Here is a 144,179-nt window from a genome sequence, read left to right on the forward strand (position 1 = left end):
ATACAACGCAATCTCCCTGCTGTGGGGAAAGAACAATTTAATACAATTTGTAATGCAGTCTCGTTGTTCTTAGTGTAACTCCAGATAATACTATTAAAAATATAAAGCAAACGTCGACATACCTAAACGAAGCAGTTTTGTCAAGCTCCAAAAGTTTCTTAGTTAGTATGGTGCATGAAGTGTCTTATTTCCACCAAAATCCCATTGAAGGGAGAATAAACACTGTAGCCACTCAAGCAGATCACCCTGCTGTAAACGACAGAAACTGTACCATATTTCACAAATCAAATAAATTATGCCACTAGGAAGTGATACAATGGATTACGTAATGAAGGACATACCAAAAGAAAGAAGGTTGTCCCAGTAACTCCTGTAGTCAGTATGCTGGATGTGGTGGTTTCCTTCCACGAAAAACCCAGTTGATGGGAAAATAAACATTGCACCCATACAACGCAATCTCCCTGCTGTGGGGAAAGAACAATTTAATACAATTTGTAATGCAGTCTCGTTGTTCTTAGTGTAACTCCAGATAATACTATTAAAAATATAAAGCAAACGTCGACATACCTAAACGAAGCAGTTTTGTCAAGCTCCAAAAGTTTCTTAGTTAGTATGGTGCATGAAGTGTCTTATTTCCACCAAAATCCCATTGAAGGGAGAATAAACACTGTAGCCACTCAAGCAGATCACCCTGCTGTAAACGACAGAAACTGTACCATATTTCACAAATCAAATAAATTATGCCACTAGGAAGTGATACAATGGATTACGTAATGAAGGACATACCAAAAGAAAGAAGGTTGTCCCAGTAACTCCTGTAGTCAGTATGCTGGATGTGGTGGTTTCCTTCCACGAAAAACCCAGTTGATGGGAAAATAAACATTGCACCCATACAACGCAATCTCCCTGCTGTGGGGAAAGAACAATTTAATACAATTTGTAATGCAGTCTCGTTGTTCTTAGTGTAACTCAAGATAATACTATTAAAAATATAAAGCAAACGTCGACATACCTAAACGAAGCAGTTTTGTCAAGCTCCAAAAGTTTCTTAGTTAGTATGGTGCATGAGGTGTCTTATTTCCACCAAAATCCGATTGAAGGGAGAATAAACACTGTAGCCACTCAAGCAGATCACCCTGCTGTAAACGACAGAAACTGTACCATATTTCACAAATCAAATAAATTATGCCACTAGGAAGTGATACAATGGATTACGTAATGAAGGACATACCAAAAGAAAGAAGGTTGTCCCAGTAACTCCTGTAGTCAGTATGCTGGATGTGGTGGTTTCCTTCCACCAAAACCCAGTTGATGGGAAAATAAACATTGCACCCATACAACGCAATCTCCCTGCTGTGGGGAAAGAACAATTTAATACAATTTGTAATGCAGTCTCGTTGTTCTTAGTGTAACTCAAGATAATACTATTAAAAATATAAAGCAAACGTCGACATACCTAAACGAAGCAGTTTTGTCAAGCTCCAAAAGTTTCTTAGTTAGTATGGTGCATGAGGTGTCTTATTTCCACCAAAATCCCATTGAAGGGAGAATAAACACTGTAGCCACTCAAGCAGATCACCCTGCTGTAAACGACAGAAACTGTACCATATTTCACAAATCAAATAAATTATGCCACTAGGAAGTGATACAATGGATTACGTAATGAAGGACATACCAAAAGAAAGAAGGTTGTCCCAGAAACTCCTGTAGTCAGTATGCTGGATGTGGTGGTTTCCTTCCACCAAAAACCCAGTTGATGGGAAAATAAACATTGCACCCATACAACGCAATCTCCCTGCTGTGGGGAAAGAACAATTTAATACAATTTGTAATGCAGTCTCGTTGTTCTTAGTGTAACTCAAGATAATACTATTAAAAATATAAAGCAAACGTCGACATACCTAAACGAAGCAGTTTTGTCAAGCTCCAAAAGTTTCTTAGTTAGTATGGTGCATGAGGTGTCTTATTTCCACCAAAATCCCATTGAAGGGAGAATAAACACTGTAGCCACTCAAGCAGATCACCCTGCTGTAAACGACAGAAACTGTACCATATTTCACAAATCAAATAAATTATGCCACTAGGAAGTGATACAATGGATTACGTAATGAAGGACATACCAAAAGAAAGAAGGTTGTCCCAGTAACTCCTGTATCAGTATGCTGGATGTGGTGGTTTTCTTCCACCAAAAACCCAGTTGATATGAAAATAAACATTGCACCCATACAACGCAATCTCCCTGCTGTGGGGAAAGAACAATTTAATACAATTTGTAATGCAGTCTCGTTGTTCTTAGTGTAACTCAAGATAATACTATTAAAAATATAAAGCAAACGTCGACATACCTAAACGAAGCAGTTTTGTCTTGCTCCAAAAGTTTCTTAGTTAGTATGGTGCATGAGGTGTCTTATTTCCACCAAAATCCCATTGAAGGGAGAATAAACACTGTAGCCACTCAAGCAGATCACCCTGCTGTAAACGACAGAAACTGTACCATATTTCACAAATCAAATAAATTATGCCACTAGGAAGTGATACAATGGATTATGTAATGAAGGACATACCAAAAGAAAGAAGGCTGTCCCAGTAACTCCTGTAGTCAGTATGCTGGATGTGGTGGTTTCCTTCCACCAAAAACCCAGTTGATGGGAAAATAAACATTGCACCCATACAACGCAATCTCCCTGCTGTGGGGAAAGAACAATTTAATACAATTTGCAATGCAGTCTCTTTGTTCTTAGTGTAACTCAAGATAATACTATTAAAAATATAAAGCAAACGTCGACATACCTAAACGAAGCACTTTTGTCAAGCTCCAAAAGTATCTTAGTTAGTATGGTGCATGAGGTGTCTTATTTCCACCAAAATCCGATTGAAGGGAGAATAAACACTGTAGCCACTCAAGCAGATCACCCTGCTGTAAACGACAGAAACTGTACCATATTTCACAAATCAAATAAATTATGCCACTAGGAAGTGATACAATGGATTACGTAATGAAGGACATACCAAAAGAAAGAAGGCTGTCCCAGTAACTCCTGTAGTCAGTATGCTGGATGTGGTGGTTTCCTTCCACCAAAAACCCAGTTGATGGGAAAATAAACATTGCACCCATACAACGCAATCTCCCTGCTGTGGGGAAAGAACAATTTAATACAATTTGCAATGCAGTCTCTTTGTTCTTAGTGTAACTCAAGATAATACTATTAAAAATATAAAGCAAACGTCGACATACCTAAACGAAGCACTTTTGTCAAGGTCCAAAAGTATCTTAGTTAGTATGGTGCATGAGGTGTCTTATTTCCACCAAAATCCCATTGAAGGGAGAATAAACACTGTAGCCACTCAAGCAGATCACCCTGCTGTAAACGACAGAAACTGTACCAAATTTCACAAATCAAATAAATTATGCCACTAGGAAGTGATACAATGGATTACGTAATGAAGGACATACCAAAAGAAAGAAGGTTGTCCCAGTAACTCCTGTAGTCAGTATGCTGGATGTGGTGGTTTCCTTCCACCAAAAACCCAGTTGATGGGAAAATAAACATTGCACCCATACAACGCAATCTCCCTGCTGTGGGGAAAGTACAATTTAATACAATTTGTAATGCAGTCTCGTTGTTCTTAGTGTAACTCAAGATAATACTATTAAAAATATAAAGCAAACGTCGACATACCTAAACGAAGCAGTTTTGTCAAGCTCCAAAAGTATCTTAGTTAGTATGGTGCATGAGGTGTCTTATTTCCACCAAAATCCCATTGAAGGGAGAATAAACACTGTAGCCACTCAAGCAGATCATCCTGCTGTAAACGACAGAAACTGTACCATATTTCACAAATCAAATAAATTATGCCACTAGGAAGTGATACAATGGATTACGTAATGAAGGACATACCAAAAGAAAGAAGGTTGTCCCAGTAACTCCTGTATCAGTATGCTGGATATGGTGGTTTTCTTCCACCAAAAACCCAGTTGATATGAAAATAAACATTGCACCCATACAACGCAATCTCCCTGCTGTGGGGAAAGAACAATTTAATACAATTTGTAATGCAGTCTCGTTGTTCTTAGTGTAACTCAAGATAATACTATTAAAAATAGAAAGCAAACGTCGACATACCTAAACGAAGCAGTTTTGTCAAGCTCCAAAAGTTTCTTAGTTAGTATGGTGCATGAGGTGTCTTATTTCCACCAAAATCCCATTGAAGGGAGAATAAACACTGTAGCCACTCAAGCAGATCACCCTGCTGTAAACGACAGAAACTGTACCATATTTCACAAATCAAATAAATTATGCCACTAGGAAGTGATACAATGGATTACGTAATGAAGGACATACCAAAAGAAAGAAGGCTGTCCCAGTAACTCCTGTAGTCAGTATGCTGGATGTGGTGGTTTCCTTCCACCAAAAACCCAGTTGATGGGAAAATAAACATTGCACCCATACAACGCAATCTCCCTGCTGTGGGGAAAGAACAATTTAATACAATTTGCAATGCAGTCTCTTTGTTCTTAGTGTAACTCAAGATAATACTATTAAAAATATAAAGCAAACGTCGACATACCTAAACGAAGCACTTTTGTCAAGCTCCAAAAGTTTCTTAGTTAGTATGGTGCATGAGGTGTCTTATTTCCACCAAAATCCGATTGAAGGGAGAATAAACACTGTAGCCACTCAAGCAGATCACCCTGCTGTAAACGACAGAAACTGTACCATATTTCACAAATCAAATAAATTATGCCACTAGGAAGTGATACAATGGATTACGTAATGAAGGACATACCAAAAGAAAGAAGGTTGTCCCAGTAACTCCTGTAGTCAGTATGCTGGATGTGGTGGTTTCCTTCCACCAAAACCCAGTTGATGGGAAAATAAACATTGCACCCATACAACGCAATCTCCCTGCTGTGGGGAAAGAACAATTTAATACAATTTGTAATGCAGTCTCGTTGTTCTTAGTGTAACTCAAGATAATACTATTAAAAATATAAAGCAAACGTCGACATACCTAAACGAAGCAGTTTTGTCAAGCTCCAAAAGTTTCTTAGTTAGTATGGTGCAAGAGGTGTCTTATTTCCACCAAAATCCCATTGAAGGGAGAATAAACACTGTAGCCACTCAAGCAGATCACCCTGCTGTAAACGACAGAAACTGTACCATATTTCACAAATCAAATAAATTATGCCACTAGGAAGTGATACAATGGATTACGTAATGAAGGACATACCAAAAGAAAGAAGGTTGTCCCAGTAACTCCTGTAGTCAGTATGCTGGATGTGGTGGTTTCCTTCCACCAAAACCCAGTTGATGGGAAAATAAACATTGCACCCATACAACGCAATCTCCCTGCTGTGGGGAAAGAACAATTTAATACAATTTGCAATGCAGTCTCTTTGTTCTTAGTGTAACTCAAGATAATACTATTAAAAATATAAAGCAAACGTCGACATACCTAAACGAAGCACTTTTGTCAAGGTCCAAAAGTATCTTAGTTAGTATGGTGCATGAGGTGTCTTATTTCCACCAAAATCCCATTGAAGGGAGAATAAACACTGTAGCCACTCAAGCAGATCACCCTGCTGTAAACGACAGAAACTGTACCATATTTCACAAATCAAATAAATTATGCCACTAGGAAGTGATACAATGGATTACGTAATGAAGGACATACCAAAAGAAAGAAGGCTGTCCCAGTAACTCCTGTAGTCAGTATGCTGGATGTGGTGGTTTCCTTCCACCAAAAACCCAGTTGATGGGAAAATAAACATTGCACCCATACAACGCAATCTCCCTGCTGTGGGGAAAGAACAATTTAATACAATTTGCAATGCAGTCTCTTTGTTCTTAGTGTAACTCAAGATAATACTATTAAAAATATAAAGCAAACGTCGACATACCTAAACGAAGCACTTTTGTCAAGCTCCAAAAGTATCTTAGTTAGTATGGTGCATGAGGTGTCTTATTTCCACCAAAATCCGATTGAAGGGAGAATAAACACTGTAGCCACTCAAGCAGATCACCCTGCTGTAAACGACAGAAACTGTACCATATTTCACAAATCAAATAAATTATGCCACTAGGAAGTGATACAATGGATTACGTAATGAAGGACATACCAAAAGAAAGAAGGTTGTCCCAGTAACTCCTGTAGTCAGTATGCTGGATGTGGTGGTTTCCTTCCACCAAAACCCAGTTGATGGGAAAATAAACATTGCACCCATACAACGCAATCTCCCTGCTGTGGGGAAAGAACAATTTAATACAATTTGTAATGCAGTCTCGTTGTTCTTAGTGTAACTCAAGATAATACTATTAAAAATATAAAGCAAACGTCGACATACCTAAACGAAGCAGTTTTGTCAAGCTCCAAAAGTTTCTTAGTTAGTATGGTGCAAGAGGTGTCTTATTTCCACCAAAATCCCATTGAAGGGAGAATAAACACTGTAGCCACTCAAGCAGATCACCCTGCTGTAAACGACAGAAACTGTACCATATTTCACAAATCAAATAAATTATGCCACTAGGAAGTGATACAATGGATTACGTAATGAAGGACATACCAAAAGAAAGAAGGTTGTCCCAGTAACTCCTGTAGTCAGTATGCTGGATGTGGTGGTTTCCTTCCACCAAAAACCCAGTTGATGGGAAAATAAACATTGCACCCATACAACGCAATCTCCCTGCTGTGGGGAAAGAACAATTTAATACAATTTGTAATGCAGTCTCGTTGTTCTTAGTGTAACTCAAGATAATACTATTAAAAATATAAAGCAAACGTCGACATACCTAAACGAAGCAGTTTTGTCAAGCTCCAAAAGTTTCTTAGTTAGTATGGTGCATGAGGTGTCTTATTTCCACCAAAATCCCATTGAAGGGAGAATAAACACTGTAGCCACTCAAGCAGATCACCCTGCTGTAAACGACAGAAACTGTACCATATTTCACAAATCAAATAAATTATGCCACTAGGAAGTGATACAATGGATTACGTAATGAAGGACATACCAAAAGAAAGAAGGTTGTCCCAGTAACTCCTGTATCAGTATGCTGGATGTGGTGGTTTTCTTCCACCAAAAACCCAGTTGATATGAAAATAAACATTGCACTCATACAACGCAATCTCCCTGCTGTGGGGAAAGAACAATTTAATACAATTTGTAATGCAGTCTCGTTGTTCTTAGTGTAACTCAAGATAATACTATTAAAAATATAAAGCAAACGTCGACATACCTAAACGAAGCAGTTTTGTCTTGCTCCAAAAGTTTCTTAGTTAGTATGGTGCATGAGGTGTCTTATTTCCACCAAAATCCCATTGAAGGGAGAATAAACACTGTAGCCACTCAAGCAGATCACCCTGCTGTAAACTACAGAAACTGTACCATATTTCACAAATCAAATAAATTATGCCACTAGGAAGTGATACAATGGATTACGTAATGAAGGACATACCAAAAGAAAGAAGGTTGTCCCAGTAACTCCTGTAGTCAGTATGCTGGATGAGGTGGTTTCCTTCCACCAAAAACCCAGTTGATGGGAAAATAAACATTGCACCCATACAACGCAATCTCCCTGCTGTGGGGAAAGTACAATTTAATACAATTTGTAATGCAGTCTCGTTGTTCTTAGTGTAACTCAAGATAATACTATTAAAAATATAAAGCAAACGTCGACATACCTAAACGAAGCAGTTTTGTCAAGCTCCAAAAGTATCTTAGTTAGTATGGTGCATGAGGTGTCTTATTTCCACCAAAATCCCATTGAAGGGAGAATAAACACTGTAGCCACTCAAGCAGATCATCCTGCTGTAAACGACAGAAACTGTACCATATTTCACAAATCAAATAAATTATGCCACTAGGAAGTGATACAATGGATTACGTAATGAAGGACATACCAAAAGAAAGAAGGTTGTCCCAGTAACTCCTGTAGTCAGTATGCTGGATGTGGTGGTTTCCTTCCACCAAAAGCCCAGTTGATGGGAAAATAAACATTGCACCCATACAACGCAATCTCCCTGCTGTGGGGAAAGAACAATTTAATACAATTTGTAATGCAGTCTCGTTGTTCTTAGTGTAACTCAAGATAATACTATTAAAAATAGAAAGCAAACATCGACATACCTAAACGAAGCAGTTTTGTCAAGCTCCAAAAGTTTCTTAGTTAGTATGGTGCATGAGGTGTCTTATTTCCACCAAAATCCCATTGAAGGGAGAATAAACACTGTAGCCACTCAAGCAGATCACCCTGCTGTAAACGACAGAAACTGTACCATATTTCACAAATCAAATAAATTATGCCACTAGGAAGTGATACAATGGATTACGTAATGAAGGACATACCAAAAGAAAGAAGGTTGTCCCAGTAACTCCTGTAGTCAGTATGCTGGATGTGGTGGTTTCCTTCCACCAAAACCCAGTTGATGGGAAAATAAACATTGCACCCATACAACGCAATCTCCCTGCTGTGGGGAAAGAACAATTTAATACAATTTGTAATGCAGTCTCGTTGTTCTTAGTGTAACTCAAGATAATACTATTAAAAATATAAAGCAAACATCGACATACCTAAACGAAGCAGTTATGTCAAGCTCCAAAAGTTTCTTAGTTAGTATGGTGCATGAGGTGTCTTATTTCCACCAAAATCCCATTGAAGGGAGAATAAACACTGTAGCCACTCAAGCAGATCACCCTGCTGTAAACGACAGAAACTGTACCATATTTCACAAATCAAATAAATTATGCCACTAGGAAGTGATACAATGGATTACGTAATGAAGGACATACCAAAAGAAAGAAGGTTGTCCCAGTAACTCCTGTAGTCAGTATGCTGGATGTGGTGGTTTCCTTCCACCAAAAGCCCAGTTGATGGGAAAATAAACATTGCACCCATACAACGCAATCTCCCTGCTGTGGGGAAAGAACAATTTAATACAATTTGTAATGCAGTCTCGTTGTTCTTAGTGTAACTCCAGATAATACTATTAAAAATATAAAGCAAACGTCGACATACCTAAACGAAGCAGTTTTGTCAAGCTTCAAAAGTTTCTTAGTTAGTATGGTGCATGAAGTGTCTTATTTCCACCAAAATCCCATTGAAGGGAGAATAAACACTGTAGCCACTCAAGCAGATCACCCTGCTGTAAACTACAGAAACTGTACCATATTTCACAAATCAAATAAATTATGCCACTAGGAAGTGATACAATGGATTACGTAATGAAGGACATATCAAAAGAAAGAAGGTTGTCCCAGTAACTCCTGTATCAGTATGCTGGATGTGGTGGTTTCCTTCCACCAAAAACCCAGTTGATGGGAAAATAAACATTGCACCCATACAACGCAATCTCCCTGCTGTGGGGAAAGAACAATTTAATACAATTTGTAATGCAGTCTCGTTGTTCTTAGTGTAACTCAAGATAATACTATTAAAAATATAAAGCAAACGTCGACATACCTAAACGAAGCAGTTTTGTCAAGCTCCAAAAGTTTCTTAGTTAGTATGGTGCATGAGGTGTCTTATTTCCACCAAAATCCCATTGAAGGGAGAATAAACACTGTAGCCACTCAAGCAGATCACCCTGCTGTAAACGACAGAAACTGTACCATATTTCACAAATCAAATAAATTATGCCACTAGGAAGTGATACAATGGATTACGTAATGAAGGACATACCAAAAGAAAGAAGGTTGTCCCAGTAACTCCTGTAGTCAGTATGCTGGATGTGGTGGTTTCCTTCCACCAAAAACCCAGTTGATGGGAAAATAAACATTGCACCCATACAACACAATCTCCCTGCTGTGGGGAAAGAACAATTTAATACAAATTGTAATGCAGTCTCGTTGTTCTTAGTGTAACTCAAGATAATACTATTAAAAATATAAAGCAAACGTTGACATACCTAAACGAAGCAGTTTTGTCAAGCTCCAAAAGTTTCTTAGTTATTATGGTGCATGAGGTGTCTTATTTCCACCAAAATCCCATTGAAGGGAGAATAAACACTGTAGCCACTCAAGCAGATCACCCTGCTGTAAACGACAGAAACTGTACCATATTTCACAAATCAAATAAATTATGCCACTAGGAAGTGATACAATGGATTACGTAATGAAGGACATACCAAAAGAAAGAAGGTTGTCCCAGTAACTCCTGTATCAGTATGCTGGATGTGGTGGTTTCCTTCCACCAAAAACCCAGTTGATGGGAAAATAAACATTGCACCCATACAACGCAATCTCCCTGCTGTGGGGAAAGAACAATTTAATACAATTTGTAATGCAGTCTCGTTGTTCTTAGTGTAACTCAAGATAATACTATTAAAAATATAAAGCAAACGTCGACATACCTAAACGAAGCAGTTTTGTCAAGCTCCAAAAGTTTCTTAGTTAGTATGGTGCATGAGGTGTCTTATTTCCACCAAAATCCCATTGAAGGGAGAATAAACACTGTAGCCACTCAAGCAGATCACCCTGCTGTAAACGACAGAAACTGTACCATATTTCACAAATCAAATAAATTATGCCACTAGGAAGTGATACAATGGATTACGTAATGAAGGACATACCAAAAGAAAGAAGGTTGCCCCAGTAACTCCTGTATCAGTATGCTGGATGTGGTGGTTTCCTTCCACCAAAAACCCAGTTGATGGGAAAATAAACATTGCACCCATACAACGCAATCTCCCTGCTGTGGGGAAAGAACAATTTAATACAATTTGTAATGCAGTCTCGTTGTTCTTAGTGTAACTCAAGATAATACTATTAAAAATATAAAGCAAACGTCGACATACCTAAACGAAGCAGTTTTGTCAAGCTCCAAAAGTATCTTAGTTAGTATGGTGCATGAGGTGTCTTATTTCCACCAAAATCCCATTGAAGGGAGAATAAACACTGTAGCCACTCAAGCAGATCACCCTGCTGTAAACGACAGAAACTGTACCATATTTCACAAATCAAATAAATTATGCCACTAGGAAGTGATACAATGGATTACGTAATGAAGGACATACCAAAAGAAAGAAGGTTGTCCCAGTAACTCCTGTAGTCAGTATGCTGGATGTGGTGGTTTCCTTCCACCAAAAACCCAGTTGATGGGAAAATAAACATTGCACCCATACAACGCAATCTCCCTGCTCTGGGGAAAGAACAGTTTAATACAATTTGTAATGCAGTCTCGTTGTTCTTAGTGTAACTCAAGATAATACTATTAAAAATATAAAGCAAACGTCGACATACCTAAACGAAGCAGTTTTGTCAAGCTCCAAAAGTTTCTTAGTTAGTATGGTGCATGAGGTGTCTTATTTCCACCAAAATCCCATTGAAGGGAGAATAAACACTGTAGCCACTCAAGCAGATCACCCTGCTGTAAACGACAGAAACTGTACCATATTTCACAAATCAAATAAATTATGCCACTAGGAAGTGATACAATGGATTACGTAATGAAGGACATACCAAAAGAAAGAAGGTTGTCCCAGTAACTCCTGTAGTCAGTATGCTGGATGTGGTGGTTTCCTTCCACCAAAAACCCAGTTGATGGGAAAATAAACATTGCACCCATACAACGCAATCTCCCTGCTGTGGGGAAAGAACAATTTAATACAAATTGTAATGCAGTCTCGTTGTTCTTAGTGTAACTCAAGATAATACTATTAAAAATATAAAGCAAACGTCGACATACCTAAACGAAGCAGTTTTGTCAAGCTCCAAAAGTTTCTTAGTTATTATGGTGCATGAGGTGTCTTATTTCCACCAAAATCCCATTGAAGGGAGAATAAACACTGTAGCCACTCAAGCAGATCACCCTGCTGTAAACGACAGAAACTGTACCATATTTCACAAATCAAATAAATTATGCCACTAGGAAGTGATACAATGGATTACGTAATGAAGGACATACCAAAAGAAAGAAGGTTGTCCCAGTAACTCCTGTATCAGTATGCTGGATGTGGTGGTTTCCTTCCACCAAAAACCCAGTTGATGGGAAAATAAACATTGCACCCATACAACGCAATCTCCCTGCTGTGGGGAAAGAACAATTTAATACAATTTGTAATGCAGTCTCGTTGTTCTTAGTGTAACTCAAGATAATACTATTAAAAATATAAAGCAAACGTCGACATACCTAAACGAAGCAGTTTTGTCAAGCTCCAAAAGTTTCTTAGTTAGTATGGTGCATGAGGTGTTTTATTTCCACCAAAATCCCATTGAAGGGAGAATAAACACTGTAGCCACTCAAGCAGATCACTCTGCTGTAAACGACAGAAACTGTACCATATTTCACAAATCAAATAAATTATGCCACTAGGAAGTGATACAATGGATTACGTAATGAAGGACATACCAAAAGAAAGAAGGTTGTCCCAGTAACTCCTGTAGTCAGTATGCTGGATGTGGTGGTTTCCTTCCACCAAAAACCCAGTTGATGGGAAAATAAACATTGCACCCATACAACGCAATCTCCCTGCTGTGGGGAAAGAACAATTTAATACAATTTGCAATGCAGTCTCTTTGTTCTTAGTGTAACTCAAGATAATACTATTAAAAATATAAAGCAAATGTCGACATACCAAAACAAAGCAGTTTTGTCAAGCTCCAAAAGTTTCTTAGTTAGTATGGTGCATGAGGTGTCTTATTTCCACCAAAATCCCATTGAAGGGAGAATAAACACTGTAGCCACTCAAGCAGATCACCCTGCTGTAAACGACAGAAACTGTACCATATTTCACAAATCAAATAAATTATGCCACTAGGAAGTGATACAATGGATTACGTAATGAAGGACATACCAAAAGAAAGAAGGTTGTCCCAGTAACTCCTGTATCAGTATGCTGGATGTGGTGGTTTCCTTCCACCAAAAACCCAGTTGATGGGAAAATAAACATTGCACCCATACAACGCAATCTCCCTGCTGTGGGGAAAGAACAATTTAATACAATTTGTAATGCAGTCTCGTTGTTCTTAGTGTAACTCCAGATAATACTATTAAAAATAGAAAGCAAACGTCGACATACCTAAACGAAGCAGTTTTGTCTTGCTCCAAAAGTTTCTTAGTTAGTATGGTGCATGAGGTGTCTTATTTCCACCAAAATCCCATTGAAGGGAGAATAAACACTGTAGCCACTCAAGCAGATCACCCTGCTGTAAACGACAGAAACTGTACCATATTTCACAAATCAAATAAATTATGCCACTAGGAAGTGATACAATGGATTACGTAATGAAAGACATACCAAAAGAAAGAAGGTTCTCCCAGTAACTCCTGTAGTCAGTATGCTGGATGTGGTGGTTTCCTTCCACCAAAAACCCAGTTGATGGGAAAATAAACATTGCACCCATACAACGCAATCTCCCTGCTGTGGGGAAAGTACAATTTAATACAATTTGTAATGCAGTCTCGTTGTTCTTAGTGTAACTCAAGATAATACTATTAAAAATATAAAGCAAACGTCGACATACCTAAACGAAGCAGTTTTGTCAAGCTCCAAAAGTATCTTAGTTAGTATGGTGCATGAGGTGTCTTATTTCCACCAAAATCCCATTGAAGGGAGAATAAACACTGTAGCCACTCAAGCAGATCACCCTGCTGTAAACAACAGAAACTGTACCATATTTCACAAATCAAATAAATTATGCCACTAGGAAGTGATACAATGGATTACGTAATGAAGGACATACCAAAAGAAAGAAGGTTGTCCCAGTAACTCCTGTAGTCAGTATGCTGGATGTGGTGGTTTCCTTCCACCAAAAGCCCAGTTGATGGGAAAATAAACATTGCACCCATACAACGCAATCTCCCTGCTGTGGGGAAAGAACAATTTAATACAATTTGTAATGCAGTCTCGTTGTTCTTAGTGTAACTCAAGATAATACTATTAAAAATAGAAAGCAAACGTCGACATACCTAAACGAAGCCGTTTTGTCGAGCTCCAAAAGCTTCTTAGTTAGTATGGTGCATGAGGTGTCTTATTTCCACCAAAATCCCATTGAAGGGAGAATAAACACTGTAGCCACTCAAGCAGATCACCCTGCTGTAAACGACAGAAACTGTACCATATTTCACAAATCAAATAAATTATGCCACTAGGAAGTGATACAATGGATTACGTAATGAAGGACATACCAAAAGAAAGAAGGTTGTCCCAGTAACTCCTGTAGTCAGTATGCTGGATGTGGTGGTTTCCTTCCACCAAAAGCCCAGTTTATGGGAAATAAACATTGCACCCATACAACGCAATCTCCCTGCTGTGGAGAAAGAACAATTTAATACAATTTGTAATGCAGTCTCGTTGTTCTTAGTGTAACTCAAGATAATACTATTAAAAATATAAAGCAAACGTCGACATACCTAAACGAAGCAGTTTTGTCAAGCTCCAAAAGTTTCTTAGTTAGTATGGTGCATGAGGTGTCTTATTTCCACCAAAATCCCATTGAAGGGAGAATAAACACTGTAGCCACTCAAGCAGATCACCCTGCTGTAAACGACAGAAACTGTACCATATTTCACAAATCAAATAAATTATGCCACTAGGAAGTGATACAATGGATTACGTAATGAAGGACATACCAAAAGAAAGAAGGTTGTCCCAGTAACTCCTGTAGTCAGTATGCTGGATGTGGTGGTTTCCTTCCACCAAAAACCCAGTTGATGGGAAAATAAACATTGCACCCATACAACACAATCTCCCTGCTGTGGGGAAAGAACAATTTAATACAAATTGTAATGCAGTCTCGTTGTTCTTAGTGTAACTCAAGATAATACTATTAAAAATATAAAGCAAACGTTGACATACCTAAACGAAGCAGTTTTGTCAAGCTCCAAAAGTTTCTTAGTTATTATGGTGCATGAGGTGTCTTATTTCCACCAAAATCCCATTGAAGGGAGAATAAACACTGTAGCCACTCAAGCAGATCACCCTGCTGTAAACGACAGAAACTGTACCATATTTCACAAATCAAATAAATTATGCCACTAGGAAGTGATACAATGGATTACGTAATGAAGGACATACCAAAAGAAAGAAGGTTGTCCCAGTAACTCCTGTATCAGTATGCTGGATGTGGTGGTTTCCTTCCACCAAAAACCCAGTTGATGGGAAAATAAACATTGCACCCATACAACGCAATCTCCCTGCTGTGGGGAAAGAACAATTTAATACAATTTGTAATGCAGTCTCGTTGTTCTTAGTGTAACTCAAGATAATACTATTAAAAATATAAAGCAAACGTCGACATACCTAAACGAAGCAGTTTTGTCAAGCTCCAAAAGTTTCTTAGTTAGTATGGTGCATGAGGTGTCTTATTTCCACCAAAATCCCATTGAAGGGAGAATAAACACTGTAGCCACTCAAGCAGATCACCCTGCTGTAAACGACAGAAACTGTACCATATTTCACAAATCAAATAAATTATGCCACTAGGAAGTGATACAATGGATTACGTAATGAAGGACATACCAAAAGAAAGAAGGTTGCCCCAGTAACTCCTGTATCAGTATGCTGGATGTGGTGGTTTCCTTCCACCAAAAACCCAGTTGATGGGAAAATAAACATTGCACCCATACAACGCAATCTCCCTGCTGTGGGGAAAGAACAATTTAATACAATTTGTAATGCAGTCTCGTTGTTCTTAGTGTAACTCAAGATAATACTATTAAAAATATAAAGCAAACGTCGACATACCTAAACGAAGCAGTTTTGTCAAGCTCCAAAAGTATCTTAGTTAGTATGGTGCATGAGGTGTCTTATTTCCACCAAAATCCCATTGAAGGGAGAATAAACACTGTAGCCACTCAAGCAGATCACCCTGCTGTAAACGACAGAAACTGTACCATATTTCACAAATCAAATAAATTATGCCACTAGGAAGTGATACAATGGATTACGTAATGAAGGACATACCAAAAGAAAGAAGGTTGTCCCAGTAACTCCTGTAGTCAGTATGCTGGATGTGGTGGTTTCCTTCCACCAAAAACCCAGTTGATGGGAAAATAAACATTGCACCCATACAACGCAATCTCCCTGCTCTGGGGAAAGAACAGTTTAATACAATTTGTAATGCAGTCTCGTTGTTCTTAGTGTAACTCAAGATAATACTATTAAAAATATAAAGCAAACGTCGACATACCTAAACGAAGCAGTTTTGTCAAGCTCCAAAAGTTTCTTAGTTAGTATGGTGCATGAGGTGTCTTATTTCCACCAAAATCCCATTGAAGGGAGAATAAACACTGTAGCCACTCAAGCAGATCACCCTGCTGTAAACGACAGAAACTGTACCATATTTCACAAATCAAATAAATTATGCCACTAGGAAGTGATACAATGGATTACGTAATGAAGGACATACCAAAAGAAAGAAGGTTGTCCCAGTAACTCCTGTAGTCAGTATGCTGGATGTGGTGGTTTCCTTCCACCAAAAACCCAGTTGATGGGAAAATAAACATTGCACCCATACAACGCAATCTCCCTGCTGTGGGGAAAGAACAATTTAATACAAATTGTAATGCAGTCTCGTTGTTCTTAGTGTAACTCAAGATAATACTATTAAAAATATAAAGCAAACGTCGACATACCTAAACGAAGCAGTTTTGTCAAGCTCCAAAAGTTTCTTAGTTATTATGGTGCATGAGGTGTCTTATTTCCACCAAAATCCCATTGAAGGGAGAATAAACACTGTAGCCACTCAAGCAGATCACCCTGCTGTAAACGACAGAAACTGTACCATATTTCACAAATCAAATAAATTATGCCACTAGGAAGTGATACAATGGATTACGTAATGAAGGACATACCAAAAGAAAGAAGGTTGTCCCAGTAACTCCTGTATCAGTATGCTGGATGTGGTGGTTTCCTTCCACCAAAAACCCAGTTGATGGGAAAATAAACATTGCACCCATACAACGCAATCTCCCTGCTGTGGGGAAAGAACAATTTAATACAATTTGTAATGCAGTCTCGTTGTTCTTAGTGTAACTCAAGATAATACTATTAAAAATATAAAGCAAACGTCGACATACCTAAACGAAGCAGTTTTGTCAAGCTCCAAAAGTTTCTTAGTTAGTATGGTGCATGAGGTGTTTTATTTCCACCAAAATCCCATTGAAGGGAGAATAAACACTGTAGCCACTCAAGCAGATCACTCTGCTGTAAACGACAGAAACTGTACCATATTTCACAAATCAAATAAATTATGCCACTAGGAAGTGATACAATGGATTACGTAATGAAGGACATACCAAAAGAAAGAAGGTTGTCCCAGTAACTCCTGTAGTCAGTATGCTGGATGTGGTGGTTTCCTTCCACCAAAAACCCAGTTGATGGGAAAATAAACATTGCACCCATACAACGCAATCTCCCTGCTGTGGGGAAAGAACAATTTAATACAATTTGCAATGCAGTCTCTTTGTTCTTAGTGTAACTCAAGATAATACTATTAAAAATATAAAGCAAATGTCGACATACCAAAACAAAGCAGTTTTGTCAAGCTCCAAAAGTTTCTTAGTTAGTATGGTGCATGAGGTGTCTTATTTCCACCAAAATCCCATTGAAGGGAGAATAAACACTGTAGCCACTCAAGCAGATCACCCTGCTGTAAACGACAGAAACTGTACCATATTTCACAAATCAAATAAATTATGCCACTAGGAAGTGATACAATGGATTACGTAATGAAGGACATACCAAAAGAAAGAAGGTTGTCCCAGTAACTCCTGTATCAGTATGCTGGATGTGGTGGTTTCCTTCCACCAAAAACCCAGTTGATGGGAAAATAAACATTGCACCCATACAACGCAATCTCCCTGCTGTGGGGAAAGAACAATTTAATACAATTTGTAATGCAGTCTCGTTGTTCTTAGTGTAACTCCAGATAATACTATTAAAAATAGAAAGCAAACGTCGACATACCTAAACGAAGCAGTTTTGTCTTGCTCCAAAAGTTTCTTAGTTAGTATGGTGCATGAGGTGTCTTATTTCCACCAAAATCCCATTGAAGGGAGAATAAACACTGTAGCCACTCAAGCAGATCACCCTGCTGTAAACGACAGAAACTGTACCATATTTCACAAATCAAATAAATTATGCCACTAGGAAGTGATACAATGGATTACGTAATGAAAGACATACCAAAAGAAAGAAGGTTCTCCCAGTAACTCCTGTAGTCAGTATGCTGGATGTGGTGGTTTCCTTCCACCAAAAACCCAGTTGATGGGAAAATAAACATTGCACCCATACAACGCAATCTCCCTGCTGTGGGGAAAGTACAATTTAATACAATTTGTAATGCAGTCTCGTTGTTCTTAGTGTAACTCAAGATAATACTATTAAAAATATAAAGCAAACGTCGACATACCTAAACGAAGCAGTTTTGTCAAGCTCCAAAAGTATCTTAGTTAGTATGGTGCATGAGGTGTCTTATTTCCACCAAAATCCCATTGAAGGGAGAATAAACACTGTAGCCACTCAAGCAGATCACCCTGCTGTAAACAACAGAAACTGTACCATATTTCACAAATCAAATAAATTATGCCACTAGGAAGTGATACAATGGATTACGTAATGAAGGACATACCAAAAGAAAGAAGGTTGTCCCAGTAACTCCTGTAGTCAGTATGCTGGATGTGGTGGTTTCCTTCCACCAAAAGCCCAGTTGATGGGAAAATAAACATTGCACCCATACAACGCAATCTCCCTGCTGTGGGGAAAGAACAATTTAATACAATTTGTAATGCAGTCTCGTTGTTCTTAGTGTAACTCAAGATAATACTATTAAAAATATAAAGCAAACGTCGACATACCTAAACGAAGCCGTTTTGTCGAGCTCCAAAAGCTTCTTAGTTAGTATGGTGCATGAGGTGTCTTATTTCCACCAAAATCCCATTGAAGGGAGAATAAACACTGTAGCCACTCAAGCAGATCACCCTGCTGTAAACGACAGAAACTGTACCATATTTCACAAATCAAATAAATTATGCCACTAGGAAGTGATACAATGGATTACGTAATGAAGGACATACCAAAAGAAAGAAGGTTGTCCCAGTAACTCCTGTAGTCAGTATGCTGGATGTGGTGGTTTCCTTCCACCAAAAGCCCAGTTTATGGGAAATAAACATTGCACCCATACAACGCAATCTCCCTGCTGTGGAGAAAGAACAATTTAATACAATTTGTAATGCAGTCTCGTTGTTCTTAGTGTAACTCAAGATAATACTATTAAAAATATAAAGCAAACGTCGACATACCTAAACGAAGCAGTTTTGTCAAGCTCCAAAAGTTTCTTAGTTAGTATGGTGCATGAGGTGTCTTATTTCCACCAAAATCCCATTGAAGGGAGAATAAACACTGTAGCCACTCAAGCAGATCACCCTGCTGTAAACGACAGAAACTGTACCATATTTCACAAATCAAATAAATTATGCCACTAGGAAGTGATACAATGGATTACGTAATGAAGGACATACCAAAAGAAAGAAGGTTGTCCCAGTAACTCCTGTATCAGTATGCTGGATGTGGTGGTTTCCTTCCACCAAAAACCCAGTTGATGGGAAAATAAACATTGCACCCATACAACGCAATCTCCCTGCTGTGGGGAAAGAACAATTTAATACAATTTGTAATGCAGTCTCGTTGTTCTTAGTGTAACTCAAGATAATACTATTAAAAATATAAAGCAAATGTCGATATACCTAAACGAAGCAGTTTTGTCAAGCTCCAAAAGTTTCTTAGTTACTATGGTGCATGAGGTGTCTTATTTCCACCAAAATCCCATTGAAGGGAGAATAAACACTGTAGCCACTCAAGCAGATCACCCTGCTGTAAACGACAGAAACTGTACCATATTTCACAAATCAAATAAATTATGCCACTAGGAAGTGATACAATGGATTACGTAATGAAGGACATACCAAAAGAAAGAAGGTTGTCCCAGTAACTCCTGTATCAGTATGCTGGATGTGGTGGTTTCCTTCCACCAAAAACCCAGTTGATGGGAAAATAAACATTGCACAAATACAACGCAATCTCCCTGCTGTGGGGAAAGAACAATTTAATACAATTTGCAATGCAGTCTCTTTGTTCTTAGTGTAACTCAAGATTATACTATTAAAAATATAAAGCAAATGTCGACATACCTAAACAAAGCAGTTTTGTCAAGCTCCAAAAGTTTCTTAGTTAGTATGGTGCATGAGGTGTCTTATTTCCACCAAAATCCCATTGAAGGGAGAATAAACACTGTAGCCACTCAAGCAGATCACCCTGCTGTAAACGACAGAAACTGTACCATATTTCACAAATCAAATAAATTATGCCACTAGGAAGTGATACAATGGATTACGTAATGAAGGACATACCAAAAGAAAGAAGGTTGTCCCAGTAACTCCTGTAGTCAGTATGCTGGATGTGGTGGTTTCCTTCCACCAAAAACCCAGTTGATGGGAAAATAAACATTGCACCCATACAACGCAATCTCCCTGCTGTGGGGAAAGAACAATTTAATACAATTTGTAATGCAGTCTCGTTGTTCTTAGTGTAACTCAAGATAATACTATTAAAAATATAAAGCAAACGTCGACATACCTAAACGAAGCAGTTTTGTCAAGCTCCAAAAGTTTCTTAGTTAGTATGGTGCATGAGGTGTCTTATTTCCACCAAAATCCCATTGAAGGGAGAATAAACACTGTAGCCACTCAAGCAGATCACCCTGCTGTAAACGACAGAAACTGTACCATATTTCACAAATCAAATAAATTATGCCACTAGGAAGTGATACAATGGATTACGTAATGAAGGACATACCAAAAGAAAGAAGGTTGTCCCAGTAACTCCTGTAGTCAGTATGCTGGATGTGGTGGTTTCCTTCCACCAAAAACCCAGTTGATGGGAAAATAAACATTGCACCCATACAACGCAATCTCCCTGCTGTGGGGAAAGAACAATTTAATACAATTTGTAATGCAGTCTCGTTGTTCTTAGTGTAACTCAAGATAATACTATTAAAAATATAAAGCAAACGTCGACATACCTAAACGAAGCAGTTTTGTCAAGCTCCAAAAGTATCTTAGTTAGTATGGTGCATGAGGTGTCTTATTTCCACCAAAATCCCATTGAAGGGAGAATAAACACTGTAGCCACTCAAGCAGATCACCCTGCTGTAAACGACAGAAACTGTACCATATTTCACAAATCAAATAAATTATGCCACTAGGAAGTGATACAATGGATTACGTAATGAAGGACATACCAAAAGAAAGAAGGTTGTCCCAGTAACTCCTGTAGTCAGTATGCTGGATGTGGTGGTTTCCTTCCACCAAAAACCCAGTTGATGGGAAAATAAACATTGCACCCATACAACGCAATCTCCCTGCTGTGGGGAAAGAACAATTTAATACAATTTGTAATGCAGTCTCGTTGTTCTTAGTGTAACTCAAGATAATACTATTAAAAATATAAAGCAAACGTCGACATACCTAAACGAAGCAGTTTTGTCAAGCTCCAAAAGTTTCTTAGTTAGTATGGTGCATGAGGTGTCTTATTTCCACCAAAATCCCATTGAAGGGAGAATAAACACTGTAGCCACTCAAGCAGATCACCCTGCTGTAAACGACAGAAACTGTACCATATTTCACAAATCAAATAAATTATGCCACTAGGAAGTGATACAATGGATTACGTAATGAAGGACATACCAAAAGAAAGAAGGTTGTCCCAGTAACTCCTGTAGTCAGTATGCTGGATGTGGTGGTTTCCTTCCACCAAAAACCCAGTTGATGGGAAAATAAACATTGCACCCATACAACGCAATCTCCCTGCTGTGGGGAAAGAACAATTTAATACAATTTGTAATGCAGTCTCGTTGTTCTTAGTGTAACTCAAGATAATACTATTAAAAATATAAAGCAAACGTCGACATACCTAAACGAAGCAGTTTTGTCAAGCTCCAAAAGTATCTTAGTTAGTATGGTGCATGAGGTGTCTTATTTCCACCAAAATCCCATTGAAGGGAGAATAAACACTGTAGCCACTCAAGCAGATCACCCTGCTGTAAACGACAGAAACTGTACCATATTTCACAAATCAAATAAATTATGCCACTAGGAAGTGATACAATGGATTACGTAATGAAGGACATACCAAAAGAAAGAAGGTTGTCCCAGTAACTCCTGTAGTCAGTATGCTGGATGTGGTGGTTTCCTTCCACCAAAAACCCAGTTGATGGGAAAATAAACATTGCACCCATACAACGCAATCTCCCTGCTGTGGGGAAAGAACAATTTAATACAATTTGTAATGCAGTCTCGTTGTTCTTAGTGTAACTCCAGATAATACTATTAAAAATATAAAGCAAACGTCGACATACCTAAACGAAGCAGTTTTGTCAAGCTCCAAAAGTTTCTTAGTTAGTATGGTGCATGAGGTGTCTTATTTCCACCAAAATCCCATTGAAGGGAGAATAAACACTGTAGCCACTCAAGCAGATCACCCTGCTGTAAACGACAGAAACTGTACCATATTTCACAAATCAAATAAATTATGCCACTAGGAAGTGATACAATGGATTACGTAATGAAGGACATACCAAAAGAAAGAAGGTTGTCCCAGTAACTCCTGTAGTCAGTATGCTGGATGTGGTGGTTTCCTTCCACCAAAAACCCAGTTGATGGGAAAATAAACATTGCACCCATACAACGCAATCTCCCTGCTGTGGGGAAAGAACAATTTAATACAATTTGTAATGCAGTCTCGTTGTTCTTAGTGTAACTCAAGATAATACTATTAAAAATATAAAGCAAACGTCGACATACCTAAACGAAGCAGTTTTGTCAAGCTCCAAAAGTATCTTAGTTAGTATGGTGCATGAGGTGTCTTATTTCCACCAAAATCCCATTGAAGGGAGAATAAACACTGTAGCCACTCAAGCAGATCACCCTGCTGTAAACGACAGAAACTGTACCATATTTCACAAATCAAATAAATTATGCCACTAGGAAGTGATACAATGGATTACGTAATGAAGGACATACCAAAAGAAAGAAGGTTGTCCCAGTAACTCCTGTAGTCAGTATGCTGGATGTGGTGGTTTCCTTCCACCAAAAACCCAGTTGATGGGAAAATAAACATTGCACCCATACAACGCAATCTCCCTGCTGTGGGGAAAGAACAATTTAATACAATTTGTAATGCAGTCTCGTTGTTCTTAGTGTAACTCCAGATAATACTATTAAAAATATAAAGCAAACGTCGACATACCTAAACGAAGCAGTTTTGTCAAGCTCCAAAAGTTTCTTAGTTAGTATGGTGCATGAGGTGTCTTATTTCCACCAAAATCTCATTGAAGGGAGAATAAACACTGTAGCCACTCAAGCAGATCACCCTGCTGTAAACGACAGAAACTGTACCATATTTCACAAATCAAATAAATTATGCCACTAGGAAGTGATACAATGGATTACGTAATGAAGGACATACCAAAAGAAAGAAGGTTGTCCCAGTAACTCCTGTAGTCAGTATGCTGGATGTGGTGGTTTCCTTCCACCAAAATACCAGTTTATGGGAAATAAACATTGCACCCATACAACGCAATCTCCCTGCTGTGGGGAAAGAACAATTTAATACAATTTGTAATGCAGTCTCGTTGTTCTTAGTGTAACTCAAGATAATACTATTAAAAATATAAAGCAAACGTCGACATACCTAAACGAAGCCGTTTTGTCAAGCTCCAAAAGTTTCTTAGTTAGTATGGTGCATGAGGTGTCTTATTTCCACCAAAATCCCATTGAAGGGAGAATAAACACTGTAGCCACTCAAGCAGATCACCCTGCTGTAAACGACAGAAACTGTACCATATTTCACAAATCAAATAAATTATGCCACTAGGAAGTGATACAATGGATTACGTAATGAAGGACATACCAAAAGAAAGAAGGTTGTCCCAGTAACTCCTGTAGTCAGTATGCTGGATGTGGTGGTTTCCTTCCACCAAAAACCCAGTTTATGGGAAATAAACATTGCACCCATACAACGCAATCTCCCTGCTGTGGGGAAAGAACAATTTAATACAATTTGTAATGCAGTCTCGTTGTTCTTAGTGTAACTCAAGATAATACTATTAAAAATATAAAGCAAACGTCGACATACCTAAACGAAGCAGTTTTGTCAAGCTCCAAAAGTTTCTTAGTTAGTATGGTGCATGAGGTGTCTTATTTCCACCAAAATCCCATTGAAGGGAGAATAAACACTGTAGCCACTCAAGCAGATCACCCTGCTGTAAACGACAGAAACTGTACCATATTTCACAAATCAAATAAATTATGCCACTAGGAAGTGATACAATGGATTACGTAATGAAGGACATACCAAAAGAAAGAAGGTTGTCCCAGTAACTCCTGTAGTCAGTATGCTGGATGTGGTGGTTTCCTTCCACCAAAAACCCAGTTGATGGGAAAATAAACATTGCACCCATACAACGCAATCTCCCTGCTGTGGGGAAAGAACAATTTAATACAATTTGTAATGCAGTCTCGTTGTTCTTAGTGTAACTCAAGATAATACTATTAAAAATATAAAGCAAACGTCGACATACCTAAACGAAGCAGTTTTGTCAAGCTCCAAAAGTTTCTTAGTTAGTAAGGTGCATGAGGTGTCTTATTTCCACCAAAATCCCATTGAAGGGAGAATAAACACTGTAGCCACTCAAGCAGATCACCCTGCTGTAAACGACAGAAACTGTACCATATTTCACAAATCAAATAAATTATGCCACTAGGAAGTGATACAATGGATTACGTAATGAAGGACATACCAAAAGAAAGAAGGTTGTCCCAGTAACTCCTGTAGTCAGTATGCTGGATGTGGTGGTTTCCTTCCACCAAAAACCCAGTTGATGGGAAAATAAACATTGCACCCATACAACGCAATCTCCCTGCTGTGGGGAAAGAACAATTTAATACAATTTGTAATGCAGTCTCGTTGTTCTTAGTGTAACTCAAGATAATACTATTAAAAATAGAAAGCAAACGTCGACATACCTAAACGAAGCCGTTTTGTCAAGCTCCAAAAGTTTCTTAGTTAGTATGGTGCATGAGGTGTCTTATTTCCACCAAAATCCCATTGAAGGGAGAATAAACACTGTAGCCACTCAAGCAGATCACCCTGCTGTAAACGACAGAAACTGTACCATATTTCACAAATCAAATAAATTATGCCACTAGGAAGTGATACAATGGATTACGTAATGAAGGACATACCAAAAGAAAGAAGGCTGTCCCAGTAACTCCTGTAGTCAGTATGCTGGATGTGGTGGTTTCCTTCCACCAAAAACCCAGTTGATGGGAAAATAAACATTGCACCCATACAACGCAATCTCCCTGCTGTGGGGATAGTACAATTTAATACAATTTGTAATGCAGTCTCGTTGTTCTTAGTGTAACTCAAGATAATACTATTAAAAATATAAAGCAAACGTCGACATACCTAAACGAAGCACTTTTGTCAAGCTCCAAAAGTATCTTAGTTAGTATGGTGCATGAGGTGTCTTATTTCCACCAAAATCCGATTGAAGGGAGAATAAACACTGTAGCCACTCAAGCAGATCACCCTGCTGTAAACGACAGAAACTGTACCATATTTCACAAATCAAATAAATTATGCCACTAGGAAGTGATACAATGGATTACGTAATGAAGGACATACCAAAAGAAAGAAGGTTGTCCCAGTAACTCCTGTAGTCAGTATGCTGGATGTGGTGGTTTCCTTCCACCAAAAACCCAGTTGATGGGAAAATAAACATTGCACCCATACAACGCAATCTCCCTGCTGTGGGGAAAGAACAATTTAATACAATTTGTAATGCAGTCTCGTTGTTCTTAGTGTAACTCCAGATAATACTATTAAAAATATAAAGCAAACGTCGACATACCTAAACGAAGCAGTTTTGTCAAGCTCCAAAAGTTTCTTAGTTAGTATGGTGCATGAGGTGTCTTATTTCCACCAAAATCCCATTGAAGGGAGAATAAACACTGTAGCCACTCAAGCAGATCACCCTGCTGTAAACGACAGAAACTGTACCATATTTCACAAATCAAATAAATTATGCCACTAGGAAGTGATACAATGGATTACGTAATGAAGGACATACCAAAAGAAAGAAGGTTGTCCCAGTAACTCCTGTAGTCAGTATGCTGGATGTGGTGGTTTCCTTCCACCAAAAACCCAGTTGATGGGAAAATAAACATTGCACCCATACAACGCAATCTCCCTGCTGTGGGGAAAGAACAATTTAATACAATTTGTAATGCAGTCTCGTTGTTCTTAGTGTAACTCAAGATAATACTATTAAAAATATAAAGCAAACGTCGACATACCTAAACGAAGCAGTTTTGTCAAGCTCCAAAAGTTTCTTAGTTAGTATGGTGCATGAGGTGTCTTATTTCCACCAAAATCCCATTGAAGGGAGAATAAACACTGTAGCCACTCAAGCAGATCACCCTGCTGTAAACGACAGAAACTGTACCATATTTCACAAATCAAATAAATTATGCCACTAGGAAGTGATACAATGGATTACGTAATGAAGGACATACCAAAAGAAAGAAGGTTGTCCCAGTAACTCCTGTAGTCAGTATGCTGGATGTGGTGGTTTCCTTCCACCAAAAACCCAGTTGATGGGAAAATAAACATTGCACCCATACAACGCAATCTCCCTGCTGTGGGGATAGTACAATTTAATACAATTTGTAATGCAGTCTCGTTGTTCTTAGTGTAACTCAAGATAATACTATTAAAAATATAAAGCAAACGTCGACATACCTAAACGAAGCACTTTTGTCAAGCTCCAAAAGTATCTTAGTTAGTATGGTGCATGAGGTGTCTTATTTCCACCAAAATCCGATTGAAGGGAGAATAAACACTGTAGCCACTCAAGCAGATCACCCTGCTGTAAACGACAGAAACTGTACCATATTTCACAAATCAAATAAATTATGCCACTAGGAAGTGATACAATGGATTACGTAATGAAGGACATACCAAAAGAAAGAAGGTTGTCCCAGTAACTCCTGTAGTCAGTATGCTGGATGTGGTGGTTTCCTTCCACCAAAAACCCAGTTGATGGGAAAATAAACATTGCACCCATACAACGCAATCTCCCTGCTGTGGGGAAAGAACAATTTAATACAATTTGTAATGCAGTCTCGTTGTTCTTAGTGTAACTCCAGATAATACTATTAAAAATATAAAGCAAACGTCGACATACCTAAACGAAGCAGTTTTGTCAAGCTCCAAAAGTTTCTTAGTTAGTATGGTGCATGAGGTGTCTTATTTCCACCAAAATCCCATTGAAGGGAGAATAAACACTGTAGCCACTCAAGCAGATCACCCTGCTGTAAACGACAGAAACTGTACCATATTTCACAAATCAAATAAATTATGCCACTAGGAAGTGATACAATGGATTACGTAATGAAGGACATACCAAAAGAAAGAAGGTTGTCCCAGTAACTCCTGTAGTCAGTATGCTGGATGTGGTGGTTTCCTTCCACCAAAAACCCAGTTGATGGGAAAATAAACATTGCACCCATACAACGCAATCTCCCTGCTGTGGGGAAAGAACAATTTAATACAATTTGTAATGCAGTCTCGTTGTTCTTAGTGTAACTCAAGATAATACTATTAAAAATATAAAGCAAACGTCGACATACCTAAACGAAGCAGTTTTGTCAAGCTCCAAAAGTTTCTTAGTTAGTATGGTGCATGAGGTGTCTTATTTCCACCAAAATCCCATTGAAGGGAGAATAAACACTGTAGCCACTCAAGCAGATCACCCTGCTGTAAACGACAGAAACTGTACCATATTTCACAAATCAAATAAATTATGCCACTAGGAAGTGATACAATGGATTACGTAATGAAGGACATACCAAAAGAAAGAAGGTTGTCCCAGTAACTCCTGTAGTCAGTATGCTGGATGTGGTGGTTTCCTTCCACCAAAAACCCAGTTGATGGGAAAATAAACATTGCACCCATACAACGCAATCTCCCTGCTGTGGGGAAAGAACAATTTAATACAATTTGTAATGCAGTCTCGTTGTTCTTAGTGTAACTCAAGATAATACTATTAAAAATAGAAAGCAAACATCGACATACCTAAACGAAGCCGTTTTGTCAAGCTCCAAAAGTTTCTTAGTTAGTATGGTGCATGAGGTGTCTTATTTCCACCAAAATCCCATTGAAGGGAGAATAAACACTGTAGCCACTCAAACAGATCACCCTGCTGTAAACGACAGAAACTGTACCATATTTCACAAATCAAATAAATTATGCCACTAGGAAGTGATACAATGGATTACGTAATGAAGGACATACCAAAAGAAAGAAGGCTGTCCCAGTAACTCCTGTAGTCAGTATGCTGGATGTGGTGGTTTCCTTCCACCAAAAACCGAGTTGATGGGAAAATAAACATTGCACCCATACAACGCAATCTCCCTGCTGTGGGGAAAGTACAATTTAATACAATTTGTAATGCAGTCTCGTTGTTCTTAGTGTAACTCAAGATAATACTATTTAAAATAGAAAGCAAACGTCGACATACCTAAACGAAGCACTTTTGTCAAGCTCCAAAAGTATCTTAGTTAGTATGGTGCATGAGGTGTCTTATTTCCACCAAAATCCCATTGAAGGGAGAATAAACACTGTAGCCACTCAAGCAGATCACCCTGCTGTAAACGACAGAAACTGTACCATATTTCACAAATCAAATAAATTATGCCACTAGGAAGTGATACAATGGATTACGTAATGAAGGACATACCAAAAGAAAGAAGGTTGTCCCAGTAACTCCTGTAGTCAGTATGCTGGATGTGGTGGTTTCCTTCCACCAAAAACCCAGTTGATGGGAAAATAAACATTGCACCCATACAACGCAATCTCCCTGCTGTGGGGAAAGAACAATTTAATACAATTTCTAATGCAGTCTCGTTGTTCTTAGTGTAACTCAAGATAATACTATTAAAAATATAAAGCAAACGTCGACATACCTAAACGAAGCAGTTTTGTCAAGCTCCAAAAGTTTCTTAGTTAGTATGGTGCATGAGGTGTCTTATTTCCACCAAAATCCCATTGAAGGGAGAATAAACACTGTAGCCACTCAAGCAGATCACCCTGCTGTAAACGACAGAAACTGTACCATATTTCACAAATCAAATAAATTATGCCACTAGGAAGTGATACAATGGATTACGTAATGAAGGACATACCAAAAGAAAGAAGGTTGTCCCAGTAACTCCTGTAGTCAGTATGCTGGATGTGGTGGTTTCCTTCCACCAAAAACCCAGTTGATGGGAAAATAAACATTGCACCCATACAACGCAATCTCCCTGCTGTGGGGAAAGAACAATTTAATACAATTTGTAATGCAGTCTCGTTGTTCTTAGTGTAACTCCAGATAATACTATTAAAAATATAAAGCAAACGTCGACATACCTAAACGAAGCAGTTTTGTCAAGCTCCAAAAGTTTCTTAGTTAGTATGGTGCATGAGGTGTCTTATTTCCACCAAAATCCCATTGAAGGGAGAATAAACACTGTAGCCACTCAAGCAGATCACCCTGCTGTAAACGACAGAAACTGTACCATATTTCACAAATCAAATAAATTATGCCACTAGGAAGTGATACAATGGATTACGTAATGAAGGACATACCAAAAGAAAGAAGGTTGTCCCAGTAACTCCTGTAGTCAGTATGCTGGATGTGGTGGTTTCCTTCCACCAAAATCCCAGTTTATGGGAAATAAACATTGCACCCATACAACGCAATCTCCCTGCTGTGGGGAAAGAACAATTTAATACAATTTCTAATGCAGTCTCGTTGTTCTTAGTGTAACTCAAGATAATACTATTAAAAATATAAAGCAAACGTCGACATACCTAAACGAAGCAGTTTTGTCAAGCTCCAAAAGTATCTTAGTTAGTATGGTGCATGAGGTGTCTTATTTCCACCAAAATCCCATTGAAGGGAGAATAAACACTGTAGCCACTCAAGCAGATCACCCTGCTGTAAACGACAGAAACTGTACCATATTTCACAAATCAAATAAATTATGCCACTAGGAAGTGATACAATGGATTACGTAATGAAGGACATACCAAAAGAAAGAAGGTTGTCCCAGTAACTCCTGTAGTCAGTATGCTGGATGTGGTGGTTTCATTCCACCAAAAACCCAGTTGATGGGAAAATAAACATTGCACCCATACAACGCAATCTCCCTGCTGTGGGGAAAGAACAATTTAATACAATTTGTAATGCAGTCTCTTTGTTCTTAGTGTAACTCAAGATAATACTATTAAAAATATAAAGCAAACGCCGACCTACCTAAACGAAGCAGTTTTGTCAAGCTCCAAAAGTTTCTTAGTATGGTGCATGGGGTGTCTTATTTCCACCAAAATCCCATTGAAGGGAGAATAAACACTGTAGCCACTCAAGCAGATCACCCTGCTGTAAACGACAGAAACTGTACCATATTTCACAAATCAAATAAATTATGCCACTAGGAAGTGATACAATGGATTACGTAATGAAGGACATACCAAAAGAAAGAAGGTTGTCCCAGTAACTCCTGTAGTCAGTATGCTGGATGTGGTGGTTTCCTTCCACCAAAAACCCAGTTGATGGGAAAATAAACATTGCACCCATACAACGCAATCTCCCTGCTGTGGGGAAAGAACAATTTAATACAATTTGTAATGCAGTCTCGTTGTTCTTAGTGTAACTCAAGATAATACTATTAAAAATATAAAGCAAACGTCGACATACCTAAACGAAGCAGTTTTGTCAAGCTCCAAAAGTTTCTTAGTTAGTATGGTGCATGAGGTGTCTTATTTCCACCAAAATCCCATTGAAGGGAGAATAAACACTGTAGCCACTCAAGCAGATCACCCTGCTGTAAACGACAGAAACTGTACCATATTTCACAAATCAAATAAATTATGCCACTAGGAAGTGATACAATGGATTACGTAATGAAGGACATACCAAAAGAAAGAAGGTTGTCCCAGTAACTCCTGTAGTCAGTATGCTGGATGTGGTGGTTTCCTTCCACCAAAACCCAGTTGATGGGAAAATAAACATTGCACCCATACAACGCAATCAACCTGCCGAGGGGAAAGAACAATTTAATACAAATTGTAATGCAGTCTCTTTGTTCTTAGTGTAACTCAAGATAATACTATTAAAAATATAAAGCAAACGTCGACATACCTAAACGAAGCAGTTTTGTCAAGCTCCAAAAGTATCCTAGTCAGTATGGTGCATGAGGTGTCTTATTTCCACCAAAATCCCATTGAAGGGAGAATAAACACTGTAGCCACACAAGCAGATCACCCTGCTGTAAACGACAGAAACTGTACCATATTTCACAAATCAAATAAATTATGCCACTAGGAAGTGATACAATGGATTACGTAATGAAGGACATACCAAAAGAAAGAAGGTTGTCCCAGTAACTCCTGTAGTCAGTATGCTGGATGTGGTGGTTTCCTTCCACCAAAAACCCAGTTTATGGGAAATAAACATTGCACCCATACAACACAATCTCCCTGCTGTGGGGAAAGAACAATTTAATACAATTTGTAATGCAGTCTCGTTGTTCTTAGTGTAACTCAAGATAATACTATTAAAAATATAAAGCAAACGTCGACATACCTAAACGAAGCAGTTTTGTCAAGCTCCAAAAGTATCCTAGTCAGTATGGAGCATGAGGTGTCTTATTTCCACCAAAATCGCATTGAAGAGAGAATAAACACTGTAGCCACTCAAGCAGATCACCCTGCTGTAAACGACAGAAACTGTACCATATTTCACAAATCAAATAAATTATGCCACTAGGAAGTGATACAATGGATTACGTAATGAAGGACATACCAAAAGAAAGAAGGCTGTCCCAGTAACTCCTGTAGTCAGTATGCTGGATGTGGTGGTTTCCTTCCACCAAAAACCCAGTTGATGGGAAATAAACATTGCACCCATACAACGCAATCTCCCTGCTGTGGGGAAAGAACAATTTAATACAATTTGTAATGCAGTCTCTTTGTTCTTAGTGTAACTCAAGATAATACTATTAAAAATATAAAGCAAACGCCGACCTACCTAAACGAAGCAGTTTTGTCAAGCTCCAAAAGTTTCTTAGTATGGTGCATGAGGTGTCTTATTTCCACCAAAATCCCATTGAAGGGAGAATAAACACTGTAGCCACTCAAGCAGATCACCCTGCTGTAAACGACAGAAACTGTACCATATTTCACAAATCAAATAAATTATGCCACTAGGAAGTGATACAATGGATTACGTAATGAAGGACATACCAAAAGAAAGAAGGTTGTCCCAGTAACTCCTGTAGTCAGTATGCTGGATGTGGTGGTTTCCTTCCACCAAAACCCAGTTGATGGGAAAATAAACATTGCACCCATACAACGTAATCAACCTGCCGAGGGGAAAGAACAATTTAATACAAATTGTAATGCAGTCTCTTTGTTCTTAGTGTAACTCAAGATAATACTATTAAAAATATAAAGCAAACGTCGACATACCTAAACGAAGCAGTTTTGTCAAGCTCCAAAAGTATCCTAGTCAGTATGGTGCATGAGGTGTCTTATTTCCACCAAAATCCCATTGAAGGGAGAATAAACACTGTAGCCACTCAAGCAGATCACCCTGCTGTAAACGACAGAAACTGTACCATATTTCACAAATCAAATAAATTATGCCACTAGGAAGTGATACAATGGATTACGTAATGAAGGACATACCAAAAGAAAGAAGGTTGTCCCAGTAACTCCTGTAGTCAGTATGCTGGATGTGGTGGTTTCCTTCCACCAAAAACCCAGTTTATGGGAAATAAACATTGCACCCATACAACGCAATCTCCCTGCTGTGGGGAAAGAACAATTTAATACAAATTGTAATGCAGTCTCTTTGTTCTTAGTGTAACTCAAGATAATACTATTAAAAATATAAAGCAAACGTCGACATACCTAAACGAATCAGTTTTGTCAAGCTCCAAAAGTATCCTAGTCAGTATGGTTCATGAGGTGTCTTATTTCCACCAAAATCCCATTGAAGGGAGAATAAACACTGTAGCCACTCAAGCAGATCACCCTGCTGTAAACGACAGAAACTGTACCATATTTCACAAATCAAATAAATTATGCCACTAGGAAGTGATACAATGGATTACGTAATGAAGGACATACCAAAAGAAAGAAGGTTGTCCCAGTAACTCCTGTAGTCAGTATGCTGGATGTGGTGGTTTCCTTCCACCAAAAACCCAGTTTATGGGAAATAAACATTGCACCCATACAACGCAATCTCCCTGCTGTGGGGAAAGAACAATTTAATACAATTTGTAATGCAGTCTCGTTGTTCTTAGTGTAACTCAAGATAATACTATTAAAAATATAAAGCAAACGTCGACATACCTAAACGAAGCAGTTTTGTCTTGCTCCAAAAGTTTCTTAGTTAGTATGGTGCATGAGGTGTCTTATTTCCACCAAAATCCCATTGAAGGGAGAATAAACACTGTAGCCACTCAAGCAGATCACCCTGCTGTAAACGACAGAAACTGTACCATATTTCACAAATCAAATAAATTATGCCACTAGGAAGTGATACAATGGATTACGTAATGAAGGACATACCAAAAGAAAGAAGGTTGTCCCAGTAACTCCTGTAGTCAGTATGCTGGATGTGGTGGTTTCCTTCCACCAAAAACCCAGTTGATGGGAAATAAACATTGCACCCATACAACGCAATCTCCCTGCTGTGGGGAAAGAACAATTTAATACAATTTGTAATGCAGTCTCGTTGTTCTTAGTGTAACTCAAGATAATACTATTAAAAATATAAAGCAAACGTCGACATACCTAAACGAAGCAGTTTTGTCAAGCTCCAAAAGTTTCTTAGTTAGTATGGTGCATGAGGTGTCTTATTTCCACCAAAATCCCATTGAAGGGAGAATAAACACTGTAGCCACTCAAGCAGATCACCCTGCTGTAAACGACAGAAACTGTACCATATTTCACAAATCAAATAAATTATGCCACTAGGAAGTGATACAATGGATTACGTAATGAAGGACATACCAAAAGAAAGAAGGTTGTCCCAGTAACTCCTGTAGTCAGTATGCTGGATGTGGTGGTTTCCTTCCACCAAAAACCCAGTTGATGGGAAAATAAACATTGCACCCATACAACGCAATCTCCCTGCTGTGGGGAAAGTACAATTTAATACAATTTGTAATGCAGTCTCGTTGTTCTTAGTGTAACTCAAGATAATACTATTAAAAATATAAAGCAAACGTCGACATACCTAAACGAAGCAGTTTTGTCAAGCTCCAAAAGTATCTTAGTTAGTATGGTGCATGAGGTGTCTTATTTCCACCAAAATCCCATTGAAGGGAGAATAAACACTGTAGCCACTCAAGCAGATCACCCTGCTGTAAACAACAGAAACTGTACCATATTTCACAAATCAAATAAATTATGCCACTAGGAAGTGATACAATGGATTACGTAATGAAGGACATACCAAAAGAAAGAAGGTTGTCCCAGTAACTCCTGTAGTCAGTATGCTGGATGTGGTGGTTTCCTTCCACCAAAAACCCAGTTGATGGGAAAATAAACATTGCACAAATACAACGCAATCTCCCTGCTGTGGGGAAAGAACAATTTAATACAATTTGTAATGCAGTCTCGTTGTTCTTAGTGTAACTCAAGATAATACTATTAAAAATATAAAGCAAACGTCGACATACCTAAACGAAGCAGTTTTGTCAAGCTCCAAATGTATCTTAGTTAGTATGGTGCATGAGGTGTCTTATTTCCACCAAAATCCCATTGAAGGGAGAATAAACACTGTAGCCACTTAAGCAGATCACCCTGCTGTAAACGACAGAAACTGTACCATATTTCACAAATCAAATAAATTATGCCACTAGGAAGTGATACAATGGATTACGTAATGAAGGACATACCAAAAGAAAGAAGGTTGTCCCAGTAACTCCTGTAGTCAGTATGCTGGATGTGGTGGTTTCCTTCCACCAAAAACCCAGTTGATGGGAAATAAACATTGCACCCATACAACGCAATCTCCCTGCTGTGGGGAAAGAACAATTTAATACAATTTGTAATGCAGTCTCGTTGTTCTTAGTGTAACTCAAGATAATACTATTAAAAATATAAAGCAAACGTCGACATACCTAAACGAAGCAGTTTTGTCAAGCTCCAAAAGTTTCTTAGTTAGTATGGTGCATGAGGTGTCTTACTTCCACCAAAATCCCATTGAAGGGAGAATAAACACTGTAGCCACTCAAGCAGATCACCCTGCTGTAAACGACAGAAACTGTACCATATTTCACAAATCAAATAAATTATGCCACTAGGAAGTGATACAATGGATTACGAATTAAGGACATACCAAAAGAAAGAAGGTTGTCCCAGTAACTCCTGTAGTCAGTATGCTGGATGTGGTGGTTTCCTTCCACCAAAAACCCAGTTGATGGGAAATAAACATTGCACCCATACAACGCAATCTCCCTGCTGTGGGGAAAGAACAATTTAATACAATTTGTAATGCAGTCTCGTTGTTCTTAGTGTAACTCAAGATAATACTATTAAAAATATAAAGCAAACGTCGACATACCTAAACGAAGCAGTTTTGTCAAGCTCCAAAAGTTTCTTAGTTAGTATGGTGCATGAGGTGTCTTATTTCCACCAAAATCGCATTGAAGGGAGAATAAACACTGTAGCCACTCAAGCAGATCACCCTGCTGTAAACGACAGAAACTGTACCATATTTCACAAATCAAATAAATTATGCCACTAGGAAGTGATACAATGGATTACGTAATGAAGGACATACCAAAAGAAAGAAGGTTGTCCCAGTAACTCCTGTAGTCAGTATGCTGGATGTGGTGGTTTCCTTCCACCAAAAACCCAGTTGATGGGAAAATAAACATTGCACCCATACAACGCAATCTCCCTGCTGTGGGGAAAGAACAATGTAATACAATTTGTAATGCAGTCTCGTTGTGCTTAGTGTAACTCAAGATAATACTATTAAAAATATAAAGCAAACGTCGACATACCTAAACGAAGCAGTTTTGTCAAGCTCCAAAAGTATCTTAGTTAGTATGGTGCATGAGGTGTCTTATTTCCACCAAAATCCCATTGAAGGGAGAATAAACACTGTAGCCACTCAAGCAGATCACCCTGCTGTAAACGACAGAAACTGTACCATATTTCACAAATCAAATAAATTATGCCACTAGGAAGTGATACAATGGATTACGTAATGAAGGACATACCAAAAGAAAGAAGGTTGTCCCAGTAACTCCTGTAGTCAGTATGCTGGATGTGGTGGTTTCCTTCCACCAAAAACCCAGTTGATGGGAAAATAAACATTGCACCCATACAACGCAATCTCCCTGCTGTGGGGAAAGAACAATGTAATACAATTTGTAATGCAGTCTCGTTGTTCTTAGAGTAACTCAAGATAATACTATTAAAAATATAAAGCAAACGTCGACATACCTAAACGAAGCAGTTTTGTCAAGCTCCAAAAGTATCTTAGTTAGTATGGTGCATGAGGTGTCTTATTTCCACCAAAATCCCATTGAAGGGAGAATAAACACTGTAGCCACTCAAGCAGATCACCCTGCTGTAAACGACAGAAACTGTACCATATTTCACAAATCAAATAAATTATGCCACTAGGAAGTGATACAATGGATTACGTAATGAAGGACATACCAAAAGAAAGAAGGTTGTCCCAGTAACTCCTGTAGTCAGTATGCTGGATGTGGTGGTTTCCTTCCACCTGAAACCCAGTTGATGGGAAAATAAACATTGCACCCATACAACGCAATCTCCCTGCTGTGGGGAAAGAACAATTTAATACAATTTGTAATGCAGTCTCTTTGTTCTTAGTGTAACTCAAGATAATACTATTAAAAATATAAAGCAAACGTCGACATACCTAAACGAAGCAGTTTTGTCAAGCTCCAAAAGTATCCTAGTCAGTATGGTGCATGAGGTGTCTTATTTCCACCAAAATCCCATTGAAGGGAGAATAAACACTGTAGCCACTCAAGCAGATCACCCTGCTGTAAACAACAGAAACTGTACCATATTTCACAAATCAAATAAATTATGCCACTAGGAAGTGATACAATGGATTACGTAATGAAGGACATACCAAAAGAAAGAAGGTTGTCCCAGTAACTCCTGTAGTCAGTATGCTGGATGTGGTGGTTTCCTTCCACCAAAAACCCAGTTGATGGGAAAATAAACATTGCACCCATACAACGCAATCTCCCTGCTGTGGGGAAAGAACAATTTAATACAATTTGTAATGCAGTCTCGTTGTTCTTAGTGTAACTCAAGATAATACTATTAAAAATATAAAGCAAACGTCGACATACCTAAACGAAGCAGTTTTGTCAAGCTCCAAAAGTATCTTAGTTAGTATGGTGCATGAGGTGTCTTATTTCCACCAAAATCCCATTGAAGGGAGAATAAACACTGTAGCCACTTAAGCAGATCACCCTGCTGTAAACGACAGAAACTGTACCATATTTCACAAATCAAATAAATTATGCCACTAGGAAGTGATACAATGGATTACGTAATGGAGGACATACCAAAAGAAAGAAGGTTGTCCCAGTAACTCCTGTAGTCAGTATGCTGGATGTGGTGGTTTCCTTCCACCAAAAACCCAGTTGATGGGAAATAAACATTGCACCCATACAACGCAATCTCCCTGCTGTGGGGAAAGAACAATTTAATACAATTTGTAATGCAGTCTCGTTGTTCTTAGTGTAACTCAAGATAATACTATTAAAAATATAAAGCAAACGTCGACATACCTAAACGAAGCAGTTTTGTCAAGCTCCAAAAGTTTCTTAGTTAGTATGGTGCATGAGGTGTCTTACTTCCACCAAAATCCCATTGAAGGGAGAATAAACACTGTAGCCCCTCAAGCAGATCACCCTGCTGTAAACGACAGAAACTGTACCATATTTCACAAATCAAATAAATTATGCCACTAGGAAGTGATACAATGGATTACGTACTGAAGGACATACCAAAAGAAAGAAGGTTGTCCCAGTAACTCCTGTAGTCAGTATGCTGGATGTGGTGGTTTCCTTCCACCAAAAACCCAGTTGATGGGAAAATAAACATTGCACCCATACAACGCAATCTCCCTGCTGTGGGGAAAGAACAATTTAATACAATTTGTAATGCAGTCTCGTTGTTCTTAGTGTAACTCAAGATAATACTATTAAAAATATAAAGCAAACGTCGACATACCTAAACGAAGCAGTTTCGTCAAGCTCCAAAAGTTTCTTAGTTAGTATGGTGCATGAGGTGTCTTATTTCCACCAAAATCCCATTGAAGGGAGAATAAACACTGTAGCCACTCAAGCAGATCACCCTGCTGTAAACGACAGAAACTGTACCATATTTCACAAATCAAATAAATTATGCCACTAGGAAGTGATACAATGGATTACGTAATGAAGGACATACCAAAAGAAAGAAGGTTGTCCCAGTAACTCCTGTAGTCAGTATGCTGGATGTGGTGGTTTCCTTCCACCAAAAACCCAGTTGATGGGAAAATAAACATTGCACCCATACAACGCAATCTCCCTGCTGTGGGGAAAGAACAATTTAATACAATTTGTAATGCAGTCTCGTTGTTCTTAGTGTAACTCAAGATAATACTATTAAAAATATAAAGCAAACGTCAACATACCTAAACGAAGCAGTTTTGTCAAGCTCCAAAAGTTTCTTAGTAAGTATGGTGCATGAGGTGTCTTATTTCCACCAAAATCCCATTGAAGGGAGAATAAACACTGTAGCCACTCAAGCAGATCACCCTGCTGTAAACGACAGAAACTGTACCATATTTCACAAATCAAATAAATTATGCCACTAGGAAGTGATACAATGGATTACGTAATGAAGGACATACCAAAAGAAAGAAGGTTGTCCCAGTAACTCCTGTAGTCAGTATGCTGGATGTGGTGGTTTCCTTCCACCAAAAACCCAGTTGATGGGAAATAAACATTGCACCCATACAACGCAATCTCCCTGCTGTGGGGAAAGAACAATTTAATACAATTTGTAATGCAGTCTCGTTGTTCTTAGTGTAACTCAAGATAATACTATTAAAAATATAAAGCAAACGTCGACATACCTAAACGAAGCAGTTTTGTCAAGCTCCAAAAGTATCCTAGTCAGTATGGAGCATGAGGTGTCTTATTTCCACCAAAATCGCATTGAAGGGAGAATAAACACTGTAGCCACTCAAGCAGATCACCCTGCTGTAAACGACAGAAACTGTACCATATTTCACAAATCAAATAAATTATGCCACTAGGAAGTGATACAATGGATTACGTAATGAAGGACATACCAAAAGAAAGAAGGTTGTCCCAGTAACTCCTGTAGTCAGTATGCTGGATGTGGTGGTTTCCTTCCACCAAAAACCCAGTTGATGGGAAATAAACATTGCACCCATACAACGCAATCTCCCTGCTGTGGGGAAAGAACAATTTAATACAATTTGTAATGCAGTCTCTTTGTTCTTAGTGTAACTCAAGATAATACTATTAAAAATATAAAGCAAACGCCGACCTACCTAAACGAAGCAGTTTTGTCAAGCTCCAAAAGTTTCTTAGTATGGTGCATGAGGTGTCTTATTTCCACCAAAATCCCATTGAAGGGAGAATAAACACTGTAGCCACTCAAGCAGATCACCCTGCTGTAAACGACAGAAACTGTACCATATTTCACAAATCAAATAAATTATGCCACTAGGAAGTGATACAATGGATTACGTAATGAAGGACATACAAAAAGAAAGAAGGTTGTCCCAGTAACTCCTGTAGTCAGTATGCTGGATGTGGTGGTTTCCTTCCACCAAAAACCCAGTTGATGGGAAAATAAACATTGCACCCATACAACGCAATCTCCCTGCTGTGGGGAAAGAACAATTTAATACAATTTGTAATGCAGTCTCGTTGTTCTTAGTGTAACTCAAGATAATACTATTAAAAATATAAAGCAAACGTCGACATACCTAAACGAAGCAGTTTTGTCAAGCTCCAAAAGTTTCTTAGTTAGTATGGTGCATGAGGTGTCTTATTTCCACCAAAATCCCATTGAAGGGAGAATAAACACTGTAGCCACTCAAGCAGATCACCCTGCTGTAAACGACAGAAACTGTACCATATTTCACAAATCAAATAAATTATGCCACTAGGAAGTGATACAATGGATTACGTAATGGAGGACATACCAAAAGAAAGAAGGTTGTCCCAGTAACTCCTGTAGTCAGTATGCTGGATGTGGTGGTTTCCTTCCACCAAAAACCCAGTTGATGGGAAATAAACATTGCACCCATACAACGCAATCTCCCTGCTGTGGGGAAAGAACAATTTAATACAATTTGTAATGCAGTCTCGTTGTTCTTAGTGTAACTCAAGATAATACTATTAAAAATATAAAGCAAACGTCGACATACCTAAACGAAGCAGTTTTGTCTTGCTCCAAAAGTTTCTTAGTTAGTATGGTGCATGAGGTGTCTTATTTCCACCAAAATCCCATTGAAGGGAGAATAAACACTGTAGCCACTTAAGCAGATCACCCTGCTGTAAACGACAGAAACTGTACCATATTTCACAAATCAAATAAATTATGCCACTAGGAAGTGATACAATGGATTACGTAATGGAGGACATACCAAAAGAAAGAAGGTTGTCCCAGTAACTCCTGTAGTCAGTATGCTGGATGTGGTGGTTTCCTTCCACCAAAAACCCAGTTGATGGGAAATAAACATTGCACCCATACAACGCAATCTCCCTGCTGTGGGGAAAGAACAATTTAATACAATTTGTAATGCAGTCTCGTTGTTCTTAGTGTAACTCAAGATAATACTATTAAAAATATAAAGCAAACGTCGACATACCTAAACGAAGCAGTTTTGTCTTGCTCCAAAAGTTTCTTAGTTAGTATGGTGCATGAGGTGTCTTATTTCCACCAAAATCCCATTGAAGGGAGAATAAACACTGTAGCCACTTAAGCAGATCACCCTGCTGTAAACGACAGAAACTGTACCATATTTCACAAATCAAATAAATTATGCCACTAGGAAGTGATACAATGGATTACGTAATGGAGGACATACCAAAAGAAAGAAGGTTGTCCCAGTAACTCCTGTAGTCAGTATGCTGGATGTGGTGGTTTCCTTCCACCAAAAACCCAGTTGATGGGAAATAAACATTGCACCCATACAACGCAATCTCCCTGCTGTGGGGAAAGAACAATTTAATACAATTTGTAATGCAGTCTCGTTGTTCTTAGTGTAACTCAAGATAATACTATTAAAAATATAAAGCAAACGTCGACATACCTAAACGAAGCAGTTTTGTCAAGCTCCAAAAGTATCCTAGTCAGTATGGAGCATGAGGTGTCTTATTTCCACCAAAATCGCATTGAAGGGAGAATAAACACTGTAGCCACTCAAGCAGATCACCCTGCTGTAAACGACAGAAACTGTACCATATTTCACAAATCAAATAAATTATGCCACTAGGAAGTGATACAATGGATTACGTAATGAAGGACATACCAAAAGAAAGAAGGTTGTCCCAGTAACTCCTGTAGTCAGTATGCTGGATGTGGTGGTTTCCTTCCACCAAAAACCCAGTTGATGGGAAATAAACATTGCACCCATACAACGCAATCTCCCTGCTGTGGGGAAAGAACAATTTAATACAATTTGTAATGCAGTCTCTTTGTTCTTAGTGTAACTCAAGATAATACTATTAAAAATATAAAGCAAACGCCGACCTACCTAAACGAAGCAGTTTTGTCAAGCTCCAAAAGTTTCTTAGTATGGTGCATGAGGTGTCTTATTTCCACCAAAATCCCATTGAAGGGAGAATAAACACTGTAGCCACTCAAGCAGATCACCCTGCTGTAAACGACAGAAACTGTACCATATTTCACAAATCAAATAAATTATGCCACTAGGAAGTGATACAATGGATTACGTAATGAAGGACATACAAAAAGAAAGAAGGTTGTCCCAGTAACTCCTGTAGTCAGTATGCTGGATGTGGTGGTTTCCTTCCACCAAAAACCCAGTTGATGGGAAAATAAACATTGCACCCATACAACGCAATCTCCCTGCTGTGGGGAAAGAACAATTTAATACAATTTGTAATGCAGTCTCGTTGTTCTTAGTGTAACTCAAGATAATACTATTAAAAATATAAAGCAAACGTCGACATACCTAAACGAAGCAGTTTTGTCTTGCTCCAAAAGTTTCTTAGTTAGTATGGTGCATGAGGTGTCTTATTTCCACCAAAATCCCATTGAAGGGAGAATAAACACTGTAGCCACTCAAGCAGATCACCCTGCTGTAAACGACAGAAACTGTACCATATTTCACAAATCAAATAAATTATGCCACTAGGAAGTGATACAATGGATTACGTAATGAAGGACATACCAAAAGAAAGAAGGTTGTCCCAGTAACTCCTGTAGTCAGTATGCTGGATGTGGTGGTTTCCTTCCACCAAAACCCAGTTGATGGGAAAATAAACATTGCACCCATACAACGTAATCAACCTGCCGAAGGGAAAGAACAATTTAATACAAATTGTAATGCAGTCTCGTTGTTCTTAGTGTAACTCAAGATAATACTATTAAAAATATAAAGCAAACGTCGACATACCTAAACGAAGCAGTTTTGTCAAGCTCCAAAAGTATCCTAGTCAGTATGGTGCATGAGGTGTCTTATTTCCACCAAAATCCCATTGAAGGGAGAATAAACACTGTAGCCACTCAAGCAGATCACCCTGCTGTAAACGACAGAAACTGTACCATATTTCACAAATCAAATAAATTATGCCACTAGGAAGTGATACAATGGATTACGTAATGAAGGACATACGAAAAGAAAGAAGGTTGTCCCAGTAACTCCTGTAGTCAGTATGCTGGATGTGGTGGTTTCCTTCCACCAAAAACCCAGTTTATGGGAAATAAACATTGCACCCATACAACGCAATCTCCCTGCTGTGGGGAAAGAACAATTTAATACAATTTGTAATGCAGTCTCGTTGTTCTTAGTGTAACTCAAGATAATACTATTAAAAATATAAAGCAAACGTCGACATACCTAAACGAAGCAGTTTCGTCAAGCTCCAAAAGTTTCTTAGTTAGTATGGTGCATGAGGTGTCTTATTTCCACCAAAATCCCATTGAAGGGAGAATAAACACTGTAGCCACTCAAGCAGATCACCCTGCTGTAAACGACAGAAACTGTACCATATTTCACAAATCAAATAAATTATGCCACTAGGAAGTGATACAATGGATTACGTAATGAAGGACATACCAAAAGAAAGAAGGTTGTCCCAGTAACTCCTGTAGTCAGTATGCTGGATGTGGTGGTTTCCTTCCACCAAAAACCCAGTTGATGGGAAAATAAACATTGCACCCATACAACGCAATCTCCCTGCTGTGGGGAAAGAACAATTTAATACAATTTGTAATGCAGTCTCGTTGTTCTTAGTGTAACTCAAGATAATACTATTAAAAATATAAAGCAAACGTCAACATACCTAAACGAAGCAGTTTTGTCAAGCTCCAAAAGTTTCTTAGTAAGTATGGTGCATGAGGTGTCTTATTTCCACCAAAATCCCATTGAAGGGAGAATAAACACTGTAGCCACTCAAGCAGATCACCCTGCTGTAAACGACAGAAACTGTACCATATTTCACAAATCAAATAAATTATGCCACTAGGAAGTGATACAATGGATTACGTAATGAAGGACATACCAAAAGAAAGAAGGTTGTCCCAGTAACTCCTGTAGTCAGTATGCTGGATGTGGTGGTTTCCTTCCACCAAAACCCAGTTGATGGGAAAATAAACATTGCACCCATACAACGTAATCAACCTGCCGAGGGGAAAGAACAATTTAATACAAATTGTAATGCAGTCTCGTTGTTCTTAGTGTAACTCAAGATAATACTATTAAAAATATAAAGCAAACGTCGACATACCTAAACGAAGCAGTTTTGTCAAGCTCCAAAAGTATCCTAGTCAGTATGGTGCATGAGGTGTCTTATTTCCACCAAAATCCCATTGAAGGGAGAATAAACACTGTAGCCACTCAAGCAGATCACCCTGCTGTAAACGACAGAAACTGTACCATATTTCACAAATCAAATAAATTATGCCACTAGGAAGTGATACAATGGATTACGTAATGAAGGACATACCAAAAGAAAGAAGGCTGTCCCAGTAACTCCTGTAGTCAGTATGCTGGATGTGGTGGTTTCCTTCCACCAAAAACCCACTTGATGGGAAATAAACATTGCACCCATACAACGCAATCTCCCTGCTGTGGGGAAAGAACAATTTAATACAATTTGTAATGCAGTCTCTTTGTTCTTAGTGTAACTCAAGATAATACTATTAAAAATATAAAGCAAACGCCGACCTACCTAAACGAAGCAGTTTTGTCAAGCTCCAAAAGTTTCTTAGTATGGTGCATGAGGTGTCTTATTTCCACCAAAATCCCATTGAAGGGAGAATAAACACTGTAGCCACTCAAGCAGATCACCCTGCTGTAAACGACAGAAACTGTACCATATTTCACAAATCAAATAAATTATGCCACTAGGAAGTGATACAATGGATTACGTAATGAAGGACATACCAAAAGAAAGAAGGTTGTCCCAGTAACTCCTGTAGTCAGTATGCTGGATGTGGTGGTTTCCTTCCACCAAAAACCCAGTTGATGGGAAAATAAACATTGCACCCATACAACGCAATCTCCCTGCTGTGGGGAAAGAACAATTTAATACAATTTGTAATGCAGTCTCGTTGTTCTTAGTGTAACTCAAGATAATACTATTAAAAATATAAAGCAAACGTCAACATACCTAAACGAAGCAGTTTCGTCAAGCTCCAAAAGTTTCTTAGTAAGTATGGTGCATGAGGTGTCTTATTTCCACCAAAATCCCATTGAAGGGAGAATAAACACTGTAGCCACTCAAGCAGATCACCCTGCTGTAAACGACAGAAACTGTACCATATTTCACAAATCAAATAAATTATGCCACTAGGAAGTGATACAATGGATTACGTAATGAAGGACATACCAAAAGAAAGAAGGCTGTCCCAGTAACTCCTGTAGTCAGTATGCTGGATGTGGTGGTTTCCTTCCACCAAAAACCCAGTTGATGGGAAAATAAACATTGCACCCATACAACGCAATCTCCCTGCTGTGGGGAAAGAACAATTTAATACAATTTGTAATGCAGTCTCTTTGTTCTTAGTGTAACTCAAGATAATACTATTAAAAATATAAAGCAAACGCCGACCTACCTAAACGAAGCAGTTTTGTCAAGCTCCAAAAGTTTCTTAGTATGGTGCATGAGGTGTCTTATTTCCACCAAAATCCCATTGAAGGGAGAATAAACACTGTAGCCACTCAAGCAGATCACCCTGCTGTAAACGACAGAAACTGTACCATATTTCACAAATCAAATAAATTATGCCACTAGGAAGTGATACAATGGATTACGTAATGAAGGACATACAAAAAGAAAGAAGGTTGTCCCAGTAACTCCTGTAGTCAGTATGCTGGATGTGGTGGTTTCCTTCCACCAAAAACCCAGTTGATGGGAAAATAAACATTGCACCCATACAACGCAATCTCCCTGCTGTGGGGAAAGAACAATTTAATACAATTTGTAATGCAGTCTCGTTGTTCTTAGTGTAACTCAAGATAATACTATTAAAAATATAAAGCAAACGTCGACATACCTAAACGAAGCAGTTTTGTCTTGCTCCAAAAGTTTCTTAGTTAGTATGGTGCATGAGGTGTCTTATTTCCACCAAAATCCCATTGAAGGGAGAATAAACACTGTAGCCACTCAAGCAGATCACCCTGCTGTAAACGACAGAAACTGTACCATATTTCACAAATCAAATAAATTATGCCACTAGGAAGTGATACAATGGATTACGTAATGAAGGACATACAAAAAGAAAGAAGGTTGTCCCAGTAACTCCTGTAGTCAGTATGCTGGATGTGGTGGTTTCCTTCCACCAAAAACCCAGTTGATGGGAAAATAAACATTGCACCCATACAACGCAATCTCCCTGCTGTGGGGAAAGAACAATTTAATACAATTTGTAATGCAGTCTCGTTGTTCTTAGTGTAACTCAAGATAATACTATTAAAAATATAAAGCAAACGTCGACATACCTAAACGAAGCAGTTTTGTCTTGCTCCAAAAGTTTCTTAGTTAGTATGGTGCATGAGGTGTCTTATTTCCACCAAAATCCCATTGAAGGGAGAATAAACACTGTAGCCACTCAAGCAGATCACCCTGCTGTAAACGACAGAAACTGTACCATATTTCACAAATCAAATAAATTATGCCACTAGGAAGTGATACAATGGATTACGTAATGAAGGACATACAAAAAGAAAGAAGGTTGTCCCAGTAACTCCTGTAGTCAGTATGCTGGATGTGGTGGTTTCCTTCCACCAAAAACCCAGTTGATGGGAAAATAAACATTGCACCCATACAACGCAATCTCCCTGCTGTGGGGAAAGAACAATTTAATACAATTTGTAATGCAGTCTCGTTGTTCTTAGTGTAACTCAAGATAATACTATTAAAAATATAAAGCAAACGTCGACATACCTAAACGAAGCAGTTTTGTCTTGCTCCAAAAGTTTCTTAGTTAGTATGGTGCATGAGGTGTCTTATTTCCACCAAAATCCCATTGAAGGGAGAATAAACACTGTAGCCACTCAAGCAGATCACCCTGCTGTAAACGACAGAAACTGTACCATATTTCACAAATCAAATAAATTATGCCACTAGGAAGTGATACAATGGATTACGTAATGAAGGACATACAAAAAGAAAGAAGGTTGTCCCAGTAACTCCTGTAGTCAGTATGCTGGATGTGGTGGTTTCCTTCCACCAAAAACCCAGTTTATGGGAAATAAACATTGCACCCATACAACGCAATCAACCTGCCGAGGGGAAAGAACAATTTAATACAAATTGTAATGCAGTCTCGTTGTTCTTAGTGTAACTCAAGATAATACTATTAAAAATATAAAGCAAACGTCGACATACCTAAACGAAGCAGTTTTGTCTTGCTCCAAAAGTTTCTTAGTATGGTGCATGAGGTGTCTTATTTCCACCAAAATCCCATTGAAGGGAGAATAAACACTGTAGCCACTCAAGCAGATCACCCTGCTGTAAACGACAGAAACTGTACCATATTTCACAAATCAAATAAATTATGCCACTAGGAAGTGATACAATGGATTACGTAATGAAGGACATACAAAAAGAAAGAAGGTTGTCCCAGTAACTCCTGTAGTCAGTATGCTGGATGTGGTGGTTTCCTTCCACCAAAAACCCAGTTGATGGGAAAATAAACATTGCACCCATACAACGCAATCTCCCTGCTGTGGGGAAAGAACAATTTAATACAATTTGTAATGCAGTCTCGTTGTTCTTAGTGTAACTCAAGATAATACTATTAAAAATATAAAGCAAACGTCGACATACCTAAACGAAGCAGTTTTGTCTTGCTCCAAAAGTTTCTTAGTTAGTATGGTGCATGAGGTGTCTTATTTCCACCAAAATCCCATTGAAGGGAGAATAAACACTGTAGCCACTCAAGCAGATCACCCTGCTGTAAACGACAGAAACTGTACCATATTTCACAAATCAAATAAATTATGCCACTAGGAAGTGATACAATGGATTACGTAATGAAGGACATACAAAAAGAAAGAAGGTTGTCCCAGTAACTCCTGTAGTCAGTATGCTGGATGTGGTGGTTTCCTTCCACCAAAAACCCAGTTGATGGGAAAATAAACATTGCACCCATACAACGCAATCTCCCTGCTGTGGGGAAAGAACAATTTAATACAATTTGTAATGCAGTCTCGTTGTTCTTAGTGTAACTCAAGATAATACTATTAAAAATATAAAGCAAACGTCGACATACCTAAACGAAGCAGTTTTGTCTTGCTCCAAAAGTTTCTTAGTTAGTATGGTGCATGAGGTGTCTTATTTCCACCAAAATCCCATTGAAGGGAGAATAAACACTGTAGCCACTCAAGCAGATCACCCTGCTGTAAACGACAGAAACTGTACCATATTTCACAAATCAAATAAATTATGCCACTAGGAAGTGATACAATGGATTACGTAATGAAGGACATACAAAAAGAAAGAAGGTTGTCCCAGTAACTCCTGTAGTCAGTATGCTGGATGTGGTGGTTTCCTTCCACCAAAAACCCAGTTGATGGGAAAATAAACATTGCACCCATACAACGCAATCTCCCTGCTGTGGGGAAAGAACAATTTAATACAATTTGTAATGCAGTCTCGTTGTTCTTAGTGTAACTCAAGATAATACTATTAAAAATATAAAGCAAACGTCGACATACCTAAACGAAGCAGTTTTGTCTTGCTCCAAAAGTTTCTTAGTTAGTATGGTGCATGAGGTGTCTTATTTCCACCAAAATCCCATTGAAGGGAGAATAAACACTGTAGCCACTCAAGCAGATCACCCTGCTGTAAACGACAGAAACTGTACCATATTTCACAAATCAAATAAATTATGCCACTAGGAAGTGATACAATGGATTACGTAATGAAGGACATACAAAAAGAAAGAAGGTTGTCCCAGTAACTCCTGTAGTCAGTATGCTGGATGTGGTGGTTTCCTTCCACCAAAAACCCAGTTGATGGGAAAATAAACATTGCACCCATACAACGCAATCTCCCTGCTGTGGGGAAAGAACAATTTAATACAATTTGTAATGCAGTCTCGTTGTTCTTAGTGTAACTCAAGATAATACTATTAAAAATATAAAGCAAACGTCGACATACCTAAACGAAGCAGTTTTGTCTTGCTCCAAAAGTTTCTTAGTTAGTATGGTGCATGAGGTGTCTTATTTCCACCAAAATCCCATTGAAGGGAGAATAAACACTGTAGCCACTCAAGCAGATCACCCTGCTGTAAACGACAGAAACTGTACCATATTTCACAAATCAAATAAATTATGCCACTAGGAAGTGATACAATGGATTACGTAATGAAGGACATACAAAAAGAAAGAAGGTTGTCCCAGTAACTCCTGTAGTCAGTATGCTGGATGTGGTGGTTTCCTTCCACCAAAAACCCAGTTGATGGGAAAATAAACATTGCACCCATACAACGCAATCTCCCTGCTGTGGGGAAAGAACAATTTAATACAATTTGTAATGCAGTCTCTTTGTTCTTAGTGTAACTCAAGATAATACTATTAAAAATATAAAGCAAACGTCGACATACCTAAACGAAGCAGTTTTGTCAAGCTCCAAAAGTATCCTAGTCAGTATGGTGCATGAGGTGTCTTATTTCCACCAAAATCCCATTGAAGGGAGAATAAACACTGTAGCCACTCAAGCAGATCACCCTGCTGTAAACGACAGAAACTGTACCATATTTCACAAATCAAATAAATTATGCCACTAGGAAGTGATACAATGGATTACGTAATGAAGGACATACGAAAAGAAAGAAGGTTGTCCCAGTAACTCCTGTAGTCAGTATGCTGGATGTGGTGGTTTCCTTCCACCAAAAACCCAGTTTATGGGAAATAAACATTGCACCCATACAACGCAATCTCCCTGCTGTGGGGAAAGAACAATTTAATACAATTTGTAATGCAGTCTCGTTGTTCTTAGTGTAACTCAAGATAATACTATTAAAAATATAAAGCAAACGTCGACATACCTAAACGAAGCAGTTTCGTCAAGCTCCAAAAGTTTCTTAGTTAGTATGGTGCATGAGGTGTCTTATTTCCACCAAAATCCCATTGAAGGGAGAATAAACACTGTAGCCACTCAAGCAGATCACCCTGCTGTAAACGACAGAAACTGTACCATATTTCACAAATCAAATAAATTATGCCACTAGGAAGTGATACAATGGATTACGTAATGAAGGACATACCAAAAGAAAGAAGGTTGTCCCAGTAACTCCTGTAGTCAGTATGCTGGATGTGGTGGTTTCCTTCCACCAAAAACCCAGTTGATGGGAAAATAAACATTGCACCCATACAACGCAATCTCCCTGCTGTGGGGAAAGAACAATTTAATACAATTTGTAATGCAGTCTCGTTGTTCTTAGTGTAACTCAAGATAATACTATTAAAAATATAAAGCAAACGTCAACATACCTAAACGAAGCAGTTTCGTCAAGCTCCAAAAGTTTCTTAGTAAGTATGGTGCATGAGGTGTCTTATTTCCACCAAAATCCCATTGAAGGGAGAATAAACACTGTAGCCACTCAAGCAGATCACCCTGCTGTAAACGACAGAAACTGTACCATATTTCACAAATCAAATAAATTATGCCACTAGGAAGTGATACAATGGATTACGTAATGAAGGACATACCAAAAGAAAGAAGGCTGTCCCAGTAACTCCTGTAGTCAGTATGCTGGATGTGGTGGTTTCCTTCCACCAAAAACCCAGTTGATGGGAAATAAACATTGCACCCATACAACGCAATCTCCCTGCTGTGGGGAAAGAACAATTTAATACAATTTGTAATGCAGTCTCTTTGTTCTTAGTGTAACTCAAGATAATACTATTAAAAATATAAAGCAAACGCCGACCTACCTAAACGAAGCAGTTTTGTCAAGCTCCAAAAGTTTCTTAGTATGGTGCATGAGGTGTCTTATTTCCACCAAAATCCCATTGAAGGGAGAATAAACACTGTAGCCACTCAAGCAGATCACCCTGCTGTAAACGACAGAAACTGTACCATATTTCACAAATCAAATAAATTATGCCACTAGGAAGTGATACAATGGATTACGTAATGAAGGACATACAAAAAGAAAGAAGGTTGTCCCAGTAACTCCTGTAGTCAGTATGCTGGATGTGGTGGTTTCCTTCCACCAAAAACCCAGTTGATGGGAAAATAAACATTGCACCCATACAACGCAATCTCCCTGCTGTGGGGAAAGAACAATTTAATACAATTTGTAATGCAGTCTCGTTGTTCTTAGTGTAACTCAAGATAATACTATTAAAAATATAAAGCAAACGTCGACATACCTAAACGAAGCAGTTTTGTCTTGCTCCAAAAGTTTCTTAGTTAGTATGGTGCATGAGGTGTCTTATTTCCACCAAAATCCCATTGAAGGGAGAATAAACACTGTAGCCACTCAAGCAGATCACCCTGCTGTAAACGACAGAAACTGTACCATATTTCACAAATCAAATAAATTATGCCACTAGGAAGTGATACAATGGATTACGTAATGAAGGACATACAAAAAGAAAGAAGGTTGTCCCAGTAACTCCTGTAGTCAGTATGCTGGATGTGGTGGTTTCCTTCCACCAAAACCCAGTTGATGGGAAAATAAACATTGCACCCATACAACGTAATCAACCTGCCGAGGGGAAAGAACAATTTAATACAATTTGTAATGCAGTCTCGTTGTTCTTAGTGTAACTCAAGATAATACTATTAAAAATATAAAGCAAACGTCGACATACCTAAACGAAGCAGTTTTGTCAAGCTCCAAAAGTATCCTAGTCAGTATGGTGCATGAGGTGTCTTATTTCCACCAAAATCCCATTGAAGGGAGAATAAACACTGTAGCCACTCAAGCAGATCACCCTGCTGTAAACGACAGAAACTGTACCATATTTCACAAATCAAATAAATTATGCCACTAGGAAGTGATACAATGGATTACGTAATGAAGGACATACGAAAAGAAAGAAGGTTGTCCCAGTAACTCCTGTAGTCAGTATGCTGGATGTGGTGGTTTCCTTCCACCAAAAACCCAGTTTATGGGAAATAAACATTGCACCCATACAACGCAATCTCCCTGCTGTGGGGAAAGAACAATTTAATACAATTTGTAATGCAGTCTCGTTGTTCTTAGTGTAACTCAAGATAATACTATTAAAAATATAAAGCAAACGTCGACATACCTAAACGAAGCAGTTTTGTCAAGCTCCAAAAGTTTCTTAGTTAGTATGGTGCATGAGGTGTCTTATTTCCACCAAAATCCCATTGAAGGGAGAATAAACACTGTAGCCACTCAAGCAGATCACCCTGCTGTAAACGACAGAAACTGTACCATATTTCACAAATCAAATAAATTATGCCACTAGGAAGTGATACAATGGATTACGTAATGAAGGACATACCAAAAGAAAGAAGGTTGTCCCAGTAACTCCTGTAGTCAGTATGCTGGATGTGGTGGTTTCCTTCCACCAAAAACCCAGTTGATGGGAAATAAACATTGCACCCATACAACGCAATCTCCCTGCTGTGGGGAAAGAACAATTTAATACAATTTGTAATGCAGTCTCGTTGTTCTTAGTGTAACTCAAGATAATACTATTAAAAATATAAAGCAAACGTCGACATACCTAAACGAAGCAGTTTTGTCAAGCTCCAAAAGTTTCTTAGTTAGTATGGTGCATGAGGTGTCTTATTTCCACCAAAATCCCATTGAAGGGAGAATAAACACTGTAGCCACTCAAGCAGATCACCCTGCTGTAAACGACAGAAACTGTACCATATTTCACAAATCAAATAAATTATGCCACTAGGAAGTGATACAATGGATTACGTAATGAAGGACATACCAAAAGAAAGAAGGTTGTCCCAGTAACTCCTGTAGTCAGTATGCTGGATGTGGTGGTTTCCTTCCACCAAAAACCCAGTTGATGGGAAAATAAACATTGCACCCATACAACGCAATCTCCCTGCTGTGGGGAAAGAACAATGTAATACAATTTGTAATGCAGTCTCGTTGTTCTTAGTGTAACTCAAGATAATACTATTAAAAATATAAAGCAAACGTCGACATACCTAAACGAAGCAGTTTTGTCAAGCTCCAAAAGTATCTTAGTTAGTATGGTGCATGAGGTGTCTTATTTCCACCAAAATCCCATTGAAGGGAGAATAAACACTGTAGCCACTCAAGCAGATCACCCTGCTGTAAACGACAGAAACTGTACCATATTTCACAAATCAAATAAATTATGCCACTAGGAAGTGATACAATGGATTACGTAATGAAGGACATACCAAAAGAAAGAAGGTTGTCCCAGTAACTCCTGTAGTCAGTATGCTGGATGTGGTGGTTTCCTTCCACCAAAAACCCAGTTGATGGGAAAATAAACATTGCACCCATACAACGCAATCTCCCTGCTGTGGGGAAAGAACAATTTAATACAATTTGTAATGCAGTCTCGTTGTTCTTAGTGTAACTCAAGATAATACTATTAAAAATATAAAGCAAACGTCGACATACCTAAACGAAGCAGTTTCGTCAAGCTCCAAAAGTTTCTTAGTTAGTATGGTGCATGAGGTGTCTTATTTCCACCAAAATCCCATTGAAGGGAGAATAAACACTGTAGCCACTCAAGCAGATCACCCTGCTGTAAACGACAGAAACTGTACCATATTTCACAAATCAAATAAATTATGCCACTAGGAAGTGATACAATGGATTACGTAATGAAGGACATACCAAAAGAAAGAAGGTTGTCCCAGTAACTCCTGTAGTCAGTATGCTGGATGTGGTGGTTTCCTTCCACCAAAAACCCAGTTGATGGGAAAATAAACATTGCACCCATACAACGCAATCTCCCTGCTGTGGGGAAAGAACAATTTAATACAATTTGTAATGCAGTCTCGTTGTTCTTAGTGTAACTCAAGATAATACTATTAAAAATATAAAGCAAACGTCAACATACCTAAACGAAGCAGTTTTGTCAAGCTCCAAAAGTTTCTTAGTAAGTATGGTGCATGAGGTGTCTTATTTCCACCAAAATCCCATTGAAGGGAGAATAAACACTGTAGCCACTCAAGCAGATCACCCTGCTGTAAACGACAGAAACTGTACCATATTTCACAAATCAAATAAATTATGCCACTAGGAAGTGATACAATGGATTACGTAATGAAGGACATACCAAAAGAAAGAAGGTTGTCCCAGTAACTCCTGTAGTCAGTATGCTGGATGTGGTGGTTTCCTTCCACCAAAAACCCAGTTGATGGGAAAATAAACATTGCACCCATACAACGCAATCTCCCTGCTGTGGGGAAAGAACAATTTAATACAATTTGTAATGCAGTCTCGTTGTTCTTAGTGTAACTCAAGATAATACTATTAAAAATATAAAGCAAACGTCGACATACCTAAACGAAGCAGTTTTGTCAAGCTCCAAAAGTTTCTTAGTTAGTATGGTGCATGAGGTGTCTTATTTCCACCAAAATCCCATTGAAGGGAGAATAAACACTGTAGCCACTCAAGCAGATCACCCTGCTGTAAACGACAGAAACTGTACCATATTTCACAAATCAAATAAATTATGCCACTAGGAAGTGATACAATGGATTACGTAATGAAGGACATACCAAAAGAAAGAAGGTTGTCCCAGTAACTCCTGTAGTCAGTATGCTGGATGTGGTGGTTTCCTTCCACCAAAAACCCAGTTGATGGGAAAATAAACATTGCACCCATACAACGCAATCTCCCTGCTGTGGGGAAAGAACAATTTAATACAATTTGTAATGCAGTCTCGTTGTTCTTAGTGTAACTCAAGATAATACTATTAAAAATATAAAGCAAACGTCGACATACCTAAACGAAGCAGTTTTGTCTTGCTCCAAAAGTTTCTTAGTTAGTATGGTGCATGAGGTGTCTTATTTCCACCAAAATCCCATTGAAGGGAGAATAAACACTGTAGCCACTCAAGCAGATCACCCTGCTGTAAACGACAGAAACTGTACCATATTTCACAAATCAAATAAATTATGCCACTAGGAAGTGATACAATGGATTACGTAATGAAGGACATACCAAAAGAAAGAAGGTTGTCCCAGTAACTCCTGTAGTCAGTATGCTGGATGTGGTGGTTTCCTTCCACCAAAACCCAGTTGATGGGAAAATAAACATTGCACCCATACAACGTAATCAACCTGCCGAGGGGAAAGAACAATTTAATACAAATTGTAATGCAGTCTCGTTGTTCTTAGTGTAACTCAAGATAATACTATTAAAAATATAAAGCAAACGTCGACATACCTAAACGAAGCAGTTTTGTCAAGCTCCAAAAGTATCCTAGTCAGTATGGTGCATGAGGTGTCTTATTTCCACCAAAATCCCATTGAAGGGAGAATAAACACTGTAGCCACTCAAGCAGATCACCCTGCTGTAAACGACAGAAACTGTACCATATTTCACAAATCAAATAAATTATGCCACTAGGAAGTGATACAATGGATTACGTAATGAAGGACATACCAAAAGAAAGAAGGTTGTCCCAGTAACTCCTGTAGTCAGTATGCTGGATGTGGTGGTTTCCTTCCACCAAAAACCCAGTTTATGGGAAATAAACATTGCACCCATACAACGCAATCTCCCTGCTGTGGGGAAAGAACAATTTAATACAATTTGTAATGCAGTCTCGTTGTTCTTAGTGTAACTCAAGATAATACTATTAAAAATATAAAGCAAACGTCGACATACCTAAACGAAGCAGTTTTGTCTTGCTCCAAAAGTTTCTTAGTTAGTATGGTGCATGAGGTGTCTTATTTCCACCAAAATCCCATTGAAGGGAGAATAAACACTGTAGCCACTCAAGCAGATCACCCTGCTGTAAACGACAGAAACTGTACCATATTTCACAAATCAAATAAATTATGCCACTAGGAAGTGATACAATGGATTACGTAATGAAGGACATACCAAAAGAAAGAAGGTTGTCCCAGTAACTCCTGTAGTCAGTATGCTGGATGTGGTGGTTTCCTTCCACCAAAACCCAGTTGATGGGAAAATAAACATTGCACCCATACAACGTAATCAACCTGCCGAGGGGAAAGAACAATTTAATACAATTTGTAATGCAGTCTCGTTGTTCTTAGTGTAACTCAAGATAATACTATTAAAAATATAAAGCAAACGTCGACATACCTAAACGAAGCAGTTTTGTCAAGCTCCAAAAGTTTCTTAGTTAGTATGGTGCATGAGGTGTCTTATTTCCACCAAAATCCCATTGAAGGGAGAATAAACACTGTAGCCACTCAAGCAGATCACCCTGCTGTAAACGACAGAAACTGTACCATATTTCACAAATCAAATAAATTATGCCACTAGGAAGTGATACAATGGATTACGTAATGAAGGACATACCAAAAGAAAGAAGGTTGTCCCAGTAACTCCTGTAGTCAGTATGCTGGATGTGGTGGTTTCCTTCCACCAAAAACCCAGTTGATGGGAAAATAAACATTGCACCCATACAACGCAATCTCCCTGCTGTGGGGAAAGAACAATTTAATACAATTTGTAATGCAGTCTCGTTGTTCTTAGTGTAACTCAAGATAATACTATTAAAAATATAAAGCAAACGTCGACATACCTAAACGAAGCAGTTTTGTCAAGCTCCAAAAGTTTCTTAGTTAGTATGGTGCATGAGGTGTCTTATTTCCACCAAAATCCCATTGAAGGGAGAATAAACACTGTAGCCACTCAAGCAGATCACCCTGCTGTAAACGACAGAAACTGTACCATATTTCACAAATCAAATAAATTATGCCACTAGGAAGTGATACAATGGATTACGTAATGAAGGACATACCAAAAGAAAGAAGGTTGTCCCAGTAACTCCTGTAGTCAGTATGCTGGATGTGGTGGTTTCCTTCCACCAAAAACCCAGTTGATGGGAAAATAAACATTGCACCCATACAACGCAATCTCCCTGCTGTGGGGAAAGAACAATTTAATACAATTTGTAATGCAGTCTCGTTGTTCTTAGTGTAACTCAAGATAATACTATTAAAAATATAAAGCAAACGTCGACATACCTAAACGAAGCAGTTTTGTCTTGCTCCAAAAGTTTCTTAGTTAGTATGGTGCATGAGGTGTCTTATTTCCACCAAAATCCCATTGAAGGGAGAATAAACACTGTAGCCACTCAAGCAGATCACCCTGCTGTAAACGACAGAAACTGTACCATATTTCACAAATCAAATAAATTATGCCACTAGGAAGTGATACAATGGATTACGTAATGAAGGACATACCAAAAGAAAGAAGGTTGTCCCAGTAACTCCTGTAGTCAGTATGCTGGATGTGGTGGTTTCCTTCCACCAAAACCCAGTTGATGGGAAAATAAACATTGCACCCATACAACGTAATCAACCTGCCGAGGGGAAAGAACAATTTAATACAAATTGTAATGCAGTCTCGTTGTTCTTAGTGTAACTCAAGATAATACTATTAAAAATATAAAGCAAACGTCGACATACCTAAACGAAGCAGTTTTGTCAAGCTCCAAAAGTATCCTAGTCAGTATGGTGCATGAGGTGTCTTATTTCCACCAAAATCCCATTGAAGGGAGAATAAACACTGTAGCCACTCAAGCAGATCACCCTGCTGTAAACGACAGAAACTGTACCATATTTCACAAATCAAATAAATTATGCCACTAGGAAGTGATACAATGGATTACGTAATGAAGGACATACCAAAAGAAAGAAGGTTGTCCCAGTAACTCCTGTAGTCAGTATGCTGGATGTGGTGGTTTCCTTCCACCAAAAACCCAGTTTATGGGAAATAAACATTGCACCCATACAACGCAATCTCCCTGCTGTGGGGAAAGAACAATTTAATACAATTTGTAATGCAGTCTCGTTGTTCTTAGTGTAACTCAAGATAATACTATTAAAAATATAAAGCAAACGTCGACATACCTAAACGAAGCAGTTTTGTCTTGCTCCAAAAGTTTCTTAGTTAGTATGGTGCATGAGGTGTCTTATTTCCACCAAAATCCCATTGAAGGGAGAATAAACACTGTAGCCACTCAAGCAGATCACCCTGCTGTAAACGACAGAAACTGTACCATATTTCACAAATCAAATAAATTATGCCACTAGGAAGTGATACAATGGATTACGTAATGAAGGACATACCAAAAGAAAGAAGGTTGTCCCAGTAACTCCTGTAGTCAGTATGCTGGATGTGGTGGTTTCCTTCCACCAAAACCCAGTTGATGGGAAAATAAACATTGCACCCATACAACGTAATCAACCTGCCGAGGGGAAAGAACAATTTAATACAATTTGTAATGCAGTCTCGTTGTTCTTAGTGTAACTCAAGATAATACTATTAAAAATATAAAGCAAACGTCGACATACCTAAACGAAGCAGTTTTGTCAAGCTCCAAAAGTTTCTTAGTTAGTATGGTGCATGAGGTGTCTTATTTCCACCAAAATCCCATTGAAGGGAGAATAAACACTGTAGCCACTCAAGCAGATCACCCTGCTGTAAACGACAGAAACTGTACCATATTTCACAAATCAAATAAATTATGCCACTAGGAAGTGATACAATGGATTACGTAATGAAGGACATACCAAAAGAAAGAAGGTTGTCCCAGTAACTCCTGTAGTCAGTATGCTGGATGTGGTGGTTTCCTTCCACCAAAAACCCAGTTTATGGGAAATAAACATTGCACCCATACAACGCAATCTCCCTGCTGTGGGGAAAGAACAATTTAATACAATTTGTAATGCAGTCTCGTTGTTCTTAGTGTAACTCAAGATAATACTATTAAAAATATAAAGCAAACGTCGACATACCTAAACGAAGCAGTTTTGTCTTGCTCCAAAAGTTTCTTAGTTAGTATGGTGCATGAGGTGTCTTATTTCCACCAAAATCCCATTGAAGGGAGAATAAACACTGTAGCCACTCAAGCAGATCACCCTGCTGTAAACGACAGAAACTGTACCATATTTCACAAATCAAATAAATTATGCCACTAGGAAGTGATACAATGGATTACGTAATGAAGGACATACCAAAAGAAAGAAGGTTGTCCCAGTAACTCCTGTAGTCAGTATGCTGGATGTGGTGGTTTCCTTCCACCAAAACCCAGTTGATGGGAAAATAAACATTGCACCCATACAACGTAATCAACCTGCCGAGGGGAAAGAACAATTTAATACAATTTGTAATGCAGTCTCGTTGTTCTTAGTGTAACTCAAGATAATACTATTAAAAATATAAAGCAAACGTCGACATACCTAAACGAAGCAGTTTTGTCAAGCTCCAAAAGTTTCTTAGTTAGTATGGTGCATGAGGTGTCTTATTTCCACCAAAATCCCATTGAAGGGAGAATAAACACTGTAGCCACTCAAGCAGATCACCCTGCTGTAAACGACAGAAACTGTACCATATTTCACAAATCAAATAAATTATGCCACTAGGAAGTGATACAATGGATTACGTAATGAAGGACATACCAAAAGAAAGAAGGTTGTCCCAGTAACTCCTGTAGTCAGTATGCTGGATGTGGTGGTTTCCTTCCACCAAAAACCCAGTTGATGGGAAAATAAACATTGCACCCATACAACGCAATCTCCCTGCTGTGGGGAAAGAACAATTTAATACAATTTGTAATGCAGTCTCGTTGTTCTTAGTGTAACTCAAGATAATACTATTAAAAATATAAAGCAAACGTCGACATACCTAAACGAAGCAGTTTTGTCTTGCTCCAAAAGTTTCTTAGTTAGTATGGTGCATGAGGTGTCTTATTTCCACCAAAATCCCATTGAAGGGAGAATAAACACTGTAGCCACTCAAGCAGATCACCCTGCTGTAAACGACAGAAACTGTACCATATTTCACAAATCAAATAAATTATGCCACTAGGAAGTGATACAATGGATTACGTAATGAAGGACATACCAAAAGAAAGAAGGTTGTCCCAGTAACTCCTGTAGTCAGTATGCTGGATGTGGTGGTTTCCTTCCACCAAAACCCAGTTGATGGGAAAATAAACATTGCACCCATACAACGTAATCAACCTGCCGAGGGGAAAGAACAATTTAATACAATTTGTAATGCAGTCTCGTTGTTCTTAGTGTAACTCAAGATAATACTATTAAAAATATAAAGCAAACGTCGACATACCTAAACGAAGCAGTTTTGTCAAGCTCCAAAAGTTTCTTAGTTAGTATGGTGCATGAGGTGTCTTATTTCCACCAAAATCCCATTGAAGGGAGAATAAACACTGTAGCCACTCAAGCAGATCACCCTGCTGTAAACGACAGAAACTGTACCATATTTCACAAATCAAAGAAATTATGCCACTAGGAAGTGATACAATGGATTACGTACTGAAGGACATACCAAAAGAAAGAAGGTTGTCCCAGTAACTCCTGTAGTCAGTATGCTGGATGTGGTGGTTTCCTTCCACCAAAAACCCAGTTGATGGGAAAATAAACATTGCACCCATACAACGCAATCTCCCTGCTGTGGGGAAAGAACAATTTAATACAATTTGTAATGCAGTCTCGTTGTTCTTAGTGTAACTCAAGATAATACTATTAAAAATATAAAGCAAACGTCGACATACCTAAACGAAGCAGTTTTGTCAAGCTCCAAAAGTTTCTTAGTTAGTATGGTGCATGAGGTGTCTTATTTCCACCAAAATCCCATTGAAGGGAGAATAAACACTGTAGCCACTCAAGCAGATCACCCTGCTGTAAACGACAGAAACTGTACCATATTTCACAAATCAAATAAATTATGCCACTAGGAAGTGATACAATGGATTACGTAATGAAGGACATACCAAAAGAAAGAAGGTTGTCCCAGTAACTCCTGTAGTCAGTATGCTGGATGTGGTGGTTTCCTTCCACCAAAAACCCAGTTGATGGGAAAATAAACATTGCACCCATACAACGCAATCTCCCTGCTGTGGGGAAAGAACAATTTAATACAATTTGTAATGCAGTCTCGTTGTTCTTAGTGTAACTCAAGATAATACTATTAAAAATATAAAGCAAACGTCGACATACCTAAACGAAGCAGTTTTGTCTTGCTCCAAAAGTTTCTTAGTTAGTATGGTGCATGAGGTGTCTTATTTCCACCAAAATCCCATTGAAGGGAGAATAAACACTGTAGCCACTCAAGCAGATCACCCTGCTGTAAACGACAGAAACTGTACCATATTTCACAAATCAAATAAATTATGCCACTAGGAAGTGATACAATGGATTACGTAATGAAGGACATACCAAAAGAAAGAAGGTTGTCCCAGTAACTCCTGTAGTCAGTATGCTGGATGTGGTGGTTTCCTTCCACCAAAAACCCAGTTGATGGGAAAATAAACATTGCACCCATACAACGTAATCAACCTGCCGAGGGGAAAGAACAATTTAATACAAATTGTAATGCAGTCTCGTTGTTCTTAGTGTAACTCAAGATAATACTATTAAAAATATAAAGCAAACGTCGACATACCTAAACGAAGCAGTTTTGTCAAGCTCCAAAAGTATCCTAGTCAGTATGGTGCATGAGGTGTCTTATTTCCACCAAAATCCCATTGAAGGGAGAATAAACACTGTAGCCACTCAAGCAGATCACCCTGCTGTAAACGACAGAAACTGTACCATATTTCACAAATCAAATAAATTATGCCACTAGGAAGTGATACAATGGATTACGTAATGAAGGACATACCAAAAGAAAGAAGGTTGTCCCAGTAACTCCTGTAGTCAGTATGCTGGATGTGGTGGTTTCCTTCCACCAAAAACCCAGTTGATGGGAAATAAACATTGCACCCATACAACGCAATCTCCCTGCTGTGGGGAAAGAACAATTTAATACAATTTGTAATGCAGTCTCGTTGTTCTTAGTGTAACTCAAGATAATACTATTAAAAATATAAAGCAAACGTCGACATACCTAAACGAAGCAGTTTTGTCAAGCTCCAAAAGTTTCTTAGTTAGTATGGTGCATGAGGTGTCTTATTTCCACCAAAATCCCATTGAAGGGAGAATAAACACTGTAGCCACTCAAGCAGATCACCCTGCTGTAAACGACAGAAACTGTACCATATTTCACAAATCAAATAAATTATGCCACTAGGAAGTGATACAATGGATTACGTAATGAAGGACATACCAAAAGAAAGAAGGTTGTCCCAGTAACTCCTGTAGTCAGTATGCTGGATGTGGTGGTTTCCTTCCACCAAAACCCAGTTGATGGGAAAATAAACATTGCACCCATACAACGTAATCAACCTGCCGAGGGGAAAGAACAATTTAATACAATTTGTAATGCAGTCTCGTTGTTCTTAGTGTAACTCAAGATAATACTATTAAAAATATAAAGCAAACGTCGACATACCTAAACGAAGCAGTTTTGTCAAGCTCCAAAAGTATCCTAGTCAGTATGGTGCATGAGGTGTCTTATTTCCACCAAAATCCCATTGAAGGGAGAATAAACACTGTAGCCACTCAAGCAGATCACCCTGCTGTAAACGACAGAAACTGTACCATATTTCACAAATCAAATAAATTATGCCACTAGGAAGTGATACAATGGATTACGTAATGAAGGACATACGAAAAGAAAGAAGGTTGTCCCAGTAACTCCTGTAGTCAGTATGCTGGATGTGGTGGTTTCCTTCCACCAAAAACCCAGTTTATGGGAAATAAACATTGCACCCATACAACGCAATCTCCCTGCTGTGGGGAAAGAACAATTTAATACAATTTGTAATGCAGTCTCGTTGTTCTTAGTGTAACTCAAGATAATACTATTAAAAATATAAAGCAAACGTCGACATACCTAAACGAAGCAGTTTTGTCTTGCTCCAAAAGTTTCTTAGTTAGTATGGTGCATGAGGTGTCTTATTTCCACCAAAATCCCATTGAAGGGAGAATAAACACTGTAGCCACTCAAGCAGATCACCCTGCTGTAAACGACAGAAACTGTACCATATTTCACAAATCAAATAAATTATGCCACTAGGAAGTGATACAATGGATTACGTAATGAAGGACATACCAAAAGAAAGAAGGTTGTCCCAGTAACTCCTGTAGTCAGTATGCTGGATGTGGTGGTTTCCTTCCACCAAAAACCCAGTTGATGGGAAATAAACATTGCACCCATACAACGCAATCTCCCTGCTGTGGGGAAAGAACAATTTAATACAATTTGTAATGCAGTCTCGTTGTTCTTAGTGTAACTCAAGATAATACTATTAAAAATATAAAGCAAACGTCAACATACCTAAACGAAGCAGTTTTGTCAAGCTCCAAAAGTTTCTTAGTAAGTATGGTGCATGAGGTGTCTTATTTCCACCAAAATCCCATTGAAGGGAGAATAAACACTGTAGCCACTCAAGCAGATCACCCTGCTGTAAACGACAGAAACTGTACCATATTTCACAAATCAAATAAATTATGCCACTAGGAAGTGATACAATGGATTACGTAATGAAGGACATACCAAAAGAAAGAAGGTTGGCCCAGTAACTCCTGTAGTCAGTATGCTGGATGTGGTGGTTTCCTTCCACCAAAAACCCAGTTGATGGGAAATAAACATTGCACCCATACAACGCAATCTCCCTGCTGTGGGGAAAGAACAATTTAATACAATTTGTAATGCAGTCTCGTTGTTCTTAGTGTAACTCAAGATAATACTATTAAAAATATAAAGCAAACATCGACATACCTAAACGAAGCAGTTTTGTCAAGCTCCAAAAGTTTCTTAGTTAGTATGGTGCATGAGGTGTCTTATTTCCACCAAAATCCCATTGAAGGGAGAATAAACACTGTAGCCACTCAAGCAGATCACCCTGCTGTAAACGACAGAAACTGTACCATATTTCACAAATCAAATAAATTATGCCACTAGGAAGTGATACAATGGATTACGTAATGAAGGACATACCAAAAGAAAGAAGGTTGTCCCAGTAACTCCTGTAGTCAGTATGCTGGATGTGGTGGTTTCATTCCACCAAAAACCCAGTTGATGGGAAAATAAACATTGCACCCATACAACGCAATCTCCCTGCTGTGGGGAAAGAACAATTTAATACAATTTGTAATGCAGTCTCGTTGTTCTTAGTGTAACTCAAGATAATACTATTAAAAATATAAAGCAAACATCGACATACCTAAACGAAGCAGTTTTGTCAAGCTCCAAAAGTTTCTTAGTTAGTATGGTGCATGAGGTGTCTTATTTCCACCAAAATCCCATTGAAGGGAGAATAAACACTGTAGCCACTCAAGCAGATCACCCTGCTGTAAACGACAGAAACTGTACCATATTTCACAAATCAAAGAAATTATGCCACTAGGAAGTGATACAATGGATTACGTACTGAAGGACATACCAAAAGAAAGAAGGTTGTCCCAGTAACTCCTGTAGTCAGTATGCTGGATGTGGTGGTTTCCTTCCACCAAAAACCCAGTTGATGGGAAAATAAACATTGCACCCATACAACGCAATCTCCCTGCTGTGGGGAAAGAACAATTTAATACAATTTGTAATGCAGTCTCGTTGTTCTTAGTGTAACTCAAGATAATACTATTAAAAATATAAAGCAAACGTCGACATACCTAAACGAAGCAGTTTTGTCAAGCTCCAAAAGTTTCTTAGTTAGTATGGTGCATGAGGTGTCTTATTTCCACCAAAATCCCATTGAAGGGAGAATAAACACTGTAGCCACTCAAGCAGATCACCCTGCTGTAAACGACAGAAACTGTACCATATTTCACAAATCAAATAAATTATGCCACTAGGAAGTGATACAATGGATTACGTAATGAAGGACATACCAAAAGAAAGAAGGTTGTCCCAGTAACTCCTGTAGTCAGTATGCTGGATGTGGTGGTTTCATTCCACCAAAAACCCAGTTGATGGGAAAATAAACATTGCACCCATACAACGCAATCTCCCTGCTGTGGGGAAAGAACAATTTAATACAATTTGTAATGCAGTCTCATTGTTCTTAGTGTAACTCAAGATAATACTATTAAAAATATAAAGCAAACGTCAACATACCTAAACGAAGCAGTTTTGTCAAGCTCCAAAAGTTTCTTAGTGAGTATGGTGCATGAGGTGTCTTATTTCCACCAAAATCCCATTGAAGGGAGAATAAACACTGTAGCTACTCAAGCAGATCACCCTGCTGTAAACGACAGAAACTGTACCATATTTCACAAACCAAATAAACTATGCCACTAGGAAGTGAAGAGTTTGACAGAGCACTGAAAGACCTGAGTCGAAACAAGGCCTCTGGAGTAGACAACATTCCACTAGAACTACTGATGGCCTCGGGATAGCCAGTCATGACAAAACTCTACCATCTAGTGAGCACAATGTATGAGACAGGTGAAATACCCTCAGACTTCAAGAAGAATATAATAATTCCAATCCCAAAGAAAGCAGGTGTTGACAGATGTGAAAATTACCGAACTATCAGTTTAATAAGTCACAGCTGCAAAATACTTACGCGAATTCTTTACAGACGAATGGAAAAACTGGTAGAAGCCGACCTCGGGGAAGATCAGTTTGGATTCCGTAGAAATGTTGGAACACGTGAGGCAATACTGACCTTACGACTTATCTTGGAAGAAAGATTAAGAAAAGGCAAACCTACGTTTCTAGCATTTGTAGACTTAGAGAAAGCTTTTGACAATGTTGACTGGAATACTCTCTTTCAAATTCTGAAGGTGGCAGGGGTAAAATACAGGGAGCGAAATGCTATTTACAATTTGTACAGAAACCAGATGGCAGTTATAAGAGTCGAGGGGCATGAAAGGGAAGCAGTGGTTGGGAAAGCAGTGAGACAGGGTTGTAGCCTCTTCCCGATGTTATTCAATCTGTATATTGAGCAAGCAGTAAAGGAAACAAAAGAAAAGTTCGGAGTAGGTATTAAAATTCATGGAGAAGAAGTAAAAACTTTGAGGTTCGCCGATGACATTGTAATTCTGTCAGAGACAGCAAAGGACTTGGAAGAGCAGTTGAACGGAATGGACAATGTCTTGAAAGGAGGATATAAGATGAACATCAACAAAAGCAAAACGAGGATAATGGAATGTAGTCAAATTAAGTCGGGTGATGCTGAGGGAATTAGATTAGGAAATGAGACACTGAAAGTAGTAAAGGAGTTTTGCTATTTAGGGAGTAAAATAACCGATGATGGTCGAAGTAGAGAGGATATAAAATGTAGACTGGCAATGGCAAGGAAAGCGTTTCTCAAGAAGAGAAATTTGTTAACATCGAGTATAGATTTAGGTGTCAGGAAGTCGTTTCTGAAAGTATTTGTATGGAGTGTAGCCATGTATGGAAGTGAGACATGGACGATAACTAGTTTGGACAAGAAGAGAATAGAAGCTTTCGAAATGTGGTGCTACAGAAGAATGCTGAAGATAAGGTGGGTAGATCACGTAACTAATGAGGAGGTATTGAATAGGATTGGGGAGAAGAGAAGTTTGTGGCACAACTTGACTAAAAGAAGGGATCGGTTGGTAGGACATGTTTTGAGGCATCAAGGGATCACAAATTTAGCATTGGAGGGCAGCGTGGAGGGTAAAAATCGTAGAGGGAGACCAAGAGATCAATACACTAAGCAGATTCAGAAGGATGTAGGTTGCAGTAGGTACTGGGAGATGAAGAAGCTTGCACAGGATAGAGTAGCATGGAGAGCTGCATCAAACCAGTCTCAGGACTGAAGACCACAACAACAACAGGAAGTGATACAATGGATTACGTAATGAAGGACATACCAAAAGAAAGAAGGTTGTCCCAGTAACTCCTGTAGTCAGTATGCTGGATGTGGTGGTTTCCTTCCACCAAAAACCCAGTTGATGGGAAAATAAACATTGCACCCATACAACGCAATCTCCCTGCTGTGGGGAAAGAACAACTTAATACAATTTGTAATGCAGTCTCGTTGTTCTTAGTGTAACTCAAGATAATACTATTAAAAATATAAAGCAAACGTCGACCTACCTAAACGAAGCAGTTTTGTCAAGCTCCAAAAGTTTCTTAGTATGGTGCATGAGGTGTCTTATTTCCACCAAAATCCCATTGAAGGGAGAATAAACACTGTAGCCACTCAAGCAGATCACCCTGCTGTAAACGACAGAAAATGTACCATATTTCACAAATCAAATAAATTATGCCACTAGGAAGTGATACAATGGATTACGTAATGAAGGACATACGAAAAGAAAGAAGGTTGTCCCAGTAACTCCTGTAGTCAGTATGCTGGATGTGGTGGTTTCCTTCCACCAAAAACCCAGTTGATGGGAAAATAAACATTGCACCCATACAACGCAATCTCCCTGCTGTGGGGAAAGAACAACTTAATACAATTTGTAATGCAGTCTCGTTGTTCTTAGTGTAACTCAAGATAATACTATTAAAAATATAAAGCAAACGTCGACATACCTAAACGAAGCAGTTTTGTCAAGCTCCAAAAGTTTCTTAGTTAGTATGGTGCATGAGGTGTCTTATTTCCACCAAAATCCCATTGAAGGGAGAATAAACACTGTAGCCACTCAAGCAGATCACCCTGCTGTAAACGACAGAAACTGTACCATATTTCACAAATCAAATAAATTATGCCACTAGGAAGTGATACAATGGATTACGTAATGAAGGACATACCAAAAGAAAGAAGGTTGTCCCAGTAACTCCTGTAGTCAGTATGCTGGATGTGGTGGTTTCCTTCCACCAAAAACCCAGTTGATGGGAAAATAAACATTGCACCCATACAACGCAATCTCCCTGCTGTGGGGAAAGAACAATTTAATACAATTTGTAATGCAGTCTTGTTGTTCTTAGTGTAACTCAAGATAATACTATTAAAAATATAAAGCAAACGTCGATATACCTAAACGAAGCAGTTTTGTCAAGCTCCAAAAGTATCTTAGTTAGTATGGTGCATGAGGTGTCTTATTTCCACCAAAATCCCATTGAAGGGAGAATAAACACTGTAGCCACTCAAGCAGATCACCCTGCTGTAAACGACAGAAACTGTACCATATTTCACAAATCAAATAAATTATGCCACTAGGAAGTGATACAATGGATTACGTAATGAAGGACATACCAAAAGAAAGAAGGTTGTCCCAGTAACTCCTGTAGTCAGTATGCTGGATGTGGTGGTTTCCTTCCACCAAAAACCCAGTTGATGGGAAAATAAACATTGCACACATACAACGCAATCTCCCTGCTCTGGGGAAAGAACAATTTAATACAATTTGTAATGCAGTCTCGTTGTTCTTAGTGTAACTCAAGATAATACTATTAAAAATATAAAGCAAACGTCGACATACCTAAACGAAGCAGTTTTGTCAAGCTCCAAAAGTTTCTTAGTTAGTATGGTGCATGAGGTGTGTTATTTCCACCAAAATCCCATTGAAGGGAGAATAAACACTGTAGCCACTCAAGCAGATCACCCTGCTGTAAACGACAGAAACTGTACCATATTTCACAAATCAAATAAATTATGCCACTAGGAAGTGATACAAAGGAAAAGGTAATGAAGGACATACCAAAAGAAAGAAGGTTGTCCCAGTAACTCCTGTAGTCAGTATGCTGGATGTGGTGGTTTCCTTCCACCAAACACCAAGTTGATGGGAAAATAAACATTGCACCCATACAATGCAATCTCCCTGCTGTGGGGAAAGAACGATTTAATACAATTTGTAATGCAGTCACGTTGTTCTTGGTGTAACTCAAGATAATACTATTAAAAATGTAAAGCGAACGTCGACATACCTAAACGAAGCAGTTTTGCCAAGCTCCAAAAGTTTCTTAGTTAGTATGGTGCATGAGGTGTCTTATTTCCACCAAAATCCCATTGAAGTGAGAATAAACACTGTAGCCACTCAAGCAGATCACCCTGCTGTAAAGGACAAAAACTGTACCACATTCACAAATCAAATAACTAATTCCACTAGGAAGTGATACAAAGGAATAGGTAATGAAGGACATACCAAAAGAAAGAAGGTTGTCCCAGTAACTCCTGTAGTCAGTATGATGGATGTGGTGGTTTCCTTCCACCAAAAACCCAGTTGATGGGAAAATAAACATTGCACCCATACAACGCAATCTCCCTGCTGTGGGGAAAGAATGATTTAATACAATTTGTAATGCAGTCACATTGTTCTTAGTGTAACTCAAGATAATGCTATTAAAACTATAAAGCGAACGTCGACATATCTAAATGAAGCAGTTTTGTCAAGCTCCAAAAGTTTCTTAGTTAGTATGGTGCATGAGGTGTGTTATTTCCACCAAAATCCCATTGAAGGGAGAATAAACACTGTAGCCACTCAAGCAGATCACCCTGCTGTAAAGGACAAAAACTGTACCACATTCACAAATCAAATAACTAATTCCACTAGGAAGTGATACAAAGGAATAGGTAATGAAGGACATACCAAAAGAAAGAAGGTTGTCCCAGTAACTCCTGTAGTCAGTATGATGGATGTGGTGGTTTCTTCCACCAAAAACCCAGTTGATGGGAAAATAAACATTGCACCCATACAACGCAATCTCCCTGCTGTGGGGAAAGAATGATTTAATACAATTTGTAATGCAGTCACATTGTTCTTAGTGTAACTCAAGATAATGCTATTAAAACTATAAAGCGAACGTCGACATATCTAAATGAAGCAGTTTTGTCAAGCTCCAAAAGTTTCTTAGTTAGTATGGTGCATGAGGTGTGTTATTTCCACCAAAATCCCATTGAAGGGAGAATAAACACTGTAGCCACTCAAGCAGATCACCCTGCTGTAAAGGACAAAAACTGTACCATATTTCACAAATCAAATAAATTATTCCACTAGGAAGGGATACAATGGATTAGGTAATGAAGGACATACCAAAAGAAAGAAGGTTGTCCCAGTAACTCCTGTAGTCAGTATGCTGGATGTGGTGGTTTCCTTCCACCAAAACCCAGTTGATGGGAAAATAAACATTGCACCCATACAACGCAATCTCCCTGCTGTGGGGAAAGAACAATTTAATACAATTTGTAATGCAGTCTCGTTGTTCTTAGTGTAACTCAAGATAATACTATTAAAAATATGAAGCAAACGTCGACATACCTAAACGAAGCAGTTTTGTCAAGCTCCAAAAGTATCTTAGTTAGTATGGTGCATGAGGTGTCTTATTTCCACCAAAATCCCATTGAAGGGAGAATAAACACTGTAGCCACTCAAGCAGATCACCCTGCTGTAAACGACAGAAACTGTACCATATTTCACAAATCAAATAAATTATGCCACTAGGAAGTGATACAATGGATTACGTAATGAAGGACATTCCAAAAGAAAGAAGGTTGTCCCAGTAACTCCTGTAGTCAGTATGCTGGATGTGGTGGTTTCCTTCCACCAAAAACCCAGTTGATGGGAAAATAAACATTGCACACATACAACGCAATCTCCCTGCTCTGGGGAAAGAACAATTTAATACAATTTGTAATGCAGTCTCGTTGTTCTTAGTGTAACTCAAGATAATACTATTAAAAATATAAAGCAAACGTCGACATACCTAAACGAAGCAGTTTTGTCAAGCTCCAAAAGTTTCTTAGTTAGTATGGTGCATGAGGTGTCTTATTTCCACCAAAATCCCATTGAAGGGAGAATAAACACTGTAGCCACTCAAGCAGATCACCCTGCTGTAAACGACAGAAAATGTACCATATTTCACAAATCAAATAAATTATGCCACTAGGAAGTGATACAATGGATTACGTAATGAAGGACATACCAAAAGAAAGAAGGTTGTCCCAGTAACTCCTGTAGTCAGTATGCTGGATGTGGTGGTTTCCTTCCACCAAAAACCCAGTTGATGGGAAAATAAACATTGCACCCATACAACGCAATCTCCCTGCTGTAGGGAAAGAACAATTTAATGCAATTTGTAATGCAGTCTCGTTGTTCTCAGTGTAACTTAAGATAATACTATTAAAAATATAAAGCAAACGCCGACCTACCTAAACGAAGCAGTTTTGTCAAGCTCCAAAAGTTTCTTAGTATGGTGCATGAGGTGTCTTATTTCCACCAAAATCCCATTGAAGGGAGAATAAACACTGTAGCCACTCAAGCAGATCACCCTGCTGTAAACGACAGAAACTGTACCATATTTCACAAATCAAAGAAATTATGCCACTAGGAAGTGATACAATGGATTACGTACTGAAGGACATACCAAAAGAAAGAAGGTTGTCCCAGTAACTCCTGTAGTCAGTATGCTGGATGTGGTGGTTTCCTTCCACCAAAAACCCAGTTGATGGGAAAATAAACATTGCACCCATACAACGCAATCTCCCTGCTGTAGGGAAAGAACAATTTAATACAATTTGTAATGCAGTCTCGTTGTTCTTAGTGTAACTCAAGATAATACTATTAAAAATGTAAAGCGAACGTCGACATACCTAAACGAAGCAGTTTTGCCAAGCTCCAAAAGTTTCTTAGTTAGTATGGTGCATGAGGTGTCTTATTTCCACCAAAATCCCATTGAAGTGAGAATAAACACTGTAGCCACTCAAGTAGATCACCCTGCTGTAAAGGACAAAAACTGTACCACATTCACAAATCAAATAACTAATTCCACTAGGAAGTGATACAAAGGAATAGGTAATGAAGGACATACCAAAAGAAAGAAGGTTGTCCCAGTAACTCCTGTAGTCAGTATGATGGATGTGGTGGTTTCCTTCCACCAAAAACCCAGTTGATGGGAAAATAAACATTGCACCCATACAACGCAATCTCCCTGCTGTGGGGAAAGAATGATTTAATACAATTTGTAATGCAGTCACATTGTTCTTAGTGTAACTCAAGATAATGCTATTAAAACTATAAAGCGAACGTCGACATATCTAAATGAAGCAGTTTTGTCAAGCTCCAAAAGTTTCTTAGTTAGTATGGTGCATGAGGTGTGTTATTTCCACCAAAATCCCATTGAAGGGAGAATAAACACTGTAGCCACTCAAGCAGATCACCCTGCTGTAAAGGACAAAAACTGTACCATATTTCACAAATCAAATAAATTATTCCACTAGGAAGTGATACAATGGATTAGGTAATGAAGGACATACCAAAAGAAAGAAGGTTGTCCCAGTAACTCCTGTAGTCAGTATGCTGGATGTGGTGGTTTACTTCCACCAAAAACCCAGTTGATGGGAAAATAAACATTGCACCCATACAACGTAATCTCCCTCCCGTGGGGAAAGAACGATTAAATACAATTTGTAATGCAGTCTCATTGTATTTAGTGTAACTCAAGATAATACTATTAAAATTATAAAGAGAACGTCGACATACCTAAACGAAGCAGTTTTGTCAAGCTCCAAAAGCTTCTTAGTTAGTATGGTGCATGAGGTGTCTTATTTCCACCAAAATCCCATTGAAGGGAGAATGAACACTGTAGCCCCTCAAGCAGATCACCCTGCTGTAAAGGACAAAAACTGTACCATATTTCACAAATCAAATAAATTATTCCACTAGGAAGTGATACAAAGGAATAGGTAATGAAGGACATACCAAAAGAAAGAAGGTTGTCCCAGTAACTCCTGTAGTCAATATGATGGATGTGGTGGTTTCCTTCCACCAAAAACCCAGTTGATGGGAAAATAAACATTGCACCCACACAACGCAATCTCCCTGCTGTGGGGAAAGAACGATTTAATACAATTTGTAATGCAGTCACGTTGTTCTTAGTGTAACTCAAGATAATACTATTAAAAATATAAATTGAAGATCGACATACCTAAATGAAGCAGTTTTGTCAAGGACTAAAAGTTTCTTAGTTTTTGTGGTGCATGTGTTGTGTTATTTCCACCAAAATCCCATTGAAGGGAGAATAAACACTGTAGCCACTCAAGCAGATCACCCTGCTGTAAACGACAGAAACTGTACCATATTTCACAAATCAAATAAATTATTCCACTTGGAAGTGATACAAAGGAAAAGGTAATGAAGGACATACCAAAAGAAAGAAGGTTGTCCCAATAACTCCTGTAGTCAGTATGCTGGATGTGGTGGTTTCCTTCCACCAAAAACCCAGTTGATGGGAAAATAAACATTGCACCCATACAACGCAATCTCCCTGCTGTGGGGAAAGAACGATTTAATACAATTTGTAATGCAATCAAGTTGTTCTTAGTGTAACTCCAGATAATACTATTAAAAATATAAATTGAAGATCGACATACCTAAATGAAGCAGTTTTGTCAAGGACTAAAAGTTTCTTAGTTTTTGTGGTGCATGTGTTGTGTTATTTCCACCAAAATCCCATTGAAGGGAGAATAAACACTGTAGTCACTCAAGCAGATCACCCTGCTGTAAAGGACAATAGCTGTTCCATATTTCACAAATCAAATAAATTATTCCACTAGGAAGTGTTACAAATGATTAGGTAATGAAAGACATACCAAAAGAAAGAAAGTTGAACCAGTCACTCCTGTAGTCAGTATGCTGGATGTGGTGGTTTCCTTCCACCAAAAACCCAGTTCATGGGATAATAAACACTGCACACATACAGCGGTATCTCCCTGCTGTAAAGAAAGAACGATTTAATACAATTTGTAATGCAATCTTGTTGTTCTCAGTGTAACTCGGGATAATGCTATTAAAAATATAAACTGAACATGGACATACCTAAATGAAGCAATTTTGTCAAGCTCCAAATGTGTCTTAGTTTTTATGGTGCATGTTGTGTGTTATTTCCACCAAAATCCCATTGAATGGAGAATAAACACTGTAGCTACACAAGCAGATCACCTTGCTCTATAGGACAAAACTTTGTCATATTTCGCAAATCAAATAAGTTATTTCACTGTGAACTTGATGAAAATTACTGATAAGAATGTGAAGATTTTATCAGTTATTCCCCAAGTCAGCATGCAAGATGTGTTAGTTTTCTTCCACCAAAAGCCCAGTTGTTGGGAAAATAAACATTGCACCCATATAATGGAATGTGCCTTGTGTGAAGAAAGAACTATTTTTTTCTACTGTTTGTATTGCAAATAGTTTGTTCATAGTGTAGCTAGGGATTATATTTATGAAAAATATCAAGCAAAGTAATGACATTCCTAAAAAGAAACAAGTACTTTACCATATTTCAGAAATGAAACAACTGATTCCACTGGTAACTTGATGAATATAACTGATAAAAATCTATAGGAAATGAACGACATACCAATAGGAAGTAGGTTTTCCGATATCTCCCGTAGTCAATATGTTGGATGTGTTGGTTTCCTTCTGCCAAAAACTCAGTTGATGTCAAAATAAACATTGCTCCCATACAAAGGAATCGCCCTGTTGTGAGGATAGAAAGATTTACTTTAGTTTTTTATGCTATTAGTTAGTTCTTTGTGTAACTAGGGATTATACTATTAAAAGTATAAAGCAGAAGAAGGACGCACCTAAACGAATCAGAATTATCGAGCTCCAAATTTCCTCTGTTAGTATGCTGCGTGTGGTTTCTTATTTCCAAAAAACCACATTGATGGAAGAATAAACATTGTAGCCACACAAGCAGATCACAAAGGGCAAAACCTTTATCATGTTTCGTAAATTAAATAAATTGTTTTACTAGGAACTTGATGAATATAACTGATACAAATTAATAGGTAATGAAGGACATACCAAAAGAAAGTAGGTTGTCCCAGTAACTTCTGTAGCCAGTATGCTGGAGGTGGTGGTTTCCTTAAACCAAAAACCCAGTAGATGGGAAAATAAACATTGTACCCATACAATGGAATCTCCCTGTCGTGAGAAAAGAAAGATTTACTGCAGTTTGAAATGCAAATAGATTGTTCTTAGTGTAACCAGGGGTTATACTATTATAAATATAAAGCTGTCAGAGACAGCAAAGGACTTGGAAGTGCAGCTAAACGGAATGGACATTGTCTTGAAAGGAGGGTATAAGATGAACATCAACAAAAGCAATACGAGAATAATGGAATGTAGTTGAATTTATTTTGGTGATGCTGAGGAAATCAGATTAGGAAATGAGACATTTAAAGTAGTAAATGAGTTTTGCTATTTGGGGAGCAAAGTAACTGATGACGGTTGAAGTAGAGAGGATATAAAATGTAGACTGGCAATGGCAAGGAAAGCGTTTCTGAAGAAGAGAAATTTGTTAACATCGAGTATAGATTTAAGCGTCAGGAAGTCATTTCTAAAAGTATTTGTATGGAGTGTAGCCATGTATGGAAGTGAAATGTGGACAATAAATAGTTTGGACAAGAAGAGAATAGAAGCTTTCAGAATGTGGTGTTACAGAAGAATGCTGAAGATTAGATGGGTCAATCACATAACTAATGAGGAGGTATTGAATAGAATTGGGGAGAAGAGGAGTTTGTGGCGCAACTTGACTAGAAGGAGGGATCGGTTGGTAGGACATGTTCTGAGGCATCAAGGGATCACCAATTTAGTACTGGAGGGCAGTGGTGGTGGTGGTTGTTGGGATGTTTAAGGGGGACTAAACAGCTAAGGTCATCAGTCCCCCAGGAGGGCAGTGTGGAGGGTAAAAATCGTAGAGGGAGACCAAGAGATGAATACACTAAACAGTTTCAGAAGGGTGCAGGTTGCAGTAGGTACTGGGAGATGAAGAAGCTTGCACAGGATAGAGAGCTGCATCAAACCTGTCTTAGGACTGAAGACGACAACAACAACAACAAATATAAAGCAAAGGAAGGACATCCTAAATGAAACAGATTTTTCAAACTCCAAAACTGTCTTAGATGGTATGGTGCATGTGGTATTTTATTTCAAAGAAAAATCAATTGAATGGAGAATAAACACTGTAGCCACACAAGCAGATCACCCTGTTGTAAAGGACAAATCTTTATCATATTTCACAAATCAAATAAGTTATTTCACTGGGTACTTGATGAATATAACTATTAAGAATTATAGGAAATGAAGGATATACCAAAAGAAAGAACATTTTCCCATACCTCCTGTAGTCAGTATGCTGGATGTGGTGTTTTTCACCAGAAACCCAGTTGTTAGGAAAATAAACGTTGCACCCATACAATGGAATCTCCCTGCTGTGAGGAAAGAAAAATTTACTACAGTTTGTAATGCAAATAGATAGTTCTTAAAGTAAATAGGGATTATAATATGAGGGTTACTCCAAAAGAAATGCACACTATTTTTTTTTAAGTCCATCTTTTATTCTACATGTTTGAAAGTTTTACAGTGTGTAGATACATCCTTTAGGGACAACATTTTCATTTCTCCACATAATTTCCATCCCTCTCAACTGCCTTACCCCATCTTGGAACTAGCACCTGTATACCCGCACGGTAAAATTCTGGACCAACCTGTTCGAGCCACTGTTTGGCAGCATTCACAACGGAGTCATCATCTTCAAACCTTGTTCCATGAAGAGAGTCTGTCTGTTTCCCAAAGAGATGATCATCACATGGAGCCAGGTCAGGATTATAAGGCAGGTGTTTCAGTGTTGTCCATCCGAGTTTTGTCTGACACATGGCCGTGCATTGTCGTGCAACAGCAAAACATCCTGCTTTTGCCGGTGTGGTTGAACACAACTCAGTTGACTTTGAAGTTTCTTCATTGTCATCACATACGCATCAGAATTTATAGTGGTTCAACTTGGCACGATGCCCACGAGCAAGAGTCCTTTGGAATCGAAAACACCGTAGCCACAACTTTTCCAGCAGAAGGTGTGGTTTTGGAATATTTTTTTTTCTTGGGTGAATTTGCATGATGCCACTACATTGACTGCCTCTTCCTCTCTGGTGAAAAATGATGGAGCCATGTTTCATCACTTGTCACAATTCTTCCAAAAAACTCAGCTCCACCATTATCGTACTGTTCCAAAAGTTCACTACATACCGTTTTTCGTTTTTCTTTATGAGCCACTGTCAACATCCTGGGAATCCACCCGTCACAAACCTTTTTTAACGCCAACACTTTCAGTATTCTGCAAACACTTCCTTCCCCTATCCCAACGTAGCGTGATAATTCGTTCACGGAGATGCGTCTGTCAGCAGTCACCAATTCGTTAACTCTCTGCACATTGTCTGGAGTGTGTGCACTACGAGGCCTGCTGCTGCAAGGACACTGCTCAACATTGCCGTGCCCGCTTTCATCACATAATCTGCTCGCCCACAGACTAACTGTACTGCGTTCGACAGTAGCATCTCCGTACACATTTTTCAACCTCTTGTGGATGTTTCCCACTGTCTCATTTTCACAGCACAGGAATTCTATGACAGAACGTTGCTTCAGACGAATGTAATGGGTAGCAGCAATCTTGAACACATGTTGCGAAAGTGCCACTCACAGGAACAGGTTGAAAAAAGTTTGAAAACAAGTGGGAAGGATGTATCTACACATCGTATAACTTTCACACATGCAGAATGATAAATGTATTTTTACAAAAACAGTGTGCATTTCTTTTGGAGTGACCTTCGTATTAAAAATATAAAGCAAAGGAAAGACAAACCTAAACAAAGCAGATTTATCAAGCTACAAAAGGTTCTTAGTTAGTATCATGAATGTGGTGTGTTATTTCCACCAAAAACCCATTGAATGGAAAATAAAAATTGTAGCCACACAAGCAGATCACCCTGCTGTAAAGGACAAAAACTGTACCATATTTCACAAATCAAATAAATTATTCCACTAGGAAGTGATTAAAAGGATTAGGTAATGAAGGACATACCAAAAGAAAGAAGGTTGTCCCATTAACTCCAGTAGTCAGTATGCTGGATGTGGTGGTTTCCTTCCACCAAAAACTCAGTTGAAGGGAATATAAACATTGCACCCATACAATGGAATCTTCCTGCTGTGAGGAAAGAAAGATTTACTACAGTTTGTAATGCAATCACTATTTTCTTGGTGTAACTCTGGATAATACTATTAAAAATATAAAGTGAAGATCGACATACCTAAATGAAGCAGATTTATCAAGTTCTGAAAGTCTCTTAGTTAGTATTGTGCATGTGGTTTCTGATTTCCACCAAAAACCTGTTGAAGGGAGAATAAACATTGTAGCCTCACAAACAGTCACCCTAATGTAAAGGACAAAAACTTTACCATATTTCACAACTCAAATAAATTATTCCACTGTGTACTTGGTGAGTATAATGATGCAAATGTAAAGCTAAAGAAGGACATACTAAAAGAGAGATGGTATTCCTTGTATCTTTCGTAGTCAGTATGTTGGATGTGGTGTGTCTGTTCCATCAAAAAGCCAGTCAATTGGAGTACAAACATAGCAATCATTCAACCAGATGTCCCTGCTGTAGAGGACATATTATGTACTATATTTTGTAAATGAAATAGGTCTTTCTTAGTTGACCCATCATGTTCGACTTTAAAAATGTAGTATGGAGGAATGTTATAGGAAAAGAAGCAAGTTTTGTCAAGTTCTCCACCTCTCCTAGAATGTATGGTGCAAATGAAGTTGTATTTCCACCAGAAACCCCATCGATGCACGAATAAATGTCGCAGTCACACAACTAGGTCATCGTGTGGGGAGGACAAACGTACTAGTATGTTTGGTGTGTAAAATAAGTCATGTGAAATTGCAGGAGCCAATTTTCAAAATTTTGAAACTGGAGGATGTTCTAACAATAAGACAGAAGATGTATTAAATTCCTCAATCTCAAAGTTAACAATAGTGCAATTGGTGACTCATTTCCTGCAGAAATTCTGTCTATGTTTGAAATAATGTCTCCAAACACATACCCGTGTCAATATGCTAATAAATAGACTTTTGTGTGGTGTTCAGTGCCAGTATATACACACACAATTTGCATGACTTAAACCTTAAGAGTTCCTTCATTACAATTTTCTACGTGTTTTTTTGGACGAGAAGCTCGGTGAACAGTTGGCCGACATTAAAAAGAGTAGTTGAAAGTGGCTTCTTTAATGGACTTTGAATGTAGTTGAAATTAGGTGTTTGAGAGTATAATAACCCTGGCATCAGCTGGGCGGTTGCAGTGGTGGGTGAAAATCCTTTCTTTTTTAAATGTTAAGTAGACATAATTTGGTTATATATTACTGCTGCTTATTTACTTACCAATAAGTAATGTTGTTGTGAGCAGCAGGTGATAACTGTAACTTACTTATAGAGAATGATCCCCGTGGCCTTGAAGATGAGGACACATGCCTCGGGTCTTTCGCCGAGGAGAATACTGTCCTGTGACCTAGAAGGATGGCAACTGTCTCAGAATATTGACCTACAAGGACAATGGCACTTTGGGAAGATCTGGCAAGAATGTACGAGGGCAGTTCAATAAGTAATGCAACACATTTCTTTTCTCGGCCAATTTTGGTTGAAAAAACCGGAAATTTCTAGCGGAATATTTCCAAACATTCCCGCTTCGTCTCGTATAGTTTCATTGACTTCCGACAGGTGGCAGCCCTGTACAGAGCTGTTAAAATGGCGTCTGTAACGGATGTGCATTGCAAACAACGGGCAGTGATCGAGTTTCTTTTGGCGGAAAACCAGGGCATCTCAGATATTCATAGGCGCTTGCAGAATGTCTACGGTGATCTGGCAGTGGACAAAAGCACGGTGAGTCGTTGGGCAAAGCGTGTGTCATCATCGCCGCAAGGTCAAGCAAGACTGTCTGATCTCCCGCGTGCGGGCTGGCCGTTCACAGCTGTGACTCCTGCAATGGCGGAGCGTGCGAACACACTCGTTCGAGATGATCGACGGATCACCATCAAACAACTCAGTGCTCAACTTGACATCTCTGTTGGTAGTGCTGTCACAATTGTTCACCAGTTGGGATATTCAAAGGTTTGTTCCCGCTGGGTCCCTCGTTGTCTCGAACACCATAAAGAGCAAAGGAGAACCGTCTGTGCGGCTGAGGGTGACAATTTCTTGTCAAAGATTGTTACAGGCGATGAAACATGGGTTCATCACTTCGAACCTGAAACAAAACGGCAATCAATGGAGTGGCACCACACCCACTCCCCTACCAAGAAAAAGTTTAAAGCCATACCCTCAGCTGGTAAAGTCATGGTTACAGTCTTCTGGGACGCTGAAGGGGTTATTCTGTTCGATGTCCTTCCCCGTGGTCAAACGATCAACTCTGAAGTGTATTGTGCTACTCTTCAGAAATTGAAGAAACGACTTCAGCGTGTTCGTAGGCACAAAAATCAGAACGAACTTCTCCTTCTTCATGACAACGCAAGACCTCACACAAGTCTTCGCACCCGAGAGGAGCTCACAAAACTTCAGTGGACTGTTCTTCCTCGTGCACCCTACAGCCCCGATCTCGCACCGTCGGATTTCCATATGTTTGGCCCAATGAAGGACGCAATTCGTGGGAGGCACTACACGGATGATGAAGAAGTTATTGATGCAGTACGACGTTGGCTCTGACATCGACCAGTGGAATGGTACCGTGCAGGCATACAGGCCCTCATTTCAAAGTGGCGTAAGGCCGTAGCATTGAATGGAGATTACGTTGAAAAATAGTGTTGTGTAGCTAAAAGATTGGGGAATAACCTGGTGTATTTCAATGCTGAATAAAACAACCCCTGTTTCAGAAAAAAAATGTTTTGCATTACTTATTGAACTGCCCTCGTAGATTGTGCCGATACTGGCACAGTCACCTTACTCGTATCATTCCACACTGAACAGTTTCTTAGGAGAATCGGGGATTGACCCCTTACCAACGATGAACGCCTTTTGACTGTAACATGCACTCCTCTGACTTCACAGTCATCACTACACGTGATGTGAGATGATTCTCTGCAGGCATTTGCCAAACCCAAAGCCTTCCATCAAATTGTGACAGCCTGCAGCACTTTGCATTGCAACAACTTACTCACCCAATCGTTCACTGTCCAGTGGCATCACACTTTACACCACCTTAAGGGTCGCTAAGTATCGACTATGGAAAAAGTGTGGCTTATGGCAGACCCGGATTTATGTTATTTCAGAACCGAGCCAAAAACTTGATAGTGGCATCCCCGTCCCCCCTCATTATTATTATTATTTCTTTTTTTTCTTAGACGTTATGTCTGGTCAAAAATGGAAAGTGACGCGGACCTTGATCAAGCGTGACCTCCTTTTAACTGTACGGTATATGTTATATTGCGTTTAGGAACTTTCGGGTAATTGAACATGTATCAATAATTACAGATTTCTGTAGTTGTATATATAAGTTTGGATGTAGCTGTATTGCATTCATGTACTGGTGGATATTGTGTGGTATGACTCCTGTAGTTGATAGTATAAATGGTATAATGTATAATGTCAACTTTAACCTGATGCCACACTGTCCTTGACTTCCTCAGCCAGTTGGATGTATTTTTCAATTTTTTCTCCTGTTTTCATTTGTATATTTGTTGTATTGGGTACAGATATTTCGATTAGTTGTGTTAATTTCTTCTTTTTATTGGTAAGTATGATGTCAGGTTTGTTATGTGCTGTTGTTTTATCTGTTATAATGGTTCTGTTCCAGTATAATTTGTATTCATCATTCTCCAGTACATTTTGTGGTGCATACTTGTATGTGGGAACATGTTGTTTTATAAGTTTGTGTTGTAAGGCAAGCTGTTGATGTATTATTTTTGCTACATTGTCATGTCTTCTGGGGTATTCTGTATTTGCTAATATTGTACATCCGCTTGTGATGTGATCTACTGTTTCTATTTGTTGTTTGCAAAATCTGCATTTATCTGTTGTGGTATTGGGATCTTTAATAATATGCTTGCTGTAATATCTGGTATTTATTGTTTGATCCTGTATTGCAATCATGAATCCTTCCATCTCACTGTATATATTGCCTTTTCTTAGCCATGTGTTGGATGTGTCTTGATCGATGTGTGGCTGTGTTAGATGATACGGGTGCTTGCCATGTAGTGTTTTCTTTTTCCAATTTACTTTCTTCGTATCTGTTGATGTTATGTGATCTAAAGGGTTGTAGAAGTGGTAATGAAATTGCAGTGGTGTAGCCAATGTATTTATATGAGTGATTGCTTTGTGTATTTTGCTGGTTTCTGCTCGTTCTAGAAAGAATTGTCTTAAATTTTGTCTACCTGTCCATAATGTAGGTTTTTTATGTCGATAAATCCCCTTCCTCCTTCCTTTCTGCTTAATGTGAATCTTTCAGTAGCTGAATGTATGTGATGTATTCTATATTTGTGGCATTGTGATTGTGTAAGTGTATTGAGTGCTTCTAGGTCTGTGTTACTCCATTTCACTACTCCAAATGAGTAGGTCAGTATCGGTATAGCATAAGTATTTATAGTTTTTGTCTTGTTTCTTGCTGTCAATTCTGTTTTCAGTATTTTTGTTAGTCTTTGTCTATATTTTTCTTTTAGTTCTTCTTTAATATTTGTATTATCTATTCCTATTTTTTGTCTGTATCCTAGATATTTATAGGCATCTGTTTTTTCCATCGCTTCTATGCAGTCGCTGTGGTTATCCAATATGTAATTTCTTGTTTAGTGTGTTTTCCCTTGACTATGCTATTTTTCTTACATTTGTCTGTTCCAAAAGCCATATTTATATCATTGCTGAATACTTCTGTTGTTGTTGTTGTGGTCTTCAGTCCTGAGACTGGTTTGATGCAGCTCTCCATGCTACTCTATCCTGTGCAAGCTTCTTCATCTCCCAGTACCTACTGCAACCTACATCCTTCTGAATCTGCTTAGTGTATTGATGTCTTGGTCTCCCTCTATGATTTTTACCCTCCATGCTGCCCTCCAATGCTAAATTTGTGATCCCTTGATGCCTCAAAACATGTCCTACTAACCGATCCCTTCTTCTAGTCAAGTTGTGCCACAAACTTCTCTTCTCCCCAATCCTATTCAATACCTCCTCATTAGTTACATGATCTACCCACCTTATCTTCAGCATTCTTCTGTAGCACCACATTTCAAAAGCTTCTATTCTCTTCTTGCCCAAACTATCTATCGTCCATGTTTCACTTCCATACATGGCTACACTCCATACAAATACTTTCAGAAACGACTTCCTGACACTTAAATCTATACTCGATGTTAACAAATTTCTCTTCTTCAGAAACGATTTCCTTGCCATTGCCAGTCTACATTTTATATCCTCTCTACTTTGACCATCATCAGTTATTTTACTCCCTAAATAGCAAAACTCCTTTACTACTTTAAGTGTCTCATTTCCTAATCTAATCCCCTCAGCATCACCCGATTTAATTTGACTACATTCCATTATCCTCGTTTTGCTTTTGTTGATGTTCATCTTACATCCTGGTTTCAAGACACTGTCCATTCTGTTCAACTGCTCTTCCAAGCCCTTTGCTGTCTCTGACAGAATTACAATGTCATCGGCGAACCTCAAAGTTTTTACTTCTTCTCCATGAATTTTAATACCTACTCCGAATTTTTCTTTTGTTTCCTTTACTGCTTGCTCAATATACAGATTGAATAACATTGGGGAGAGGCTACAACCCTGTCTCACTCCTTTCCCAACCACTGCTTCCCTTTCATGCCCCTCGACTCTTATAACTGCCATCTGGTTTCTGTACAAATTGTAAATAGCCTTTTGCTCCTTGTATTTTACCCCTGCCACCTTCAGAATTTGAAAGAGAGTATTCCAGTTAACGTTGTCAAAAGCTTTCTCTAAGTCTACAAATGCTAGAAACGTAGGTTTGCCTTTTCTTAATCTTTCTTCTAAGATAAGTCGTAAGGTTAGTATTGCCTCACGTGTTCCAACATTTCTACGGAATCCAAACTGATCTTCCCCGAGGTCCGCTTCTGCCAGTTTTTCCATTCGTCTGTAAAGAATTTGCGTTAGTATTTTGCAGCTGTGACTTATTAAACTAATAGTTCGGTAATTTTCACATCTGTCAACACCTGCTTTCTTTGGGATTGGAATTATTATATTCTTCTTGAAGTCTGTGTGTATTTCGCCTGTCTCATACATCTTGCTCACCAGATGGTAGAGTTTTGTCATGACTGGTTCTCCCAAGGCCATCAGTAGTTCTAATGGAATGTTGTCTACTCCCGGGGCCTTGTTTCGACTCAGGTCTTTCAGTGCTCTGTCAAACTCTTCACGCAGTATCTTATCTCCCATTTCATCTTCATCTACATCCTCTTCCATTTCCATAATATTGTCCTCAAGTACATCGCCCTTGTATAAACCCTCTATATACTCCTTCCACCTTTCTGCCTTCCCTTCTTTGCTTAGAACTGGGTTGCCATCTGAGCTCTTGATATTCATACAAGTGGTTCTCTTCTCTCCAAAGGTCTCTTTAATTTTCCTGTAGGCAGTATCTATCTTACCCCTAGTGAGACAAGCCTCTACATCCTTACATTTGTCCTCTAGCCATCCCTGCTTAGCCATTTTGCACTTCCTGTCGATCTCATTTTTGAGACGTTTGTATTCCTTTTTGCCTGCTTCATTTACTGCATTTTTATATTTTCTCCTTTCATCAATTAAATTCAATATTTCTTCTGTTACCCAAGGATTTCTATTAGCCCTCGTCTTTTTACTTACTTGATCCTCTGCTGCCTTCACTACTTCATCCCTCAGAGCTACCTATTCTTCTTCTACTGTATTTCTTTCCCCCATTCCTGTCAATTGTTCCCTTATGCTCTCCCTGAAACTCTGTACAACCTCTGGTTCTTTCAGTTTATCCAGGTCCCATCTCCTTAAATTCCCACCTTTTTGCAGTTTCTTCGGTTTCAATCTGCAGTTCATAACCAATAGATTGTGGTCAGAATCCACATCTGCCCCTGGAAATGTTTTACAATTTAAAACCTGGTTCCTAAATCTGTGTCTTACCATTATATAATCTATCTGATACCTTTTAGTATCTCCAGGATTCTTCCAGGTATACAACCTTCTTTTATGATTCTTGAACCAAGTGTTAGCTATGATTAAGTTATGCTCTGTGCAAAATTCTACAAGGCGGCTTCCTCTTTCATTTCTTCCCCCCAATCCATATTCACCTACTATGTTTCCTTCTCTCCCTTTTCCTACTGACGAATTCCAGTCACCCATGACTATTAAATTTTCGTCTCCCTTCACTACCTGAATAATTTCTTTTATCTCGTCATACATTTCATCTTTTTCATCATCATCTGCAGAGCTAGTTGGCATATAAACTTGTACTACTGTAGTAGGCATGGGCTTTCTGTCTATCTTGGCCACAATAATGCGTTCACTATGCTGTTTGTAGTAGCTAACCCGCACTCCTATTTTTTTATTCATTATTAAACCTACTCCTGCATTACCCCTATTTGATTTTGTATTTATAAATCTGTAATCACCTGACCAAAAGTCTTGTTCCACCTGCCACCGAACTTCACTAATTCCCACTATATCTAACTTTAACCTATCCATTTCCCTTTTTAAATTTTCTAACCTACCTGCCCGATTAAGGGATCTGACATTCCACGCTCCGATCCGTAGAATGCCAGTTTTCTTTCTCCTGATAACGACGTCCTCTTGAGTAGTCCCCGCCCGGAGATCCGAATGGGGGACTATTTTACCTCCGGAATATTTTACCCAAGAGGACGCCATCATCATTTAATCATACAGTAAAGCTGCATGTCCTCGGGAAAAATTACAGCTGTAGTTTCCCCTTGCTTTCAGCCGTTCGCAGTACCAGCACAGCAAGGCCGTTTTGGTTAATGTTACAAGGCCAGATCAGTGAATCATCCAGACTGTTGCCCCTGCAACTACTGAAAAGGCCGCTGCCCCTCTTCAGGAACCACATGTTTGTCTGGCCTCTCAACAGATACCCCTCCGTTGTGGTTGCACCTACGGTACGGCCATCTGTATCGCTGAGGCACGCAAGCCTCCCCACCAACGGCAAGGTCCATGGTTCATGGGGGAAGATACTTCTGTTATCTTTAGTAATTGGTTGAGTTGTTGATTGTTGCTGCCAGTAGTTTTAGATCATCCATGTATAGCAGATGTGTGATTTTGTGTGGTTATGTTCCAGTAATATTGTATCCATAATTTGTATTATTTAGCATGTTGGATAGTGGGTTCAGAGCAAGGCAGAACCAGAAAGGACTTAATGAGTCTCCTTGGTATATTCCACGCTTAATCTGTATTGGCTGTGATGTGATATTATTTGAATTTGTTTGGATATTAAGTGTGGTTTTCCAATTTTTCATTACTATGTTTAGGAATTGTATCAATTTAGGATCTACTTTGTATATTTCCAATATTTGTAGTAACCATGAGTGGGGTACACTATCAAAAGCTTTTTGGTAATCAATGTATGCATAGTGTAGCGACCTTTGTTTAGTTTTAGCTTGATATGTCACCTCTGCATCTATTATCAGTTGCTCTTTACATCCTCGTGCTCCTTTGCAACAGGCTTTTTATTCTTCATTGATAATTTTGTTCTGTGTTGTATGTGTCATTAATTTCTGCGTAATGACTGAAGTTAATATTTTGTATATTGTTGGTAGGCATGTTATGGGGCGATATTTAGCTGGGTTTGCTGTGTCTGCTTTATCTTTAGGTTTCAGATAAGTTATTCCATGTGTAAGTGTATCAGGGAATGTGTATGGGTCTGCAATGTAACTGTTAAATAATTTAGTTAGATGTGAATGTGTTGAGGTGAATTTCTTTAGCCAGAAATTTGCTATTTTATCTTTTCCAGGGGCTTTCCAATTGTGAGTAGAATTAATTGCTTGGGTGACTTCATGTTGCAAAATTATCACTTCAGGCATTTGTGGTATCATCTTGTATGTATCTGTTTCTGCTTGTATCCACCGTGCATGCCTGTTACGTTGTACCGGGTTTGACCATACGTTGCTCCAGAAGTGTTCCATGTCTGTTATGTTTGGTGGATTGTCTATTTTAATGTGTTTGTTATCTATTGTCTGGTAAAATTTCTTTTGGTTTGTGTTGAATGTTTGGTTTTGTTTACTTCTATTTTCACTTTTTTTGTATCTTCTAAGTCGTTTGGCCAATGCTTGTAATTTCTGCTTCTTTTCATCTAATTGCTCTATCACTTCTTGTTGTGAGATTTTACCTAACCTTTTTCGTTTTTTTTTTTCTGAAATTTCATTTCTTATAAATTGTGTTAGCTGTCCGATGTCTTTTCTCAGTTTTTCTATTCTGATCTGTAGCCTGGGTTGCCATGCTGGTTTTGTGGGTTTCTTCTGTGTGTTGGTTGGTTCTGATCTCTGCCTAGTGTGTATATTTAGTGTAGTGAGTGCTCCTACATAAACCAGTAGTTGTAACTCTTCCATAGTTGTGTTTACATTTATTTTGTTGTGTATGATTGTGTTGATAGTTTTTATTGTTGTTTCGACTTGTGGGTTATTTGGCGGTCTATGCAAGAATGGTCTAATATCTGTATTTGTGTCTTTGTATTCTATATATGTCAGCTGAAATTTTTCTTCTATATCTAACATGTGTGTCACTTCGTGTTCTATTTGTGCTTGTTCTGGTGGCTGTCTTAAGATTTCGTTTTCCTCTGATTGTTTAATTGATGCGTGTTGTTCTTTGTTTGTTTGCTCTGGGATGTTTGAGTCCATTACTGTATTTTCTTCTTCTTCTGATTGCACATTATTTTGTTCCAGTATTTGTTGTACTTGTTGTTTGAAGTTTTCTAATTCTGACTGGGGTATCCTGTTATTTTTGATTATTACACGGATCTGATCAGCTAGTCGTCGTTCTGTTAAAAATTTTAATTCTGGGTATCTGGTAATAAATGTTGTATATACTTGTGATCTGTATCCAGTTGTGTTGGTTCCTAGGTTTGTTGCTTGGTAATAACAGAACATGATGTGTCGATTAACTTCATCTGACCATCTCATCCTCTGCCTTTGTTTTCCTTCTAGGGTGGTTGTAGGAAGCAAATCCTGCAAAACACCTCTATTTGGATTTAAATCATTTTCCAGTTGGCTAGCAGTGTCGTTACCATTGTGGGCGGGCATAGAGTTCAAGCGTCGTCCCCGACCATGACGGCGCTTGTCCGAGGCTTCTTTAGTTCTGTCCCGAACCAACTAATCACACTAAAAGGGGGGTTAGCCCTATTAGTGGTTTGTTCTTTTCGTCGCCTTTTACGACTGGCAGAACATACCGGAGGCCTATTCTTTTATTATTATTATTATTATTATTTTTAAAGGTTTGATATGTTAAATATATATGTTCAGGGAATTCAGGAAACTGTAAGGATGTAAGGCATGTTACTTGGTCCAAAGTATGCCAAAGTGCAGTGTGTCACCTCTTCACACAGCATTCTTCTATCACCCATCACCGCATTTCACTCTGCAAAATTGAGATGTGTATATTTGTAATGGAAGCCATCAACCCTGTATTCAGGACAGTGGAAATTAAAATGTCCTGTGGTGCCTCTCTTGCTGCCTAACAGCCGGTTTGACATCTTACCTCCTTAAAAAAAAAATTCACAATTAATACTGGGTAGAATTATTTGTAACCAGGAAAATAAGAAATCATCTGAAAATTTGCACTCTTTATAGCTGGTTAGCTAATAACTTTCCCTTTTGTGTGACATAAAATTAAATAGGGGAAACATAAAACCACTAAAGACAGAGACAAGCAAAACAGTACACATTTCTTCAATCTTAAGGTCCCAGCATTCTTATCTCTCTAAACTTGCTACAGATTTACACAGCGTGCTTTCCTTTCTGTGAAATAATTTTTTACTTCATCGAAGTTCGTCACATGTTTTGCTACACGAAAAATGAAATTGCCATTGTCTAATACTGAAAAAGCTACTAATACGAGTAGTACTCGCGATTGTAGCCCGCCTGGCTAGCTGCGTGATCTAACACACTGCTTCACGAGCGGGAAGGTGTGCCAGTCCCCAGCACGAATACGCCCGGCGCATTTGTGTCGAGGTCCAGTTTGCCGGTCAGCCTGTGGATGGTTTATAAGGCAGTTTTCCATCAACCTCGGCAAATGCACATTGGTTCCCCATATTCTGCCTCAGTTACGCGTACACCGTAATTATTCTATCATTCGAACATTTGGGGTTACACTCATCTGGTATTAGATGTTCTTGTGGGTGGGGGGGAGGGTAGAGGGGGGGAGAGGTCCCGGGCAGAACTCCACAATAACCCTGGGTTCAGTGTGGGGCGGCGGTGGGGTGGGTGGACTGTTGTGGCCTGTTGTGGGGTTGTGAACCACTGAGGCCTACGACTGGTTGAAGCCTCTCTGTTGTTTGTAGGTCCTGGTTTATTACATACATACATACATACATACTCATGACTAGGATAGTTTCTTGATTCGATTATGTCTACTTTGTCAGTGTCAGCTAGATAAAATGAAAAAGAACTTTCTATTATTGCAGCAATTGTAACACATGCCAAACAGAGAGACTGTTTTGGCACAAAAGGTCATTACACAGATAACACAACAGAACATAACAGTAATTCATAAAGTGCTGATATCAAATGCCTATTTATTTTATTTATTTATTTATTTATGCATTTATTTTACCTGGCAAGATTAGGGCCTTCAGGCCCTCTCTTACACCTAACCAGGCATACTCAGATTCAACAAATTTCAGTTTCTACAGAACATTAAGGACATATTACATGTTATACAGTATTAATGTTAAGAAAAAAATAGAGATTATAAACGTAGTACAATGATAATTATAACAATCAAAAATTAATTATAACAATCAAGAATAATAATAATAGTAATAATAATAATAATAATAATGACTATGTATATGAAAGTAAACATATTTTTCTTTTATGAATGTCAGTCCTATTGCTAGTTGGGAATTTTCTCGTTATATTCTTGCAGCTTGTGAGTTATTCTCATCAAGCAGAGACATAAGACGATAGAATGGGGTGAAAGAGATATAGAAGAGGTAGATAGGTTAGAGGAAGAGAAATAGAATGGTAAAATTCGAAGCTATGATGGAGAGGAGAAAGAAAGAGATGAGAGGGGCCCAACAATGGTGGCTATACCGTCCCTAATATGTAAGTCTTGAGTTCACTCTTGAATGTTGAGTGGTTCCGGATAAGACGCAGATCACAGGGGAGCGCGTTCCATAGTCGTATGGCTGAGATGGAGAATGACATGGAGAAAGATTTTGTGTTATGTAAAGGTACAGCCAAGATGCTAGACGTATCCGATCTGGTATTGCGGTTGTGGAATGATGATAGGTGTTTAATGTGAGAAGATAAGTATTGGGGGCACCAGTGGCTAAGAAATCGATGAAGTAAGCACATCGTGTGGAGATCGCGTGCCTTATGTGGGCGTATCCAACCTAGCTGGGAGTATGAAGGACTGATATGATCATACAACCGTATATTGCATACGTATCTAACGCAAGCGTTCATCACTAGCTCGAGGCGTCTCGAATTTTCACTATTTGTGCCGTGTTGAACTACATCACAGTAGTAAAGATTAGGCAAGACTAGTGTTTGGACTAATTTTTGTTTAACATGGGTTGGAAATATTTTTCTAAATTTCTGAATTGCATGTAGGGAGGAGAGCGATTTCCGGCAAGCTGTAACTGTTTGTTCTTCCCAGTTTAGGTGTTCATCCAAGATTATTCCAAGGTCTTTTACTGTTTTTTGGTATGGTAGTTGGGTACCATTGAGGTGTATTTGAGGGACTGTTTCGTGAAAGTACCGACTGATTAACTTTGGATGAGATATAAGTATGACCTGGGATTTCTTGGGGTTTAGTTTCAGACCTAGGTTCTGTGCCCATCGAGAAACAGAGCAAAGATCTGCGTTCATACTCGCTACTGCGTCAGCAATGTTCTTGGGGCTTGCACTTATGTACAGTTGGATGTCGTCGGCATATAGATGGTAGTTGCAGGAGTGAATCACTGAAGAAATATCATTAATGTACAGTGAGAAGAGTAATGGACCAAGGACGGAGCCTTGGGGAACTCCAGAGCGCACGTTTTTCCATGATGACTTTTCCGACCCACAAATGACTTGTTGTCTTCTGTTTTTGAGGTAGCTGTCGAACCAGTGTATTGCGCTGTTTGAGAAATTCAGCTGCTTCATTTTAATTAGTAATATATCAAAGTCAACTGTATCAAAAGCCTTGCTAAAGTCAAGCAGTGTTAGGATGGTAGCTTCACGTCTGTCCATAGCATGTTTAATGTCATCAGTTACTTTGATTAATGCAGTTGCTGTACTATGGTGCTTTCGAAAGCCTGACTGATATTTGTCATGGATGTTATGAGTTTTGAGGTAATCCGTCAGCTGTTCATGGACGATGTATTCTAGGGCTTTAGATATTGCAGGTAGTATGCTGATCGGCCTGTAGTCACCTGGCGACTTAGGGTTGTCAGTCTTGGGTATAGGGTGAATTAAACTTTGCTTCCACTCAGTAGGATATGTACTACTGACAAGAGACAGGTTGAAGATGTCTGTGATAACTGGAGTAATAGTGTCTACGACGTTCTTGATCATGCCAATGCTCACTCCATCATTTCCTACTGCCTCGGAAGAGATTCTCGTAATTGCCTTGTGTAATGTGCCGGTAGTGACATGTTTTAGGAAAAACTTGTCTCTCGAGAGATTGATATCTTGGGGCTGGTAATTTGTCGCTGCGTGGCAGTTTACAGCTGTTGAGAAGAAATCGTTTAATTCTTCTGCAGACGCTTGATAAACAGCGTCAGATCTTCGCTTCCCTATACCGAAACTGCGCAGCTTTTTCCACAGTGCAGCAGGTTTTGATATGCCGCATACGACAGAGCGGGCATGTCTGATTTTGGCATTCCTCACGCTCTGCTTGGTTCTATTTCGGAGTTTCCTATAAGCTTCGTACGCCTCGGGAGTTGGGTTACGCTTGAAGGCCCTATGTGCAGCATCACGTTTATTCATTAACTGGCGTAATGCAGTGGTGAGCCACGGAGCGGGAGCTCTCTTTACCTTGACAGTGCGTTGAGGAGCATGTTTATCATACAGTGCAATGATTTTGCGACATAATTCCCGAATTTTTCCGTCTAAAGTCGGTTCATTGCTTATATCATACCAAGGGATGTCTGAGCAATCCTTTTGAAGAGCGTCATGGTTAACATTTTTTAGGTTTCTGTAGGTTACCAGGTGAGATTTTTCTTTGGTAGTATGCACTGAGTAATTTAAGAATATCACGTCATGAGCAGAGAGTCCTGGAGCGGATGTCTGATTGGCGCGAATTATTTTATCTGGTCGCTTTGTTGCCATTATATCTATGAGTGTATGGCTGTGTGGCGTGTGATGAGTTGGGTCCAGCGGTGTTAAACTCATATCATTGGAGTGGAACAGTCTCCTTAGTTTTTCTGCAGAGGGAGATTTTAACTGTAAGTCGATGTTTGTGTCGCCCATAATGATTATGTGTTCATACAGTGTCACGAGTGAGGACAGGGCAGACTGAAAGGAGGACATAGCACCGACGTTTGGAGGTTTATAGATTACTCCAATTAGCAGTTTCTGATTTGATGTATTTATTTCGAAAAACAAGAACTCTGCTTCTCCTTCGCACTTTGCATCCGATGTGCATAGTATAGTAGGTCTCAGATCAGAGCGAACATAGGCACCCACACCACCCCCGCGTCGTGTTTCACGATCTGCCCTTAGGAGAGTGTAACCAGTGATTCGGATAGCGTCGGAAGAGATGTTTGGTTTCAACCAAGTTTCAGAGACGAGGATAATATGGAACAGCGATTGGCAGAACAGGTTACAGAACTCGTCGAAGTGAGCCGTTAGCGACTGAGCGTTCGCGTGGGCCACAAAGAGCCCGCCGCCGGAACCGGTCCGTCCCATTGTGGCCGCCTGTAGGACCGACCGCACTCCGTTTACCTGCTGGCCGGAAGAGGGACGAAAGCTGGATTTCGCGGAGGAAGACATATTTACAGGTGTGTCCAAGGTCGTGACTGACTCAAGCGTCTGTGGGCTAAAGGTGAAAGACAAGCTGGAGGTATCGGAGAAGGGAGCGAAAAGAAAGATGGAAAGCGGCAGTGGTGCTTACGAAAAAGATAATAGTAGTAGTAGTGGTAGTGACGAGGATGAAAATAACAGATATAGAAAGGTGGTTTTAAGGAGATTCCTGTTAATGGTGAATGTTAATTCCCGTTTGACTACAAGCAAAAGTTTTATGCTAGGAAACAGTTTCACATTTTATTGGTAAGCTCCTGTTTCTCAAGCATGAGTTCGGTAAGTAGTATAACGAAATTTTTATATAAAATTCGAATTGTCAAATATAATTTGTGTAATGTCCCCATTTATTATCCTTCCTTGTTCTAAGCTACAATCTTGGAATCACTAATTCCATCACTGTTCCTGCCGCCATCAAAACTTATTCTCCAGTTAACTTCACTACCCCTGCCAGAACCACCAGTTTAATTACCCCGTGTTTATTCTCTGGTTAGATGTTATTAGGTGTTCATTCGATGCGTTTTCCGAGAGTAGAACTTAAGCGGCTTTTAACCGGGGACTGTACAACTGGCCCTTAGTAGAGTAGCAAACTGGCAAAAATTTTCTGTTAAAATTTCATTTTCATTTCGGATACACCAAGAAGACTAATGTGTAATCTTTCTTATGTATTATTTCTGTCAGTCGTTTATTTCCACTCTGGTAGTCTGAATCTATGCCAACGGCCTTGCCGCAATGGTAACATCGGTTCCCGTCAGGTCGCCGAAGTTAGGCGCTGTCGGGCTGGGCTAGCAATCGGACGGGTGACCATCCGGTCTGCCGAGTGCTGTTGGCAAAAGGGCTGCACTCGGCCCTTGTGAGGCAAACTGAGGAGCTACTCGACTGAGAAGTAGCGGCTCCGGTGTCGGAAACTGACGTACGGCTGGTAGAGTGGTGTGCTGACCACGTGCCCCTCCATACCCGCATCCTGTGACACTTGGGGGCTGAGGATGACACGACAGCCAGTCGGTACCTTTCGGCCTTTGTGGCCTGTGTGGGAGGAGTTCTTTTTAGTCTGAATCTATGTATTTTGGTAGAAATAATAACAGCGCTGATCATTTGCACACCCAATGAACCTCATAAACAACCAGCCGTTTGGGTCTATTTGGCTAAGCTTTTATAGCTCCTCACCATTTCATCTGTGGGAAAATTTTTTATTTCCAGATGTGACAGGAATTCCGCTGGCAGAGATATCACGTACACTACGCACGCATTCAAAAATCAACTTATGATTCGTTCAGAAATCAACTTATAAAGTGTTCTAAAATGTTCAAAAGCCTACAGGGATTCATTTTAAAATCATACGAATAATCGATACACCGTCGTACGCCAGATGCTATACTCCGTATGCCGAGAGAAGAGCTCTGACAGCTGGCAGCGCAGTTGCCAGTATTCGACACCGACGGGCAGCGAACCGGCAGCGGTCGCCCAACACTACGGCAACACCGGGACATTGCCACGCTAACATAAGCAAAAGCTCACAATCTGATCGGCCGTCGTGGACGAGCGAAGCACGTGCGCCGAGGCCGCATCAACTGTCAGGACTCTTCTCTCGCTGAACGCACTGTAGGCACTTTGTAAAATGAGGTTTTTTCTTCGAGGATACGAATTTGGTGCCCCTCGAAATTGCCTGACTCCCCCGTGCCCCCGTACATCCAGGCCTGGCTTATGAACTGCTCAGCAATTAGATGGCAATATTTTTAACTCTCTATGCCCAGTCGTTGTGGTAGATGGACATCTGTTAGCATTTTGGAGCTCACGAGTCATTCCTTCCTATTTTCTGCAACTATCCTCGACAGTGCTCGACGGTCCCTGTCCGTCGGTATGCAAATTCTGCTCGGTTTCAATTTAGCTGTGATTGTTCCTTCGCATTTCCACTTCACACTCACACCACCAACAGTCGACTTGTGGTGCTTGAGAATGGCCCAAATGTCCCTGATGAATTAGTTACTCAGGTGACATCTAACGATTAGTCGACATCGGAAATCACGGAGCTCTCCTGGCTGACTCATTCTGTGGTCACTGCTTCTCTACTGACCACCCAATACTCTCGGGCTTCTTTCACATTGGCTGTTCCACCTTTCGTAAGATCTATTGGTCAATTAGGCATTACAATGTGGTTCCTGGGTACTTCAGGCGAGATCGTGTACACAGGTATACTCTGTATTATACACTGAAGAGCCAAGGAAACTGGTACGCCTACCTAGCACCGTGTAGGACCCCTCGAGCATGCAGAAGTGCCACAACACGAAGTGGCATTAACTCGATTAATGTCTGAAGTAGTGCTGGAGGGAATTGACACCGTGGATCCTGCAGGACTGTACATAAATCCGTAAGAGTATGAGGGGTAGGAGATCTCTTCTGAACAGCATATACACTACTGGCCATTAAAATTGCTACACCAAGAAGAAATGCAGATGATAAACAGGTACTCATTGGTCAAATATATTATACTAGAACTGACATGTGATTACATTTTCATGCGATTTCGGTGCATAGATCCTGAGAAATCAGTACCCAGAATAACCACCTCTGGCCGTAATAACGGCCTTCATACGCCTGGGCATTGACTCATTGGATTGCGTGTACAGCTACAGCTGCCCATGCAGCTTCAACAAGATACCACACTTCATCAAGAGTAGTGACTGGCGTATTGTGACGAGCCAGTTGCTCGGCCGCCATTGACCAGGCGTTTTCAGTTGGTGAGAGATCTGGAGAATGTGCTGGCCAGGGCAGCAGTCGAACATTTTCTGTATCCAGAAAGGCTCGTACAGGACCTGCAATATGCGGTCGTGCATTATCATGCTGAAATGAAGGGTTTCGCAGGGATCGAATGAAGGGTAGAGCCACGTGTCGTAACACATCTGAAATGTAACGTCCACTGTTCAAAGTTCCGTCAATGTGAACAAGAGGTGACCGAGACGTGTAACCAATGGCACCCATACCATCACGCCGGGTGATACGCCAGTATGGCGATGACGAATACACGCTTTCAATGTGCGTTCACCGCAATGTCGCCAAACACGGATTCGATCATCATGATGCTGTAAACAGAACTTGGATTCATCCGAAAAAATGACGTTTTGCCATACGCGCACCCAGGTTCGTCGTCGAGTACACCATCGCAGGCGATCCTGTCTGTGATGCAGCGTCAAGGATAACCGCAGCCACGGTCTCGAAGCTGATAGTCCATGCTGCTGCAAACGTCGTCGAACTGTTCGTGCAGCATGTTGTAGGTTTCGCCACCGGCGCCAACCTTGTGTGAATGTTCTGAAAAGCTAATCATTTGCATATCACAGCATCTTCTTCCTGTCAGTTAAATTTCGCTTCCGTAGCACGTCATTTTCGTGGTGTAGCAATTTTAATAGCCAGTAGTGTAATTTCGGAAGCCGTTTTCCCAATGCCGATTTTGGGTGGTCATGTAAACACTTCAAAGCCGAGTCTGGAAATTTTCCAATTGCGCTATCGATTTTTCCTATATAAAAGCAACTGGTTTTGAAACGGGCTCGGGCTGTCAGGTTTCGTAATGTTTTTAAAAATTTTCGGCTAATATGGACGGAGTGGCTTTCCGTGCAATGAAGGACTGAAGCTGATTACACCTCGTCTAATTGAAGAGAAGTAGCGGTTGTGCTGACTAAATCCTGAACAGCTGTTTTCCTGAGCCATATTCAACTGGGTTAGCAAAGTCGCTTCAGACCTTAAAATTTAAACACGACAGCCAAAAAGGGTTTCCGAAATTCGGTTTTCGTCTTTCGGAAGACGTGTCGTATGTAAACGTAGTGATAGTCGCCCCTCTTATGCGCCTGGCAAGAAACTGGAATAGACATCATTTTTCAGATGTGGAAACACGCCTACTAAGAATCTTTTATGTCGCACAACTCCTTCTTGGTGTTGCGATTTTTTTCCGTCAGTGTGTTTAGCGAGTTGAAGTTTGTGATATCGCAATTCTGTAATGTCGATCATGTATTTATTGACTGCGCAAACATTAAGTAAAGTAGAGTAGCTGCACAGAAGAGAAAATAATGGTTTATGCCCTTATCTGATGTTCGTTTGATCACCACAGAAATTCTATTGTAGTATTATTACTGAATCATGTTAGTGGATTAAATTGATAAACACGTCTCACTTTCGTCTGAAATGCTGCCGTTTAAGGCTAATTAGCCCCTGTCACAAATTTTCCCTTTCTCAATAGAACGACAATCGTGTTTAGAGATCCTGGCGTTACTCGTATTAAATGATCCTGACAGACTGCTCAAAATTGCGTGGATTCTGGTACTCAGTCTGCTGGGTTGTTTCGCTCGACGAGAAAACATGTATATGATGCAACAAATAATCCTGAGCTAATAACGAGCATCAAAACCGATTCAGGGATTACTGAACACAGGGTTGTCGTAGCGAGATTGAATATTGTAATCCCAAAATCCCTGAAAAATAAGCGAAAATATACCTGTTCAAAAAATCAGATTAGATTAGATTAGATTAGATTAGATTAATACTAGTTCCATGGATCATGAATACGATATTTCGTAATGATGTGGAACGAGTCGAATTTTCCAATACATGACATAATTAGGTTAATTTAACAACATACTTAAGTTAATATAACAACTTTATTTTATTGTGTTTTTTGTTTTTCTTTATTTTTTATTTTTATTTTTTAAATTTTTTTTTTTGTTTTTCTTAATTTATATCTAAAAATTCCTCTATGGAGTAGAAGGAGTTGTCATTCAGAAATTCTTTTAATTTCTTCTTAAATACTTGTTGGTTATCTGTCAGACTTTTGATACTATTTGGTAAGTGACCAAAGACTTTAGTGCCAGTATAATTCACCCCTTTCTGTGCCAAAGTTAGATTTAATCTTGAATAGTGAAGATCATCCTTTCTCCTAGTATTTTAGTTATGCACACTGCTATTACTTTTGAATTGGGTTTGGTTGTTAATAACAAATTTCATAAGAGAGTATATATACTGAGAAGCTACTGTGAATATCCCTAGATCCTTAAATAAATGTCTGCAGGATGATCTTGGGTGGACTCCAGCTATTATTCTGATTACACGCTTTTGTGCAATAAATACTTTATTCCTCAGTGATGAATTACCCCAAAATATGATGCCATATGAAAGCAATGAGTGAAAATAGGCGTAGTAAGCTAATTTACTAAGATGTTTATCACCAAAATTTGCAATGACCCTTATTGCATAAGTAGCTGAACTCAAACGTTTCAGCAGATCATCAATGTGTTTCTTCCAATTTAATCTCTCATCAATGGACACACCTAAAAATTTGCAATATTCTACCTTAGCTATATGCTTCTGATTAAGGTCTATATTTATTAATGGCGTCATACCATTCACTGTACAGAACTGTATGTACTGTGTCTTATCAAAATTCAGTGAGAGTCCGTTTACAAGGAACCACTTAGTAATTTTCTGAAAGACAGTATTGACAATTTCATCAGTTAATTCTTGGTTGTCAGGTGTGATTACTATACTTGTATCATCAGCAAAGAGAACTAACTTTGCCTCTTCATGAATATAGAATGGCAAGTCATTAATATATAATAAGAACAACAAAGGACCCAAGACTGACCCTTGTGGAACCCCATTCTTGATAGTTCCCCAGTTTGAGGAATGTGCTGATCTTTGCATGTTACGAGAACTACTTATTTCTACTTTCTGCACTCTTCCAGTTAGGTACGAATTAAACCATTTGTGCACTGTCCCACTCATGCCACAATACTTGAGCTTGTCTAGCAGAATTTCACTTGATGCCTTCCTGAGAGACCATCTCCACTCATTCCAAATTAATAATACAAGTGTAGACCAGATGTGGCTTAAATTCAAAGAAATAGTATCGGCAGCAATTGAGAGATTTATACCAAATAAATTAACAAACGACGGAGCTGATCCTCCTCGGTACACAAAACGGGTTAGAACACTGTTGCAGAAACAAAGAAATAAACATGCCAAATTTAAACAGACGCAAAATCCCCAAGATTGGAGATCTTTTACAAAAGCTCGAAATTTAGCGCGGACTTCAATGCGAGATGCTTATAACAGTTTCCACAATGAAACGTTGTCTCGAAACCTGGCAGAAAATCCAAAGAGATTCTGGTCGTATGTGAAGTATGTTAGCGGCAAGAAACAATCAATGCCTTCTCTGCGCGATAACAATGGAGATACTATCGAAGACAGTGCTGCCAAAGAATAGTTACTGAACACAGTCTTCCGAAATGCCTTCACAAAAGAAGACGAAGTAAATATTCCAGAATTCGAATCGAGAACAGCTGCCAACATGAGTAACGTAGAAGTAAATGTCCTCGGAGTAGTGAAGCAACTTAAATCACTTAATAAACGCAAGTCTTCTGGTCCAGACTATATACCAATTATGTTCCTTTCGGAGTATGCTGATGCAGTAGCTCCATACTTAACAATCATACACAACCGTTCGCTCGACGATAGATCCGTACCCAAAGACTGGAAAGTTGCACAGGTCACACCAATATTCAAGAAAGGTAGTATGAGTAATCCACTAAATTAAAGGCCCATATTGTTAACGTCGATATGTAGCTGGAGTTTGGAACATATATTGTTTTCGAACATTATGAATTACCTCGAAGAAAACTGTCTGTTACACACAGTCAACATGGGTTTAGAAAACATCGTTCCTGTGAAACACAACTAGCTCTTTGTTCACATGAAGTGTTGAGGGCTATTGACAAGGGATTTCAGATCGATTCCGTATTTCTGGATTTCCGGAAGGCTTTTGACATTGTACCACACAAGCGGCTCGTAGTGAAATTGCGTGCTTATGGAATATCGTCTCAGTTATGTGACTGGATTTGTGATTTCCTGTCAGAGAGGTCACAGTTCGCAGTAACTGATGGAAAGTCATCGTGTAAAACAGAACACATTCCTGGCGTTCCCCAAGGTAGTGTTATAGACCCTTTGCTGTTCCTTATCTAAATAAACAATTTGGGAGACAATCTGAGCAGCCGTCTTCGGTTGCTTGCAGATGACACTGTCGTTTATCGACTAATAAAGTTATCAGAAGATCAAAACAAACTGCAAAACGATTTAGAAAAAAATATCTGAATCGTGGGAAAAGTGGCAGTTGACCCTGAATAACGAAAAGTGTGAGGTCATCCACATGAGTGCTAAAAGTAGGGTGACCTCCTTTTTAGATCTTTGTCCGGGGTCCGGGCGGATTTTTAGTGTCCGGCTTTTTCGCAAAGTTGAGCGTAATACAGTTAAATTTACAATTCGTCCTGTTCTATTGCTCTTTTCTTAAATACTTTAACTATTGGCACTGCCTTCGTGATAAACACGCACGAAGGCGGTGTTAGTAGGTGGCACCAGGATCGTCGATGTTATCGTTGATCGACCTATAAGCGAATGCAAATATCGATTATTTAAAATTTTCGTTTCGAATCTTCGCTTTGTATTGACTTGGCTTCCTGTAGCGCACGTATGATTTGAGAGTGTAATTTTTAACCGATTGAGTTACGTAAAATATTTGGCTATGCCTAAACGAAAGTGTTCATTTTCTGATGTCCTTTCCTGTAAATATCCGGCTTTCAAGAAAGGGAGAAATGAATTTGAAGCGGAATGTAAGATACGTGCAGCTGGAACGTACGTCTCAGTGGCCATAAAGGTAAGAAATAACTCGACAGAGTAACTGTCACGGTTTTATTTCATTGTTGCATAGTCACATAATTTATTTGTATTCGGAAGGTTAAAGTGCAGTTTACATGTCGTCAGCTACTGCTTGAATTGTAGATGTTGGTAGCGGTGCGCCGAGTGAAGGGAGGTGAAGAGTCTTACATTTTTCGCATTGAAAACAATTCCGTGTTGTTGACATAACAAAGCAATTGACACCACACTGTTACCACAATTAATGTTTTTAATTTTTTTTATATTGCTCAGTTTACCACCACCTGGCCATCAGTAACAATTAACTACTAGTTTTACCGGTAATTCCCGGCAGTCACGTGACTTGTCCAAAGCTGACGGGTGGTACCCTCATCTGCAGCTGACCCGTTTGATGTGTCCTCTTTTTTCTTCATTTGCCCTCCTTTTTGAGGCTGTTTGTCCTCGTTTTTAAACAAGTGCATCTGGTCACCATAGCTAAAAGGGACTCATTAAACTTCGGTTACACGATAAATCAGTCTGATCTAAAAGCCGTAAATTCAACTAAATACCTACGTATTACAATTACGAACAACTTAAATTGCAAGGTTCAAATGGCTCTGAGCACTATGGGACTTAACAGCTATGGTCATCAGTCCCCTAGAACTTAGAACTACTTAAACCTAACTAACCTAAGGACATCACACAACACCCAGTCATCACGAGGCAGAGAAAATCCCTGACCCCGCCGGGAATCGAACCCGGGACCCCGTGCTCGGGAAGCGAGAACGCTACCGCGAGACCACGAGCTGCGGACTAAATTGCAAGGAACACATAGAAAGTGTTTGTGGGGAAGGCTAACCAAAGACTGCGTTTTATTGGCAGGACACTTAGAAAATGTAACAGACCTACTAAGGAGACTGCCTACACTACGCTTGTCCAGCCTCTTTTAGAATACTGTTGCACTGTGTGGGATCCTTACCAGATAGGACTGACGGAGTATATCGAAAAAGTTCAAAGAAAGGCAGCACGTTTTGTATTATCGCGAAATATGGGAGAGAGTCACAGAAATGATGCAGGATTTGGGCTGGACATCATTAAAAGAAAGGCGTTTTTCGTTGCGACGGAATATTTTAACGAAATTCCGGTCACCAACTTTTTCCTCCGAATGCGAAAATATTTTGTTGAAACCGACCTACATAAGGAGAAACGATCACCACGATAAAATAAGGGAAATCAGTGCTCGTACGGAAAGATACAAGTGTTCATTCTTTCCGCGCGCTATACGAGATTGGAATAATAGAGAATTGTGAAGGTGCTTCGATGAACCCTCTGCCAGGCACTTAAATGTGATTTGCAGAGTATCCATGTAGATGTAGATTTATGAAGTCTTGAATTTTGTGACTTGGAAATGCATACACATATATGGTGTAGAGACGTTTCGTCCCATGGTGACTGTTGTAGTACAAAAAGGCAATAACGCCGGTATTACATAATGACCTACATGGTACAGATGTTCGATTATCAAACGAAGTTCACTCACCGAAGGTGTCGAAGATCGCTCACCGTAGGCGTCGCACATCCGTCTCCTCAAAAGTGGTTGGAGGCCATTGAGCATCTGGGACAGCCGCCGCAACCCTGTTTCAGAAAATGGTTCAAATGGCTCTGAGCACTATGGGACTTAACTTCTGAGGTCATCAGTCCCCTAGAACTTAGAACTACTTAAACATAACTAACCTAATGACATCACACACATCCATGCCAGAGGCAGGATTCGAACCTGCGACCGTAGCGGTCGCGCGGTTCCAGACTGATGCGCCTAGAACCGCTCGGCCACCCCGGCCGGCCCTGTTTCAGACAATTATTCCTTGCACAGTAAACTAGTTTTTACACTTGCAGAAAGTTACATAACGGCGAATATACTTTCAAGAGGACGTATTCGTACCTGAAAGATCGCTGCTTCTTACGCCGCCTTATTCTTTTACGCGATATCGATTTTCTTGCCTGATTTTCACATATCCTGTTGCATTTGCTGTAAATACTGGAGCTCCTAAGGTTTCTGATAACCTGCAGTTTAGAACTATCAAGGCCGGCCGGATTGGCCAAGCGGTTCTAGGCGCTACAGTCCGGAACCGCGCGACCACTACGGTCGCAGGTTCGAATCCTGCCTCGGGCATGGATGTGCGTGATGTCCTTAGGTTAGTTAGGTTTAAGTAGTTCTAAGTTCTAGGGTACTGATGACCTCAGAAGTTAAGTCCCATAGTGCTCAGAGCCATTTTTTGAACTATCAAGAAGACGCTCTTGTACGTTCATCGAGCCAAAAAAAAAAGGTTTTGCTACGATTGTGATCAGCAAATTCTGCAGAGGGACGTTTTGCATTGTGCTGTAAAAGTGAGCTACAGGCGCGCTTTGCACTCATTGGCGAGATACGAACTCTGCTGTTATCTGTATTGAAATATTCCATTGGGATTTCTACACAGATCGTGGGTATCTGAATGCCTTTTCAGAATGGTTGTATGGATCAGTGGACAACTGATGAGAAAAAGGGTCACTAAATCAGAATGACTAAACAGATCAGGCAGAGTAGGCAGTTTGGATAGAGGTAAAGCAGAATTTGTTGGCCAATTATTCTCACGATGTAATCTCCTCGACACAAAAAACTCACTTGCAACCACACATTAACATATACAGTCTCAGGAATGATCACTAAACATAAGACACCTACTATTTATTATATTATGACAAGAAACTACGTAACTCTATAAAAATCAGCATGGATTTCACAGGCAAAGATTCCTCCATGAGATCCAGTGGACAACGGCGCTCAGGTATTCCTTGATTTCGGTAAGGCATTTAACACTGTCCCGCATTGACGTTTAATGAAAAATATACGAGCCTACGGAGTATCGGAGCAGACCTGCGATTCGATTGAAGACTTTCTTGCAGATAGGACGCATCACGTCGCTCTTAACGGAACAAAATCGACAGATGTTAAGTATTATCTGGAGTACCACAGGGAAGTGTGACAGGACCGTTGTTGTTTACAATATATATAAATAATGATTAAGTTGAAAGTGCCGGATGCTCTTTAAGGCTATTCGCAGATGATGCAGTTGTCTATACCAAAGTAGTAACGCCAGAAAATAATAAGAATTTGCAGAACGACCTGCATAGATTTGGTGAATTTTGCAGTCTCTGGCAGTTGACCCTGAACGTAAATAAATGTAACATATTGCGCATACATAGGAAAAGAAATCCACTACTGTATAGCTACACTACTGATGACAAACATCTGGAGCCGGCCGCGGTGGTCTCGCGGTTCTAGGCGCGCAGTCCGGAACCGTGCGACTGCTACGGTCGCAGGTTCGAAACCTGCCTCGGGCATGGATGTGTGTGATGTCCTTAGGTTAGTTAGGTTTAAGTAGTTCTAAGTTCTAGGGGACTAATGACCACAGCAGTTGAGTCCCATAGTGCTCAGAGCCATTTGAACCATTTGCACAAACATCTGGAGACAGCGTGTGCCGTAAAATATCTAGGAGTAACTATCCAGAGCGACCTTAAGTGGAATGACCATGTAAAACAGATAGTGGGGAAAACAGACACCAGACTCTGATTCATCGGAAGAATCTCAAGGAAATGTAACTCATCTACGAAAGAAATGCCTTATAAGGCGCTTGTTCGCCCGATTCTTGAGTATTGTTCATCTATCTGGGATCCCTATCAGGTAGGACTGATAGAGGAGATAGATCCAACGAAGAGAGCGTGTTTCGTCACGGGATCTTTTCACTGGCGAGAGAGCGGTACGGAGATACTAAAAAAAACTCCACTGGCAGACGCTACAAGAGGGGTGTTGTGCATCATGGAGAGATTTACTATTGAAATTTCGGGACAGCACTTTTCAGGAGGGGTCGGACAACATATTACTTTCCGCCGTATGCATCTCGCGTACTAACCACGGGGAGAAAAATCGACAAATTAGAGCCAATACAGAGATTAGAGCCACTACAGAGACTTAGCGACAATCATTCTTCTCACGCACTACTCGCCAGTGGAACAGGGTTGGAGGGATCAGATACTGGCACCGAAAGTACCCACCGCCACACACCATTACATGAGTAGCTGTTGATGTAGATGAACTGATAGAAACCTGCGTTATACTTGTGGCCTGAAACTTGTTACAGAAGAATCCGAATTTTTTATTTAAATACCGTTGGAGTCGAAGCGTTGGGGGGGGGGGGAGGGGGGGCGTAAAATGAACATATTTCGATCTCGAGAAACCCACACACTGCCAAAAGTGAACGCATGAAACTTTTACGCAACATCCAGAAATAATTTACATGTATTGGACATAGTGCAAGGACTGACTAAACGCATTCCAGAGAACTATTGCACCAGTTGAGTGGTACTAAACGTACAAGGCAGTCAGTGCCATCACCAGAATGTTTGCAAGTTAAGACCATTATCTTGTCAGACAGTACATTGTGAACGTAAAACCGATTAGAAACTTACTACAGTGCGGCGACATTAAAGACACACGCAGCTAGTTTGTTATCTATTCCAAGCTACTGACTACCGAAAGAAACCATTTCAGTTACTGTAGGGATTTAGCGTATGGGTGATCGTCAAGAAACTGCAGAGCACGAGATACTGCGAGCAGTTCGACTACGTATGTTTTTCATATATGCTGACATGTCTAATAAAAACAGAAACATCACACATTTTCGCAACTACCTATGAGCACAATCGCTACTGATTACGCTAAAAAAGTTGATTATCTCTTACCTTTTCGCCGAGAAAACTTTGGGCTGAACACTGGAAGCCGAAAAGAAAAGCTTCTGTTACAGAACGCTTTTATAGAATACTGGAAGCTTCAAGTTCGCCTCGTAAGTAACTGTCGAAGACAGAGCAAACAACGCAAGTGTCGCAGAGCCACAGCTGGTCGTGTACATACGCCGTTCAAAGAACAATTATTCGTCGCGGGAAAACTCAGAGAGTAAATAATAGGTGGCGGGAAAAACAATCTCGTAGCGAACGTGACTGAAAGTTGCGCATCAGTCGCTCAGAATTTTGACGTGAGCTAAAAATAAAAGATATTAACTGAAGTATTGTATTGTTTTGTAAATAGCAACGTCGATTTCACTACCTCTCTGTCAACCTGTATGTTCACAGAAATAATCTCCCAAAATTTTCCAGCCACTGATGTGACGCTATTTATGAAGATCAAAGATTCGACATTCGAACTTGCGGCACTCAGCGCTGCAGCCTGAAGTTTTTAGCCGACAATTTGTCATAACGATAGCCAAACATGCACGCAAAAGACCCGTGAATATTACTTTTTCTTTCTTTGTTACAAATCTGCATATTAAAGAAATAAACTTCTGCTAAACCCTTTGTATATTCACATAAAAGTCAATATTAATACGTGATTCATATGGTTCCGGATCATTGATGATTTATTCCTATTAGGTATGTGATTTTTAAAAGTAGTCTCACGACAAAACGTGTTATCAGGAAATAGGAAATGTGTGAAAGACAAAAAGCGTGTGTCAAAGACTCAGCAGTCCACATAATTCATAATGGTTATTTGCTTATCCAGTGGCATCTCAATAAGTTTAAATGATGACGCAATAAACGGCCTACTAAGGGCTCATATTGATTTCTTGTCTATAGCGCTCAAAGTATGTGCTAGCCAACATCAAGAAGCGCAAGAAATATCCCACTTCTACGGAAAACTATCATTATACAAGGTCCGCTCAAAACGTTTCCATCTGAAGGCATTACTGCAGCGTGTATGCAACGTAGCGCGACTCCGATGCGGGTATATAAGCACCGACATGTAGGCGAGGGACTGGTATGACATTCGTGTCTTTTGATGTACGTATAGTAAATGCCGAAACATGAACTATAACGTCGTTATCACCAAATACGTCCAAACAGGTACAACATGCTGTTATTTTTCTTCGCTGCCGAAGGACAAACAACGGTAGACATCCATCGGAGAATGAAGACTGTGTACGGGAAGGCACGTCTGTCGAAAACTACCGTTGTGGCATGGTGCGACAAGTGCCGTGCTGGTCGTGATTCGTCACAAGGTACCAGTCGATTTGCGAGGCCGGACTCATTTCAAGGAATAGGGCGTCTCCTTCACTGGGGAACGGTAACTCTCCATCGCAGGAGGTGTGTACAATTTGTCTTTCATGGCTGTTCTACACTACCGACCATTAAACTTGTTACATCAAGAAGAAATGCAGATGATAAACGGGTACTCACTGGACAAATATACACTCCTGGAAATGGAAAAAAGAACACATTGACACCGGTGTGTCAGACCCACCATACTTGCTCCGGACACTGCGAGAGGGCTGTACAAGCAATGATCACACGCACGCCACAGCGGACACACCAGGAACCGCGGTGTTGGCCGTCGAATGGCGCTAGCTGCGCAGCATTTGTGCACCGCCGCCGTCAGTGTCAGCCAGTTTGCCGTGGCATACGGAGCTCCATCGCAGTCTTTAACACTGGTAGCATGCCGCGACAGCGTGGACGTGAACCGTATGTGCAGTTGACGGACTTTGAGCGAGGGCGTTTAGTGGGCATGCGGGAGGCCGGGTGGACGTACCGCCGAATTGCTCAACACGTGGGGCGTGAGGTCTCCACAGTACATCGATGTTGTCGCCAGTGGTCGGCGGAAGGTGCACGTGCCCGTCGACCTGGGACCGGACCGCAGCGACGCACGGATGCACGCCAAGACCGTAGGATCCTACGCAGTGCCGTAGGGGACCGCACCGCCACTTCCCAGCAAATTAGGGACACTGTTGCTCCTGGGGTATCGGCGAGGACCATTCGCAACCGTCTCCATGAAGCTGGGCTACGGTCCCGCACACCGTTAGGCCGTCTTCCGCTCACGCCCCAACATCGTGCAGCCCGCCTCCAGTGGTGTCGCGACAGGCGTGAATGGAGGGACGAATGGAGACGTGTAGTCTTTAGCGATGAGAGTCGCTTCTGCCTTGGTGCCAATGATGGTCGTATGCGTGTTTGGCGCCGAGCAGGTGAGCGCCACAATCAGGACTGCATACGACCGAGGCACACAGGGCCAACACCCAGCATCATGGTGTGGGGAGCGATCTCCTACATTGGCCGTACACCACTGGTGATCGTCGAGGGGACACTGAATAGTGCACGGTACATCCAAACCGTCATCGAACCCATCGTTCTACCATTCCTAGACCGGCAAGGGAACTTGCTGTTCCAACAGGAAAATGCACGTCCGCATGTATCCCGTGCCACCCAACGTGCTCTAGAAGGTGTAAGTCAACTACCCTGTCCAGCAAGATCTCCGGATCTGTCCCCCATTGAGCATGTTTGGGACTGGATGAAGCGTCGTCTCACGCGGTCTGCACGTCCAGCACGAACGCTGGTCCAACTGAGGTGCCAGGTGGAAATGGCATGGCAAGCCGTTCCACAGGACTACATCCAGCATCTCTACGATCGTCTCCATGGGAGAATAGCAGCCTGCATTGCTGCGAAAGGTGGATATACACTGTACTAGTGCCGACATTGTGCATGCTCTGTTGCCTGTGTCTATGTGCCTGTGGTTCTGTCAGTGTGATCATGTGATGTATCTGACCCCAGGAATGTGTCAATAAAGTTTCCCCTTCCTGGGACAATGAATTCACGGTGTTCTTATTTCAATTTCCAGGAGTGTATTATACTAGAACTGACATGTGATTACATTTCCAAGCAATTTGGGTGCATAGATCCTGAGAAACCAGTACCCAGAACAACCACCTCTGGCTGTAATAACGGCCTCGATACGCCAGGGCATTGAGTCAAACAGAGCTTGGATGACGTGTACAGTTACAGCTGCCCATGCAGCTTCAACACGATACCACAGTTCGTCAAGAGTAGTGACTGGCGTATTGTTACGAGCCAGTTGCTCGGCCACCATTGACCAGACGTTTTCAGTTGGTGAGAGATCTGGAGAATGTGCCAGCCAGGGCAGCAGGTGAACATTTTCTGTATCCAGAAAGGCCCATACAGGACCTGCAACATGCGGTCGTGCATTATCCTGCTGCAATGTAGGGTTTCGCAGGCGTCGAATGAAGGGTAGAGCTACCGGTCGTAACACATCTGCAATGTCCACTGTTCAAAGTGCCGTCAATGCGAACAAGAGGTGACCGAGACGTGTAACCAGTGGCACCCCATACCATCACGCTGGGTGATACGCCAGTATGGCGATGACGAATACGCGCTTCCAATGTGCGTTCACCGCGATGTCGCCAAACACGGATGTGACCATCACGATGCTATAAACAGAACCTGGATTCACCCGAAAAAATGACGTTTTGCTATTCGTACACCGAGGTTCGTCGCTGAGTACACCATCGCAGGCGCTCCTGTCTGTGATGCAGCGTCAAGGGTAACCGGAGTCACGGTCTCCGAGCTGATAGTCCATGCTGCTGCAAACGTCGTCGAACTTTTCGTGCAGATGGTTGTTGTCTTGCAAACTTCCCCATATGTTGACTCAGAAATCGAGACGTGGCTGCACGATCCGTTACAGCCGTGCGGATAAGATTCCTGTCATCTCGACTGCTAGTGATACGAGGCCGTTGGGATCCAGCACGGCGTTCCGTATTACCCTCCTGAACCTACCGCTAACAGTCTGCTAACCTCTGCTAACCGATAACCTCTGCTAACAGTCATTGGATCTCGACCAACGCGAGCAGCAATGTCGCGATACGATAAACCGCAATCGCGATAGGCTACAATCCGACCTTTATGAAAGTCGGAAACGTGATGGTAGGCATTTCTCCTCCTTACACGAGGCATCGCGACAACGTTTCACCAGGCAACGCCGGTCAACTGCTGTTTGTGTATGAGAAATCGGTTGGAAACTTTCCTCGTGTCAGCACGTTGTAGGTGCTGCCACCGGCGCCAACCTTGTGTGAATGCTCTGAAAAGCTAATCATTTGCATATCACACCATTTTCTTCCTGTCGGTTAAATTTCACGTCTGTAGCACGTCATCTTCGTGGTGTAGCAATTTTAATGGCCAGTAGTGTACAATGGCAGGCGGAGAGAGCAGTGTACAGGCCATTTTCAGAAAGAAATACTATCGACCCTCACAATTTCTTTGCTCAAGCCACAAACTCAACCTTGTGGGAAAAGATGCAAACACAGTGCTGGAAATCACGAATACTGTTGTCATTGTAAACGACGCTGTAAGCTTTTTTTTTTTTAGAGACTCGACTACACGCTGGAAAAATGCTTCCACTTTATCACGAATGTGTGAGACGAGATGGTCTGAAAAATATAAAACCATCAGACTATCTTCTCAACATTTGTGAGAGCTGTAGAGAAGTTGTCTACAGGCGGAAGTTATGCAACAATAATACGTATCAGTTGCATTCGGCCATTACAAAACCAGTGCTCATCTTAATTTTACAGACAATAGACAAGTACTCAGCAGTTTTGGAACTAGTAGTTCACACGATATTGGCAACGCCTGTGTTATTCCGAATTACGATTGAGTGTTCCTTCGGATATGCACTGCTGCGACTAAGCCGTTATGAAATATATGAAATGTATTCGCAGTTCTGAATATGGACAACCATCAGCTGTATAATGGAGTGATGACAGTGAAAATTCGTGCCGGACCGGGGCTCGAACCTGAATTTCCAGCTCATCGCGAACGGTCGCCTTACTATTTGGCTATCTGAGCACGATCCGCGACCAGACCCAAACTTCCATATGTCGTCAACCGTGTGTCTACAACCTGGACTCCTACATACGTTACATACAGGTTGGTCCAATGATAGTGATCGGGCCAAATATCTCGCGAAATAAGCGTCAAACGAAAAAACTACAAAGAACGAAACTCGTCTATCTTGAAGGGGGAAACCAGATGGCGCTATGGTTGGCCTGCTAGATGGCGCTGCCATAGGTCAAACGGATATCAACTGCGTTTTTTTAAAAATAGGAACCCCCATTTTTAATACATATTCGTGTAGTACGTAAAGAAATATGAATGATTTAGTTGCACCACTTTTTTTCGCTTTGTGATAGATGGCGCTGTAATAGTCACAAACGTATAAGTACGTGGTATCACGTAACATTCCTCCAGTGCGGACGGTATTTGTTTCGTGATACATTACCCGTGTTAAAATGGACCGTTTACCAATTTCGGAAAAGGTCGATATCGTGTTGATGTGTGGCTATTGTGATCAAATTGCCCAACGGGCGTGTGCTATGTATGCTGCTCGGTATCCTTGACCACATCATCCAAGTGTCCGGACCGTCCGCCGGATAGTTACGTTATTTAAGGAAACAGGAAGTGTTCAGCGACGTGTGAAACGTCAACTACGACCTTTCAACAAATGATGATGCCCAAGTAGGTGTTTTAGCTGCTGCCGCGGCTAATCTGCACATCAGTAGCAGACAAATTGCGCGAGAATCGGGAATGTCAAAAACGTTGGTGTTGAGAATGCTACATCAACATCGATTGCACCCGTACCATATTTCTATGCACCAGGAATTGCAAGGCGACGACTTTGAACGTCGTGTACAGTTCTGCCACTGGGCACAACAAAAATTATGGGACGATGACGGAGTTTTTGCACACGTTCTAGTTAGCGACTAAGCGTCATTCACCAACAGCGGTAACGTAAACCGGCATAATATGCACTATTGGGCAACGGAAAATCCACGATGGCTGTGACAAGTGAAACATCAGCGACCTTGGCGGGTTAATGTAAGGTGCGGCATTATGGGAGGAAGGATAATTGGCCCTCATTTTATCGATGGCAATCTAAATGGTGCAGTGTATGCTGATTTCCTACGTAATGTTCTACCGATGTTACTACAAGATGTTTCACTGCATGACAGAATGGCGATGTACTTCCAACATGATGGATGTCCGGCACATAGCTCGCGTATGGAATAGGATATTTCATGACAGGTGGATTGGTCGTCGAAGCACCATACCGTCGCCCGCACGTTCACCGGATCTGACGTCCCCGGATTTCTTTGTGTGGGGAAAGTTGAAGGATATTTGCTATCGTGATCCACCTGCAACGCCTGACAACATGCGTCAGCGCACAGTCAATGTATGTGCGAACATTACGGAATGCGAAGTTGAGAGGAATGTCGTTACACGTATTGCCAAATGCATTGAGATTGACGGATCATTTTGAGCATTTATTGCATTAATGTGGTATTTACAGGTAATCACGCTGTAACAGCATGCATTCTCAGAAATGATAAGTTTGCAAAGGTACATGTATCACATTGGAATAACCGAAATACAATGTTCAAACGTACCTACGTTCTGTATTTTAATTTAAAAAACCAACTGTTCGTCTAAAATTGTGAGCCATATGTTTGTGACTATTACAGCGCCATCTATCACAAAGCGAAAGAAGTGGTCCAACTGAAACATTTATATTTCTTTATTTACTGCACGAATATGTAATAAAAAAGAGGGTTCCTGTTTTAAAAAACGCACTTGATATCCGTTTGACCTATGGCAGCGCCATCCAGCGGGCCAACCATAGCGCCATCTAGTTTCCCCCTTCAAGCTAGACCAGTTTCGTTCTTTGTAGTTTTTGCGTTTGACGCTTATTTCGTGAGATTTTTGGCCCGGTCACGATCAATGGACCACCCTGTATATTTCCGTACAGGGAAGAGATTTTACTTGAATACCACTTGCCCTGTACCGGCGGATAAATGCGATAGTGCAATGCTTGTGTTACTCACAATGAATGGAGATTCATCGTCAGATGCAGAAGCAACTTCAGGTTTATCCCAGGAAAGTGTGTTGGGACCCTTGCTGGTGATTTTGTATATTAATGACTGTGCCGACAGTATTAATACTAACTTGAGGCTTTTTCCAGATGATGCAGTTATTTATAATGAAGTACTATCTGAAAGAAGCTGCATGAATATTCAGCCAGACCTTGATAAGATTTCAACGTGGTGCAGAGATTGGCAACTTGCTTTAAATGTTCAGAAATATAAAATTGTCCACCTCACAAAACAAAATAAACGTAATATCCTATGTCTATAATATCAATTGAGTCACTGTTAGAATTGGGCAACTCATACAAAGACCTGGACGTAACACTTTGTAGGGACATGAACTGGAATGATCAGATAGACTCAGTTGTGGATAAAGTAGATGGTAGACTTCGATTTATTGGTAGAATACTGGGGAAGTGCAGTCAGTCTACAAAGGAGATTGCTTACAAACCACTCGTGCGACCAGCCAGCGAATATTGCTCAAGTGTGTGGGAGTCGTACCAAACGGGACTAAGAGAGGATATGAACTTGTACAGAGAAGGGCAGCACGAAAGGTCACACGTTTGTTTAAACGATGGGAGAGTGTCTCAGAGATACTGAAGGAGCTAAACTGGAAGACTCTCGAAGATAGACGTAAACTAACCCGAGAGTGTCTATTAACAAAGTTTCAAGAAACGGCTTTAAAAGATGACTGTAGGAATATACTACAGTCCCCTACGTTTCGCTGGCATAGGGATCGTGAGGAAAAGATTGGAATAATTACTGCACGCACAGAGGCATCAAACAATCATTCTCGCCCACTCCATACGTGAATGCAACAACAAGAAACCCTAATAACTGGTACAGTGGGACGTACCCTCTGCCATGCACCTCACTGTGGTTTGCAGAGTATAGATGCGTATGTACAGGATGACAATTATTGAACTATATGACAAAAACGTAAATTAGTTACAAACTCGGCGTGCACAAACTTTATTCAACATGTATACGTCTTATTTATATAAATGATATGCCTTCTAGTATTACAGGTGATTCAAAAATATTTCTGTTTGCTGATGACACCAGCTTGATAGTGAAGGATCTTGTGTGTAATATTGAAACAGTAACAAATAATTTAGTTCATGAAATAAGTTCGTGGCTTGTGGAAAATAATTTGATGCTAAATCACAGTAAGACTCAGTTTTTACAGTTTCTAACTCACAATTCAACAAGAACTGACATTTTAATCAGACAGAATGGGCATGTTATAAGCGAGACGGAACAGTTCAAGTTCCTAGGCGTACGGATAGATAGTAAGCTGTTGTGGAAAGCCCATGTTCAGGATCTTGTTCAGAAACTAAATGCTGCTTTATTTACAATTAGAACAGTATCTGAAATAAGTGACACTTCAACACGAAAAGTAGTCTACTTCGCATATTTTCATACGCTTATGTCGTATGGTATTATTTTTTGGGGTAATTCTTCTGATTCAAAAAGGGTATTTTTGGCTCAAAAACGGGCTGTTCGAGCTATATGTGGTGTAAGTTCGAGAACCTCTTGTCGACCCCTATTCAAAAATCTGGGAATTCTGACATTGCCCTCACAGTATATATTTTCTTTAATGTCGTTTGTTGTTAGCAATATTAGCCTATTCCCAAGAGTTAGCAGCTTTCACTCAGTTAATACTAGGCAGAAATGAAATCTGCATGTAGAATGCAGTTCCTTGACTCTTGTGCAGAAAGGAGTGCAGTATCCTGCTGCATCCATTTTCAATAAGCTACCACAAGAACTCAAAAATCTTAGCAGTAGCCCAAACTCTTTTAAGTCTAAACTGAAGAGTTTCCTCATGGCTCACTCCTTCTATTCTGTCGAGGAGCTCCTGGAAGAGCTAAAAAATTAAGCAAATTCCTTTGTTACATTGTTGATTGTCTTCATTTAAACTTATGACTTGTCACCTGAATATGTTTTTTTTTCTATATTCCATTTTATCTGTTTCTAATATCGTGTTATAATTTCATGTATTGACTCGTTCCATGACCATGGAGATTTCTCCTTAATTTGGTCCCACGGAACAATAAATAAATAAATAAAAAATAAATAAACTACAAATGTCCGAATTTACGTTGGGACATGTTAGATATGCCTGCCATCATTGACGACGATGTGGCGCAGACGAATAGCGAATTTCTGCGTGACCCGCTGAAGTGTCGGAACATCGATGCTGTCAATGACCTCCTGAATGGCTGTTTTCAGCTCAGCAATGGTTCTGGGGTTATTGCTGTACACCTTGTCTTTAATATAGCCCCACAAAAAGGAGTCGCATTTGTTCGGATCCAGAGAATATGGCGGCCAATCGAGACCCATACAGTGGCCTCTGCACGCCCAGACCCGGAATGCCGTCCCGAAAATGCTCCTCCAGGACTTCAAACACTCTCCTGCTTCGATGGGGTCGAGCTCCGTCTTGCATCAACCACAACTTGACGAAATCAGGGTCACTTTGGATAGTGGGGATGAAACCGTCTTCCAAAACCTTCATGTTCCGTTCGGTACTCACTGTGGCATCGAGGAATATCTAATCGATTATTCCGTGACCAGATATTACACACTACACAGTTACCCGTCGAGGGTGAAGAGTCTTCTCGATCGCAAAATGATAATTCTCAGTCCCCCCAACGCACCAATTTTGCTTACTGGTGAACCCATCCAAATGAAAGTGGCTTCATCGTTAAACCAAACAAGGTGCATACTAATTCCCGCCATGCCCCGTGGCCAACCGTGCACTTTGAACGTCCTAACGCAAACCGTTCATAAGTTATGACGATTTTATTTCACACGGTTCAATAACTGTTACCCTGTAAATGCAGATGTAGAAATCTGAGAAGATTATCACTAACTTAAAAAGCTGTATTGTTAAAAACAGACTTTCACTAGTTTTCAGTTTTATTTACTAAGAAATGATGCCTGTTGTCCCTGCTCCCTGTTTCTCAAGACTAATAGGATTTTCCTCTCCCTCCCCTGTAGCATGGATCCTTGGTATGCATTTGTGGTGTCACCGCTAGACACCACACTTGCTAGGTGGTAGCTTTAAATCGGCCGCGGTCCATTAGTACATGTCGGACCCGCGTGTCGCCACTGTGTGATCGTAGACCGAGCGCCACCACACGGCAGGTCTAGAGAGACGTACGAGCACTCGCCCCAGTTGTACGGACGACAATGCTAGCGACTACACGTACGAAGCCTTTCTCTAATTTGCCGAGAGACAGTTAGAATAGCCTTCAGCTAAGTCCATGGCTACGACCTAGCAAGGCGTAGTTAACCATATCTGGAGAGAGTCTCATTTGTATTAACCATAGCGATGTACCACAATAGGAAATAAAGTTAAGTATACGAGAAGCTCCGTTCTTTTCTTTATAGCATTCATAAAGTATCCTGTTTCAGACTTAACGCAAGACGGCGTGAGTTGACGCGTGCCCTTTCGGCTACTTCAGTGTGGCGTAGCTAGCTTGTTACGCCACAACAGCATTTATATGTGATGTAGATTGGGACAAACCGTCAGCATCAGATCACGGTTTTGTAACATCCACTAATCCTGACGAAGCACACTGAATAAGTGTGGAGTGTGTACAGCAAGACCTTCGGTACACACACCATCAGATTATTTGACTTGTCTCTCTAACGAAGTAGACGAGTGTCAGCAATATGTCTCGTGGTCTTATCGTGGCGTGTTTATCTTCTGCTGTTATGTCAGAAGATAGAAATGCCACTGGCACACTTAGAGTAGCAGATTGACGGTGACCAACTTTAAACAGAACTTGATTAATTTTCACACACATTTATTAAAATAATAAAAAGCATAGACATTACGTAACTTGATTCTGGATGCTGTTTACAATTGACAATCTTATTCTCACATATCTCTGATACTTGACAAAGTGTATATTCATTTATCTTCATGGCTATGTATAGGAATATGGTAATCTTATTAGGCGCAGACTGAAACTTGACTATAGACTGGTACAGACAAATGCAGACTGGTGCAGACAAATGCAGACTAATGCAGACTGACTAATCGGAGGTCTGTACACTAGTTATAATACCTCGCGCGTTCAGGTATCACTGCGCGAGTGTGATCCACAAGGAGAAAAGGTTCTTTGTTAGCAGCAATCTCATTGGCTGCGTTACATATTAATACGCGGATCGGCGGAAGCAGAATTTGGTCCGTCTCTAAGGCAGCGCCATCTCATAGTGCGGAGACGGACGAGCGCTGCGCCTGTGCTGTTGTGCTTAGCGGGGCGCGCTCTAGTGGGAAAGTTGTGTACGCGCTGACTACGCGAAACTATGTACACAACAATAAGATAATTTGGCTCCCAAAGTTTTCACAATGGCCGATAGCGAATACTGGACATCCAACAGTTCGTTTCAATAACTATTACATTAATCACTCTAAAGTTTAAAATCAAAGTGCATAATTTTACCCCAAATACAGTAGCACTATTTGTGACGAACGTTTACCCCACTAGAAGGTAAGCGCTTGTTTTCTCTGAGCGTCATGCAGCCTTACACCTGTAGGCTATCGGCAGGATTGCGTCGAGCAACGACCATTTAATGCCTTTCAAGTGCCAAACACTCGGCTGCCAGTCACCAAAAACGTTTATGCGTAGGGAAGACTGGCTACAGTGAGCAGTGGGATGCTGTGAGCAATTGATTATATAAAATCTGTGACTGTCACTATACCGTCATAGTTTTGCACCTGTAGCCAACACGCTATTAACATCTAAAAGACTGTGGAAACTAGATGGCTGAACGTTGCTAGAGTACTGAAATGTGAGTCTTGGGTTTTACTACCTTCCTCTGCAAATTTTGCCACATCTGTAGTAATGATTGTACTTCCTCAGTTTGTAGAACCCAAATATCAAGAAGATAAACAGTTATCATGGGTACTGAAACTTCCTGGCAGATTAAAACTGTGTGCCGGACCGAGACTCGAACTCGGGACCTTTGCCTTTTGCGGGGAAGTGCTCCACCAACTGAGCTACCCAAAAACGACTCACGCCCCGTCCTCACAGCTTTACTTCTGCCAGTACCTCGTCTCCTACCTTCTAAACTTTACAGAAGCTCTCCTGCGAACCTTGCAGAACCAGCACTCCTGAAAGAAAGGATATTGTGGAGACATGGCTTAGCCACAGCCTGGGGGATGTTTTCAGAATGAGATTTTAACTCTGCAGCGGAGTGAGCGCTGATATGAAACTTCCTGGCAGATTAAAACTGTGTGCCGGACCGAGACTCGAACTCGGGACCTTTGCCTTTCGCGGGCCAGTGCTCAATCTGCCAGGGAATTTCATATCAGCGTACACTCCGCTGCAGAGTGAAAATCTTATTCTGGAAACGTCCCCCAGGCTGTGGGTAAGCAACGTCTCCGCAATATCCTTTCTTTCAGGAGTGCTAGTTCTGCAAGGTTCGCAGGAGATCTTCTGTAAAGTTTGGAAGGTAGGAGACGAGATACTGGCAGAAGTAAAGCTGTGAGGACGGGGCGTTAGTCGTGCTTGGGTAGCTCAGTTGGTAGAGCACTTGCCCGCGAAAGTCAAAGGTCCAGAGTTCGAGTCTCGTTCCGGGACACAGTTTTAATCTGCCAGGAAGTTTCATATCAGCGCACACTCCGCTGCAGAGTGAAAATCTCATTCTGGATCATGGGTACTGTCTTTTCATTGTTGTTGTTGTTGTGGTCTTCAGTCCTGAGACTGGTTTGATGCAGCTCTCCATGCTACCCTATCCTGTGCAAGCTTCTTCATCTCCCAGTACTTACTGCAACCAACATCCTTCTGAATCTGCTTAGTGTATTCATCTCTTGGTCTCCCTCTACGAGTGTTACCCTCCTCGCTGCCATCCAATACTAAATTGGTGATCCCTTGATGCCTCAGAACATGTCCTACGAACCGGTCCCTTCTTTTTGTCAAGTTGCGCCACAAACTCCTGTTCTCCCCAATTCTATTCAATACTTCATCATTAGTTATGTGATCTACCCATCTAATCTGTAGCACCACATTTCGAAAGCTTCTATTCTCTTCTCGTCCAAATTATTTATCGTCCATGTTTCACTTCCATACACTACACTCCATACAAATACTTTCAGAAACGACTTCCTGACACTTAAATCTATACTCGATGTTAACAAATTTCTCTTTTTCAAAAACGCTTTTCTTGCCATTGCCAGTCTACATTTTATATCTTCTCTAATTCTTTTCATACCATATTAAATACAGAGTTATAACGTCTGTATGGACTGAATAAATATCTTCAATTGTGTTGAAGGGAAATGCGGCAGGCTGAACATTTTCTTCTGGGTCACAGTGAGCATACACCGTCTTTGGAACGAAATACTTGACTGATTCTGCGTATCAGGGATGTTACAGTTTGATGGTAGGTTTGTGGAGTTATGCGGCATTAGATGTCTACGCACAGGTCATGCAATTCACGTAAATAAGAGGCCGCCGATTTGCGTACGCGGTGATAGCACCTCATAACGATTCGGATGGATTCCATAGGATTTAAATCACATGAATCTGGCCGTCGAGACATCAACGTGAGTCCACTATAATGCTCCTCAAATCACTTTAGCACGGTTCTGGCTCCCCGACACGGACAGTTATACTGCTCAAAAATGACATCGCCCTTAAATGGATGCAGGTGGTTCGCAGCTGTCAGCGTGTCATCGATTACTACCACAAGTCCCACGGAAGTGCAGGAGAATATCTCCCATAGCGTAATGCTGCTGCCACCAGCCTGCGTCTGTGGGGCGCTGCACGTTTCGAGCAGCCGTTCACCTCGATGATGGCGTTTGTGGAGACGACCATCAGAACTAGTGTAGCGAAAATGTGATTCACTCGAAGAGCCGACACGTTTCCACTGATCGACGGTCGAATCCAGGAGGTCTCGCACCCTTTGCAATCGTAATTGACGATGTCGTTGGGTGAAGATGCGAACACGCAGGTGTGGTCTGCTACGGTGATACATGTCGAACAATGTATGACGAAAGGTGCCGCTAAACACTTGTGCGGCACCAGAATTGCGCTCTTTCGGCAGAGCAGACAAGCCTCTGAATTGCACTTTCTGTGACAAGTCGTGGACGTCCAACCATTTAGCGCCTAGTGGTAGTTTCACTGTCTTTCTACTTCTTTCAGTAGATGCTGACATAAGTAGCATGTGAACATTCGACCAGCTTCCCGTTTTTCGAGATATTCGTTCACAGGTTCTGCGTAATAATAATATGCCTCTTGTCAACGTCACTTGTCTGTGGTGAACGGATTAATCTGAGATGTACCCTTTACCCTGTGGCTCCTGCAAGATGCAATTTCCACCCCCGCACCACTACAGGAGTCAGACAGACGCTCCTAACGTTCTAAAGTGAAATGCCTGAAAAACTTTCAGCAATAAATATCTACTGGAGTCGTCCGCTGTAAGGAAATGACACAAAAATTCACAAAATTTCTTACGTAACTTGTGGGATACTTGGGTACTGGAGTAGTGCTAGTTAGTGTAAGAAAAACATGAAACTTACGACAATTATTGTTATTTTTTTGCAAAAATTCTGAAAAATCACAATGGCACTTTTAGTTATCAACTGAACAAGTTATTTCTGCGTTTTTTGCACAATGTGAAGTTACCTCTTAAGGATAGGATTCGCTAATGAAAATTCTTACAAAGTTTAAGATCGTTATTGACTTGGCAGAATGGCTGAGAGCCGCGCCTACCCGACTTGAATAATTATCCGTTAGAATGTTGCTAGGTACGGTCGAGGCTGTCGCGTGTGAAATGCAGTGAAGTCTACTGTTAGGCTAGGCGCAAATTGAGAAGCGTATAGCACGTGTGACGTGACACTAGACTACAGCGCGACACGCACGTGCCGCACGGGTCGCGCGGGTCCAGCGCATATTGCGACGCGTACACCATACTTCGCACGCGCCGACTGGCGACGCTATGCGCTGACTGAACCGAAGCGCGCACAACCTCTTATCTTTCTCAAACGATTTTACAGAAACTATTCTCTGAAAATATATGATTTTTGCCTTACTTGTAGCGTTTATATGTCAGCTTCGTGACCAAGTGCCCATCACCTCGCTAATGACCGTTCTTATTGTGATGTACACATTTTAGTGAGACACTACGCAAAACTCAAAACGTTTGCAACGAAAATTAGGGGTCGCTTTGATTTTGCGTTTGGTGCGTGTTACACCATATGTTGCTGCGTATGAAATTCAGCTAACATGCTGAATTTTTGTTTAGGCTTGGGAGGAGATCTCTATCTGCCTCCTATCTCGAGAAAATGGATCCCATGTAGCGCGCTCACTTCCGATCTCACGCCCGCGAGAGTGAAATACTCGCAACATCTCTCGTATCTCCTAAACCGCTCGAGACATCGAAACGAAAGTTTGGCGAATGATGGCACACAAGGAGGAGATTGTTTTGCCAATTATTAAACACATGGAACTTTCTTATCTATGGCGATAATCACTACTTATACTTCTTTTTTTATTTATTTCACTCCAGTGACTGTAATTTTTTAAGAGTTATCGACAGTTACCGCAACAAGAGCTTCCTAGTATGAAAAACATGGAATTTCTTCTTTTATGTTACTGCAAACCGATACTACGAGGTTTTTCGTAAGCTATTGAGCTCTGTGATTGCCAATTACTTGTTTAATGAGGCCCTCCGTTTCGGAATTCTGTCTCAATAGCTGATGTGAGATGAGTTTGGCAAATTACATTGTGACAAAGGAAGTACAATTAAACCAGTCACCAAGAGAAATGTGGCCTTTACTCATAAATGGTGATGCTTCTTCGAATGAGAAACGGTTAACAACTCACTCAAAAACAGATTGGCTATTCTGTTGGAATTTTGGTGGAATCCCCGTGACCCATCGTATTTTTAAGACTGAGCGACTGGAATGGAAACTTACCAAAGGATTTTATTCCTTCTCATGATCTGAGCAGTATTAAAATAATGATGAGCGTTCCTTCAGGCGGAATGATAGGCACATGCCAGATACTGTTTACTCCCTAGGGCTTGCCAAACTGACAATGCGTGATCGCGAATAAAATACTTGTTATTGAGAAAAATAAACAATTGATCTGTCGCACAACACAATGGTGAGTGAATTGTCAGCAGCGAAGGATAATGCGCGCGACAGGAATGCACAAGCTAGCCATGTGTGCCTTGTGAGCTGGAGTTCGAAAAACATTGTCATGAAAGTAGATCTGCCTTTGTCAGCAGCACATTTCAACAAATTAAATATATCTAATCATAACACTCTTTTAGGATATTCCTACTTTCCTAATAATACCGACCATTTTCTTCATTTGTGTAGCCTGTTGTTGTATAATTAGTTTATTAATGCTGATAATGTCCATGCAACAACTGAAATGCTTTTTCTCATCGCGGAGGCATACGGTGCAATTCCAGTGGCCAATGGCTCGTCAGTTACTGAAGTATACATTTTTCTTGACGGAAGAAAAACAAAACAAAACTATGCACATATAAGTAACAGAAAAGTATAACGTGCTAACGAAGAAAGCTGGAGCGTTTAAATGGCGAAAAACTAAATACTACGAAAGGCAATAAAATTCAGTACACAGTAAGGCAAAATTTATCGTATGGGCAATATTACCACTGCTCATATGCGCCGTTCCGATGTGAGCATATGGCCGTGCTACTTTTCCGCTCCCCGCCTCAAATTTCCCACGGTGCTAGCGAGGCAAGCGCGACGTGCGGCGCGAGAAACTGTGCCTCAACCACAACGCCGCGCGACCTGGCGCAGGTGCGTGTCGTGTCCCAGGCGCGTCGCGTCGCAATTTGCGCGGTCCCATTTGACCCTGTGATGTTACAAAAACGCGCTGCGCTGCGTCGCGCCACACGCGCTATACGCGTCTCAATTTGCGCCTAGCCTTATGGAGGAAATATGGGGCTCGCAAGAGAGCTGTAGCGCACAATACCGTAAGCTGCGATGACTGCTGTCTGCGCCGATCGCTGCTGACAAATAAGATAATTCTCGTTCTATCTGGATTGACCTTCGCCTATCAAACTCTCCCTACGCCTCGATGAAGTCGAGGACTCCTGTTCGCCCCTAGTCTAACTATTGGCGTGGTACACCGGTCAGATAACCAGTCCACCGCGATGCCACTCAAAAATTCGCTCGCAGCCGTTTAACTATAACTGTCCGTTCACACCGCACAGTAAGTGTGGCAGCCAACACAGTGAATGACGCTTAATCACAAGGACTCAATATAGAGTCGCACTCCGATTTGCTCTCGACAGAGGTGCTCTTCCAATGAAGTACTGAGGAGAGACTTGTTCCTCGCTCTTTGAGTACACGTACGAGCGCACACACTCTTGTTACGTGTTCTCGCTCCAAGAGCGACAACGGAACGGCCCCTCTGCACGCCAGATGTGAAGGGGTATGCCTTTCGGTCTCTTCCATTACTCCTTCAGCTCAAGGCGTCAGGAATATCGTCTGCCAATCAGCATTGCTCTTCTGAAATGGGAGAATGTCGTTTCGTTTAAAGCGACCAATCCGGAAATCTGTAGCATCGGCGTTTGGCGTTTGCTGTCTCCCTGTGAATACCTCTGAAACTGTGCGCTATGTTTGTAAGGAATACGTAGGGTAGAGGCTCCCACACAATGTAGCGGAATTTGCTTTTAAGCCGAACATGGGGTCATTCTGCCTTTCACTTGGGTAAAAGCTGTCTGCTCTACAGGCGGTCCCCGGCCGACGTAGATAGGTTGACTCATCCTCTGAAGGGACCGGCCTCCTGGCGTGCGGTTTGCCTCTCCCGAACTAAAAGCTTTTGTGACCGTCGTTGTTTGAATGTGTGTGTGTACGCCACCCTCGAGTATTTCAACCACGGTGTGCACTTGCGATTTACTTGTTATTTGCATATTGTTTACATGAAGTCATACAACACTGACTTTATCTTATCGTGTTTGGGTTCGAATGAAGCGTCTTGATGTGCGGAATATGATTCTGAGGGCGGAATATGTAAGCAATGAAGGTCAGGAGACCATGACGTCTTACACTTGTCTCAATGGATTTCCGCATTTGCAGCCCATATCTTCGCTAGGTCGATCCCCCGTCCGTGTCTGCTCCGCTTACATGCTTTTGGTACCCTATCACGTGCCCGCAACGCCACTAGGTGGCATCCAGCGTCGCGATAGGCAGTGGTCATAATGTTTTGGCTGATAAGTGTACATGATAGAAACAAATATGGCTCGCTACAGACACACAGAAACTATTTTTGGTTTAGTACCTGCTGAAGAAATGACGAAGGTTGTGAACAGTGTAATTCAAGAAGGGACAAATGTTATGTCAGTGGCAAAACAACATCCCTAGACAGACTCTTGAAAGGTTAGTTATCTTCGTAATGTGGCAATAAAAAAGATGCAGTAGGCCGGAATGAGATTTTCACTCTGCAGCGGAGTATGCGCTGATATGAAACTTCCTGGCAGATTAAAACTGTGTGCCAGACCGAGACTCGAACTCGGGACATTTGCCTTTGGCGGGCAAGTGCTCTACCACTGAGCTACCCAAGCACAACTCACGCCTCGTCCTCACAGCTTTACTTCTGCCAGTATCTCGTCTCCTACATTCCAAACTTTACAGAAGCTCTCCTGCAGACGAGATACTGGCAGAAGTAAAGCTGTGAGCAGGGGGCGTGAGTCGTGCTTAGGTAGCTCAGTGTTAGAGCACTTGCCCGCGAAAGGCAGATGTGCCGAGTCTCGGTCCGGCACACAGTTTTAATCTGCCAGGAAGTTACAAAGATGCAGTAGTTGGAAACGTACTAGAAAATACTAATAATGACACCAACAGGATGGATATAAGAGACACCAACACAAGCGCTGCTCCAGTTGTAAGTCTGCTTGTGGCTAGTAGTGTTTAAATAGCTCAAGACACTGGGTATTACTGAAGGTATCTCCACGTCTGCCTAAAGCAACCACCTGTAAGAGAACTGCTCGCTCTTGGAGGAAAAAGAGGAAGAACAAGAATTCGTACAAGGGAACATCCCCATCGCACCCCCTCAGATTTAGTTATAAGTTGGCACAGTGGATAGGCCTTGAAAAACTGAACACAGATCAATCGAGAAAACAGGAAGAAGTTGTGTGGAACTATGAAAAAATAAGCAAAATATACAAACTGGGTCGTCCATGCGTAAGATAGGCAACATTAAGGGCAATGTGAGACGCGGAGCGCCGTGGTCCTGTGGTTAGCGTGAACAGCTGCAAAACGGGAGGTCTTCAGTTCAAATCTTCCCTCGACCGAAAATTTTATCTTTTTATTTTCAGTTTATGTGAAAAACTCTTATGTTTTCATCACTTTTTTTGGAGTGATTATTACATCCACAAGAAAACCTAAATCGGGCAAGGTAGAAGAATCTTTTCACCCATTCGCCAAGTGTACTAGTTAGGTGGGTCGACAACATATTCCTGTCGTGTGACGCACATGCTGTCACCAGTGTCGTATACAAAATATCAGACGTGTTTTCCTGTGGAGGAATCGGTTGACCTATGACCTTGCGATCAAATGTTTTCGGTATCCATTGGAGAGGCACGTCCTTTCGTCAACTAATCACACGGTTTTGCGGTGCGGTCGCAAAACACAGACACTAAACTTATTACAGTGAACAGAGACGTCAATGAACGAACGGACAGATCATAACTTTGCGAAAATAAAGAAAGCGAAATTTTCAGTTGAGGGCAGATTTGAACCAAGGACCTCTCGTTCCGCAGCTGTTCACGCTAACCACGGGACCACGGCGCTCCTCACCTCACATTGCCCTTAATGTTGCCTATCTTACGCATGGACGACCCAGTTTGTATATTTTGCTTATTTTTTCATAGTTCCACACAACTTCTTCCTGTTTTCTCGATTGATCTATGTTCAGTTTTTCAAGGCCTATCCACTGTGCCAACTTATAACTAAATCTGAGGGGGGTGCGATGGGGATGTTCCCTTGTTAGTAACAGTCCAAAGTAGCAGGAAATTCTAGAATCTGAAAATGGGAAGAGAAACAAACTGCTCAAACTCTCAACATTAAACAACCAACAAGCCCATTTCTAAACATGTCAGAAGGCAACTTCAGCCAGAGAGCAACTCAAGAAGACTGTGCTATTCTTTCGACGAGTGGCAGTGACGATAATTTGGGTTACGTATTCTTGATTGGAATCGTGGGAGGACACCATTTTCTTCAAATCACATTGAGGGAGACCACAATTTCCTATTTGTCCACCGTCTGTAAATTCCTTGCAAAATATAGTGCCCCAACACGTAGGTGGAAGGCAAATGCCAACCTTGAAACACAAACACTTAAGAAAATACTGCATCAAACTTGAAACACGAAGACATAAAAAAAATACTAGATTTCATGGCTAGAGTGAACAGATAGTTTTGTCTCAACCTCAAGCCAGAGAATGTTCTTAATGAAAATGATGATAACGAGGAATGTGAAGCGTTGGTATATACCACAACTATGTGTGTGGTGCATTAAGTGTCTGTTACTTACGTTGTGATTCTACTTTTTCATTAATTACAAATTACACTACAGTTAAAAGACACAATTGCCTCTGATCTATATACACAAAATTTGTACGTTAACAGTAATAATAATAATAATATAATAATAAATATTAAATGAATTGTATAGGAACTATGGGATGTTAAAAAAACAAGACTGGTGGTCTCCTTACAAATTTGATTTTCATAAATATCTGTTTTTATCTAAACTTTGCATATTCGCTTTTGGCCCCTCTTGTTCTCAGTGCCTGCATCACTATGATAGCTTACGCTAGTTAGTGAAAGAACCACAGACTACCTTGAAAGTTCCCTGCAGTATAAAGCAAAGTAAACTCGTAATATTATGGAATAAGCGGTAGTTGAATCTTAGTGGCCGGGGGGGGGGGGGGGGGGGGGAGGTTGAACGGTCACAAACTAAAATCTAACACAGCCACCCCAACTTGAAATAAACAGTAACTCATAGAGAACGTAAGCAGGACATTAGCGGGAAGTAAGGAGGAAGCAACATACAATTTCTGAAAGAAAAGTCACTACACAAGTAACGAAAAAATTACAAAAAAGGTCACTGTACAAGTAACGAAAGAATAACAATCTTGGAATCAATAACCAGAAGTGAGCTGTATAGGTAAATTCTAGTTGTAGATTCCGAGGTTGTTTATCGCTTTCTTGCAGTAGTACAGGAAGCGGTACCATACAGGTAAATTCTGAAGCAATTAGGGAGCCACGCCTAATGGAAAGACACTAAAAGAACGCACAGTTATACGATTTCTGTTTTGGCGCCACTTTCTGTACTACTGCTGTTACCGCAGTGTGTACTGCGCATTCTTTGAAAACTGCCGTGTATGGTATCACTCTTAAATGTTGATTCCACGTTCCGGTATGTTTCATGATTTTTATTGGCTGTAAATTATTTCGCCACAGGCTTAACTTTTTTATATCACTCGCTATGCTACTGGAAGAACGGGAAACATAACTAACGTTGGAATCGACAACTAGACTTGAACTGCGGTATATAGAGACAAGAGGTAAATAAATAAATAATCCTACAAGAAATAACAACAAACACTTAATGAAAAATAACAAAAAATAACGAACCGTGGGACGAAGAACTAGACTTGACCTACATAACTGTCCTCTTAGTTGCTGCCTAATCTCACCCTCGGCAATCGTGGCATATTATTAGAAAAACAACCAAATATTTTTGTAAATCAAGATTATATATACCGGTAACTGCAGATAGTCTCACGCGCTGCAATGCCAGCTGCGCTCTATAAGTTTGTGGCCTACCCCGCCTTCGGAAATGGTGCCATATTCAGAAAAAAGTAGTGATATATATTTACGGGAACTAAGATTATAAATACGACTGCTATTTGACTCACGAGCAGCAACATAAGCTGTGCACTTTGCTTCCTGCCTAACCACAACTTGGGAAATAGCGATGTATTTGTAATAAACAGCATAGCTTAAATGAGTTACTAACCGGGATGTCATTAGTCAAAGCTGACAGGTGGAATCGGACTCTAGATTTGACTCAAAATAGAACTTTATGCCCGACATTAATCTAAAATACGTTAGATAGACTTATAAAAACATATTATTTCTTACTATAGGGCCATGGCAAACGTCTGTTTCACGGCAGCATGGTGATATACGAAACTTGTCGAACGTTATCTACAAGAGCGAAATCGGCATGGGCATCGGAAATACAGAAGCGTCCGATCTTACCCGTCGGCTTTGACCCGTGACGTCACAAATACCGCGGAAACGACCATAAACAACAATTCCAATATGGCGGATATAAAAACATCGAATACGTATTGTAAACACTGAAATACACAAGTTTCACAAAAAGCCTAATGACTGTAACGGGACAAGCGTGGGAAATTGGGGGTTTTTGGGTGGGGAGAAACTAAATATGTCGTTATGCGGTGGGGGGAGTCTGCAGTGCCCCCCCCCCCATCCCCCCACAGGCTTCATTAGTGTCAAATCAATATTTTCGAATCATAGGCGGCCGCTGCCGCGGCCGCATTCCAAAAAAAAAAAACTCCCAACCTAACCTCAAGTGGGCTACGCTACAGATCAATATGTTCATCAAATTGCTTCATATTACGTATACATGTTCTTTAAACAAGAGTACATCAAACCATGTATTAGGTTTTCCGCGCCGTAATGACGTCACACACCACAACACGCTTACGTCACGGGTCAAAGCCGACGAGTAAGATCGGACCTTTCTGTTGACCCTGGGCATCTTCGTAGGATGGCGTATAATTTGTAGTATTCCGATTTTACTCTAATTACAAAATTTGTGAAGTTAATGGTTCTCCAACACAAACTGCGGTAATTTCCAAGAATGATTGCCTATCGAAGTCGCGGAGTCCAAAAGATACATATCGAACGTGCGATTGCAAATCGATCATGCGACTCTTGTGGCCGGCGTTATGATGAATTATTTGTGATCGTCATTTTCATCTGTTTTCCGTCGTTTCCTTAGTTGCACTAAATTACATACCTTCGCAAATTATTTGTGAGTTGCTAGTGAAACCTAGACGATTTATGTCGGTATTGAGTGGGATATCTGGTGTTCTTGACGTTTCTGTGGCGGATTCTCTCACATGGAAACATCTAATTCCATGCTTATCCCCCATAGAAAATTGTTCGACTTTTAGTCGCAGTACCGGACGACGAAAGGAGGGACTGTGTAGACTGTGGTGGTGCGAGGTGTGTAAAACTTCGTAAGAACAGTGTCGATGTTGAAATACTGTTACAATTTCATTGCGGACAGCGCGGAAAACGAACGAATATAAGGAAGAATAGCCTACATGGTTCGACTCATCCAAATTATCCATCCAGACCAGCGTAATGGCCTTTCACATGACGACAAAACCGACGACGACTAAGGTAAGTCGTTTCCTTTGTAATTACACGTATTTTTGTAACGCTCTTATTTTGTCGTGCCGTAGTGACCGCCGTAAACATACTCTTAACGCCCGCCACCAGAGTCCATGATCGATTTACGATCGCACGTTCGATATGTTTCGTTTGAACCCCGCGACTTCGATAGGCAATCATTCTTGGAAATTACCCAAACTGCTTTACACGAACTGTGATGAACAGTCTGGACGACTGACTTGCAAAATTAAAATGTCTCGAATATTAACTGCTGCGTTGAAGATCGTATTCATTCAACATACTGTACGTGAAGTGAGAATTAATGTTACGCGCCCGCAGAAAGATGCAATCGATTTAACGCCTGTGTTTTGACTGTCAGGGAATGGCGGAAATCAGATGCTGATCAATGACTTACCAGAGATCGCTGTCGTTGCTCGTGCACCTACTGCATTTGACGATTTCTTAAGGTTCTGAAGAATGCGGACAGGCCATTCACGTTGCTCGCCATTCGACTCGACTCAGACTGTTGCTAAGAGACGACACGGGACGTCGAAGAGGCCCCTGTATTGTTGAAAACTGCGTCACGTCGCGATTGCCGTTGTTTACTCTAAGAGGGTATGCGGACAATTATCGCCGTATTATTAAAGGAACTGTATACCGATAATACACTGAAATGCCAAAGAAACTGGTATAGGCGTGCGTATTCAAATACAGATATATGTAACCAGCCAGAATACGGCGCAGCGGTTAGCAACTCCTATAAAAGACAACAAATACCTGGTACAGTTGTTAGATCCATTACTGCTGCTACAATGCCAGGTTCTCAAGATTTAAGTGAGTTTGAACGTCGTGTTATAGTCGGCGCACGAGCGAAGGGACACAGCATCTCCGAGGTAGCGATGAAGTGGGGATTTCCCCGTGCGACCTTTTCATGAGTGTACTGTGAATATCAGAAATACGGTAAAAAATGAGATCTCCAACATCGCTGCGGCCTGAAAAAGATCCTGCAAAAACGAGACCGACGATGACTAAAGACAATCGTTCAACGTGCCAGAAGTGCAACCCTTCCGCTAACTCCTGCAAATTTCAGTGCTGGACCATCAACAAGTGTCAGCATGCGAACCATTCGACGAAACAGTATCGATACGGGCTTTTGGAGACGAAGTCGCATTCGTGTAACAGTGGTGACTGCACGACACAAGACTTTACGCCTCGCCTGGACCCGTCAACACCAACATTGGACTGTTGATGACTGGAAACATGATGAAACCTTCCCGTCACCTCTATATCTCTCTTTTGTAATGCAATAACCGTCTCCTCTATATCTCTTGTGTTACGCAACCTTCCCTTCTACAATAACCTATGCAACCTTCCCTTTGGATTTCTACCTCTTGCATAATAATAACAAATGAAATCTTCCCTTTGAAATTAATTCCCTTTTTCAATCTTCGCATACAAATTTAAATGCTGCTTATTAAAAGTTATTTTCTGATTATTTCGACGAAACAGAACGTGTCGTCGTCGTGGCTCTCAGTCATTATCTGCAATAACCCAAAACTGTTCCTTACCTTTTTTACGGTTACTGGATCGCCATCTGACTGCTACACCGAACTGCGACATGAATATACTTATTCTGTTTTACTATACTTTATTAGCTGCTGGTGGGCTGTCATAATAAGTTGGTGTATTTAATACCAAAGCTGACGTTATTCTTCAATAGCAAAGCTGACGTTATTCTTTAATTTATTTGACTGATGTTACGTAATTCACAGTTAAACTTTTTCTTGACAACAATAAAATTTTGCGAAGTTTTACGTTGATGGTTTTTGAGATGGATTATAATCAGTAATGCATTATTGCTGGCAAAAATTAATTATATTCTGAATGAAATGATTTTACAAACGTTAAAATCGGACTTACTTTTTATAATAATCTTACAACTAGCATCGCGTAAACATACCTTCAGTAGTCTTGAGTTTCTCAAAAAATTAATTCAATAATATTAGTTCCTCTTATGATAATAGTTAGCTGATGTCTCTGTACATCCGTTTATAATCTCCTGTAAATCATAGCTGTTGACTGGCAGGCACACCGCTCCTCTCAACCTCTCGCTTCAGACCTGCTACCGACTCGCTTCACTTCTCGCTTACTACTGACTTCCTGCCAACGCTAAAGTGCGGTCTCTCCCGCCAACAATGCTTTCTGGTGCTGACAATCCCTGCTAACATTACAAAATGTATCAATGCGCGGTCTTTCGCGCTCTTTTCTTAAAATGTATCCATACGCTGTGTCTCCCGCCCTTTTTAAAATTATATCAATGTGCGGTGTCTCTTGCCAACAATACTTTAGTGCAGACATTCCCTGCTACCACAATTATTTGCAACATGACAAATATTAATTATTCCTACTTAATCCTATTAATAGAATATAAACATCTTTCATAAATTGTGGTTTGACAATAGACAATAGAAATATACACGTCTTACAATGATGCCTCGTCGGACGAGTCTCATTTAAAATTGTATCGAGCGGATGGGCGTGTACGGGTATGGAGACAACCTCATGAATCCATGGACCCTGCATGTCAGCAGGAGATTGTTCAAGCTGGTGGAGGCTCTGTAATGGTGTGGGGCGTGTGCAGTTGGAGTGATATGGTATCCCTGATACATCTAGATAGGACTTTGACAGGTGACACGTATGCAAGCATCCTTTCTGATCACCTGCATCCATTTCTGTCCATTGTGCATTCCGATGGACTTGGCCAATTTCAGCAGGACAATGCGACACCTGACACGTCCAGAATTGCTACAGAGTGGCTCCAGGAACACTCTTCTGAGTTTAAACACTTCGCTGGCACTAGACTCCGCAGACATGAACATTATTGAGCATATCTGGGATGCCTTGCAATGCGCTGTTCAGAAGAGATCTCCACCCCCTCGTACTCTTACGGATTTATGGACAGCCCTACAGGATTCATGGTGTCAGTTCCCTCCAGCGCTACTTCAGACATTCGTCGAGTCCATGCGACAATGTGTTGTGGCACTTCCGCATGATCGCAGCAGGTGTACCAGTTTCTTTGGGTTTTCAGTGTAATACAGGCGTAAATGGATTTGGGGTCTGGGGGAGTTCCGCTGACAACAACACCCTCACAGCCTTACTTCCGGCAATACCTCATCCAATACTTTCCAAACTTCACAGAAGTTCTCCTGCGAAACATACAAGACCGGCACTCCTGGAAGAAAAGATATCGAGGAGGTGTGGCATAGCCCCAGGCTGTAGCCAAGCAATGCCTTCGCAAATTCCTTTCTTCTGGGAAGGCTGGTCTCGTATCTTTGCAGAAGAACTTCTCTAAAATTTGGAAGGCAGAAGACGAGGTTCTGGCGGAAGTAAGGCTGTGAGGACAAGATCTGAGTCCTACTTGGGTCGCTTAGCTGGTAGAACACTTGCCCGCAAACGGCGAAGGTACCGAGTTCGATTCTCGTTCTGACGCACACACTTTTAACTTGCCAGAAATTTCATATAAATGCACACTCAGCTGCAAAATGAAAATTTCGCTTTGGAAAGTAATTTATTTATTTTTATTTTATTTTACACGTCTACTTCATTAGGACCAAATTGACTACAAAAATCTCTGTGGTCATGGAACGACGCAGTACATGAGATTATAGTGTCAGAAACATTATCAACGGATAACATTTACATGAATCGTATGCTAATTACAAGCTGATGAGGAAAAACTGGCATAAACAACAATATTGTGAGCGTGTGGGTGCTATTCTGTCATTTTGCGATACGGATTGATCTGAGATGTACCCTTTACCCTGTGACTCCTGCAAGATGTAATTCCCACCCCCACACGACTACAGAAGTGAGACAGACGCTCCTAACGTTCGAAGGAGACATGCCTGAAAAACTTTCAGCAATAAATATTTTCTGGAGTTGTCCACTGTAAGGAAATGACACAAAAATTCACAAAATTTCTTACATAAGTAGTGGGATACTTGGGTACTGGAGTAGTGCTAGTTAGTGTAAGAAAAACATGAAACTAACGAAAATTATTATTTATTTTGCAAAAATTCTGAGAAATCACAATGGCTCTTTTAATTATGAACTGAACAAGTTATTTCCGGGTTCTTTTCGGAATGTGAAGTTACCTCTTAAGGATAGGATTCGCTAATGAAATTTCTATACAGAGTTTAAGATTGTCATTGACTTGGCAGAATGGCTGAGAGCCGCTCCTACTCAACTCGAATAATTATCCTTTAGAATGTTGCTAGGTACGGTCGAGGCTGTCGCGTGTGAAATGCAGTGAAGTGTACTGTTGTGGAGGAAATATGGGGCTCGCAAGAGAGCTGTAGCGCACAATACCGTAAGCTGCGATGACTGCTGTCTGCGCCGCTCGCTGCTGACAAATAAGATAACTCTCGTTCTATGTGGTTGACCTTCACCAATCAAACTTTTCCTATGTCTTGATGAAGTCAAGGACTCCTATTTGCCCCTAGTGTAACTATTGGCGTGGTACACCGGTCAGATAACCAGTCCACCATGATGCCACTCAAAAATTCGCTCGCAGCCGTTAACTATAACTCTGTCCATTCACACGGCACAATATGTCTGGCAGCCAACACAGTGAACAACACTTAATCACAAGGACTCAATATAGAGTAGCACTCCGATTTGCTCTCAACAGAGGTGCTCTCCCAGTGAAGTACTGAGGAGAGACTCGTTCCTCGCTCTTTGAGTGTACGTACGAGCGCACACACACTCGTTACGTGTTCTCGCTCCAAGAGCTACAACGGATCGGCCCCTCTCCATGCCAGACGTGAAGAGGTATATCTTTCAGTCTCTTCCATTGCTCCTTCAGCTCAAGGCGTCAGGAATATCGTCTGCCAATCAGCATTGCTCTTCTAAAACGGGAGAATGACGTTTCATTTAAGGCGACCAATCCGGAAATGTGTAGCATCGGCGTCTGGCGTTTGCTGTCTCCCTGTGAAAACCTCTGAAACTGCATGCTATGTTTGTAATGAATGCATAGGCTGGGCGGTCCCACACAATGTAGCGGAGTTTGCTTTTAAGCCGAACACGGGGTCGTTCTCCCTTTCACTCGGGCAAACGCTGTCTGCTCTACGGCCGGTCGCTGGCCTACCTAGATAGGTTGACTCATCCTCTGAAGGGAGCGGCCTCCTATCATGTGGTTTGCCTCTCCCGAACTAAAAGCTTTTGTGACCTTCGTGTCTTGAATGTGTGTGTGTACGCCGGCCTCGAGTATTTCAACCTCAGTGCGCAATTTCGATTTACTTGTTATTTGCATATCGTTTACATGAATTCATACAACACTGACTTTATCTTATCGAGTTTGGGTTCGAATGAAGCGTCTTGATGTGCGGAATATGATAGTGAGGGCGGAATATGTAAGCAATGAAAGTCAGACCACGACGTCTTGCAATATAACACAGGAATTTTCTTTCTTTTTACGAATGTAGTGGGTCGAGGTTTAGTGACACTAGATAGCAAGTGTCAGTGACAGAGGGGAGCAAAGGTCATTATTTTTTTAGGGATGGCGGGAGAGATAACGACTCTTTGTGGGCGGTGCTGTGTGCTCTTTCGTCGGCTTAGAGGGTGAGGTGCGAGAGAAACATCGGTGGTTCCACTAATAGTCATTTATTGAGACATAAAACCCTTCGAACAAACAGAGTAGTACAATGTGTTTTAACTCGCTCAATTCCTCGTGGCTACGGAACGGCGGAGTCGTAGCGTTCAGGTTCCGGTGACAGCTGATGCGTCAAACAACCCTACCACAACAAAGGTCAAAATTTAATAATGATTGTGGTGTTGCTCACGCTGCTAATTACTGCATTTTCGGGCAACAACAAAGTTATTATGTGGCAGGTGTCATTAGAGCACAGTTAATAGTCATTTCATGTAATAATGAATAAACTAGGCACTCATCTTTTCGTGTTTCCGACGCTGGTCTCGTAAAATCGTGGCTCAGTCGTCGAAAATCTAGGTGGTGATGATTCCAAGCTCGGATGCAAAGAAGCCTAGGTTTCATTCTGCTATATTCAAAAGTTTTATAGATGTGTTTCACAAACCATTCTTGAAGATTAAACCTTTGAAAGTTAGCACAATGATGATGTAAAAAATAATCAGCACTCCGAATTTAAGTTACACTTCCTTTTTTATTACTTTTGTTGCAGTATCACGTAACACACAAAACATCACTTCACGATAAAAAACATACTTGCAAACATCTTCGTCACTGTTAAAGTTCACATTTTATAAGCTGACTACAATATACGTCTTTTCAACATGACGTCCAAGACTTGACCTTACAGTCTCTAACTCTCTAATTAACTAATAATCACTCACGCGCCCAAAAATCAGAGTTACAAGTACGTCAAAGATCGTAGTGACAAAAGAAAGAATACACATAGGAATAATTTCACTGCAACATAAACATATCGATGTATCAAAGTACCTCTACATTAATGAAATCAAATCTGAATGTTGTCTCAGAAATATGTCAACTACTTTACAGAAACACAGTAGAATATTGCTGGTATCGAGAGGTTAGGTTGAGGTGCCGTAATGATTATGTAATTCAAGTACCATTACATGCGGCGACTGCTCGTGTTGCAGCGGCGCGCCGGCGCTTTCTTCTTCCATGCAGCACAGTGCCCGTCACTCATTGCGGCGGCTGCGCGGTCTTCTCCTTGTGAATTCGCCCGTTGCGTGTTAATAAGCGGCTACGGCGCGGCGCGGACTGCTCCGTCCCGGAATCGAACCAGCGACCCTCACGTTCGGCGTCTTCTGGCGGAGTTCATCAATCCCTAGCCTCACAGGTGGCCCATGTGGTGAGGCCGCAGTCCCTTCGACCTTACCAGCCACCTGGGTGAGTACAACACCAACTTCTTTCTGGTAACACCTCGATTACACCCTTTGCGTTTTCCTATTGGCGCGTATTGATAGCTTCTTCTGTCGGAGCAGCGTAGCGACTGAGTCGTTGTAGCGCAGTATGACGTCCGCTGCCTAAAGGCCTGGCCAGACAGAATCCGGCCTGCCGCAGAGACGGACGGCGCAGCGGGGGGCCGGGCCAGTCAGCGGCCAGGGACGCCACACAGGCAACGGCCGGCCGCAGCGACTCTTGATGCGTCAGCTGTTAACACTACAGAAAGGGCCGAACCCCATTATTAAGCTTGCGTGCGTAGCGCAATTGTCTTGGCGTTAGACGATTTGGAAGCTTCACGCGGGACACGTTATCGTTGTGCGAGTTATTATTATTATTTTATTTTTTAAGTGCAGAAATGAGTAGCTCGCACTAGCCATACGAAATTGCACCAAGAAGAGGAGGTGTTGGGTGCACGACATGAATAGCAAGAGAGAAAGCTTAGGAGAAAACTATCATCTGTGTATTGATCTAGAGTCTGACGAAGATAGGTTCTTCAAATATTTTCGTATGTCGCGAGAATGTTTCGAGGAACTGCATCGCCTGATAGAAAGGTAGCACCGAGAAGTGCACAACGAACTGGAGAAAGCCAATTGATACAGGGCACAGACTAGCCATTTGTTTGCGGTAAGTTTTACCATTTTTTGCCTTTTTGTGCTTCAAACGGAAGTCTTATAATTTATTCCATTTCAGTTTTGCTGTATCATATGAAAGATTCGGCGGAAGAAAATGCTATCCCACAACGTAGTTACGAGTGGAGTGATAAATTTATCTGCAGTGTTTACGAATACAGCAGACGATAATTACATCTAGTTCCGTATGTCCCGCTAGAGAGAACTTTCTACTTAATAGATTGTTTTGTTTCATTGTATTCATAACATTGTCATTGAATTTAAACAAACATATCTTTGATCGTTAACTCATCTATTCGTTCTATCGGCATAAGATACTTGACTACAGGCAACAGTCACCAGACCATAGCTTTTTCTTTTCGGTTAGGACGTTCAACAGTCTCAGAAATTGTGAAACAAGTGTGCCAGGCAATATGGACTGTTCTACAACCCAAGTATTTACCCAGTCCTACAACAGAGATGTGGAAGAAATCTGAAAAGGATTTCTAGAACTTTGGGGGTTTCTGAACTGCCTTGGAAGCATAGACGGAAAGCATATCAGGTTAAAATGACCGAAGGATAGTGGATCCCAGTTCTTCTGTTACAAACAATTCTTTTTGCTGGTTCTCCTGGCGATCGTTGATCCATACTACGAGTTTACAGTAGTTGATATTGGAAATTATGGACGTCACAGTGACAACACTATTTCTGAGAATTCAGCTTTCTATCAAGAGTATATCGAGGGCAAAATTATTCTACCTCCAAATCAGGATTGCGTGTATCGTTCAAAAAGTTGTATTGTCTCACCTCTTCTATAAGTCTTTCTGTGTCCATGATGCATGCCCAACGAGCTGCAAGACAAAAACCGCCTCACGCAGCTGCTTCCAGTGTGACCACAGAGCGGTTGAGTGCGCCAACGGAGGCAAGCAGCCGCTCCGGCTTGCGGCGAATCTGTAATCTGTCACAACCCGGCGGCGGCCGGTGCGGCAGGCCGCGTGCCGGTGCGTCAAAGCCGCACTCTGTGTGACCGCCGCCATACAGTAACGAGCGATTCAACAGTGCGGCCTGCCCGCTGCGGTTCAAGGCCATAGGCCGGACGGCAAGGCCGCGTTCTGTCTGGCCAGGCCTTAACCAACGGTCTGTCCGTCCAGGCGACGGTCTTCGTGTCTTCTTTCTCTCCTCGAAGGGCCTCCTCGAAGAACTATCTGACTCCCTTTTGTCGGAAGTATTTATTCGGTGTTTTTGCAATGTAGCGAAGTTTCTAGGGCGGCGAGTAATTCTTCAGTCGTTGACCTATGCTTCTCAAGTCGGGCAGAAACGTGACCAATGTCGACACACTTGCCGACTGCTGCCGCTTCCGAATATTGTGGTTAACGTGTCAAATGGGAAAAAAACTGGTAGAAGCCGTCCTCGGGGAAGATCAGTTTGGATTCTGTAGAAATGTTGGAACATGCGAGGCAATACTGACACTAAGACTTATTTTTTTTTTTTTATAAGAGGTGGAGCCCCTCCACGCCCACACCGGCATGATGGCCAACACAATAGGTCTACTGCCATCTCTGCAGAAGGGTTAGTACTCACTAAAGTGAGGTGTCGCAGGATGTGGGTAATGCGATGTTTGCGTACGTCTGGTTAAGGTTAACCATTCATACGCTCTCATCTGGAGATAGATTGGGTCGAAATCGAACGAAGGGTAGCGGTCTGAAGGGCAGAGGAAAAAAAGTGCCAAGGCAAGAGCCAAGGGAAAAAAACCTCTGCGATAGTTAGGTCGGGTGGTAAGAGCAGTAACGGATGTCTTGCTACCTGCGATAGGTCGTGCAAGGATAGGCTTTGTTAGTAGTGGGTACCGTGCATGTCGATACCTTGACGTTGTGCGTTTGTGCTGCTCAGCGGCTGGCGCTGGGTGCTGGTGCAGAGTCCTCGTTCAGCGTCAGCAACCTGCAACAGTTAGGTTTAGTATCGTTCTTGTGTCCGATAGGTCATATACCGGAGGCAGAGTGTGAGGGAATGTTGGCAGATTGTTTGTGCGTCCGTGGGCGAGCTCGTCGGTGTCCCTGCTGTGGCCTGTTGGTCGGCTCTAATAGCAGCTGGTAGTTGCCAGTCAGTGTTGCTGATATGCAGGGCTTGCCGACGTTTGTCGCTGTTTGCGTATGTTAGTTAACCATAGGTGGCTATGCCCTAGCTAGCAGTGTCTTTGGCCGCTTGAGGGTATCAAGGCGGTATTCGTGGTGAAGATCCACGGTGCGCGTGTAGCGTGGAGCGTTGCTAATGATTCGTAGCACCTTGTTCTGTATGATCTGCAGGCGGCGCAGTCGTGTAGGAGCTGCATATCCCCAGACGGGAGCTGCGTACGTCATCAGAGGTCTAATCAGTGTCGTGCATAAGGACCTCGACACCCTCCTATTCAGTGTGCTTTCCCTGTTGAGCATTGGGTACAGCTGCTTGAGCCTCGCGTGCTCTCGGTTGGCAACGTATTCGATGTGGTCCCCCATGTACGTTTCCGGTCCAGCCAGACACCAAGGTACCTGACTTTCTCTCGGAAACGTATTGGACGTGTATGTAGGGTTATCGGTCTACAGTGTTGATGTTTGCGCAGTAGTTTCGGTCTGCGTGTGAACAGAACTGCTTCGCACTTGTCGACGTTTACTTTAATACGCCATCGCTCCAACCAAGGCTCAGCTGTTCTGAGTGCTGTCCGTATTCGTGAATTGATGTTCGACGCTTTCCAATCTTGCGCAAGGGTGGATGTGTCATCCTTGTGGATGGCTAACGTGTTGCTGGGAAGTCGTTAATGTACAGGTTAAACGAGTTGGGCCCTAGGATGCTTCCTTGGCGTACTCCAGCTTGGATACCGTGTTGTGTTGATTGTTTATCCTGCACGTTAGTGTTGAAACACCTGTTCGTGAGATATGAGTGTATGAAACGTACGAGTCCGTCCGGGATACCAGCTTCGCTTAGTGTATAAGTCCGTTGTGCCAAGGACGGTCGAAAGCATTTTCGATGTCCAGGAACACGGCCCCTGTGGCTTTGTTCGTGTTGTAGCCGTGTGTTATATGTTCGACTACGCGGAGGAGTTGTTTTGTTTTTGAGTAGTGATTCCTAAAGCCGAATTGCTCCGGTCTTAGAGTATCCCTGGCGATGCAGTGCCTAGTGATGCGTTTTAATATTACCTTCTCAACGATCTTGCTGAGCGAGCACAGCAGACTGATGGGCCGGTAATTTTGTGGGAGGGAGTAGTCTTTCCCTGGCTTCCTGAACATCAGGACCTTGGTCGCCTTCCAAAAGTCAGGGAAGTGTTTGTGTTTTAGGGTAGCATTCGTTGTGTGTGTTAGGTATTCTATGGCTCTATCCGTGAACTCCTTGCGGACACGGTTTTGAATGCCATCAGGCCCAGGGGCTTTCCTAGCGTTGGTGTGCTTGATAGCCCATGTAATTTCATTTGTGCTAGTGCGTCTAATTTCGTCTCGCGTGGGCTGGGCTACAAGTCGTGTAACCTCCTAGTACATTTCAAGTGTGAATACTAGATCTGAAGGAGCCAGATTCGGCATGAAAGATGCTGCGAGTGTTGTGGCCATAAGCTCTGCCTTCTCCGTCGCGGAGTAAGCTGGGCCGTCAGGTCCTCGTAGAGTGGGAATGTAATATTTCTCCCTGGTGAGGTGTCTGGCTAGCTTCCACACGCCAGTACGTGTGGTATCTAGCCCAGCGAGTCTCTGTCCCCATTGTTCGTTCCTAAATGTTTGTATTTTGTCCCGTGTTATACCTTGGAGTCTGTTGACGTGCAGTTCATAGAACGGGCGCATAGTACGCTGCCAATATCTCCTGAGGCGGTTCCTCATTGAGATAAGGCCCAGGATTTCCTGGGGCAGGGCCGTCGAGTGTTGTTTTGGTGTTGTATGTGGAATGGCGTCAGTCATTGCGTGTTAGACGGCAGTAATAAGGGCCTCCACACCCTCGCCGATTTGTTGCATGTTGTTAATTTCGTCGGTGTCAGGAATAAGGCTATCAAGCGTTTCCTTGAACAGTGTCCAATTCGCGCGCTTGTAGTTCAGTATCCTGCGTGGTTCTGTGTCCTACCGCGTTTATTCCGTGTGCAGTATTACAGGCATGTGATCTGAGTCCAAATCGTTTTCAACCATAAGGTTGTGTGCATGTGATGCCCTTGTTGAGGGCTATGTCTAGCACGTCTGGCCTGTGTCGGGCCTGTGTAGGCACGAACGTTGGGACGTTCGGCCCGAGTATAATGTACACTACTGGCCATTAAAATTGCTACACCACGAAGATGACGTCCTACAGATGCGAAATTTAACCGACAGGAAGACGAGGCTGTGATATGCAAATGATTAGCTTTTCACAGCATTCACACAAGGTTGGCGCCGGTGGCGACACCTACAACGTGCTGACATGAGTAAAGTTTCCAACCCATTTCTCATACACAAACAGCAGTTGACCGGCGTTGCCTGGTGAAACGTTGTTGTGATGCCTCGTGTAACGAGGAGAAATGCGTACCATCACGTTTCCGACTTTGATAAAGGACGGATTGTAGCCTATCGCGATTGCGGTTTATCGAATCGCGACATTGCTACTCGCGTCGGTCGAGATCCAATGACTGTTAGCAGAATTTGGAATCGGTGGATTCAGGAGGGTAATACGGAACGCCGTGCTAGATCCCAACGGCCTCGTATCACTAGCAGTCGAGATGACAGGCATCTTATCCGCACGGCTATAACGGATCGCGCAGCCACGTCTCGATCCCTGAGTCAACAGATGGAGACGTTTGCAAGACAACAACCATCCGCACGAACACTTCGATGACATTTGCAGCAGCATGGACTATCAGATTGGAGACAGTGGCTGCGGTTACCCTTGACGTTGCATCACAGACAGGAGCGCCTGCGGTGGTGTACTCGACGACGAACCAGGGTGCACGAATGGCAAAAAGTTACTTTTTCGGATGAATCCAGGTTCTGTTTACAGCATCATGATGGTCGCATCCGTATTTGGCGATATCGCGGTGAACGCACGTTGGAAGCGTGTATTCGTCATCGCCATACTGGCGTATCACTCGGCGTGATGATACGGGGTGCATTTGGTTACACGTCTCGGTCACCTCTCGTTCGCATTGACGGCACTTTGAACAGTGGACGTTACATTTCAGATGTGTTACGACCCGTGGCTCTACCCTTCATTCGATCCCTGCGAAACCCTACATTTCAGCAGAATAACGCACAACCGCATGTTGGAGGTCCTGTACGGGCCCTTCTGGATAAAGAAAATGTTCGACTGCTGGCCTGGCCGGCACATTCTCCAGATCTCTCACCAACTGAAAACGTCTGGTCAATGGTGGCCGAGCAACTGGCTCGTCACAATACGTCAGTCAGTACTCTTGATGAACTGTGGTATCGTGTTGAAGCTGCATCGGCAGCTGTACCTGTACACGCCATCAGAGCCCTGTTTGACTCAATGCCCAGGCGTGCAAGGCCGTTATTACGGTCAGAGCTGGTTGTTCTGGGTACTGATTTCTCAGGATCTATGCACCAAAATTGCGTGAAAATGTAATCACATGTCAGTTCTAGTATAATATATTTGTCCAATGAATACCCGTTTATCATCTGCATTTCTTCTTGGTGTAGCAATTTTAATGGCCAGTAGTGTATAATTTGCATTGCGATAGGGTCCGCAGCTGCGATGAATGTTTTGAATGATTTCTTGAAGCCTCCTGTTGTCATTTTTTTATTTGCTGTACGACTGTACAAATTTGGCCCTAAGCCATTTCCAAGTATTTTATGGATGATTTTTTGGTAACAGATTGTCATATACGTCTTTGCTCCTATGACATCATGTTGTGCTCATAAATTACTTGGAGGTGTTCACTCTATTTTAGGAGCACGTTACTTTCGAGCAGGTGTTGCAAAGCTCATGTGAGATCATGTGAGATCATGTGAGATCATGTGAGATCATGTGAAACCCAGCTCGCCCTATTTGTCCAAGAAATTCACAGTGCCGTAGACACTGGCGAGCAGATTGATGCCGTATTCCTGGACTTCAGGAAGGCATTTGATACGGTTCCGCACTTACGTTTAGTGAAAAAAAATACGTGCTTACGGAATATCGGACCAGGTTTGTGATTGGATTCAGGATTTCCTAGAAGAAAGAACACAACATGTCATTCTTAACGGAAATCATTGGAAGCGGTAACGACCGTAAAATACTTAGGAGTTACTATCCGGAGCGATATGAAGTGGAATGATCACATAAAACAAATAGTGGGAAAAGCAGGCGCCAGGTTGAGATTCATAGGAAGAATTCTAAGAAAATGTGACTCATCGACGAAAGAAGTAGCTTACAAAACGCTTGTTCGTCCGATTCTTGAGTATTGCTCATCAGTATGGGACCCTTACCAGGTTGGATTAATAGAAGAGATAGACATGATCCAGCGAAAAGCAGCGCGATTCGTCATGGGGACATTTAGTCAGCGCGAGAGCGTTACGGAGATGCTGAACAAGCTCCAGTGGCGGACACTTCAAGAAAGGCGTTACGCAATACGGAGAGGTTTATTATCGAAATTACGAGAGAGCACATTCCGGGAAGAGATGGGCAACATATTACTACCGCCCACATATATCTCGCGTAATGATCACAACGAAAAGATCCGAGAAATTAGAGCAAATACGGAGACTTACAAGCAGTCGTTCTTCCCACGCACAATTCGTGAATGGAACAGGGAAGGGGGGATCAGATAGTGGTACAATAAGTACCCTCCGCCACACACCGTAAGGTGGCTCGCGGAGTATAGATGTAGATGTAGATGTAGATGTATATATTTGTGGCGTCCTGTGTGAACGAGGGCACTGCAGCAAGCCACAAGCTGCACGCACAACATAAGATCCACATTTAGTTTGGAGCCAACGCGTTTATTTTGTTTCCGATGTTCATTTTGCTCATTGGACGCTTCTGTACACGGCAGCGTTGCCTATTTGACGGATGTCCCATCACTTTGACTGAATTTTATGTTGTGTGACGGATAAAATTTAGTTTTGACGGCTGACGGACTTTTTGACATCTACGCGATTACTCTGCTGTTCACAATACAGTGCCTGGCAGAGGGTTCAATGAACCACCTTCAAGCTGTCTCTCTACCGTTCTACCCTCGAAAGGCGCGCGGGAAAAACGAGCACTTAAATTTTTCTGTGCGAGCCCTGATTTCTCGTATTTTATTGTGATCATCATTTCTTCCTATATAGGTGGGTGCCAATAGAATGTTTTCGCAATCGGAGGAGAAAACTGGTAATTGAAATTTCATGAGAAGATCCCGTCGCAACGGAAGGCGCCTTTGTTTTAATGATTGCCACTCCAATTCACGTATCATGTCTGTGGCCATTCTTATTTTGCGACAATACAAAACGAGCTGCCCTTCTTTGTACTTTTTCGATGTAATCCGTCAGTCCCACCTGATGCGGATCCCATACTTCACAGCAATACTCCAGAATAGGGCGGACAAGCGTGGTGTAACCAGTCTGTTTAGAAGACATGTTGCCCCTTGTAAGTGTCCTGCCAATGAATCGCAGTCTTTGGTTTGCTCTACACACAATATTACCTATGTGATCGTTCCAATTTAGGTTATTTGTAATTGTAATCCCTAAGTATTTAGTTGAATTTATAGCCTTGAGATTTGTGTGACTTATCGCATAATCGAAATTTAGCGGATTTCTTTTAGTATTCATGTGAGTAACATCACACTATTCTTTATTCAGTGCCAGATGCCACTTTTCGCACCATACAGATATCATTTGTAAATCGTTTTGCAGTTCGTTTTGATCATCTGATGACTACAAGGCCGTGCGGAGTGGCCGCACGGTTTGAGGCGCTATGTCGTGGATTGCGCGGTCCCTCCCGCCGGAGGTTTGACTCCTCCCTGGGGCACGGGTGTGTGTGTTGTTCTTAGCATAAGTTAGTTTAAGTAGTGTGTAAC

Source organism: Schistocerca nitens, chromosome 12, assembly GCF_023898315.1.
Source record: "Schistocerca nitens isolate TAMUIC-IGC-003100 chromosome 12, iqSchNite1.1, whole genome shotgun sequence".
Lineage (NCBI taxonomy): Eukaryota > Metazoa > Arthropoda > Insecta > Orthoptera > Acrididae > Schistocerca > Schistocerca nitens.